Source organism: Ranitomeya imitator, chromosome 2 (assembly GCF_032444005.1).
Source record: "Ranitomeya imitator isolate aRanImi1 chromosome 2, aRanImi1.pri, whole genome shotgun sequence".
NCBI classification, from domain to species: Eukaryota; Metazoa; Chordata; class Amphibia; order Anura; family Dendrobatidae; genus Ranitomeya; species Ranitomeya imitator.
Genome location: NC_091283.1, coordinates 670,938,275 through 671,082,453, shown reverse-complemented (window position 1 = coordinate 671,082,453; position 144,179 = coordinate 670,938,275). Strand labels below are relative to the sequence as shown.

The window sequence follows — 144,179 nt, the reverse complement described above, 5'->3', positions numbered from 1 at the left end:
ATGGGCTCTCCAAACACGACATGGTGTACGCTAATGATTGGAGCTAATTTTCCATTTAAAAAGCCAAATGGCGTGCCTTCCCTTCTGAGCCCTGCCGTGCGCCCAAACAGTGGTTTACCCCCACATATGGGGTATCTGCGTACTCAGGACAAACTGGACAATAACATTTGTGGTCCAATTTCTCCTATTACCATTGGCAAAATAGGAAATTCCAGGCTAAAAAATCATTTTTGAGAAAAGAAAAATTATTTTTTATTTTCATGGATCTGCATTATAAACTTCTGTGAAGCACATGGGGGTTTAAAGTGCTCAGTATGCATCTAGATAAGTTCCTTGGGGGGGTCTAGTTTCCAAAATGGGGTCACTTGTGGGGGAGCTCCAATGCATAGGCACACAGGGGCTCTCCAAACGCGACATGGTGTCCGCTAACAATTGGAGCTAATTTTCCATTCAAAAAGTCAAAAGGCGCGCCTTCCCTTCCGAGCCCTGCCGTGTGCCCAAACAGTGGTTTACCCCCACATATGAGGTATCGGCGTACTCGGGAGAAATTGCTCAACAAATTTTAGGATCCATTTTATCCTATTGCCCATGTGAAAATGAAAAAATTGAGGCGAAAATAAATTTTTTGTGAAAAAAAAGTACTTTTTCATTTTTACGGATCAATTTGTGAAGCACCTGAGGGTTTAAAGTGCTCACTAGGCATCTAGATAAGTTCCTTGGGGGGTCCAGTTTCCAAAATGGGGTCACTTGTGGGGGAGCTCCAATGTTTAGGCACACAGGGTCTCTCCAAACGCGACATGGTGTCCGCTAACGATGGAGATAATTTTTCATTCAAAAAGTCAAATGGCGCTCCTTCCCTTCCGAGCCTTACCATGTGCCCAAACAGTGGTTTACCCCCACATGTGAGGTATCGGTGTACTCAGGAGAAATTGCCCAACAAATTTTAGGATCCATTTTATCCTGTTGTCCATGTGAAAATGAAAAAATTGAGGCTAAAAGAATTTTTTTGTGAAAAAAAAGTACTTTTTCATTTTTACGGATCAATTTGTGAAGCACCTGGGGGTTTAAAGGGCTCACTATGCATCTAGATAAGTTCCTTGGGGTGTCTAGTTTCCAAAATGGGGTCACTTGTGGGGGAGCTCCAATTTTTAGGCACACGGGGGCTCTCCAAACGTGACATGGTGTCCGCTAAAGAGTGCAGCCAATTTTTCATTGAAAAAGTCAAATGGCGCTCCTTCCCTTCCAAGCCCTGCCGTGCGCCCAAACAGTGGTTTACCCCCACATATGAGGTATCAGCGTACTCAGGACAAATTGGACAACAACTTTCATTGTTTAGTTTCTCCTTTTACCATTGGGAACATAAAAAAATTGTTGCTGAAAAATCACTTTTGTGACTAAAAAGTTAAATGTTCATTTTTTCCTTCCATGTTGCTTCTGCTGCTGTGAAGTACCTGAAGGGTTAATAAACGTCTTGAATGTGGGTTTGTGCACCTTGAGGGGTGCAGTTTTTAGAATGGTGTCGCTTTTGGGTATTTTCAGCCATATAGACCCCTCAAACTGACTTCAAATGTGAGGTGGTCCCTAAAAAAAATGGTTTTGTAAATTTCGTTGTAAAAATGAGAAATCGCTGGTCAAATTTTAACCCTTATAACTTCCTAGCAAAAAAAAATTTTGTTTCCAAAATTGTGCTGATGTAAAGTAGACGTGTGGGAAATGTTATTTATTAACTATTTTGTGTCACATAACTCTCTGGTTTAACAGAATAAAAATTCAAAATGTGAAAATTGCAAAATTTTCAAAATTTTCGCCAAATTTCCGTTTTTATCACAAATAAACGCAGAATTTATTGACCTAAATTTACCACTATCATGAAGCCCAATATGTCACGAAAAAACAATCTCAGAACCGCTAGGATCCATTGAAGCGTTCCTGAGTTATTACCTCATAAAGGGACACTGGTCAGAATTGCAAAAAACGGCAAGGTCTTTAAGGTCAAAATAGGCTGGGTCATGAAGGGGTTAAAAATGTAACAGCTTTATTTTTTCATGCATTTTTTCCAGTAGAAGCTGAGAGAAAAAATGCACCAAAACTGCAAAGTTCCGCAGAGTATTCAGGCCAAATGTGGATTGGGATTTAATGGAATCATATCCACATTGCTTCGAAATGTAGACCTTGTTCACATGTAACATAAATGCTGCTTATTTTCTGCATAATAATTCTGCTATTTAATTGTCCAAGCAAAGTGGATAGGATTTCATGACAACTGCACCCACTGAGCTCCCACGGAGGCTGCTGAACTGTGCAGTTTTGGTACTTTCATTACTCTCTTGTCTTGTATATGGAGCCTAAAAGAAAACTCATGTAAAAATTGCAGTTACTTTGTTATGTGCAGAAACCAATCTTTTCTTTGCTATAGAAACACATTAAAACACAGTTTCACATCAGCACCATTAACCCCTTAACGACCACCGCTAAGGGTACTTAAACCACAGCACCGTTAATTAAGTTGTGTGTGGGCTAGGGTTATGGTTAGGGCTAGGGTTAGGGTTAGGGCTAGGGTTAGGGCTAGGGTTACGGCTAAGGTTAGGGTTGGGGCTAAATTTAGGGTTAGGGTTGGGGCTAAATTCAGGGTTAGGGTTCTTTCACACTTACGTCGGTACGAGGCCGTCGCAATACGTCGGCCCGACATACTGACGCACGTTGTGAAAATTGTGCACAACGTGGGCAGCGGATGTAGTTTTTCAATGCATCCGCTGCCCAATCTGTGTCCTGGGGAGGAGGGGGCGGAGTTACGGCCACGCATGTGCGGTCAGAAATGGTGGACGCGACGTACAAAAAAACGTTACATTGAATGTTTTTTGTGCCGACGGTCCGCCAAAACACAACTGATCCAGTTCACGACGGACGCGACGTGTGGCCATCCGTCACGATCCGTCGGCAATACAAGTCTATGGGCAAAAAAACGCATCCTGCGGGCACATTTGGAGGATCCGTTTTTTGTCCAAAATGACGGATTGAGACGGATGCCAAACGACGCAAGTGTGAAAGTAGCCTTAGGGCTAGGATTAGGGTTCGGGCTATAGTTAGGGCTAGGGTTGGGGCTAAAGTTAGGGTTAGAGTTGGGATTAGGGTTAGGGTTTGGATTAGGGTTGGTATTAGGGTTAGGGTTGGCATTAGGGTTACGCTTGGGATTAGGGTTAGGTTTGGGATAAGGGTTAAGGTTAGGGTTGTGATTAGGGGTGTATTGGGATTAGGGTTAGGTTTGAGGTTAGGGTTGAGATTAGGATTCGGGGTGTGTTGGATTTAGGGTTTTGATTAGGGTTATGGTTAGGGTTGACATTAGGGTTGTTTTGGGGTAAGGATTATCGTTAGGGTTAGTGATTAGGATTATGGATCGGGTTGGGACTAGCGTTAGGGGTGTGTTGGGGTTAGGGTTGGAGCTAGAATTGGGGGGTTTCCACTGTTTAGTTACATCAGGGGGTCTCCAAACACGACAGCCAATTTTGCGCTCAAAAAGTCAAATGGTGCTCCCTCCCTTCTGAGCTCTGCCGTGCGCCCAAACAGTGGGTTACCCCCACATGTGGGGCATCAGCGTACTCGGGATGAATTGGACAACAACTTTTGGGGTCCAATTTCTCCTGTTACCCTTGTGAAAATAAAAACTTGGGGGCTACAAAATCTTTTTTGTGGAAAATGTTTTTATTTTTATTTTCATGACTCTGCATTCTAAACTTCTGTGAAGCACTTGGGCATTCAAAGTTCTCACCATACATCTAGATAAGTTCCGTGGGGGCTCTAGTTTCCAAAATGGGGTCACTTGTGGGGGGTTACTACTGTTTAGGTATATCAGGGGCTCTGCAAATGCAACATAATGCCCGCAGACCATTCTATCAAAGTCTGCATTCCAAAACGGCGCTCCTTCCTTCCGAGCTCTGCCGTGCGCCCAAACAGTGGTTTACCCCCACATTTGGGGCATCAGCATACTCGGGATAAATTGGACAACAACTCTTGGGGTCCAATTTCTCCTGTTACCCTTGTGAAAATAAAAACTTGGGGGCTACAAAATCTTTTTTGTGGAAAAAATTTTTTTTTTTATTTTCATGACTCTGCATTCTAAACTTCTGTGAAGCACTTGGGCATTCAAAGTTCTCACCACATATCTAGATAAGTTCCTTGGGGGGTCTAGTTTCCAAAATGGGGTCAATTGTGGAGGATTTCTACTGTTTAGGTACATCAGGGGCTCTGCAAACGCAACATAACGCCCGCAGACCATTCTATCAAAGTCTGCATTCCAAAACGGCACTCCTTCCTTCCGAGCTCTGCCGTGCGCCCAAACAGTGGTTTACCCCCACATATGGGGTACCAACATACTCAGGACAAATTGGACAACAACTTTTGGGGTCCGATTTCTCTTGTTATCCTTGTGAAAATAAAAACTTGGGGGCTAAAAAATATTTTTTGTGGAAAAAAAAAATATTTTTCATTTTCACGAATCTGCTTTCTAAACTTCTGTGAAGCACTTGGGCATTCAAAGTTCTCACCACACATCTAGATAAGTTCCATGGGGGGTCTAGTTTCCAAAATGGGGTCACTTGTGGGGGGTTTCCACTGTTTAGGCACATCAGGGGCTCTCCAAACGCGACATGGCGTCCGATCTCAATTCCAGACAATTCTACATTGAAAAAGTAAAAGGCACTCCTTCTCTTCCAAGCTCTGCGGTGCGCCCAAACAGTGGTTTACCCCCACATATTGGGTATCGACGTACTCAGGAGAAATTGCACTACAACGTTTGTGGTCTAATTTCTCATGTTACCCTTGTGAAAATAAAAATTTGGGGGCAAAAAAATCATTTTTGTTGAAAAAATGTGATTTTTTATTTTCACGGCTCAACGTTATAAACTTCTGTGAAGCACATGGGGGTTCAAAGTGCTCACCACACATCTAGATAAGTACCTTAAGGGGTCTAGTTTACAAAATGGCGTCACTTTTGGGGGGTTTCCACTGTTTAGGCACATCAGGGGCTCTCTAAACATGACATGGCATCCGATCTCAATTCCAGCCAATTCTGCATTGAAAAAGTCAAACGGCGCTCCTTCACTTCCAAGTTCTGCGCTGCGCCCAAACAGTGGTTTACCCCCACATATGGGATATTGGCGTATTCAGGAGAAATTGCATAACAAAATTAATGGTTACATTTCTGTTTTTATACTTGTGAAAATAAAAAAAATGGTTCTGAATTAAGATGTTTGCAAAAAAAAGTTAAATGTTCATTTTTTCCTTCCACATTGTTTCAGTTCCTGTGAAGCACGTAAAGGGTTAATAAACTTCTTGAATGTGGTTTTGAGAACCTTGAGGGGTGTAGTTTTTAGAATGGTGTCACACTTCATTATTTTCTATCATATAGACCCCTCAAAATGACTTCAAATGTGATGTGGTCCCTAAAAAAACAGGTGTTGTAAAAATGAGAAATTGCTGGTCAACTTTTAACCCTTATAACTCCCTAACAAAAAAAAATTTTGTTTCCAAAATTGTGCTGATGTAAAGTAGACATGTGGGAAATGTTATTTATTAACTATTTTTTGTGACATATCTCTCTGATTTAAGGGCATAAAAATACAAAGTTTGAAAATTGCAAAATTTTAAAAATTTTCGCCATATTTCCATTTTTTTCATAAATAAGTAATATCGAAGAAATGTTACCACTAACATGAAGTACAATATGTCACGAAAAAACAATCTCAGAATCAGCAGGATCCTTTGAAGCGTTCTAGAGTTATAACCTCATAAAGTGACAGTGGTCAGAATTGCAAAAATTGGCCCGGTCATTAAGTACCAAATTGGCACTGTCACTAAGGGGTTAATGCATCAAATAAAGGGGACAAGATTGTTATTGCGTAGTTTGGTGCGGACACCTGCAAAAAACAAAAAAAACAGTATTTCTGCAATGTGTGAATATGGCATACAGACACAGTGTAAAGCCAGATGTCATATAGTCAAGCGACATAAAGATGAGAAAGTTCTTCGAATGAATTAACAAAAAATAAATCCATAGGTCCCAACTAGAGATGAGCAGGATGCACAGGTGACGTCTCGCCAGCTCTGACTAATCAAAGCCGAGTTGGGGACGCAGGAAGGTTAGAGATTTGTGATCTCCCATCAAACTGCCACGAGCCACTGACCTTGATGCTGGACCAGAGAGCCATGAATCGATCTGCTCGTCTCTAGTCCCAACTGTCCCGTATACAGCAGACAGATATTTGTATTTGCACCCTGCAGTGTTGAAAGTCTTCTGAATTTTCCTCCCTGTCACTGCCCCTCTGACACCCAGGGTTGGCATTAGGGGCAGGCAGACTAGGCAGCTGCCTAGGGCCCCAGCTGCCCTAGGGGGCCGCAGCCAGGGGCGGACATACCACTGGTGCCACTGCCCTGGGGCCGAGAGGTGGAGGGTGGTCTCTGCAGGCAGGCCCCGTATCATGTAGCATCGGGCCTTTCTCACTCCCTCCTGTAATCATGCTAACACCCAGTGCCAGGGAGAGAGCGGTGCACGGAGTGCAGGAGTTCAAAATGGAGGCATGTCATGCAGGGAGAGACGCTGGCCAATGAATGCTTTCCTCACCAGACTGAGGAGAGCACTCATTGGCTGCTGTCTGTCTGTTCTCCTGCATGGCACGTCGTAATGGAGACTGGTGAGTGGTGTTGAGCGATACCTTCCGATATCGGAAAGTATCGGTATCGGATTGGATCGGCCGATATTCAAAAAATATCGGATATCGCCGATACCGATACCCGATCCCAATGCAAGTCAATGGGACCAAAATATCGGAATTAAAATAAACCCTTTATTTCCTTGTAGGTTCATTCTACATGAAGGAAAACAACTAAGAATAATGCAGGATGTATTTGGGGAGGTGGCGGAGACATTAAAGGCATAGAGGTTTAGCCCAATCAAATAGAATAGCAGGAATTTAAATTTTTTTAAAGACGTTCGGAGTTACAAAGATATTGACTATGTTAAGATTTTTTTTATTTTGTCAGATATTGATGTTTCACTATTCCACACCCTTCCCCTTCTTTTTTTTTTACTTTTCCCACACTTTCATCTTCATCATCATCAGCATCTTTGACATCAACTTCTTCTTCACCTTATTCATCTTCTTCTTCATCTTCTAAATTTTTTTTTTTTATTACATTCTTCATATTCATTTTCTTCAACTATTATTATTCTTCCTATTCTACTTCTTCATCATATTCTCATTTGTGACAGGCATTCCCGTAGTTGTTATCTATAAAAGTTTGAAGATTACACCTTCCGTTCTGCCTGTCACAAAAGTTACATTTGTCCGCGTTCAGTTTGGCCTGCAGCATCAGGCTTTATCCAGGGGCACCACGAGGAGGAACGGACTCACCCCCATACACTGCTTAGTCTTCTTCTGCATATAATTTAGATAATATTTTTTGCTCTGATATTAAGTGTTATGCTTAATGTTCTTCTGCTCTTTGTTCTGCAGCCTCTTGTTCTTCTGCTTCTCGGTCTTCCATGTCGTCGTCTCCAGGGTCGTCATCTCCAGGGTCGTCGTCTCCGCCGTCGTCATCGGGGTGGTCTTCAGGGTCGTCATCTCCAGGGTCATCATCATCTCAGTGGTTGTCGTCTCTGGTGTCGTCGTCATCTTACGGGTGGTCTTCCGGGTCGTCGTCTTTAGGGTCTTGAACTTGGAAATGTAGCAGAAGGTACAAGAAGGCTGAGAAAATGCCGAGAACCAGCTGATGGAACTGGAACTCGGATGGCTACCCGAAGGTCCAAGAGCCAATGGAACTACCGAGGACCAGCTGACGTTACTGGAACCCGGTTACTAAGCAGGAGGTACCCGTGCTAAAAAGAACTACCAAGGACCGCCTGACGTTGGCGGAACTCGGATACCCAGAAGGAGGCACCTAAGCCAAAGGCTCTGCCCGGAACCAGCTGACGGTACTGGAACCAGGATGGGGAGCAGAAGGTACAAGAGCAAAAGACACTGCCAAGAACCAGCTGATGGTACTGGAACCCGGATGGGTAGCCGAAGGTCCAAGAGCCAATGGAACTACCGAGGACCAGTTGACGTTACTGGAACCCGGTTACTAAGCAGGAGGTACCCGTGCCTGAAAGCACTACCAAGGACCACCTGACGTTGGTGGAACTCGGATACCCAGAAGGAGGCACCTAAGCCAAAGGCTCTGCCCGGAACCAGCTGACGGTACTGGAACCAGGATGGGGAGCAGAAGGTACAAGAGCAAAAGACACTGCCAAGAACCAGCTGATGGTACTGGAACCCGGATGCGTTGGCCAACTGTGCAAGAGCCAATGGCACAACCGAGGACCAGCTGACGGTGCTGGAACACGGTTACAAAACTGTAGGTACCCGCGCTTAAAAGCACTACCAAGGACCGCCTGGCGTTGGCGGAACTCGGATACCCAGAAGGAGGCACCTAAGGCAAAGGCTCTGCCCGGAACCAGCTGATGGTGCTGGAACCAGGATGTGGACCAGAAGGTCCACAGGAGAGGAGAGATCAGCTTGGCCGCGAGGCTGCCGCAGTTACCGAACACCAACAGTCCTACAGGGGGAGCTTGGCCTACTGGCACTACAGAACCAGCCTTGATTGCCAATTCCCGCAGCCCACATAGGAAGCTCCTAAACTGGAGGCACCATGGAGTTGGCTAACCCGACCGCAACACGACGGGACAACGTATTGGCGTCTAAGTGACCTTGACACTACCCGGAACCAGCTGACGGTGCTGGACCCAGGCTGGGCACGAGGGAGTACCCGTGACAAAGACACTGCCGAGAACCAGCTGACGGTACTGGAACCCAGATGCGTTGGCCAAGTATGCAAGAGCCAATGGCATGACCGAAGACCAGCTGACGGTGCTGGAACCCGGTTACAAAGCTGTAAGTACCCGCGCTTAAAAGCACTACCAAGGACTGCCTTGCGTTGGCGGAACTCGGATACCCAGAAGGAGGCACCTAAGCCAAAGGCTCTGCCCGGAACCAGCTGACGGTGCTGGAACCAGGATGTGGACCAGAAGGTCCACAGGAGAGGAGAGAACAGCTAGGCCGCGAGGCTGCCGCAATTACCGAACACCAACAGTCCTACAGGGGGAGCTTGGCCTACTGGCACTACAGAACCAGCCTTGATTGCCAATTCCCGCAGCCCACAAAGGAAGCTCCTAAACTGGAGGCACCATGGAGTTGGCTAACCCGACCGCAACACGACGGGGCAACGTATAGGCGTCTAAGTGACCTTGACACTACCCGGAACCAGCTGACGGTGCTGGACCCAGGCTGGGCACGAGGGAGTACCCGTGACAAAGACACTGCCGAGAACCAGCTGACGGTACTGGAACCCGGATGCGTTGCCCAAGTGTGCAAGAGCCAATGGCACCGAGGACCAGCTGATGGTGCTGGAACCCGGTTACAAAGCTGTAGGTACCCGCGCTTAAAAGCACTACCAAGGACCGCCTGGCGTTGGCGGAACTCGGATACCCAGAAGGAGGCACCTAAGCCAAAGGCTCTGCCCGGAACCAGTTGATGGTGCTGGAACCAGGATGTGGACCAGAAGGTCCACAGGAGAGGAGAGAACAGCTAGGCCGCGAGGCTGCCGCAGTTACCGAACACCAACAGTCCTACAGGGGGAGCTTGGCCTACTGGCACTACAGAACCAGCCTTGATTGCCAATTCCCGCAGCCCACATAGGAAGCTCCTAAACTGGAGGTACCATGGAGTTGGCTAACCCGACCGCAACACGACGGGGCAACATATAGGCGTCTAAGTGACCTTGACACTTCCCGGAACCAGCTAACGGTGCTGGACCCAGGCTGGGCACGAGGGAGTACCCGTGACAAAGACACTGCCAAGAACCAGCTGATGGTACTGGAACCCGGATGCGTTGCCCAAGTGTGCAAGAGCCAATGGCACCGAGGACCAGCTGATGGTGCTGGAACCCGGTTACAAAGCTGTAGGTACCCGCGCTTAAAAGCACTACCAAGGACCGCCTGGCGTTGGCGGAACTCGGATACCCAGAAGGGGGCACCTAAGCCAAAGGCTCTGCCCGGAACCAGCTGACGGTGCTGGAACCAGGATGTGGACCAGAAGGTCCACAGAAGAGGAGAGAACAGCTAGGCCGCGAGGCTGCCGCAGTTACCGAACACCAACAGTCTGTAGGGATTCCACTCACTCATAGGGATTCCACTCACTCGGGTGCGACGGCTGACACTCAGGAGGCATGTTCCTTTAAAGTTCACTGGGTTTATTGCTTCATAAACCATATGGCAAAACAACAGAAAGCAAATAGCCTTTGGTTCAGGCAAAGAAAAAAACAAGTGTCCAGTTCAACCGGCTCAGTCCTGAAGCCGTAACACACTCAGGAGGGTTTCACCTCCACACATATCTACTGTGTTAAGCATTAGCCTGACTTATATAGGACTAACCACACCCAGTAACCTATCACATGATTAGCCATGTGGTCTGACATCACCACAGGTCCTGAAACACAAATATATGGTTATGTGTAACAAAGAAATATTCCGGGCTACATTACAGCGACAAGGTACCTATGTGACACATACCTCCCGTCGACCACACACCCGTTAGCCATGCTACAAGTCCTACAGGGGGAGCTTGGCCTACTGGCACTACAGAACCAGCCTTGATTGCTAATTCCCGCAGCCCACATAGGAAGCTCCTAAACTGGAGGCACCATGGAGTTGGCTAACCCGACCGCAACATGACGGGGCAACATATAGGCGTCTAAGTGATCTTGACACTACCCGGAACCAGCTGACGGTGCTGGACCCAGGCTGGGCACGAGGGAGTAAGACACTGCCGAGAGCCAGCTGACGGTGCTGGAACCCGGATGCATTGCCTATTCAAGGTTGTCTTCCTAGAGCCCCAACTAGCGGTGTTGGAGCAAAGGGTAAGCAGGGGGAGCAGAGTGTAGGCCGAAGCCTAATTGAACAAATTTCAAAGGTAACCTTTAACCCACCCTCAGGTGTTACAATGTAGAAGAGCCACACCTTGTGCAGCAGTAATGCTCCACAAGTGAAAGGTTGGTCTTTAAATTTTGCTCTTTGCACACGCTGAATGAAAGACGTACACAATTTTGCCCATTATACAGTAAAACTGTATTGGAGGCGTGACTTGTCTTTTTAAGGAGATGCAGCACAGGTGTCCAAAATAACGCCTTGGTGCTGGGCGCAGCCTCCTGAGCGTTGTTATTTGCTGTACAGGAGTCTGCGCTCTTGTTATCCCTTGGCCAAGCGCTGTGAGCTCTGCCTGTCTTCTCACCTCATTTCATGTCGGCTGGTGCGGTTAGCGATGGCTAGGAATCCCAGACCCGCAGTGTCTTTTCATAAAGTCACACTGCAGGGCTGTGATTCATGGCCTTGCGCAGTAAATATGTTTGCCTCTCACTCATGTCCTTACACCTGCTTCAGACTGGGCGGCCTCAGCTGATCACTTATCGCATGCCACGGCCATGAGGCCGCACAGTCTGAAGAAGGCGGAAGGAGGGGAGTGAAGACAGGCGAAGATATGCACTGCTCGTGCCCATCAATCACACCCTCGCAGTCAAAATAAGTAAGACAACGAGGAGCGTTGTGTCGGGCAGGGCGGACGCACAGGCACAGGCAGCCAACCAACGATGTCAGAAGACGGCCAGCGTTACCAATGGGGGTGCTGCGTGTCATTGGAAAAGGAAAGTCACACCTCAGGGACAGTGTAATGGTCTTTAATGAGACACATTTTATACATGTTGAGTTCGACGTGGGCAAGGAGAAAAAGTCAGCCACCTTCTACAAATGCAGCATTACTGCTGTACAAGGTGGCTGTTATACATAGAAACACCTGGGGGGGCAGGGTCCCTTTAATTTCAGTTCAGGTGCCTGGGTGGCGTTTGCAGGACACGTTGCTGGCTACACAGCAGGGGAACAGCTGGCGGTGCTGAACCCCACTGACACATTGGCTGGTGTTTTTCTCTGTGCAGCTAGCACTTCCGGGCAAAAACTAGCGGTGTTAGAGCCCAGGGTCAGCAGGAGGAGGAGAGGAGCAGAGTGTAGGCTGAAGCCTGCACTGGTGGCAGCTTTTGTTCTGTTGTGCCAGCGTGGCTTGTGCTGGACACGTTGCCGACTACAAAGTAGGGGAACAGCTGGCGGTGCTGAACCCCACTGACACATTGGCTGGTGTTTTTCTCAATGCAGCTAGCACTTCCGGGCAAAAACTGGTGGTGTTAGAGCCCAGGGTCAGCAGGAGGAGGAGAGGAGCAGAGTGTAGGCCGAAGCCTAGTAGAACCAATTTCAAAGGTAACCTTTAACCCCCCCTCAGGTGTTACAAAGTACAAGAGCCACACCTTGTGCAGCATTAATGCTGCACAAGCGAAAGGTTGCTCTATGAATTTTTCTACTTGCACACGCTGAATGAAACACGTACACAATTTAGCCCATTGTACAGTCAAACTGTAGTGGAGGCGTGACTTGTCTTTTTAAGGAGACGCAGCACAGGTGTCCAAAATAACGCCTTGGTGCTGGGCGCAGCCTCCTGAGCGTTGTTATTTGCTGTACAGGAGACTGCGCTCTTGTTATCGATGCTGCAGTACCTGTCCTGTCTGCGGTCATAGCAAAATCACTCCACAACCTGGTCAGAAAACCCCTCTGTCCAACGCCACTTCTGATTTGTGCACCTCTAACACCTCTGGTCTGCAGCCCCCTGCAGCTCGTGTGAGATCGATCACCGGCGCTGTGTGCTGGGAATGCCTGAATCAAATGGTCAACAAGAGTTGATTGTTTGGTTGCAAATATTTGTTCCAGGTTCTCATGTGGCATAATATTTTGCAATTTGCCTTTATAGCGAGGATCAAGGAGGCATGCCAACCAGTAATCGTCATCGGTCATCATTTTAATAATGCGTGGGTCCCTTTTAAGGATACGTAAGACATAATCTGCCATGTGGGCCAAAGTTCCAGTTGTCAAATCTGCGGTTGTGCTGGGTTGAGGGGCAGTTACAGGCAAATCTACGTCACTTGTGTCCCTCAAAAAAACAGAACCCGGCCTTGCCACGCCACCAATTTCCAGTGGCCCCGGAGAAGCTTCCTCATTAAAAAAATACTCATCCCCATCATCCTCCTCCTCCTGTTTGCCCGCTACCTCGTCCTGTACACTGCCCTGACCAGACAATGGCTGACTGTCATCAAGGCTTTCCTCTTCCTCTGCTGCAGATGCCTGCTCCTTTATGTGCATCAAACTTTGCATCAGCAGACGCATTAGGGGGATGCTCATGCTTATTATGGCATTGTCTGCACTAACCAGCCGTGTGCATTCCTCAAAACACTGAAGGACTTGACACATGTCTTGTACCTTCGACCACTGCACACCTGACAACTCCATGTCTGCCATCCTACTGCCTGCCCGTGTATGTGTATCCTCCCACAAATTCATAACAGCACGCCTCTGTTCGCACAGTCTCTGAAGCATGTGCAGTGTTGAGTTCCACCTTGTTGCAACGTCGATGATTAGGCGATGCTGGGGAAGGTTCAAAGACCGCTGATAGGTCTGCATACGGCTGGAGTGTACGGGCGAAAGGCGGATATGCGAGCAAAGTCCGCGCACTTTGAGAAGCAGGTCGGATAACCCCGGATAACTTTTCAGGAAGCACTGCACCACCAGGTTTAAGGTGTGAGCCAGGCAAGGAATGTGTTTCAGTTGGGAAAGGGCGATGGCAGCCATGAGATTCCTTCCGTTATCACTCACTACCTTGCCTGCCTCAAGATCTACAGTGCCCAGCCACGACTGCGTTTCTTTCTGCAAGAACTCGGACAGAACTTCCGCGGTGTGTCTGTTGTCGCCCAAACACTTCATAGCCAATACAGCCTGCTGACGCTTGCCAGTAGCTGCCCCATAATGGGACACCTGGTGTGCAACAGTGGCAGCTGCGGATGGAGTGGTTGTGCGACTGCGGTCTGTGGACGAGCTCTCACTTCTGCAGGAGGACGAGGAGGAGGAGGAGGGGGGGCGAACGGCTACAGCCAACTGATTCCTAGACCGTGGGCTAGGCAGAACTGTCCCAATATTGCTGTCCCCTGTGGACCCTGCATCCACCACATTCACCCAGTGTGCCGTGATGGACACGTAACGTCCCTGGCCATGCCTACTGGTCCGTGCATCTGTTGTCAGGTGCATCTTTGTACTCACAGATTGCCTGAGTGCATGGACGATGCGCTCTTTAACATGCTGGTGGAGGGCTGGGATGGCTTTTCTCGAAAAGACGTGTCGACTGGGTAGCTCGTAGCGTGGTACAGCGTAGTCGATCAGGGCTTTCAACTAACCGGTAGGGCATCATCTCTAACGAGATTAGTCTAGCTATGTGGGCGTTCAAACCCTGTGTACGCGGATGCGAGTATGAGTACTTCCTTTTTCTAACGAGAGTCTCATGTAGGGTGAGCTGGACTAGAGAGCTGGAGATCGTGGAACTAGCGGGGGTGCCGGTGGACATGGCAGACTGAGAGACGGTTGGAGACGGTACTCTTGCCGGTGCCCTACATGCAGTGTTTCCTACTACGAAACTGGTGATTCCCTGACCCTGACTGCTTTGGCCTGGCAACGAAACCTGCACAGATACTGCAGGTTGTGCGGAAAATGGTGGCCTTACAGTGACGCAAGGGATGTAGCGTTGCTGACTAGCTTCATTGGCCGAGGGTGCTACAATCTTAAGGGACGTTTGGTAGTTAGTCCAGGCTTGCAAATGCATGGTGGTTAAATGTCTATGCATGCAACTTGTATTTAGACTTTTCAGATTCTGACCTCTGCTTAAGGTAGTTGAACATTTTTGACAGATGACTTTGCGCTGATCAATTGGATGTTGTTTAAAAAAATGCCAGACTGCACTCTTTCTAGCATCGGATACCTGTTCTCCAGGTTGCCTTTCCTGAGCTTCGATCTTCCGGCTCTCGTTTAGTAGTTGTTGGAAACTACGCTGCATTAGGCCTACAAATTGGGTATGGGGTGTAGAGAGATGGTGTGTTCCACTCCAAGGTGTTCCCCAGGTTTCCTCTCCATTGCTTCGATCTTCATGCTCTCGTTTAGTAGTTGTTGGAAACTACACTGCATTAGGCCTACAAATTGGGTATGGGGTGTAGAGAGATGGTGTGTTACACTCCAAGGTGTTCCCCAGGTTTCGTCCACATTGCTTTGGTCTTCCGACTCTCGTTTAGTAGTTGTAGTGTTAGGTTGAACAATTTAATAAAATGTTCACTTCACTTAAGTTGCCTACTCCTGGCCTAATGGATATTGATCAGGTGCGCACCAAAGAAATAAACATATAACAACACACAGTCATATGTAACATAGTAACATAGTTAGTAAGGCCGAAAAAAGACATTTGTCCATCCAGTTCAGCCTATATTCCATCATAATAAATCCCCAGATCTACGTCCTTCTACAGAACCTAATTGTATGATACAATATTGTTCTGCTCCAGGAAGACATCCAGGCCTCTCTTGAACCCCTCAACTGAGTTCGCCATCACCACCTCCTCAGGCAAGCAATTCCAGATTCTCACTGCCCTAACAGTAAAGAATCCTCTTCTATGTTGGTGGAAAAACCTTCTCTCCTCCAGACGCAAAGAATGCCCCCTTGTGCCCGTCACCTTCCTTGGTATAAACAGATCCTCAGCGAGATATTTGTATTGTCCCCTTATATACTTATACATGGTTATTAGATCGCCCCTCAGTCGTCTTTTTTCTAGACTAAATAATCCTAATTTCGCTAATCTATCTGGGTATTGTAGTTCTCCCATCCCCTTTATTAATTTTGTTGCCCTCCTTTGTACTCTCTCTAGTTCCATTATATCCTTCCTGAGCACCGGTGCCCAAAACTGGACACAGTACTCCATGTGCGGTCTAACTAGGGATTTGTACAGAGGCAGTATAATGCTCTCATCATGTGTATCCAGACCTCTTTTAATGCACCCCATGATCCTGTTTGCCTTGGCAGCTGCTGCCTGGCACTGGCTGCTCCAGGTAAGTTTATCATTAACTAGGATCCCCAAGTCCTTCTCCCTGTCAGATTTACCCAGTGGTTTCCCATTCAGTGTGTAATGGTGACATTGATTCCTTCTTCCCATGTGTATAACCTTACATTTATCATTGTTAAACCTCATCTGCCACCTTTCAGCCCATGTTTCCAACTTATCCAGATCCATCTGTAGCAGAATACTATCTTCTCTTGTATTAACTGCTTTACATAGTTTTGTATCATCTGCAAATATCGATATTTTACTGTGTAAACCTTCTACCAGATCATTAATGAATATGTTGAAGAGAACAGGTCCCAATACTGACCCCTGCGGTACCCCACTGGTCACAGCGACCCAGTTAGAGACTATACCATTTATAACCACCCTCTGCTTTCTATCACTAAGCCAGTTACTAACCCATTTACACACAATTTCCCCCAGACCAAGCATTCTCATTTTGTGTACCAACCTCTTGTGCGGCACGGTATCAAACGCTTTGGAAAAATCGAGATATACCACGTCCAATGACTCACCGTGGTCCAGCCTATAGCTTACCTCTTCATAAAAACTGATTAGATTGGTTTGACAGGAGCGATTTCTCATAAACCCATGCTGATATGGAGTTAAACAGTTATTCTCATTGAGATAATCCAGAATAACATCCCTCAGAAACCCTTCAAATATTTTACCAACAATAGAGGTTAGACTTACTGGCCTATAATTTCCAGGTTCACTTTTAGAGCCCTTTTTGAATATTGGCACCACATTTGCTATGCGCCAATCCTGCGGAACAGACCCTGTCGCTATAGAGTCCCTAAAAATAAGAAATAATGGTTTATCTATTACATTACTTAGTTCTCTTAGTACTCGTGGGTGTATGCCATCCGGACCCGGAGATTTATCTATTTTAATCTTATTTAGCCGGTTTCGCACCTCTTCTTGGGTTAGATTGGTGACCCTTAATATAGGGTTTTCATTGTTTCTTGGGATTTCACCTAGCATTTCATTTTCCACCGTGAATACCGTGGAGAAGAAGGTGTTTAATATGTTAGCTTTTTCCTCGTCATCTACAACCATTCTCTCCATGATCAATCTATGGCCCAGCTGCAAGGGAAAAAGAGACTTTATTCAGTCAGAACACATGGTTACATATCCCCTGTAGAGCTCGGTTAGCTCTAAAATGGGAGTGATCGGATGCATTCCATTGGTTAGTAGGTTGGGCAATGAGCAAGTCCATGGGTGGATCCATGAGGTCATCAGGGTGGGTTGGTCCATGAGGTCATCAAGGTGGGCGTCACTGTGGGTGGATCCATGAGGTCATCAGGGTGGGTTGGTACATGAGGTCATCAAGGTGGGCGTCACTGTGGGTGGATCCATGAGGTCATCAGGGTGGGCGTCATCTTGGATACCAGCCAGGCAGCCACATGGCTCTCTGATACAGGAAATGGCAGCCATCTTTAGTGTCTTACTTTTAATCTAAGAAAGCTTGTAAGGTTAAACAATACACGTTATGGGTCGCTTCTCTCAACCTCTTATGTCTTGGGGTTAATTAAGTATTTGATCTTATGGCTCTCCTCAACAGTCCCCCCTAAATACTTTATTAACCTTTTTTTTTATCTTGATCCCACCGTGGTTCCCTAACCCACCAGTGTTAAGTGTCACTATGACATCAGAGGCTTCATGACAATACAGATGCTATAGACACCAGAGAATGTGTGACCAATCATGGATATATCAGGAGGTATCTCGGAGCGCGCTACCAGCGTCCTCGGGACTTTTCTACCTGCTGGATCTATTACTCTCCAATCTCCCATCTCCATGGTTACATAAAATACACATGTCACTCACCCTGATGTAACACATCCTAGATCTGACCGTCTCGCCCGGGAGGGGGGAATTGGAGTTTTCACCAGTTTGAGACAAGTTTTCCCTTGTGGAAAACCTCCCTTTGTAGCTGGACTTTGACAAGCAGGTCAGATCCTACTCTGTCCCTAACTGTCTCACAAGTTTATAATGCGAGAGATGGATTAAATGGCGCTATAACAATAAACAATAATAATAATAATAATATGGATCCAGGAGACGCTCAGCAATCCTGACTGAAGTAGGAGTAGTCAGGAGCACTTGGTAGGAACCCTCAAATCTCGACTGCAGGGATGTCTTTCTGATGAACTTCTTTACCAGCATGCAGTCACCAGGTTGGAAATCATGGGTACCTTCACTGGAATCTGGATCTGGAATGGATGATAAAACTTGTACATGTGTTACTGACAGTTCTTTTAGTAAGGACAATTACATAATTTACAAGAGTATCACTTCCTAAAGCTAGTTGTGGAAAATATTGGCCCAACCTTGGAGGCTCCCCCCAAAAAGAATCTCGTATGGTGTAAGTTTAGTGGGACCCCTTGGAGTGTTTCTGACTGAGTATAAGGCAATGGGCAAAATGTCTGTCCAAGGAAGTCTGACCTCCTGACTAGCTTTCAGTATTTTATTTTTCAAGGTGCCGTTCAATCTTTCTACTTTCCCACTGCTCTGTGGGTAATATGGAGTATGTAAACCCAAATCCGCTCCCACCAATGTCCATAGTTCCTTAGTCAGTGCTGCAGTGAATGCAGGTCCTTGGTCACTCTCAATTACCTCTGGGACCCCATATCTGCATACTACTTCAGTCATCAGTCTCTTAACAGTCACTCTGGCAGTCATGTTTGTTACTGGATAGGCTTCGGGCCATCCTGAGAACATGTCAGTCACTACCAGTACATACTCGTACTTCCCTATTTTTGGCATTTGAATGTGATCGATCTGAATTCTCTGAAAGGGATAGAGTGGTTTAGCCAAATGTTTCTGAGTAACTTTCTGGGCCGGTGCTGGATTGCATGTTGCACACACAAGGCAGGACTTGCAATATTTTTGGGTGACAGTAGAGATTCCAGGTGCCATATAAGTCTTCCAAATCAGGTCATTCATCTGATTCTTGCCTCTGTGGGTGATACCGTGTGCCCATTCTGTCACTGAGGGGTACAGATTACGGGGTAGACAGACCTTTTTGTTCATCCTCCAAACTCCATCTTCATCCTTTTTAGCTCCTCCTTCTTGCCATGACTTCTTTTCATCATCTGATGTCTTGTCTTGATGTAGTTGGATAATCCTCATAAGAGAGCCTTTAGTCCCTTCTTCAGTGTTTTGTGACACGTACACCGCTGCTTTCTCTTTCCCAAATGGATCCGCAGCATAGGCTTTTGCTGTTTTGTCAGCAAAGAAGTTCCTCCTTGCTTCTGGAGAATCCAATCTTCCGTGAGCTTTGATCTTGATCACTGCAACCTCCGAAAGTAGATCAAGAGCGGCCACAAGTTCTTGTATGGTAGCAGCATGTTTTACAGGAGTTCCACTAGACGTTAGGTATCCTCTGGCTGCCCAGATACTGCCGAAGTCATGAGCCACTCCGAAAGCATATCTTGAATCCGTGTAGAGGTTGACCACCTTCTCCGTTGCTTCCTGACAAGCCAACGTCAAAGCTTTAAGTTCCGCTTCTTGTGCAGACATGTGCGGTGGTAGTGATCCAGCTGAGATGACCTGGTCATGTGTAACCACGGCATATCCCATATGGAACCTTCCCGTTTCATCTGCAAATCTGGAACCATCAGTGAGGAACGTCAGGTCAGCATGTGGGAATGGGTCTTCAGACACGTTTTTCTTGGAGGCTACTTCTTCCTGCATTTGTTCAAGACAGTCATGATCCTCCTTTGAGTGTGTAGAGGCATCTTCTCCGAGAGCATCAGCATCATCATCCACATACCCCCTGGAAAGAGGAAGCAGCGTGGACGGGTTGAGGATAGTGCAGCGGACAAGAGTGACATTATCCGGAATCAAGAGGGAACATTGGAGTCTCATATGACGCTGTAGCGACAGGTGTTTAGGTTGAGTCTGGCCCAGAATAGCTTTTATGTCGTGTGGAGCCATTAAGAGAACCGGATGTCCTAAGATGATATCAGAAGTTTTGTCCAGAAGCATATGTGCAGCATGAACGGCTCTGAGGCAAGTCGGGGAAGCTTGAGACACCGAGTCCAGGCGGGCAGAGTAATAGCCGATTGGTCTTGTTCTTCCCCCATGTTTTTGTGCTAGGACTCCGGAAGCATGTCCTGCTACTTCACTGACAAACAGGTAAAAAGGTAGTCGATAATTTGGGATTCCAAGAGCTGGTGCAGACTGTATGGCCTGTTTAAGAGCATAGAAGGCTTCCACAGATTTGGGACGTAGTGGAAACGCTGACGTCTTAAGGTCATTGTACAATGGTTGCATCAGCTTGGAAGCATCCGGAATCCATTGGCAACAATATGTGATAAGTAGTGTTGAGCATTCCGATACCGCAAGTATCGGGTATCGGCCGATATTTGCGGTATCGGAATTCCGATACCGAATTCCAATACTTCCCGCGTATCGGATACCGGAATCGGAAGTTCCCAGAATTCAAACTGAACGCAGCAGCCAATGAGGAATGATTGGAAGTGTGGGCACATCCTGTTTAGCATGGTGGGCATGTAAGTACTGGCAAGGCTGGGATTGGCTGCTGAAATGATGTCACTCTGCACTATAAAAAACGCTGCCGCCATTTTGCGCTCACTCTGCTGTGATTTCAGTTAGGGACAGGACGCTGTGTTCTAACTGAGGGCCAGTAGAGCTAGCTAATTGCTTTATTTTCCTTTCCAAAGGCTAATTTAGCAAAACGCTGTGTGTTCTTCACTGTTCACCTTGCTCTTGCCTTGCAGCGCTGTTTTAACAGCGTTCTGCAAGGTCTCTGTGTGTGTGTGTGCAGCTCACTCTGTAGTCTGTGTGCAGCCATATACCCGGTTGTATTCAGCTCAGGGGGGGTTCACACTGCCTCACACAGTTGTCCTTTTTTGCTCTTAGTGCAGCCTGCTGCACATTTTTTCTCAAATTTCCTATTAGTGTTTTTCCACCAGTCTCCAGCTCTATTGTGGAAAAACACTACATAGGATAACCTAGAGGGGGGTTTTTGGGCCTTGCAGCGCCGTTTACGGCTGTCTGCACGGTCTCCGTGTGAGCCCAGCTCGCCCTGTAGTCTGTGTTCAGCCATAGCCGGTTGGATTCAGCTCAGGGTTCGTTACTGGCTCATACCTTGAGAAAAATTTTCCTTTTTTTCAAATAGTGCAGCCTGTTTAAAATTTGAAAAAAAAAATTCCTATTAGTGTCTTTCCACTCGTATCCAGCTAAATAGTGGAAAAACACTATATAGGATAACCTAGAGGAGGGATTTTTGGCCTTGCAGCGCCGTTTACGGCTGTCTGCACGGTCTCCGTGTGAGCCCAGCTCGCCCTGTAGTCTGTGTGCAGCCATAGCCGGTTGGATTCAGCTCAGGGCTCGTTACTGGCTCATACCTAGAGAAAAATTTTACTTTTTTTCAAATAGTGCAGCCTGTTTAAAATTTGAAAAAAAAAAATTCCTATTAGTGTCTTTCCACTCGTATCCAGCTAAATAGTGGAAAAACACTATATAGGATAACCTAGAGGAGGGTTTTTTGGCCTTGCAGCGCCGTTTACGGCTGTCTGCACGGTCTCTGTGTGAGCGCAGCTCGCCCTGTAGTCTGTGTGCAGCCATAGCCGGTTGGATTCAGCTCAGGGTGCGTTACTGCCTCATACCTTGAAAAACAATATCCTTTTTTTCAAATAGTGCAGCCTGTTTAAAATTTGAAAGAAAAAATTCCTATTAGTGTCTTTCCACTCGTATCCAGCTAAATAGTGGAAAAACACTATATAGGATAACCGAGAGGAGGGTTTTTTGGCCTTGCAGCGCCGTTTACGGCTGTCTGCACGGTCTCCGTGTGATTTAAACTAGCTCTGTAGCCTGATCTGCACCAAAAAAAAAGTTAAGTTCACCAAACACAACTTAACACTTGTGTAGGCCACATTTGAAAAATAATAAAGTTTAGTCCACAATTTACAACATTAGTGTTTCTTACACCTGTTAAGAGGAGCATTTCAGGAATAAGCACACTAAGGCCTTAGTACTTTTCTGCTTATCTTTATCTGTCAACCAAGATGAAGAGGGCAGGGAGTAAGGCACGTGGGCGTGGGCGCGGAGCAGGGAGAGGAGCAGGGAGAGGACGTGGTGATTCTGTGCCTGCTGCGGGCGCCGGTGACTCGTCGTCACTCAGTTTCAGCAGGGAACAGTCCTTCATGCGCAGCTTTGTCGGAGAGCGCCGTGCACCACTGCTGCGTAAAGACCAAATTGAAGCCGTTGTCGGGTGGATGGCAGCTAACGCCTCTGCATCGACTTCAGTTAGTGCCACATCCTCTCAGGCACAGACCACTGGAGAGCAGCCATCTGTCTCTTCACCACCTGCCAAATTGGCCAGGCAGTCAGAGAGCCCAGGACAGGAGCCGTCTCTACTTCTGTTCTCTGAATCTCTTGGCTTGGAAACAGGGGGCCAGCCAAGCAGCATTGGAGAAATGGAAGAAGAGGCAGTGTGCAGTGATGCCCAACAGCTTTTTCTCTCTGACTCTGAAGAGGCAGGTGGGCCAGTGCCTCCGGTGACCACAGCGCAGTACGCATCTGATGATGAAACTCAGGTGCCGCTTTCTGATGCGTACTGTGCTGCCTAGACTACCCAGGAGGAGCAGTTGGTGGCAGAGGGTAGTGGAGATGATGAGGTCCTTGACCCATCGTGGCGTGAGGAACAGGAAGGTGGTGGGAGCAGCTCTGAGGAAGAGCTTCCCCTTACAGGCCAAAGAGGGAGAGGGAGGGGGAAGACTGCGGAGCCTGTAGCCTCCACTTTGGCACCCGTTAGGAGCCTGTCCCTTTCCAAAGCCAAAAAGGGCGCTCCCAAGACTTGCAGTGCCTGGTCCTTTTTTGACACAGTTGCAGATGACATTTGTTTTGTCAAATGCAAGCTGTGTCATCAGAAAGTAAAAAGAGGTAAAAGTGTCAGCAACCTCAATACCACAAATATGTGGAAACATGTGCGGAACAGGCACGCGGTGGAGTTACAGAAACACAGTGAAGATGTAGGCCAACCAACAGCGGCAGCTACCACCTCTTCATCTCGTGTTGCCTCTTCCTCCACTGTTGTCCAGAGACTTGGTGTAATTCCACCCACAGCACCACCTTCCCAGTCATCCTCACACTCCCAGTCTACTCTACAGCCATCGGTAGTCCAGGCATGGGAGAAAAGGCGGGCATTCTCGGCCAACCACCCCCGAGCACAGGCTCTGAATGCAGGCATTGCCAAACTGTTGTCCCTGGAAATGCTCTCGTTCAGGCTGGTGGAGACTGACAGCTTCCGTGACTTGATGGCATTGGCAGTCCCACAGTACAAGGTGCCCAGCCGCTTTTACTTCAGCAGGCAGGCTGTCCCTGCCCTGCACAGGCATGTTGAGGCAAACATAAAACATGCGCTACTGAACGCCGTCAGTAGCAAGGTCCACCTCACCACCGATGCGTGGACCAGTCAGCATGGACAGGGGCGATATGTTTCCCTCACTGCCCATTGGGTTAATGTTGTTGAGCCAGGTACAGATCGTGCGAGGGGCGCAGGACGTGTCCTGCCCACTCCAAGGATTGCAGGAATCCAGTCTGTACTCATCGACTCCTCCTCTTTCACCAGTTCCTCTGATTCCTCTCTGCAGGATCCGTCACAGTCCACCTCCACATGGACCCGTGAACGTTTACCTATGACCGACATGAGCACAGCCGTGGCCAAACGTCAGCAGGCCGTCTTGAAACTAGTTTCATTGGGGCATCGAAGCCACACAGCGCAGGAGCTCTGGAATGCCATCAAGCAGGAGAGCGATGTGTGGTTACTGCCAGGGAATCTCCAGCCAGGCATGGTAGTGTGTGACAATGGCCGAAATCTGGTGGCAGCTTTGGCCCTTGGCAACCTCACTCACATCCCATGTCTGGCACATGTGCTCAATTTGGTTGTGCAGTTTTCTGAGGGACTATCCGGATCTTGATGCCCTGCTGCACAAGGTCCGCCTAGAGTGTGCTCACTTGCGGCGTTCCAGCTTGGCCAGATCCCGCATTGCTGCTCTGCAGCGCCGATTCCGCCTTCCGGAACACCGCATCATATGTGACCTACCTACCCGGTGGAATTCCACGTTACATATGTTGGAGCGGTTGTGTGAGCAGCAGCAAGCAGTTATGGAGTACCAGCTGCATCAGGCGCAAAGAAGTCGCAGTCAGCGCCGATCAGACTTCACAACCACAGAGTGGGCCACTATGAAGGACGTCTGCCAGGTTTTGCGTCCTTTTGATTATTCCACGCGGATGGCAAGTGCAGATGATGCACTAGTCAGCATGACTGTCCCCCTTATCTGCCTGCTTCAGCAAACTTTGCAAGGGTTAAGGGATGATGTGGTGGAAGAGGTGGAGGATGAGGAGTCACCTTTTCCATCAGCTTCTGGAGAGTCAGCGCCACGTGGTTCCTCACAAAGGGGTACGCAGGGGCCAATTTGTGAGGAGGAGTCAATGGAGGAGGAAGAGCTCCGTCCAGAGGAGGGAGCGACACAATTGTCCAGTGGTCAGTGTGTACAACGAGGGTGGGGTGATGACGAGCGGGCAGAGATCATGTCTCAAGCAGGGGACAGCGTTTCTGGGCCAGTTGGCACTCTGCAGCACATGGTGGATTTCATGCTGCAGTGCCTGAGAAACGACCGCCGCATCGACCACATTCTCAACATGCCTGATTATTGGGTGTTCACCCTCCTCGATCCTCGCTACCGGGACAACGTCCAAAACCTCATCCCTGCGTTGACCCGGGAGCGTAAATTGCGGGAGTACCACGACACACTGGTGAATTCCATCATCTTCTCCTGTCCAACTGAGAGGAGTGCTGCTAGTGCTTTACAAAGCAGCTCAGTGCGTCGAGGCAGTGGGGGAGGCTCTGCCCAAAGAGGGAGCAGAAGCAGTGCCTCTGCCCAAGGCAAGCCCAGTATGGCACAACTCTGGCACACTTTTGTGTGCCCGCCCCAAATGTCTACACCATCACCGGCGGCTCCAGTCAGCAGGAGGCAACGGTTCCGTCAGATGGTGACAGACTACATGGCTTGCCCTCTTACTGTACTCCCAGACGGCTCTTCCCCGTTCAAGTTTTGGGTCTCTAAGCTGGATACATGGCCAGAGCTAAGCCAGTATGCATTGGAGGTGCTGGCTTGCCCTGCGGCTAGTGTCTTATCGGAACGTGTCTTTAGTGCCGCAGGTGGTGTACTAACAGACCGTCGCATGCGACTATCCTCCGATAACGTTGACCGGCTTACTTTCCTGAAAATGAACCAGGCCTGGATCTCGCAGGAATTTGCCACTCCTCTGCCTGATTAAGTAATTGGGTGTCATCCAGGTCTCCTGCTGTGTTCATCTTTCTACCACCTGAACTGCTATTCCTGGGCTCCAACACCGCCAGTTGCGGCTCAGAAGTGCAGGCTGCACAGTAAAAACATACGACCCAGTGTTATTGGGTTTCAGTAACGTCAGCTGATCCCCAGCTGTGTAGCCGGCAATGTGTCCTGCGACCGCCACGCTGGCACAACAACCTAAATGTAAGGGAACCTGTCCCCCCCCCCCCGTCGTTTGTTACTGAAAGAGCCATCTTGTGCAGCAGTAATGCTGCACAAGGAAAAGGTAGCTCTTTTTTTTAGCTCCTTGCACACGCAGAACTTAACACTTATAAAATGTGTTCACTGATACCGTTATACCGTCCCGGAGCTGGGACTTTCCTTCGTAATGTGACGCAGCACAGCCGTCATTCCTACCCCCTTGGTGCCATGCGCTGCCTCCTCAGCGTTGTTTTAAGCTGTCACGGAGCCTGCGCTGTTCTGTTATCCCTTGGGCATGCCCTATTTGCGCTGCCTGTCTTCTGACATAATTTGGTGTCAGGCTGGCTGCGCCTGTGCGGCCGCGCTGCCCGAGATCCCGCCTCGCAGTGTCTTCTGATTGAGTCACACTGCGGGCCTGGGATCCATGGGCATGCGCAGTGCATATCTTCCCCTCGGGCTCTCGCTCATTTCCCTCCGCCTTCTTTAGACTGTGCGCCGTCAGCTGATCCCTAGCATGCCACGGCCGTGACACCGCACAGTCTGAAGAAGAGGGAAGGAGGGGAGTGAGAGTCGAGGTTATGCACTGTGCATGCCCATGGTTCCAAGGCCCGCAGTGGGATTACGTTAGACGAGACTGCGAGGTGGGATCTGGAGCAGCGTGGACGCACAGGCACTGACAGCCTGACACCAAATTATGTCAGAAGACAGGCAGCGCTAATTGGGCATGGCCAAGGGCTAACAGAACAGCGCAGGCTCCGTGACAGCTTAAAACAACGCTGAGGAGGCAGCGCACGGCATCAAGGGGATAGGAATGACAGCTGTGCTGTGTCCCATTACGAAGGAAATTCGCACCTCCGGAACGGTTTAACGGTATAAAGGGACACATTTTTAGTGTTTACTTCGGTGTTTACAAGGAGCATAATTAAAAGAGCAACCTTTTCCTTTTGCATCCTTAGTGCTGCACAAGATGGCTCTTTCAGCTACAAACGTCTTGGGGGGGGGGGTTAAAGGTTCCCTTTCAACTTGCTCCAATCAGGCTTCGGCCTACACTCTGTTCCTCTGCTCCTCCTGCTGTCCCTGGGCTCTAACACCGCCAGTTAGTGCCTGGAAGTGCTGTGTGCACAGTCAACAGTCGCTCCTCTGTTATTGGGGTTCAGTAACGTCAGCTGATCCCCAGCTGTGTGTGCGGCAATACCTCCAATCTGCTCCTCCTGCTGTCCCTATGCTCTAACAACGCCAGTTTGTGCCTGGAAGTGCTGTGTGCACAGTCAACAGTCGCTCCTCTGTTATTGGGGTTCAGTAACGTCAGCTGATCCCCAGCTGTGTGTGCGGCAATACCTCCAATCTGCTCCTCCTGCTGTCCCTGGGCTCTAACAACGCCAGTTTGTGCCTGGAAGTGCTGTGTGCACAGTCAACAGTCGCTCCTCTGTTATTGGGGTTCAGTAACGTCAGCTGATCCCCAGCTGTGTGTGCGGCAATACCTCCAATCTGCTTCTCCTGCTGTCCCTGGGCTCTAACACCGCCAGTTGGTGCCTGGAAGTGCTGTGTGCACAGTCAACAGTCGCTCCTCTGTTATTGGGGTTCAGTAACATCAGCTGATCCCCAGCTGTGTATCCGGCAACGTGTCATGCGACCGCCACGCTGGCACAACTAAAATGTAAGGGGACCTGTCCCCCCCCCCCAAGGCGTTTGTTACTGAAAGAGCCACCATGTGCAGCACTAATACTGCACAAGGGAAAGGTCGCTCTTGAAATTATGCTCCTTGCAAACGCTGAACTACACACTCATGTAATGTGTCCCCTCACACCGTCCAACCGTCCCGGAGGTGGGACTTTCCTTTGTAATGTGACGCAGCACAGCCGTTATTGCTACCCCCTTGGCACCGTGCGCTGCCTCCTTAGCGTTGTTTGATTCCGTCATGGACCCTGCGCTGTTATGTTATCCCTTGGCCATGCACAGTTTGCGCTGCCCGTCCTCTGACATCATTTGTTGTCGTCCTGGCTGCGCCTGTGCGTCCACGCTGCCCGAAATCACACCTCGCAGTGTCGTCTAATGTGATCCAACAGTGGGCCTGGTATCCATGGCCATGCGCAGTGCATATACTAGCCTCTCACTCCCCTTCTTCAGACTAGGCGGCGTCAGCTGATCCCTAATAGCATGCCACGGCCGTGACGCCGCACAGTCTGAAGAAGCAGGAAGGAGGTGAGTGAGAGGCGATGATATGCACTGCGCATGCCCATGGATCCCTGGCCCGCAGTGGGACTACATTAGATGACACTGCAAGGTTGGATCTCGGGCAGCTTGGACGCACAGGCACTGCCAGCCTGACACCTACATAATGTCAGAAGACGGGCACCGCTAACTGTGCATGGCCAAGGGATAACATTACAGCGCGGGCTCCGTGACAGAACCAAACAACGTTGAGGAGGTGGCGCCTGGCACCAAGGGGGTTGGAATGACGGCTGTGCTGTGTCACATTACAAAGGAAAGTCCTCCTTCCGGGATGGTTTGACGGTGTGAGGGGACACATTATATGAGTGTGTACTTCAGCGTTTGCAAGGAGCATAATTTTCGGAGCCACAATTTTCCATGTGCAGTATTACTGCTGTACAAGATGGCTCTTTCAGCAACAAATGCCTGGGGGGGGGGTTAAAGGTTCCCTTTCAACTTGCTCCACTGCAGGCTTCGGCCTACACTCTGCTCCTCTTTGATTCCCTGGGTTTCAACACCTGGAAGTGTTGTCTACACAGAAAAAACACTAGGTGATGTGTCAGTGGGGTTCAGCACCGCCAGCTGTTCCCCTGCTGTGTAGTCGGCAACGTGTCCAGCACAAGCCACGCTAGCACAACAGAACAAAAGCTGCCACCAGTGCAGGCTTCGGCCTACACTCTGCTCCTCTCCTCCTCCTGCTGACCCTGGGCTCAAACACCACCAGTTTCTGCCCGGAAGTGCTAGCTGCACAGAGAAAAACACCAGCCAATGTGTTAGTGGGGTTCAGCACCACCAGCTGTTCCCCTGCTGTGTAGCCGGCAACGTGACCTGCAAACGCCACGCAGGCACATGAACTGAAATTGAAGGGAGCCTGCCCCCCACCCCCAGGTGTTTCTATGTATAATAGCCACCTTGTACAGAAGTACTGCTGCATTTGTACAAGGTGGCTGACTTTTTCTCCTTGCCCACGTTTAATTAAACACGTACTAAATGTGTCTCATTGAGACCATTCCACTGTCCCTGAGGTGTGACTTTCCTTTCTAATGATACGCAGCACCACCCTTGTTAGCGCTGCCCGTCTTTTGACATCATTGGTTAGCTGGCTGCGCCTGTGCGTCTGCCCTGCTCGAAACAACGCCCCTCGGTGTCTTATTTTTTTGGACAGCGAGGGTGTGATTGATGGGCATGTGCAGTGCATATGTTTGCCTGTGTTCACTCATCTCCTTCCGCCTTCTTCAGACTGGGTGTCCTCATGGCCGCGGCAGGCGATATGGGATCAGCTGAGGCCGCCCAGTCTGAAGCAGGTGTAAGGACATGTGTGAGCGTCAAACATATTTACTGAACAAGACCACGAATCCCAGCCACGCAGTGTGATTTTTTGAAAACACACTGTGGGTCTGGGATTCATGTCCATCGCTAACCGTAACGGCCGACATGAAATGAGGTCAGAAGACAGGAAGCGCTCACAGCGCATGGCCAAGGGATCACAATAGCGCAGACTCCTGTACAGCAAATAACAACGCTCAGGAATCTGCGCACAGCAGCTAGGTGTAAATTTTGACACCTGTGCTGCATCTCCTTAAAAAGACAAGTCACGCCTCCACTACTGTTTGACAGTATAATGGGCTAAATAGTGTACGTGTTTTATTCAGCGTGTGCAAGGAGCAAATTAAATAGAGCAACCTTTTACTTGTGCAGCATTAATGCTGCACAAGGTGTGGCTCTTGTACCTTTCAACACCTGAGGGGGGGTTAAAGGTAACCTTTGAAATTGGTTCAACTAGGCTTCGGCCTACACTCTGCTCCTCTACTCCTCCTGCTGACCCTGGGCTCAAACACCGCTAGTTTCTGCCCGGAACTGCTAGCTGCACAGAGAAGAACACCAGTCAATGTGTTAGTGGGGTTCAGCACCGCCAGCTGTTCCCCTGCTGTGTAGTTGGCATCGTGTCCAGCACAAGCCACGCTGGCACAACCGACCAAAAGCTGCCACCAGTGCAGGCTTCGGCCTACACTCTGCTCCTCTCCTCCTCCTGCTGACCCCGGGCTCAAACACCGCCAGTTTCTGCCCGGACATGCTAGCTGCACAGAGAAAAACACCAGTCAATGTGTTAGTGGGGTTCAGCACCGCCAGCTGTTCCCCTGCTGTGTAGTTGGCATCGTGTCCAGCACAAGCCACGCTGGCACAACCGACCAAAAGCTGCCACCAGTGCAGGCATCGGCCTACACTTTGCTCCTCTCCTCCTCCTGCTGACCCTGGGCTCAAAACAACGCCAGTTTCTGCCCGGACATGCTAGCTGCACAGAGAAAAACACCAGCCAATGTGTTAGTGGGGTTCAGCACCGCCAGCTGTTCCCCTGCTGTGTAGCTGGCAACGTGTCCTGCAAACGCCACGCAGGCACATGAACTGAAATTGAAGGGAGCCTGCCCCCCACCCCCCCAGGTGTTTCTATGTATAACAGCCACCTTATACAGCAGTACTGCTGCATTTGTACAAGGTGGCTGACTTTTTCTCCTTGCACACGTGGAACTCAACAAGTACAAAATGTGTCTCATTACAGACCATTACAATGTCCCTGAGGTGTGACTTTCCTTTTTAATGACACGCAGCACCCCCATTGTTAGCGCTGCCCGTCTCCTGACATCATTGGTTGGCTGGCTGTGCCTGTGCGTCCCCCCTGCCCGACACAACGCCCCCCGTTGTCTCATATATTTTGACTGCGAGGGTGTGATTGATGGGCACGAGCAGTGCATATGTTCCCCTGTCTTCACTCCCCTCCTTCCGCCTTCTTCTGACTGTGCGGCCTCATGGCCGCGGCATGCGATAAGGGATCAGCTGAGGCCGCCCTGTCTGAAGCAGGTGTAAGGACATGTGTGAGCGGCGAACATATTTACTGCACAAGGCCACGAATCCCAGCACAGCAGTGTGACTTTAGGAAAAGCCACTGTGGGTCTGGGATTTATGGCCATCGTTAACCGCACCGGCCAACATGAAATGAGGTCATGAGACGGCCTGCACTAACAGGGTATTGCCAAGGGATAACACAAGAGCGCAGTTTCCTGTACTGCAAATAACAACGGTAAGGAATCTGCGCCCAGCACCTAGGTGTAAATTTGTACACCTGTGCTGCGTCTCCTTAAAAAGACTAGTAGTCACGCCTCCACTACTGTTTGACAGTATCATGGGCTAAATAGTGTACGTGTTTTATTCAGCGTGTGCAAGGAGCAAAATTAAATAGAGCAACCTTTGACTTGTGCATCATTAATGCTGTTCAAGGTGTGGCTCTTGTACCTTGCAACACCTGAGGGGGGGGGTTAAAGGTAACCTTTGAAATTGGTTCAACTAGGCTTCGGCCTACACTCTGCTCCTCTCCTCCTCCTGCTGACCCTGGGCTCAAACACCGCTAGTTTTTGCCCGGAACTGCTAGCTGCACAGAGAAAAACAACAGTCAATGTGTTAGTGGGGTTCAGCACCGCCAGCTGTTCCCCTGCTGTGTAGTTGGCATCGTGTCCAGCACAAGCCACGCTGGCACAACCGACCAAAAGCTGCCACCAGTGCAGGCTTCGGCCTACACTCTGCTCCTCTCCTCCTCCTGCTGACCCCGGGCTCAAACACCGCCAGTTTCTGCCCGGACATGCTAGCTGCACAGAGAAAAACACCAGTCAATGTGTTAGTGGGGTTCAGTACCGCCAGCTGTTCCCCTGCTGTGTAGTTGGCATCGTGTCCAGCACAAGCCACGCTGGCACAACCGACCAAAAGCTGCCACCAGTGCAGGCTTCGGCCTACACTCTGCTCCTCTCCTCCTCCTGCTGACCCTGGGCTCAAACAACGCCAGTTTCTGCCCGGACATGCTAGCTGCACAGAGAAAAACACCAGCCAATGTGTTAGTGGGGTTCAGCACCGCCAGCTGTTCCCCTGCTGTGTAGCTGGCAACGTGTCCTGCAAACGCCACGCAGGCACATGAACTGATATTGAAGGGAGCCTGCCCCCCACCCCCAGGTGTTTCTATGTATAACAGCCACCTTGTACAGCAGTACTGCTGAATTTGTACAAGGTGGCTGACTTTTTGTCCTTGCCCACGTGGAACTCAAAACGTACAAAATGTGTCTCATTGAGACCATTCCACTGTCCCTGAGGTGTGACTTTCCTTTATAATGATACGCAGCACCCCCCTTGGTAGCGCTTCCCGTCTTCTGACATCATTGGTTGGCTTGTTGCGCCTGTGCGTCCGCCCTGCCTGAAACAATGCTCCTCGTTGTCTTATTTTGACTGCGAGGGTGTGATTGATGGGCACGAGCAGTGCATATCTTCACCTGTCTTAACTCATCTCCTTCCGCCTTCTTCAGACTGTGCAGCCTCATGGCCGCGGCATGCGAGAAGGGATCAGCAGAGGCCGCCCAGTCTGAAGCAGGTGTAAGGACGTGTGTGAGCGGCCAAAATATTTACTGCTCAAGGCCACGAATCACAGCACCGCAGTGTGACTTTATGAAAAGGCACTGTGGGTCTGGGATTTATGGCCATCGTTAACCGCACCGGCCAACATGAAATGAGGTCATAAGACGGGCAGCTCTAACAGGGCATTGCCAAGGGATAACACAAGAGCGCAGACTCCTGTACAGCAAATAACAACGCTCAGGAAGCTGCGCCAAGCACCAAGGCGTTATTTGGGACACCTGTGCTGCGTCTCCTTAAAAAGCCAAGTCACGCATCCACTACAGTTTGACTGTAGAATGGGCTAAATTGTGTACGTCTTTCATTCAGCGTGTGCAAGTAGACAAATTAATAGAGCAACCTTTCACTTGTGCAGCATTAATACTGCACAAGGTGTGTCTCTTGTACTTTGTAACACCTGCGGGGGGGTTAAAGGTTTCCTTTGAAATTGGTTCAAATAGGCTTCGGCCTACACTCTGCTCCTCTCCTCCTCCTCCTGCTTCACCACGGGCTCTAACATCGCTAGTTTTTGCCCGCAAGTGCTAGCTGCACAGAGAAAAACACACGCCATTGTGTTAGTGGGGTTCAGCAACGCCAGCTGTTCCCCCACTGTGTAGCCGGCAAAGTGTCCTGCAAACGCAACGCAGACACAAAGCTGCCTCCAGTGCAGGCTTCGGCCTACACTCTGCTCCCCCTGCTTACCCTTAGCTCCAACACCGCTAGTTGGGGCTCTAGGAAGACAATCTTTAATAGGCAACGCATCTGGGTTCCATCACCGCCAGCTGGTTCTCGGCAGTGTTCTTGTCACAGGTACTCCCTCGTGCCAAGCCTGGTTTCAGCACCGTCAGCTGTTTCCGGGTTGTGTCAAGCTCACTGAGACGCCTATGCTTGCCCCGTCGTGGTGCGGTCGGGTTAGCCAACTCCAGGGTGCCTCCAGTTTAGGAGCTTCCTATGTGGGCTGCGTGAACTGGTAGTCAAGGCTGGTTCTGTAGTGCCAGTAGGCCCAGCTCCCCCTGTAGGACTGTTGGGGTTCGGTAACTGCGGCTGCCTCGCGGCCTAGCTGTTCTCTCCTCTCCTGTGGACCTTGGGGTCCACCACCTGGTTCCAGCACCGTCAGCTGGTTCCGGGCCGAGCCTTTGGCTTAGGTGCCTCCTCCTGGGTATCCGAGTTCCGCCAACGTCAGGCGGTCCTTGGTAGTGCTTTTAAGCGCGGGCACCTACAGCTTAGTAACCGGGTTCCAGCACCGCCAGCTGGTCCTCGGTCGTGCCATTGGCTCTTGCACACTGGGGCAACGCATCTGGGTTCCAGCACCGCCAGCTGGTTCTCGGCAGTGTTCTTGTCACAGGTACTCCCTTGTGCCAAGCCTGGTTTCAGCACCGTCAGCTGTTTCCGGGTTGTGTCAAGCTCACTGAGACGCCTATGCTTGCCCCATCGTGGTGCGGTCGGGTTAGCCAACTCCAGGGTGCCTCCAGTTTAGGAGCTTCCTATGTGGGCTGCGTGAACTGGTAGTCAAGGCTGGTTCTGTAGTGCCAGTAGGCCCAGCTCCCCCTGTAGGACTGTTGGGGTTCGGTAACTGCGGCTGCCTCGCGGCCTAGCTGTTCTCTCCTCTCCTGTGGACCTTGGGGTCCACCACCTGGTTCCAGCACCGTCAGCTGGTTCCGGGCCGAGCCTTTGGCTTAGGTGCCTCCTCCTGGGTATCCGAGTTCCGCCAACGTCAGGCGGTCCTTGGTAGTGCTTTTAAGCGCGGGCACCTACAGCTTAGTAACCGGGTTCCAGCACCGCCAGCTGGTCCTCGGTCGTGCCATTGGCTCTTGCACACTGGGGCAACGCATCTGGGTTCCAGCACCGCCAGCTGGTTCTCGGCAGTGTTCTTGTCACAGGTACTCCCTCGTGCCAAGCCTGGTTTCAGCACCGTCAGCTGTTTCCGGGTTGTGTCAAGCTCACTGAGATGCCTATGCTTGCCACGTCGTGGTGCGGTCGGGTTAGCCAACTCCAGGGTGCCTCCAGTTTAGGAGCTTCCTATGTGGGCTGCGTGAACTGGTAGTCAAGGCTGGTTCTGTAGTGCCAGTAGGCCCAGCTCCCCCTGTAGGACTGTTGGGGTTCGGTAACTGCGGCTGCCTCGCGGCCTAGCTGTTCTCTCCTCTCCTGTGGACCTTCGGGTCCACCACCTGGTTCCAGCACCGTCAGCTGGTTCTCGGCAGTGTCTTTTGCTCTTGTACCTTCTGCTCCCCATCCTGGTTCCAGTACCGTCAGCTGGTTCCGGGCAGAGCCTTTGGCTTAGGTGCCTCCTTCTGGGTATCCAAGTTCCACCAACGTCAGGTGGTCCTTGGTAGTGCTTTCATGCACGGGTACCTCCTGCTTAGTAACCGGGTTCCAGTAACGTCAGCTGGTCCTCGGTAGTTCCATTGGCTCTTGGACCTTCGGCTACCCATCCGGGTTCCAGTACCGTCAGCTGGTTCTCGGCAGTGTCTTTTGCTCTTGTACCTTCTGCTCCCCATCCTGGTTCCAGTAACGTCAGCTGGTTCCGGGCAGAGCCTTTGGCTTAGGTGCCTCCTTCTGGGTATCCGAGTTCCGCCAACGCCAGGCGGTCCTTGGTAGTGCTTTTTAGCACGGGTACCTCCTGCTTAGTAACCGGGTTCCAGTAACGTCAGCTGGTCCTCGGTAGTTCCATAGGCTCTTGAACCTTCGGGTAGCCATCCGAGTTCCAGTTCCATCAGCTGGTTCTTGGCATTTTCTCAGCCTTCTTGTACCTTCTGCTACATTTCCAAGTTTAAGACCCTAAAGTCGACGACCCGGAAGACCACCCCGATGACGACGACCCGGAAGACCACCCCGATGACGACGACGGCGGAGACGACGACGGCGGAGACGACGACGGCGGAGATGACGACACTGAAGACGACGACCCTGGAGACGACGACATGGAAGACCGAGAAGCAGAAGAACAAGAGGCTGCAGAACAAAGAGCAGAAGAACATTTAGCATAAGACTTAATATCAGAGCAAAAGATATTATCTAAATTATATGCAGAAGAAGACTAAGCATTGTATGGGGGTGAGTCCGTTCCTCCTCGTGGTGCCCCTGGATAAAGCCTGATGCTGCAGGCCAAACTGAACGCGGACAAATGTAACTTTTGTGACTGGCAGAACGGAAGGTGTAATCTTCCAACTTTTATAGATAACAACTACGGGAATGCCTGTCACAAATGAGAATATGATGAAGAAGTAGAATAGGAAGAATAATAACAGTGGAATAAAAAGAATATGTAGAATAGGAAGAATAATAATAGTTGAATAACATGAATATGAAGAATGTAATAAAAAAAAAAATAGGTAGAAGATGAAGAAGATGAATAAGGTGAAGAAGAAGTTGATGTCAAAGATGCTGATGATGATGAAGATGAAAGTGTGGGAAAAGTAAAAAAAAAAAGAAAAAAAAGAAGGGGAAGGGCGTGGAATAGTGAAACATCAATATCTGACAAAATAAAAAAAAATTTACATACTCAATATCTTTTTCACTCCGAACGTCTTTAAAAAAAAAAAATTCATGCTAATCTATTTGATTGGGCTAAACCTCATTGCCTTTAATGTCTCCGCCACCTCCCACAATACATCCTACATTATTCTTAGTTGTTTTCCTTGATGTAGAATGAACCTACAAGGAAAGAAAGGGTTTATTTTAATTCCGATATTTTGGTCCCATTGACTTGTATTGGGATCGGGTATCGGCGATATCCGATATTTTTTGAATATCGGCCGATCCCAACCGATACCGATACTTTCCGATATCGGAAGGTATCGCTCAACACTAGTGATAAGTCCTAAAAAAGCTTGTAACTGCTTAGGTCCTTTTGGTAGAGGAACGTTCTTAATAGCAAGTTTCCTTTCATCCGTTAGGTGTTTCAATTTTGGAGAGAGACAGTGTCCTAAAAACACAACTCTAGGCTGACACCACTGGACTTTATTGAGGGACACTTTACAGTTTTGTTGTGCAAGATGAAGAAGAAGACTGAGACTTGACTCTTCAGCGATCGCCTGATTAGGACAGCATAGTAGGAGATCATCCACATATTGAAGTAGGACAACTTGATGGTTAATTTCTCTCCACGGCTGTAGACAAGTGGCAAGGGCCTGAGAGAAATGACTTGGTGAGTTCTGTGCTCCTTGTGGTAAGACCGTCCAGGTATATTGTGATCCTCTGTAAGTGAAAGCAAACAGGTACCAATCTTCTGGATGCAGTGGTATGCTGAAGAAAGCATTGGCCAGGTCTATGACAGTGAAACGTTCTGCATCTGATGGTATTTCCGACAGCAATGTATGTGGATTGGGCACAATGGGACTTTCTAGTACAGTTGCTGCGTTAACAGCCCGGAGATCTTGAACCATACGATACTTTGGGGCTTCTCCTTTTAATGTCCTCTTCTTTACTGGAAACAAAGGTGTGTTACAGGGAGAGTTACATTTGACTAGTGCTCCGTTCTCCAAGAGAGTCTTGATTTGAATGGCCAAAGACTCTTCCTGGACAGATTTGAGTGGGTATTGGGGCACCCTAGGAAGCTGAGCTCCAGGTTTAAGAATGACCCGTACAGGGGGCACAGCAAGACGTCCAATATCTTCAGGGCCAGTAGACCATAGAGTAGATGGAACTTGTGACATCACTTCTGGCGGAACGCTCGAGACTGTGTTAGCAGCTTCATCCATCATCATAAGCAGAGGTGCAGCTTGAAGTTGACACTCTTCGCTCCGAGGTGATTGAAGTTTCTGGTTTTGATATTGCACATCAGTCCATAGAATATGGGTCTTTTTGTTCGAGGTTATCGATTTCTCAGGGAGTGTTTTTTCGAATCCCTTAGCTATTGTTAAAACATCCTTAGGATCCAATGTAGCATATTCAGGTCTGATTGCTTGAAATTGCTTCCTCAGAGCTTCCCGAAGGCCTTCAACAAAAGAGGAGACGAGCAGGGTCCGTTGAACTTTTACTTGGTTACTGAAGCCAAGGTCACTAAACATTTGGGCTAAGCGAGCATGATATCTCTCCACCGATTCCCCTGGTTCCTGCGTGATGTCCTTGAAAGATGTTGACTGATCAGCCAACTTATCTGAGGCCCATGTCTTAAGTTGTTGGCAGAACAAAATACCAGAGTCCCATGTGGTGTCACTGGCAAGTGAGGCATCATTGAACGCGATCTCCATAACTGGCCAATATGCATAGCCCGCTTTAAGATTTGCCAGGGAAATGAGATCTTGCCACGTGGCTGAGTAATTCCTTTGGATTTGAAGCATACTTCTGTAGAAAGGCATCGGCTGTTTTTCTGGATCTGGAAGTTGGTTCAACAGAGTAGCAGCTTGCTGGGGGTAAACTTGACGTAGAGGGTGGGCTCCTCAGACATGAGCATTGGCACTGTTGGTGGTGACACCTGAGGCGGGAGTAGAGATGGCACCGGAATTGTCAAGGTCTCAATTTGCTCACTAATATTCGCATACTCTAAAATGCGAGTTATTGCTGCATGAAGTTGTTGAGCACTAACGTCTGGATGAATAGGGTCAAACGTAGGGGTCACAGCGTGTATGATCATTCTACATGGAAGATTGCCAGCTTTAGTCACCACTATGTCCCCAACAGCTATCTGACCACGTGATTCAACAATGATTTGACTGTCAGCTTGAATAGTCGCCCCTCCTGCTTACACTATAGCTCTAGCAACACCTCCATTATGCTCTAACCGAGAATTGGCAGCTTTAACAATAGCGTCTGTTTCCATTGTCGTTATGTCACCCTTTCCCACCACTAACAAGGGTCCCTCAGGAAGTTCTTTTTCGAAAACAGGTTGCCAACATTCCCTCCCCTTTTGTGCTTCCTGTGCTATTGACATCCCCCTCCCAGATTGAGCCCCCCCTTGATACAGTTGCCACCATCCCATACATGTGTGCACTTGGCTGCAAGAGAGCCTGTGAGGTACCAGGTATAGGGTTAGGTAGACTGTGTGAGAGTGCTATTGTAGTGGAAGCGTTGGGAGGAGAGGTGTTATGGTCTGGTGATTATGGAGCGACATGAGACTAGCTCTGAGCAGGTGGTATCTATACTGACCGCAGACCCTAAGCTCAACACACAACTAGAAGCAGCCGTGGATTGCTCCTAACGCTCCCTATGCAACTCGTCACAGCCTAAGAGCTAACTACCCCTAAAGATAGAAGCAGGAAAACTATCTTGCCTCAGAGAAAATCCCCAAAAGAAAGACAGCCCCCCACATGTAATGACTGTGAGAGGAGAAGGAAATGACATACGTAGTATGAAACAAGATTGAGCACAGGAGGCCACTTCTAGCTAGAAAGGAAAGTACAGAAAAGAGCTCTGTGCGGTCAGTAGAAAAACACTAGAAAAAGTCCACCGCAGAGAAATGCAAAAATCTCCACACCTAACTAAAGGTGTGGAGAGCAAACCCTGCTGCCCAGAGCTTCCAGCTTAGCTAAATAGATCCATACTGATAAACTGGACCAAAAGAGCAAAAACAAGACAGTACAAAACAACAAGTCCACAATAAGTGAACTGCAAAGGACATGGAAGGACTTAGCTTAGCAGAACTTGGTCCAAGTGTCAGGAAAGTCCAAAGAGCAATGACTCCAGGCAGAGACAATTGACAACTGGCATTGATTGAGGGCTAAGGCCAGACTAATATAGCCGAGCCCAAAAGACAATCAAAGGAAACAGCTGAGAAGCTAAATCCAAGAAGCAGCCATACCACTAAAAACCAAAGGAGGAGCCCAAGAGCAGAACTCACAAAAATACTACTTACAACCAAGAACGGAATTCACAACAGAGAGGCCATTGCTTGGAGCATCTTGTGTGGGTGTGCGGCTAAATTGGCAGTGGAAGTGACAGTAGAAAGGGTCGGTGCCGAGGACGATCCAGGCGGGAGGATTGCTAGATAGGGGAAAGGTTCGGTGCCCCATTGGAAACCACTGAGACAGGATACATGGGTAAAGCTTGTTCACTTCCCAAAGGAAAATAGTATTGGCCGTTAGTGGTCATTACTGGGTAACAAGGATTTGGTGATGTGGTGTGTAGCCTTAATCTAAGATGTTCACCACCAGGAGCAGCACATTTGCTAACCACAGAATGACTGCTACTAGAACTAGTACCTTTGTCATCCAAAAAATGGCCGCCACCAGCACTAACAAATTTGCCATTCACAAAATGGCCGCCATCAGCACTAACACATTTGCCATTCACAAAATGGCCGCCGTCAGCACTAACACATTTGCCATTCACAAAATGGCCGCCGTCAGCACTAACAAATTTGCCATCCATAAAATGGCCGCCGTCAGCACTAACACATTTGCCATTCACAAAATGGCCGCCGTCAGCACTAACACATTTGCCATCCATAAAATGGCTGCCGTCAGCACTAACAAATTTGCCATCCATAAAATGGCCGCCGTCAGCACTAACACATTTGCCATCCATAAAAATGGCTGCCACCAGCATTAACAAATTTACCATTCACAAAATGGCTACTACCAGCATTAACAAATTTACCATCCACAAAATGGATGCTACCAGCATTAACAAATTTACCATCCACAAAATGGATGCTACCAGCATTAACAAATTTACCATCCACAAAATGGATGCTACCAGCATTAACAAATTTACCATCCACAAAATGGATGCTACCAGCATTAACAAATTTACCATCCACAAAATGGATGCTACCAGCATTAACAAATTTACCATTCACAAAATGGCCGCTGCCAGGGTTAGCACATGGCTCTGGGCCACCATTATAAGGTGGTGGCCGCTCACAGGATATATTTTTGTAATACACATAATTCAAAACTCTGCCCTTTTTATTCCTTTCCTCTTCTACCCAATTTTCTCTATACAGACTTTCAGAGACTCTTTCCCATGCCCTAGCAGTAGACAAAAATCCATTATCTTCTAGGATACCCTTGCTTTCTTTCAAGACAATCTTCCACTCCAGGGGCTGTAACCTTCCCCTTCTGGCATTCCACACAACTTCATAAGCTTTTTACATTGTTTAACATGACTCTTCCCTTCACGAGTCACTACTAATGTGCACGGGTCTATCTTGCCATCTGAATTTGGCTTAGTGCCAATACGGCAGAACTGCATTAATTTCTCCATCTTTCTATAGGTATCTATATCTCTATCAAGATAACAAACACCAAACAAACAATAAGACGGGGGAGATGACTCAAACCTGAGATTCTAAAGGGAATTGAGTCTGCAGTACTCAGTTCCTACTCCCTCTTGTCACGTGGTCCCTGTTTGACTTCCGTGTTTCGTAGTTTACAAACCAATTATTCCCTACTTAGTCAAATTGCTCCCTAACTTACCAGTCCCCGTGCAGAGTCAACTCACTCGATGCCACGGGGCAAAACTATAAATTTATTTATTTGGCTCGAACTGAGTCATCTCACTCCAAGTTTTAATGAGCCGCTACACAATTTATTAGGCGCCGAACTGAGTCATCTCACTCCAAGTTTTACCGGGCCCCCCTAGGCCGAGTCAATCACTCAAGGTCCTAGTCTCTCTTATACAGAACTGAAAATCTTATCACAGGCGACAACCATGTACTGTACCACAGACAAAAATAATTTTTTTTTTTTCTTACACTTGCTTGCTTTTCTTTTCTAAAAACTTGCTTTTCCTGTTCTAACACTTGCTTTTCCTTCTCTAAAAAAAAACAAAAAAACTTGCTTTTCCCGTTTTAACTACCAGTCATCTCCCCTCTTCACAACACATAACAGGCAGTAGGCAACTAAAACATGTGACGGTTCTTGCAATTAAATGACCAGCAGCGGAGAGACCCTTCTGCCGTCTTACAGATACCAAGGAAACCGGACACGGTCAGGCAATCTGCACAGGATACCCCGAAGGACACAAGGTAAAGACTACAGATTATAAAAATCAGCAGACTTACCGTGTTCTGAAAAGGAGGTGATCAGTCTCCACGTTCGGGGTATTCAGCGCGTTCTGCCGTTCCAGTCGCCGGTCCTCAGGGTTCAGGGCTCTTCCTCTGCTGGCCCCACGTTGGGCAGCCAAATTGTTAGGTTGAACAATTTAATAAAATGTTCACTTCACTTAAGTTGCCTACTCCTGGCCTAATGGATATTGATCAGGTGCGCACCAAAGAAATAAACATATAACAACACACAGTCATATGTAAACTCTCCATGATCAATCTATGGCCCAGCTGCAAGGGAAAAAGAGACTTTATTCAGTCAGAACACATGGTTACATATCCCCTGTAAGGGGGGCTCGGTTAGCTCTAAAATGGGAGTGATCGGAAGCATTCCATTGGTTAGTAGGTTGGGCAATGAGCAAGTCCATGGGTGGATCCATGAGGTCATCAGGGTGGGTTGGTCCATGAGGTCATCAAGGTGGGCGTCACTGTGGGTGGATCCATGAGGTCATCAGGGTGGGTTGGTCCATGAGGTCATCAAGGTGGGCGTCACTGTGGGTGGATCCATGAGGTCATCAGGGTGGGCGTCATCTTGGATACCAGCCAGGCAGCCACATGGCTCTCTGATACAGGAAATGGCAGCCATCTTTAGTGTCTTACTTTTAATCTAAGAAAGCTTGTAAGGTTAAACAATACACGTTATGGGTCGCTTCTCTCAACCTCTTATGTCTTGGGGTTAATTAAGTATTTGATCTTATGGCTCTCCTCAACAGTAGAAAACTACACTGCATTAGGCCTACAAATTGGGTATGGGGTGTAGAGAGACGGTGTGTTACACTCCAAGGTGTTACCCAGGTTTCGTCCACATTGCTTCGATCTTCCGACTCTCGTTTAGTAGTTGTTGAAAACTACACTGCATTAGGCCTACAAATTGGGTATGGGGTGTAGAGAGACGGTGTGTTACACTCCAAGGTGTTACCCAGGTTTCGTCCACATTGCTTCGATCTTCCGACTCTCGTTTAGTAGTTGTTGAAAACTACACTGCATTAGGCCTACAAATTGGGTATGGGGTGTAGAGAGACGGTGTGTTACACTCCAAGGTGTTACCCAGGTTTCGTCCACATTGCTTCGATCTTCCGACTCTCGTTTAGTAGTTGTTGAAAACTACACTGCATTAGGCCTACAAATTGGGTATGGGGTGTAGAGAGATGGTGTGTTACACTCCAAGGTGTTCTCCAGGTTGCCTTTCCTGAACTTCTATCTTCAGGCTCTCATTAAATTGTGGTTAAATGGAACAACTGCATTTGGCGTACTAGTTGGTTTGGGGCCTACTATCGGTGTCTGCCACTCCTTGCTGTTCTCCTGGTTTCCTGTCCTGAAATTCCATTTTCAGGCTCTCGTTAAGTAGTTGTTAATGTTAGACTGCATTTGGCCTACTAGTTGGGTTGGGGCATACTATCGGTGTCTGCCACTCCTTGCTGTTCTCCTCCACTGAACAAAGCTGTGCCGCCTGTTTACTACGGTTGCCAATTTTGAACTGCATTTCGACTACTTACTGATTTGGGCCTACTCTCTGTGTCAGCCTTTCATTCCAGTTGTCCTCCACTGCAATGCCCTCTGGTTAGTCCTGTGTTACCAATTTTGAACTGCATTTAGCCAACTTTATTCTTTGGGCCTATATCTGTGTTTCCTCCTCATCCTGCCCATTGCCCAGCCAGTGATAGATGAGACTGCTGGTACATTGACCCATAACGCAAAATTCCCCGTGCACGCTACACAGCAAGATTGTGACCCTGCTGAAAGTCAGGTTCCTCTTCCCGCATACCATACCACCTTACACGGGGACAAAGAGGAAGGTGCAGATGAAAGTGCAGGTTCCTTCATCAGGTGGGGGGGAGGAATACTAGTTGGCGACGTCACTGGCACAGGGCCTCTCATTGTACGCAAAAGTGTTGCTGCCGGTGCGAGGCGCCCCCGCTGTGCAAACACACCGCTGTACTTTGAGGGGCCCTGTGCCAGTGCCAATGCCAACGAGTGGGCCCCCCCTGCTTGCTCAGGATCACAGCACTTGCAAAGTTGAAATACTTACCTCTCCCTGCTCCACTGCCGTGACGTGGTCCAGATTTACTGGGCCCACTAATTACTTGAACCAGCCCTACCCCCCACAACTTTAGCCAAATGACCCCCAATTTCAAATGCCTTCCAATTATTATAAGCTAAATTACGATTGACAAGCTTCTGTAACAAGAATGGATGTTTTTGCCATTAAAATGGGCAGTGTAGGTGTTTTCCTGGCCTCCACTCACTGCCGACTATGCTCCCCCATTGACTTGCATTGGGTTTCGTGTTTCGGGCGATACCCGACTTTTCGCCATAATCGGCCGATTCCACTCGACTCGACTTCTAAGATAGTCAGGTTTCGCGAAACATGACTCGACTCTAAAAAGGTCAAGGTCGCTCAACCCTACACTTGTACTGTTCCCGGGTCAATATGACCTGACCTATTAATTCTTGTTTTTGAGTTACTCTAAAGGTACCGTCACATTTAGCGACGCTGCAGCGATATAGACAACGATGCCGATCGCTGCAGTGTCACTGTTTAGGTCGTTGTGTGGTCGCTGGAGAGCTGTCACACATACAACTCTCCAGCGACCAACGATGCCGAAGTCCCCGGGTAACCAGGGTAAACATCGGGTTACTAAGCGCAGGGCTGCGCTTAGTAACCCGATGTTTACCCTGGTTACCATTGTAAAAGTTAAAAAAAAAAAACCAGTACATACTTACATTTCGGTGTCTGTCACGTCCCCCGGCGTCAGCTTCCCTGCACTGTGTCAGCACCGGCCAGCCGTAAAGCAGAGCACAGTGGTGACGTCACCGCTGTGCTCTGCTTTACGGCCGGCCGGCGCTGACAGTCAGTGCAGGGAAGCTGACGCCGGGGGACGTGACAGACACCGGAATGTGAGTATGTACTGTTTGTTTTTTTTTACTTTTATACCAGGGATATTTACCCTGGTTACCAGTGAACACATCGCTGGATCGGCGTCACTCACGCCAATCCAGCGATGACAGCAGGTAATCAGTGACCAAAAAAAGGTCCTGATCATTCCCAGCGACCAACAATCTCCCAGCAGGGGCCTGATCGTTGGTCGCTGTCACGAATAACGATTTTGTTAACGATATCGTTGCTACGTCACAAAAAGCAACGATATCGTTAACGAAATCGTTATGTGTGAAGGTACCTTAAGTGTTTTAGTTGAATACTGTTTTCATTATTATACTGTATGTGAACATGGTTGATCATAAACAAATGAAAAATTTAAATTTAAACTTAATAATTTATTTTTTTTTCATAAAAAGGTTACACAGGCTTTTTACAATTATCTTTGATTGTTGGCATTCTGCACACAAATAACAAAGAAGCTTTACATTACTATTACTAAAACATGAAATTTAACTTTTTGAAAACAATATTTATAAATCAACAAATGAAAAATCATAAAAACTTAAACCTTTTTAGAAAGAAAAAAGAAAAACGAACATGTTCATGCGTTTTTACACTGAACACAATAATAAGACACATGTCCTTTACACAGATATTTTGAACATCCAGCACATGTCAGATTAGTCTTATTGTCACAGGAAGATGGACAGAAGCTACATCTCTTCCTTTTTTTGCTGGTAGCTGTGCTGCTGGTAGCTGTGCTGGTGGAGGCCGTGGATGTGGAGTCTCTTTCTTGAGCATGCTGGACACTTTTTACAATGGCTGTTGCTCCTTCACTTCTGGGGGTCACTTTTCTGCTCTCAATATATGGCCTAACCAGGGATTTGCCCAATTCCTCAAGAAATAATCTTCTTTTATGCAGCTTATTCCGGTTCCAATTGGTGTCGATTTCTCTCCATAAGGCTGCTTTCACACATCAGGTTTTTGGTTTCAGGCACAATCCGGCAGTTTCAGGCACAATCTGGATCAGTTTTTTTTTCTGATGCCTGATTCGTTTTTTCCCCATAGAGTTGTATTACTGCCGGATTGTGCCTGAAGGACTTGCGTTTCATCCATTTTGTGCCGCATCCGTCCCTTCAGGCTTTTTTGCCGGATTCAAAAAACGTCTCCTGCACCGTTTTTTGTGTCCGGCGAAAAAGCCTGAAGGGACGTTTCCGGCAATAAACACATGGAACTGATGTGTGAAAGAACATTTCCGGCGACCGAATCCATTTTAACACACTGAGCATGCCCAGAAGATTCTGGCATGGAGATCATCTCTCTCTCTCTCCCTCTTTCTCTCTCTCCAATTTGCATCCATTTTTTCACTATTTAAGCCGGATCCGTTTTTTAGCAAATTTGCCGGATTGTGCCTGAACCCAAACCTGATGTGTCAAAGCAGCCTAAGGGCAGTCCCACACGTCCAGATAATTCTGGTACCGGAAAAAAAATCGGTACCGGAATTATCCGTGTCCGTGTGCCCCTGCGTTTCTGTGGCACATCAGTGTGCTGAAGCCGCGATTCATATCTTCTGTGCAGCAGCGTTTGCTGCAGGGAAGATATGAATAATCCTTTTTTTTTTAGAAGGTGTGGCCAAGAGAGGAAGCAGTGACAGCCAACGAGGGAGCTGGGTAAGTATTTTCAGAACAGCAGGGGGGCGCACAGGGGGTGGGGACATGGACCTTTATTTTATACATGAAAAACCACAAAAAAATGGATTATTCATATCTTCTGCTGCACAGAAGATATGAATCGCGGCTTCAGCACCATGTGGGGGGGACAGCGCTTACTGGAGCGCTGTCTCCTGCACGGCACACGGACTGCGGTACGTGTTTTACATGGACCCATTGACTTTAATGGGTCCGTGTAATACGTGCACTCCCACGAACACGGACATGTCTCCGTGTTTGGCACACGGAGACACGGTCCGCAAAAAATCAATGACATCTGCACAGATGCATTGATTTTAATGCGTCTACGTGTGTCAGTGGCTCCGGTACGTGAGGAAACCTGTCACCTCATGTACCGGAGCCACTGGCGTGTGAAACCGGCCTAAGAAAAATGCATTGTATGCAAAAACGTCCAGTATGTTATAAAATAAAATCATTGGCCACCGATTGGTTTTGCGTTTGCATGTATATGTTGATATTGCTTGGTCTAAAGTATCAACCGCTCCCTTTGTGGCATTATAATCGAAAATAATGTCAGGCTTTCTGTCTTCTCTATCACTTACGGCATTGTCATGGTGCATTGTGCTCATTAGAATTACCTGCTTGTTTTTTTTTGGAACATAAGAAACAACAGTTGTATTTCTAGAAAAAAAAAATAGAACTGTACACCTCTCTCTTGCTAAGGATACCTTGCGGTAGTTCAGGTTTGTTTTTTCTTATAGTACCCAGCATGGTAAGTTGTTTTTTCTTCAACATCTGGCCTAGTTGATAGGATGTAAAAAAAGTTGTCACGTGTGACATTTTGTCCTTTTAGTCCATGAGTCAAATCGAGAACAACATGCATACCCTGATTTTTTTTCAGGTCTTTCACCAGGGGTTTTTCCTGTATACACTTGAACATTTAGAGCATATGAACTTGCTGTCGCAAAGTGTCTAAATCTTGATGCTGTATTTTGCTGGCTTACCTGGCATATATTGTCTTGAATGATAGACAACCAGTCTCCTCTCTCACAAACAGCAAATGGATAAAATTAGATAATTACTTGTTTACTGATAAGAACAGTGAAACCACCACCATTTTGAGATGAAGTACACATAAAAAAACATAACTTTTGCAGTCAGAAATAATCAGAGACCTGTAGAACAGTATAAAATCCTTATCGGGTCATATTGACCCGAACAGTACAAGTGTAAAAATCAGCGTGTAGCAAAAAGTAAACAAAAAAAAAAATATATATATATATATATATACACACTGTATAGAGAGAGAGCTCCACAAATGAGGAGAAGTCAAGATACCACTAGTTTCAAATCCTCATAAAAAAATCTACAGGGTCTCAAAAATCATTTCGGGTCATATTGACTCGAACAGTACAGCAGGGTTAATAAAATGCTGCCACTAGGGGCCATTGTGCTATTATCATGCCCAAAGCCGCATGACAGACAGGTCAGTGTGTAGGTAGAGCCGAGAGACTCCTGCAGCACATACTCGGTGGTGTTTATAATTTAAATATGATGGGGCACTTAGTTGTACTAATGGGATGATTAGAAAAATTACTAGGAAGCTCATACATCACACTTAATACATTATAGGGGTAAATTCTGATCACAGGTGCTATATAATCATCTTTATATTGTTAATTTAGGCTGGATAAACGCTTTTGTTATTTTTGGTATAATTATACTTCAGAATTTATTTTTTACCATTTTTAATTCTTATTTCTGATTGTTGCATTTTATGGTATCTTTTCATATTCATTTGCATTTATCAATGTTTCATTGGCTACAGAGTTTGGAGAAACAAGGTTGTTGGAGAAAGGATTTTTCATTGCAGAAGTCACATTTTTCAGTTTTTTCATCTTACTCTTATCCATTTGACATTTTGCCAGACAAGGATGACACAGATCCTTTTCATTCACAAGATAAAGAGATTTAACTCTTTGGATAGTCTCCTGATGTTCTTCCTCTGTTTTTTCTGCATTCTGAATAGGGTTTCTCATGGTGTTAAGCTTCTTCAGTTTAGGCAGCTTGAGCATGCTGGGGGGCACTGAAGTAAGTTGATTATCAAAGACACCCACTTCTTTCAGCTCTTTTAGATTCCCAAATGTAGACGGCAGCATATCAATGCTGTTAAGTCCTAGGTTAAGTTGCCGTAAGTTATTGAGATGGCTCAATTCCATAGGAATACCATTTGTGGTCAATTTGTTGTTGCAAACATTAAGATGTAGGAGGCTTTTTATTTGGCCTAAAGATTCTGGAAGTTTTTCTATCTGATTGCTGTGTAAGTCAAGCCACCGCAGATTGCGAAAACGTTGTATCCAATCAGGAATCTTGCGTATAAAATTTCTACTGAGGTCCAACTCTTCTATGTCACAGAGTTTCAACAAGCATTTGGGAATTGCAGCAATTCCCATCTTAGAAAGATCCAACCTTCGTTTCCCATCAAATGTGATACGGATGGAGTTCTGGGCTGTCTTCAAAGTTATTTTCTTACCCTTCTGTTTTCCTTTACCCTTTGGCATTTTCTGAAACAAAGAACATATGTAATTAAGTTCCATATAATACTAACAAAGGCTAACCAAATCTCCAATAATTCTTCAAACAGATCAATCGGTAAAAGTCAACATCTGAAGTAATTTAACATGACTTTGTGAAACATCAAATCACATCCATTCAGAAAATTCTGCATTTTCCTAAATAAATAGTTATTATTATTATTAAATTTTATAGAGCCATTTATTGCATGGCGCTTTACATGTGAAATAGGGGACATACATAGACAAATATGATAAACATGAGCAATACAAGGCACACACAAGTACAGAAGGAGAGAGAACCCTGCCCACAAAGGCTCACAGTCTACAGGGGATGGGTGAGGATATACTAGGAGAGGGTAGAGCTGGTGTTGCGGCGGTTCAGTAGACTGAGGATTACTGCAGCTTGTAAACTTGTCGGAAGAAGTAGGTCTTCAGATTCCTTTTGAAGGTTTCTGTGGTAGACAAAAGTCTGATGTATTTGGGTAGGGAGTTCCAGAGTGGCGGGAAGCATGGGAGAAGTCTTGAATGCGAATGTGGGAAGAAGAGATAAGAGGTGAGTAGAGAAGGAGATCTTTGGAGGATCGAAGGTTGCATGTAAGTAAGTACCAGGAGACCATGTCACAGATGTTTGGAGGAGACAGGTTGTGGATGGCTTTGTATGTCATAGTTTGGGTTTTGAAATGGAACCTCCCTGTGTGAAGGAAGCGAACCCTGTTGCGTCACAGGGCCGCGGTACTGCACCAAGAGCACAAGCAAGGAGTCTCAGAACTCAATCCCAAGACACAGGATTTGAGTTCATATAGACCTCTTGCGCTCGACACCGCAACAGTGGTGTCAGAGTGACAGAAATAATAATAATAAAGATGCACGAGAGTGCATGCGGTGCCGCACTGGCGGACGCCACTAAACACCCAGGCTTGGGTCAGGAAAGCGCTGTGAAAGCGCACGGCACCGCACTGGCAGTCACAGCAATTAGACGCTGTTTTGTGTGTTGCGTGCTGATGGCTAAGTCAGGCGCTAGATAGCAATCATCCACCTTACGCGAGCAGTCATACACAAGGGAGGGGATAATTAATGAACGACTTTCACACATCAACACACACACACGTTTGCAAGTTTACACTAGCGCATGGCCATGCGGTCATGCGAACCTTTTATAGCTGCAGCATGTACAGGACCTTCCCAGAAGGACCAATGGGAGGCTGTCACAGAAGTTGAGCACCTTCAGAACCTTCCTGGAGGACCAATGGGATCTGCTGCAGTATCTGAGCATGTGACCCTCGATCTCCAACGGGAGATCATGTCCTGGGCATGCTCAGAAGGGGAAAAGCAGGACTTCATCCCAAAAGCGTCTGCTCGCCACTGACCAGCACTGGCTTTAATGGCAGAAGCTGGAAAAGCAGCAGTAACCCTATGCACAGAGTGAGACTGAGCAAGACGCTGGGACCGACGTCTCCGCTGAGCAGACTCCACTGCAGCTGGAGAAGAATGGGAGACCGCAGCGGAGATGGTTCGAGATTCCCCCTGTGCAGAGGTGGGAACTCGACACCTAACATTACCCCCCCTAGGGCCCCCCTCCCTGGACCTCGCTATGCTCGAAGGCAGCAATGAGCTGTGGAGCTCGAATGTGTTCAGCAGGTTCCCAGGACCTGTCCTCTGGGCCATAACACTTCCAATCCACCAAATAGAATTTTTTGCCACATACCACCTTGCACCCCAAAATAGCGTTCACCTCGTAATCGTCCGTAGACGAACTTGATGTCCCGGCAGATGACTCGGAAAATTGGGACATGTATACGGGCTTCAAGAGGGACACATGAAAGGTGTCGGTGATACCCAGGCGTGGAGGAAGGGCCAGACGGTAGACCACAGGGTTAACCTGTTTGAGGACCTTGAATGGATTCAAGTAGCGAGGTGCAAACTTAGTGGACTTAACACGCAGCCTGATATTACTGGCGGAGAGCCACACTAAGTCGCCAGGAGCAAAGGTCGGAGCGGGGCGCCGATGAGCATCGGCAGAGGACCTCATTCTTTCCTTGGAGGCCTGAATGGCATCCTGAGTGCGGTCCCAAATGTCCTGTACCTCCACAGCCCAGTCTGCCACCCTGGAGTCGGCAGAAGACATGGGCATGGGCACAGGGACACACGGATGCTGGCCGGAATTTAGGAGGAATGGAGTCTGACCGGTGGAGTCGGCTAAGGTGTTGTTATGTGCAAACTCTGCCCACGGTAGCAAGGATGCCCAGTCATCCTGCCTGGCAGAAACAAAATGTCGTAAATATGTGACCAGGGTCTGGTTGGCCCTCTCTACCAACCCATTCGTCTCTGGATGATATGCCGAAGAGAGATTCAACTCAATACTGAGTAGACGACAAAGCTCTCTCCAGAATCGAGACTCAAACTGGGGACCCTGGTCACTAACAATTTTGTCTGGCATACCGTGTAGGCGAAAGATATGTTTGATGAACAATGCAGCCAGAGCCCGTGCAGAAGGTAGCTGTGGAAGAGGCACCAAGTGCACAATTTTGGAAAAATGGTCGGTGATCACCCAGATAATGGTGCAGCTACGAAACTTGGGTAAGCTCACCACAAAGTCCATCCCGACCATCTCCCAGGGCCTGTCTGCCACCGGCATGGGGTAAAGCAACCCAGCTGGCCGTTGCCGAGGAGACTTGTTCTTGGCGAAGGAGAGACACGCCCGAACATAGTCTGGGATGTCATGAGCCATATGCGGCCACCAGTACGTCCTCGCCAAGAGCTCAGATGTCCACTTGGTCCCAAAGTGTCCACCCACCATGGACGAGTGAGCCCAAGAGAGAATGTCTGGTCGCAAATTAGATGGAACGAAAGTCTTGCCTGGGGGCACAGACTCTAGCGAAACCAGAGTCACCGTTCTCAGGCTCTCTGAAGGGACAATAAGCCAAGGCTCCTCCTCCTCTGATGACACTACAGAGCGAGAGAGAGTGTCGGCACGAACGTTCTTCTCCCCGGAAAGAAAATGGAGGGTGAAATGGAACCAGGAGAAAAAACAGGGACCATCTTGCCTGACGAGAATTTAGACGCTGGGCTGTCTGTAAATACACCAAGTTCTTGTGGTCTGTGAACACCTGGAAGAGAAAGCGAGCTCCCTCCAGAAGATGACTCCACTCTGAGAAAGCCAACTTCATAGCTAGCAACTCCCTGTCCCCGATGGAATAATTCCTCTCCGCTGGTGCAAAGGTCTTAGAGAAGAAGCAAGGATGCTTCCGACCTTGCGCGTCCTTTTGGAAGAGGACTGGTCCAGCACCAACGGATGAGGCATCCACCTCCATAATAAATGGCCTATCTACATCGCGGCGATGCAGGATGGGAGCGCTAGCGAAGTGTGACTTAATCAAGAGAAAGGCCTTGGAGACCTCCTCCGACCACAACTTGGGATTTGCCCCTTCTTGGTGAGGGCAACCAAGGGAGCTACCAAAGTTGAGAAGTGGGGAATGAACTGGCGATAGTAATTAATGAACCCCATAAAGCGCTGCACCACTTTGAGAGAATGGGGTTCCTGCCAGTCCATCACAGCCTGTAGCTTGGAATGAACAAAGAGCTAGCACTCGACTGTAAGTAGAGTTTGACGGTGCAAGTGAACGGAATCTGAAGACCCCCAGGTACTTGAAGAGAATCAAATCACTGCACTCATCCAGTTCAATTTTGCTAAAGTGAGTATTTTTATTGAAGATGTGAAGATGAAGACGAAACAATAAGGCAACAATTTTAACCTTTCGGCCACGCGGTTGCCTTGATCACAAATGGTGCCTTAGTGGTTGTTCGTATAGCGTCATGTGATAATAGGGATTTTTATTATATTCAAAAGTAGAAGCAGCCCAGTTCTCCCCCAGATAGTGGATGCAGGGCCTTTACTTTCAATAGCAACTGTCCAGGACAGTATATCTGTGGTTTTGAGACATCTGTCATATGTTAGACTGGCTTAATTTTTTCCATACATGATATAGTCCTGTGAGACCCGGAAGTCCCGAGGGGGAGTTTTTGGTAGTGGAGGCAAAGATTTCCACGCCGTGTTTGTCCACTTAGTATAGGGTGGATGTGCCTGTTAGAAAATCAATTGGTGGCGCAGTGTGGGTGCGATCAGGGGTCAAGGAGTCCGCATTGGTGGTCCGGTAGGGAGCGCCGACACAGACTGTGGCCCTGGCCCTCATCCACCTACTTCCACTAGACGCTGATGTTTCCTCAACCGCTGGGGACATCTGGTGGCAAGATGTCCTGACTGCTGGCAAACATGACAAACCTGGAGTGCACGAGCGGTCCGGGACTTAGATCCTGCTCGTGACACTTCCATGGCCTCATGTGACTCAGGGGCCTGGACTGGAGATTCCAAAGGTTTGGCGAAGGTGGGAGCCAGCCGAAACTTCTGCCTACACTGGGGTCGCTCTAACCTCTGCTCATGAAAACGGAGGTCAATACGAGTGGACACTGCTATTAACTCCTCCAGTGTGGCGGGAATCTCACTAGTGGCCAGGGCGTCCTTCACGTGGTCAGCCGGCCCCCTCCAAAATATCGGAATAAGGCTACTTTCACACTAGCGTTTTTCTCCGGGCATCGAAAAGCGTCGTTTAGGTAAAAAAAAAACGCATCCTGCAAAATCTCCCGCAGGATGCGTTTTTTCCCATAGACTTGCATTAGAGACGCATCGAGACGCATTGTCATGCGTTGTGTACGTTTTGCTACGGATGAGTCGGAATGTGCATGTGTGTTTGTCTTTGCGTACGGCTGTGTGCTTTTGGGTGTGTTCGTGCGTTTTATGCCTGCACCTGTGTGCTTTCGTGCATGTGTCTGTGTGATTGCGGGTGCATGCGTCCATGCACGTGCTTTTTTTTTTTTTTTAACTGTGATGTATTTACCAAGTTGTGCGATGTGTGCAGCCTGTGGTTAGTTTGAGAGCGTGTGTCAGCATGTGTCAAGCGTGTGTGATCTTTGTTTTTCAACATATATTTTTTGTGTTTTATTGCTGAATTAATTTCCATTTGATGTACTTGTATTTAAAATAAAGAGCAGTATCGCTCCTATTGTGGTGATAAAAAAAATTATAAAACAAAAAAAAATTAATAAAAGGTTTATGAAATATCTCTGTAGTATCATTTCACAAAGGTACATTTTTAACTGGTGTATGTACAAATGTCCACACAGGCAAAACTGTGTTGGTGCAGGGTTTATTTTGTAAAGATAAAAGGTAATCTAATGTTTTTTTTAAGAAGGGAACTGAAATGTGGTACAGTTGGATCTTTTAAAATCACATATATGATCAATACATTTTGAACTGGTGTGTAGGCCTTTCAAGTTTCAAAGATTTTTATTTTTCTTGGGGGAGGGAGTGTTAGCGGTAAATGGTTTTAAAGGTAGCACATACAATACCATTATGGAATCCAGCTCAGACTGGAGGGCCTTGTGTAATTTTTGGGGGTGTTTTTTATCTCCAAACTTTCGCAGGTGGCCTGCATGAACATTGCTCTGATAATGTCAGCAGGGTGGTTATTACATCTTTTACATTTGGGAGTTTGGGGGTTTGTTTCTAACAATATAAACTTGTCATACTTGCAGAGCCACCAGGGACCACGGCGAACAAAGTAAAGGCCCAGGAACACCGCCCACCAGGGACCACAGCCGCCCGGATGGGACCCCGGGACCACAGCCACTTTGCTGATGTAAGTATTAAAGACCCTACAGCTTCAATTTGAATGTGTATAGTAGATTACAAGGGTTTTTATACTTGCAGAGCCAACAGGGACCGAATTGCCAACAAGGCCCAGGAACACCGCCCACCAGGGACCACAGCTGCCCGGACGGGACCCAGGGACCACAGCCGCTTTGCTGATGTAAGTATTAAAGACCCTACAGCTTCAATTTGAATGTGTATAGTAGATTACAAGGGTTTTTATACTTGCAGAGCCAACAGGGACCGAAGTCGAAAGCCGGGAACTACCAATCCGGACAATGTCTTCTTCTGAGAGCCCTTCTCCACAGCGGCAGCGTGTTGAGGTAATTATCAATGTTAACATTTGATGTAGCTACACGTAAAATGTTTTTTTTATCACTATATGCCTTAATTCTTTTTCACAGGAAGCTGAATCAGCCGTCTCAGAAGGAGACGAGAGGGGTGGAGAAACACAAGGAGAGGGCGCACAGAGTGTAAGTTTTGTCGAAACAGCTTCACGCATCACTGAGCAACCAACACATAAAAACCATGGCATCATACATAACAGTACACATACAACATATGCATAACTTTAACGTAATTATTTTTAATGTTTTCCAGTCTGCTGCACAGAGAGATCCTCCCAGCCGCTCCCGGAGCCGACATTCTCGTGGCCGTGGTCGCCGACAGGTGTTTTTTTTTTTGTTTTTTTTTGGCCTCTATAATAATCTTTTTTGGTTTCTGTGTAGTAATGTTCTTTTTTTTTTTTTTTTTATAAGTATCAACAGCGCGCTCCCGATTCAGATGCAGAAGAGCTGATCGGGATAGATGTGGACCGACTCATTGAGGAGGTCTGCGAGCGTCAGCTGCTCTGGAATATGGGTGACCGCCGCCATGCAGACATATTTGTGACCCGTCGGCTCTGGGAGGAAGTATGCGGAACGTTTTGCCGAGGTGGGAGGACCTTGATCCAAGCCAGCAGACTCAAGAATGTAAGTATGAACTTTACAGTTATGTTTTGAACAGAATGAAATGCGTTATAACTAGCACTTGATTCTATTCTTGTCTTTACAGGTGACAGGGTTAGGAAGCGGTGGCGGTCACTCAGCGATCGCTACAAGAGGGAGTTCAACGAGGAGATGCAGGCCCCGAGTGGCTCAGCACGCAGAAGAAGGACTCCATATAAATATGGGCCGCCCCTGTCCTTCCTCCGGGAGAGTATGCTGCAAAGAGTGTAAGTATTCAACAGGCCAATGGTACCTACCTTGGTTGGTTTCAGTCAGGGCTTTGCCTCTAATCAATATTAATTGTTATTTGTTGTCTACTTCAGAGCACCATCTCCAGCCATCGGGCGCCTGCAAGTACCTCGGACCCCTCTGTAGCGATCTCTCAGGAGTCCGTCACCGAGGGCCACGTCGGTAGGCCACATTCCTCTGACCCCTCATCTGGACCTTCCGGTACCTCTGCCCCATCAACTTCTACAGCCGACAGCCGTGGAGCAGCATCGCAGCCCTCGCTACTGGAATCTGCTGGTCAAGACGTAGCGTTCACTTTACCACACCCCTCTGATCCTGCCACCTCTAGACCACCGTTAGGTTCATGGCGGCAGCGACAGAGGGGTCCGGAAAGGAGCTATGCTCCTGAATTCTTGCATCTGAATGCATCCTTTCAAAACTCTTTCAAGATTTTGGGAGAGCAAGGTACTGCTGGTTTCAGCATGGTGCAAGCACGCATCAGTGAAACCTACACTGAAACCAGCAGTCGCTTGGATAGGCTGCATTCAGATGTAAGTCAATCACCGGCCAACCTTTTTTTCCAATCAATGCTCAGGAGCATGGAAAAGCTTTCTCTTGACCAGCAGATGCAGGTATTGCACGACTGCCATGCTGCTCTACTGCGGGTCATGAGCCACACTCCCACACCTTCCCCACACTGCCACTACAAATTTCCCACCCCAGTCCCAATACCAACCCCAGTCCCAATACCAACCCCAGTCCCAATACCAACCCCAGTCTCAATACCAACCCCAGTCCTAATATCAAACCCAGTCCCAATACAAACCCCAGTCCCAAAACCAAACCCAGTCCCAATTCCCATCCCGGGCCTCAAATCACATTGTCTTCCCCAATGTTTTCCTCGTCAAGCTTTCCTTCCCCGTTTACTATTCCTACCCCTACAACACCCTCCCCAGCTCAGGCTACTGGTTTTTCACCCCATCACTCTACACCACAAACCAGTACGTGTTCCCCACCTATCGACGTGGTCCAACCTTCCAGCCCCTCTGCTAATATCTCCACCCAACAGTTTACGGATTTGTAAAATTTTTGTTGTAAAAAAGTTCTGTTATGTTATGTTATATTTTTTTCAAAAAACAAAAAAAAGGATAACAAAAAAACAAAGGGTAAAACAAAAAGATTGTTACCGAAAAAAAAAGGGAAAAAAGGAAGTTAAAATTTTACCCTAAAAAAAATTAAACCCAAAAAATGTTATCCCCCCCAAAAAATGGTTGACACTTTAGTTTGTAAATGCTTTAATAAGTATTGGTTGAATGACAATGTTTGCTATTAAATTAATTGTGGTGGATTCATTTCATATGTAAATAATTGTAAGTAAATACACACCACACGTTTGAATGTATAACATTGGGTTTATTACACCACATATACCAAAGTGTATTCAACTAATTATGAAGTTGGTGGCAATAAAAAAAACTTTATACACAAACATTTATCACCAAGACCTGAAAGCATTAAGCTACTTACTGGTAGCGGCATTTTTCGGAGGCCCATGACAGCACACGAGAGAGAGGGGATCCGCCCTTAAGGAACAGGAAACCTACAGATACAAAAGGGCGGCACCTCTCCCCATGCATCAGTTGTATTTCAGAGCCTGAGAGGACTGCCGCGGTTAGTGGTACACAAATATACAATATATACATTATATACATTTGAAACAAAATAACCCATTATTGTAATAAGACACCATACGTGAGATTTACATATTACGCTATATACATATCAGGAAGTGCTACCCCCACGTGAATAGGGAGGGAACTAAGGGTGCTGTCATGGGCCTCCGAAAAATGCCGCTACCAGTAAGTAGCTTAATGCTTTATTCGGACTCCCATGACAGCACACGAGAGATTTACAGAGATGTAAGCTACCTTAGGGAGGGACTATAGATTGTAGCACCCTTAACCCAAAGGAAAGATCAGAGGAGGACCCCAAATCCAACCGATAGTGTTTAAAGAAAGTGGAAGGGGATGACCATGTGGCCGCCTTACATATCTGCTCCACTGACACTCCAGATCTTTCTGCCCAGGATGACGCCATGGCCCGGGTGGAATGTGCCTTTAGGTTCTGCGGAGCTGGCCCCCCACCTGCTGTATAAGCTAGAGAGATAGTTTCCCTAATCCATTTAGCCAGTAAATATTTCGATACTCTAAATCCTTTCTTTGGACCTTGGAAGGAAAGAAGCAGTGCCCCATCCTTCTTCCAATTATCAGTAGCTGAAATATACTGAAGAAGAGATCTCCTGACGTCTAACGTATGAAGCTCCTGCTCTTTAGGATTAGAGGGATTAGGAATAAAGGACGGCAAAACTATCTCCTGTGATCTATGGAACCGTGTCGCCACCTTTGGCAGATATGCTGGGTCTGGTCTAAGGACTACTCTGTCTGACAAGATTTCAGTGTATGGAGGAGCTCTGGAAAGTGCCTGTATATCCCCTATCCTGCGAGCTGAGGTTATGGCGATCAGGAAGGCTGTCTTAAGTGTCAACATTTTGATCGAGGCCTCCTGCAGAGGTTCAAAGGGGGGTTTAGTTAGAGAGGACAGAACTAAATTTAAATCCCATGGAACTGTTCTGTCTTTATGCAGTGGTGTAGATCTACTAACTGCCTTCATAAACCTCGCTATCCAGTAGTTATTCGCTATATTACAGGAAAACAGGGCACCTAAAGCTGAGACCTGTACCCTAAGGGTACTAGGAGAGAGTTTCAACTCGAACCCCTTCTGTAGGAACTCTAGGATTTGTTGTACTGGCACCCCGTCTTGGATATTAAACTTTGAACAAGACAAGAACTTTCTCCAAGTCCTAGAGTAGATTTTCGTAGTTACTTGCTTTCTACTCTTTAGGAGCGTCTCCACCAAGTTTGGAGAGAAGCCTTTTCCCACTAATAGTGACCGTTCAAACACCATGCCGTCAAATGGAGCCCCGTCACTTGTGGATGGGAGATCGGTCCCTGCGAAAGCAAGTTCGGGATCTCTGGCAGTACCCAGGGGACCGCTACAGACATTGTCTTGAGCCAGGCAAACCAGGTTCTTCTGGGCCAAAAGGGGGCGATAAGGATGACTTTCGCTCGATCCTCCCTGATTTTCCTCACCACTAGAGGTATCAGGTTCAGTGGTGGGAAAGCATAGGCTAGTGGAAAATCACATTTCATGAGAAACGCGTCTACCGCCAGGGGATTCTCCCTGGGATTTAGGGAGCAAAAAAGTTTTACTTTTCTGTTGTTTCTGGTGGCGAATAGATCCACCACTGGTTGACCCCATCTGCGGACGACAAGATTGAAAATGTCCTCGTTGAGAGACCACTCTCCCTGTTTTAACACATTTCGGCTGAGGAAATCTGCTGCCACATTTTCTTTTCCTTTGATGTGAAGAGCTGTCAAAGATAGAAAATTGAGCTCTGCCACCTGGAACAACCGATCCGTGATCTGCATTAAAGTTTCGGAACGAGTTCCCCCTTGCCGGTTTATGTAAGCGACCGCCACTCTGTTGTCCGACAGAATTCTGACGTGCTGGCCCTGCAGATATACGAGGAATTTTTTAACAGCCAGTTCAACCGCCAACAACTCTCTTTGATTTGATGAAAATGTTGTGAAGGGTTCCCACTGTCCCTGGACCACCATGTCCCCCATATAGGCTCCCCACCCTGAAGAGCTGGCATCCGTGGTTATCACGTGGGTGACATCTATCATCCAGGGAACCCCTGCTGATAAATTTTGTTTATCTAGCCACCATCTAAGGGAATTCAATGTTATCGGCCTCAATGTCAATTTTCCATTCAATGCGCCTCCTAAGGCTCTGTCATGGAACAGGACTTCATTTTGTAGGGACCTGGTGTGGAACTGAGCCCACTTAACTGCTGGGATGCAAGATGTGAGTGACCCAAGTAGAGACATTGCTTGCCTAAGTGTCATGGAAGGTGTATTGATTGCTCTTAATACAAAACTCTGAATTTGGTCCATTTTCTCTATAGGGAGGAGACACTGCTGTGTCACTGAATTCAACATTAACCCCAGGAATTTTTGAACATTTAGGGGCTGTAATTTAGATTTTTCAAAGTTTATGATCCAACCCAACCGTTCTAGTTTGGTTTTAGCAATCTCCCATTGTGACAGACAATGATCTACCGAGTTACCTACAATGAGGAAATCGTCTAAGTAGGGGACTATAAGGATATTTGACTCTCTTAAATGCGCCATAACTTCCGCAATTATTTTAGTAAACACCCTAGGTGCCGAGGTGATCCCAAAGGGGAGCGCTCTGAATTGAAAATGTCGAATCCTACCCCCCATTAGTATCGCTACCCTCAGGTATCGTTGGAAATCAGCATGAATGGGTACATGATAGTAGGCATCTTTCAAATCCACTACTACCATGAAACAGTTGTTGAAAAGCATTTTTATTGCCGAATTGATGGACTCCATTTTGAAAGTATGTTTCACCAAAAACTTATTGAGACCCTTAAGATTTATAATGGTCCTGTAAGATTTATCAGGCTTCTGGATTAGGAACAGGGGAGAGTAAAACCCTTCCCCTGCCTGAGAATACGGCACTTCTACCAAAACATTTTTGGAACAGAGAGTCCTCACTTCCTCTTCTAGGGCGAATTGTTCAGTGGGAGATGAGCGCCAGGGTGTTAACCTAAATTTGTCCTGTGGAATATGAACAAATTCCAGCTTGAGACCATGGGAAACAGTGTCTTTTATCCAAACGCTGTTTGTGATTTTCGACCACTCTGCCGAGAAATGCAATAGTCTCCCTCCCACTGGAATTGCCAGTCATTGGTCTTGTTTTTTATTTTCCGTCTGGTTACGGCGAAACATGAGACCTGTACCTCGCTTTCGCCTATCCTCCCATCTAGGACGATCTCTCCCTGGTGAAAAAGCTCGCTTTCCTCCCCGGTTGAACCTTCTTTTGTTGAAGGGACGACGGTATGGATTGAACAGGTTGGGAAACTTTTTCTTATCATCTCCTGCTTTCTCCAGGAGTTCATCCAGGGTAGGCCCAAATAAATATTCGCCTTTACAAGGGATAGCGCAGAGCTTCGCTTTTGCCTGCATATCCCCCGGCCAGCATTTCAGCCATAGGGCTCTCCTTGCAGCATTAGAAAGTCCTGCTGCTCTAGCTGCCAACTTTACGGAGTCAATTGAGGCGTCTGATAAAAAAGCCGCCCCCTCCTGGATTACAGGTAATGCTGAGAGAATGGACTCTCTAGAGGCCCCTTGTTTTAATTGGGTCTCCAACTGGTCCAGCCAGACCATCATTGACCTTGCCGTGCAGGTTGAAGCTACCGCAGGTCTTAAGGAGCCAGCTGCCATCTCCCAGGTTCCCTTCAGGAAGGTATCCACTTTCCTATCCAGGGGGTCTTTAAGTGTTCCCATATCTTCAAATGGGAGAGAAGATCGTTTAGCTACCTTGGCAATTGCTGCATCCAGCTTGGGTGCTTTCTCCCAGTTACCTACTGCTGGGTCATCAAAAGGGTATCGGCGTTTTTGCGCAGGTGGTAAGGAGCCTTTTCTCTCAGGTTTCCTCCATTCCCTATTAATAAGATCTTGTATTTTCTCATTTAAAGGAAACACTCTGCGCTTCTTTTGCTCCAATCCACTGAACATCATTTGTTCTTTGGATAGTTGAGGCTTGGGTTCCGATATACCCATTGTGCCTCTGACCGCCTTTACCAATTTGTCTATCCTTTCTAGGGGTAGGCAAAACCGAGCAGCGTCTTCTTCCGAAGAGGAGGATGATGCTGCTGAATTGTCTGATTCTTCGGACTTGTCCTTTTCCACAGACGAATCAGATGCCCACTCAGTTCTCTGCCTAGAACCTCCTGACTGTGAAAGGTTTTTAAAGGACTCTTTAACCTCCATTCTAATCATCTCCTTGAGACTGGCCGTAATAGAGGAGGATTCTTCGGCTACCTACGGGGATAAGTAAGGTAGACTAGAGTGTAAAATCTACATGCTATACCCCCTCCCCTCCTTCCAGAACCTCACCGTCTGCTGGATACAGGGGTCACATAGTTTTTTAGGGTGTGAGTCAGGCAAGGGAACCCCGCAGATGGCACATTCCCTATGCTTCGCCTTACTGACGTTTTTCCTTCCCTGCATAAAACACATGAGGGGAGACTAGTCACTAAGTGAACTTTCTCGAAGATCACTTACCAGTGGCTGCTCACACCCAGAAATACCGAAGCACGAGGGGGATCCTTTTTGACTGACCCTCCAGACCCCTGTCTGGAGGAGCTTCTGCGGCCCGAACCATCGCTCCTTTTTTCATGTTCCTTCTCCTTGGGTTTCTGGGATGCTTGTTCCAGCAGCACAACCTGCTGATCCTGATCTGAATCCATTTTCAGTAAATTGGAGCCAGAACCCGGGAACATGCTGCTGGAGCCGCCTTATAAGGCCCCTCCTTCGGTCAGCGCACCTTGCCCAGCTTGTTTGTTTAATTTTCCCGCCCCCCCGCAGCTGTGGGGAATCAATCGTCGCTCCGGAGGGATTGCGGCATGATCTCCGGTGGGCGCCGCCATCTTGGAGCCCCCGCGCATGCGCTCACCGATCCGGAAGACGTCGCCGGCTCCGCCCCCCGACGTCACCACAGCTTACAGCGCTTCCTGTCAGCGCTGCAGCTCTCGTGGAACGCCGAGGCCGGCCAGCTACGATCCGATCGGCGCCCCCCAGATGCCGCCGCGCTCCCCCCTGCTCCAGAGAGACCCACAGCCCACGGGAAGGGCGACTTACCAGACGCTGGCCCCGGAGACCGGACACCCCCTGGCGACCGCTCCTCGCTGCCTAGTCACCGCCGTGCCAGGGCCACCGTGACTACTTCAGGTACCCGCACCGGCCGAAGTGGGAGACCCTCTCGCCACCAGAATCGGTCCGGCCGGCCTGGACTCCTGTAGTTTCTATAGGCATCCAGTCCCTTCAGGAACAGGAAACCAACTGATGCATGGGGAGAGGTGCCGCCCTTTTGTATCTGTAGGTTTCCTGTTCCTTAAGGGCGGATCCCCTCTCTCTCGTGTGCTGTCATGGGAGTCCGAATAAATAAAAGTTCACACAATGTTATCTTGCCATGGCACCCTACCCACAGGTGAAACAAAATACTCAGCAAAGTTGTCCCTCATTCTGGAAACAGAACCGGCAGAACGTACAGAGCTGCTATGGTAATCCCACAGGGTGGTCTCCAAATCCTCATCATCCACGGAAACGGGCTCCTTGGAAAGTACATAGTTATGGAGGACCACGCAGGCCTTCACAACCTCATCCACAGTTCGTATGTGCAGAGTTATGGCGGTGAGCAGTACGCGCCACTTTGCAGTGAGAATGCCGAATGCACACTCCACCACTCTTCTTGCTCTTGTTAGGCTACTTTCACACTGGCGTTTATGGCAAAAAACGCATCCTGCAAAGTTGTTTGCAGGATTCGTTTTTGCTCCATAGATTAACATTAGCGACGCATTGCGACGCTTTGCCACACGTCGCAACCGTCGTGCGACGGTTGCGCCGTGTTGTGGTGGACCGCCAGGAGCAAAAAACGTTACATGTAACGTTTTTTGCTCCTGACGGACCGCTTTTTCCGACCGCGCATGCGCGGCCAGAACTCTGCCCCTACCTCCCCGCACCTCACAATGGGGCAGGTGATGCGCCAGAGAAATGCATCTGTTGCACCCGTTGTGCAGTGCGTCAAATGCTAGCGTCGGAATCTCTGCCCGACGCATTGCGACGGGGAGATTCCGACGCTAGTGTGAAAGTAGCCTTAAGCGATAATTGAACACTTTTTTTGTTCTGGTCAAGTTTCGGCTTGAGTACGGTTTGAGGAGATATGGGGACAACTGAAAGGCCTCATCACCCACACATATACGGCATAGGTGGTCCTTTTGTTCCCGGGAGTGGTCTGGCTGGTGGAAAGTCGTATGTATCGCCATACAAACAACGGCCCATCGGTGAAGTTTTGAAGACTTGGGAGTCGTTGGACCGTCCATAGGCTCCAATGTCCACAGCCAGAAACTTGCAGTTGGCATCTGCTATGGCCATGATGAGTACGATAGAAAAGTACTTCTTATAGTTGTAGTACTCCGAGCCTGTTCCTGCCGGTTTTGCTATACGGACGTGTTTCCCATCGACTGCCCCCAAGCAATTAGGGAAATGGCACACTTTCTAAAAATGTTCTGCACTCTGCAGCCAGATGTCCCTTGTTGGTTGTAGAATGTACTCCGTGTGCAAGGTATCCCATATCGCCAGGCAGGTCACTTCCACAATTCCGGAAATGGTTGATATTCCAAGTCGAAACTGGTAGTGTAGTGACGTTAGGGATTCTCCTGTAGCCAAGAAGCTGTGAAAAAGCAAAACAAAAGTTAGAAAAGATTGTAAAGACAGCTAAATGACATTTGTAAGCAATTTACATAAATTTAGTTCTTTGTTTTTAACCAATTTAAAAATGCCACTTTTTTGGGGGTTTTGGTTGTTGCAGTGCACATTAACATCAACATTTTTACATCTCTGCATACATGGGCCCATACATGGGAAATATTTACATGGTCCAGAAAATGCAACGCTGTGTACAGAGCTGTATTTTGGGGACCATGTTCACTGCTGATGTTGTTTTCCATACGTTAAAATATGCTGGCATGGCATTAAATATGAGCAATTTGATAAAAAAATAAAATAACTTACCGCAGGGTCACCATCAGCCGCTCCGCCGGTGTAATGGAAGACCTCATGCGTGTGTCCTGCCTTTGGATGACATCCCCGACTTTTTCCAGCAACACATCAAAGTGATCCTGCCTCATCCGAAGATAATTATAAAATTTCTCCGGGTTCTGCCGTAACTCCATGTACAAGGTAGAATAGACGTCCTGGGTCATCCGCAGTGCGTTAATGGGATGAATCCATAGTCTGCGAGGTCGACGGTGATCCATCCTCCGTCTTTCTGCTGCCGCCTCCTGCTCCCGAACCATGATATCCAGGCGATTGGTCTCAAAAATCACATCGGTAACCACGTTCGCAATCCTCCCAAGCACTCCTTCCATCTCTGCCACTTTCTCTAAACCCTTTCAAAGATGGGCTGTAAAAACAGTCTGTATCTAGTTTTCCATATTTTCCAGTAGCCAATCACATAAAAGGAGACTCCCACTTTAGGCGTGGAAAACGGATCCGTCATAAAAACGGAGGAAACGGATGGAAAAAATGTAAACAACGGATCCAGTTTTTCTACGGAACCGTCTAGTGAATCGCCGACGGATCCGTCGAAATAATGGAAGCATTGTATCCGTTTTCCTGTCTTTGTGACGCATCCATCGATGCGTCGCAACGACGCTTTTCGACGCCCGGAGAAAAACGCTAGTGTGAAAGTAGCCTAAGGGCTTTATCCAACCACTCCAGCTCAGATGCTAGGGTGCGGAAGGGGATGGCAAAATGGCTGACCAAGGACGAGCCCTGAGTCAATGCCAACAGTTGGAGCGCTGTATCATGGGTGACACGAGGTCCTAAAAAGACCTGTTTCAGAGTGCCCAGGAACAACGAGGCACTCTGCACCACATGATCGCCATGCTCCCACAGCGGCGTACCCACTCCAACACCCTGTCCGACAGGAGAGACACAATAAACCCCACCTTAGCCCGCTCTGTAGGGAAACGAGAGGCCAGAAGCTCAAGATGTATAGAGCACTGACTCACGAAACCCCTACAAGACTTACTATTACCAGAAAATGTTTTAAAAATATTTTACAAATATATATTTTTTTATTTTATTTTGAGAAAATAAATGAATTTTTAATAACATTTTTTTTCTTTCTTTCTTTCTTTCCTGTGCACATGGCCCCATAAGATGCTCCATACAGATATTTGCCCCATATGATGCTACATATGGCCTCATACAGGTATTTGCCCCATATAATGCTGCACATGGCCCCATACAGATATTTGCCCCATATAATGTTGCACATGGCCCCATACAGATATTTGCCCCATATAATGCTTCCCATGGCCCCATAAGATGCTCCATACAGATATTTGCCCCATACAATGCTGCACAAATGCCCCATGAGATGCTCCATAGAGATATTTGCCCCATATAATGCTGCACATGGCCCCATAAGATGCTCCATACAGACATTTGCCCTATACAATGCTGCACAAATACTGATTATGGCCCCATAAGATGCTCCATAGACACATTTGCCCCGTATAATGCTCCACAAGTGCGGATTATGGCCCCATAAGATGCTACATAGAGATATTTGCACCATATAATGCTGCACATGGCCCCATAAGATGCTTCATACAGACATTTGCCCCATACAGTGCTGCACAAATGCTGATTATGAACCCATAAGATGCTCCATAGACACATTTGCCCAGTATAATGCTCCACAAATGCGATGATGGCCCCATAAGGTGCTCCATAAAAATATTTGCCCCATATCATGCTGCACATTGCCCCATACAGATATTTGCCCCATATAATGCTGCACATGGCCCCATACAGATATTTGCCCCATATAATGCTGCACATGGCCCCATACAGATATTTGCCCCATTTAATGCTGCACATAGCCCCATAAGATGCTCCATACAGATATTTGCCCCATATAATGCTGCACATGGCCTCATACAGATATTTGCCCCACATAATGCTGCACATGGCCCCATACAGATATTTGCCCCATATTATGCAGCACATGGCCCTATATAGATATTTGCCCCATAAAATGCTGCACATAGCCTCATACAGATATTTGCCCCATATAATGCTGCACATGGCCCCATAAGATGCTCCATTCAGATATTTGCCCATATAATGCTGCACATGGCCCCATAAGATGCTCCATACAGATATTTGCCCCATATAATCCTGCACATGGCCCCATAAGATGCTCCATACAGACATTTGCCCCATAAAATGCTGCAGAAATGCTGATTATGAACCCATAAGATGCTCCATAGACACTTTTGCCCAGTATAATGCTCCACAAATGCGATTATGGCCCCATAAGATACTCCACACAGATATTTGCCCCATATAATGCTGCACATCGCCCCATACAGATATTTGCCCCATATTATGCTGCACATGGCCCCATACAGATATTTGCCCCATATTATGCTGCACGTGGCCGCATATAGATATTTAAGATTATTAAAAAAAATGCGGGGACAATAATCACTTATTTGTCAAAAAAATGTAATATAAAAAATATATATAAATTCGCGCACAACGAGATCAAAGATAAAGTGGACGTAAGTTTAATAGAACAATAAATACATGAAGTCGGTAATTAGAGGAGAACTGATCTCTATCTCCTTGTACCTCAAAAAACAAAGACAACAAGAGTTAAGAGACTTATATGCCGAGATATTTGAACTAGAAACACAACACAAAAAACAGCAGGAGCAACATACCCTAGATAAACTTACAAAAAAAACACAACGATTGAAAGAAATTTTGAACTTAAACTCTGCTAAATGGTACGCCTCTTGGCGAAACAAAATGTTCGTACATGGCGATAGAGCTTCTAAGTTAATGATAACCAGACTAAAACGACGCCAAACACGCACATATATCCATACCATCAAATCTTCAAATGGTCAGAGCACCCAAAACTATAAACAAATTGAATCTGAATTCCTAAATTATAAAAAGCTTTACAACCTACGCCCAAAAGAGAACGACAATGACAAATCCAAAAGGTTACTAGCTATTAAAACCTTTCTGACACGTCTAAATCTCCCTCAGTTGACAACCTCTCAGCAACACTTCCTAACCAAACCATTCCAACTAGACGAACTCCGGTCCGCCCTGTCGGGGAGCCCTTCTGGGAAAGCCCCCGGACCCGACGGTTTACCCATAATATAATATAAGTCCTTTCCCCAAGTATTACTCCCACGCCTATTAAACATGTGTAACTCAGTATTGAACGGCAAACAATTCCCTACGCAGGCCTTGGAAGCCAAGATTTCACTAATTTACAAGGAAGGCAAGGACCCAGAGCAATGCAGTAGCTATAGGCCAATCTCGTTATTAAACGTGGACCTGAAGCTATTTGCAAGCATGATAGCACGCAGAATAGCAGGATTTTTGCCTTCATTGATTTCTTTAAACCAAACAGGCTTTGTCAAGGGAAGAGAAGGGAAAGATAATGCTTATAAAATATTGCACCTTATGCACTATGCTAGAGAAAGAAAACTACCTTTAGTTCTCCTAGGGACTGATGCGGAGAAAGCCTTCGACAGGGTGGACTGGACTTACCTGAGAGAGACCTTGGCCTGCTTTGGATTTCCTCACCAACTAACTTCTTCAATAATGAGTATGTATCGAGAAGCCAAGGCACGCATTAGAATAAATGGCTCCCTGACAGACACGTTTACTATCTCAAATGGCACTCGCCAGGGTTGCCCCCTGTCGCCGATACTCTTCGTGTTAGCGATGGAACCCCTACTAAGTGCTATTTAGCAGAGCCCTGAAATTGAGGGCATTAAGATAGGAAAAACATAGTACAAAACGGCGGCCTTTGCGGACGACCTTCTTGTTCTGATGACAAGACCACTCAAAAGCTTCCCAGCTTTGATGTCTTTACTGGAGGAATATAGTATCCTAGCAAACTTTAAAGTTAATCTTTCTAAATCAGAAGCTCTAGATCTCAACATACCTACTCACACCCTTGCTAAATTGAAAAAACTATACCCCTTCACCTGGCCCAAACAATACATCACGTACCTTGGAATTAGGATACCCAGAAACCACAAAGACCTATTTAAACTTAATTATGACCCGCTAATTGGCAAAGCTAAGACTACCATGCAATCCTGGAGAGACCAATTCCTATCATGGTCAGGGAGAAAAAAATATACTAAAAAGTTTAATACTTCCCAAGTTTGTATACCTGTTTCAAATGCTACCTATACACGTCCCAGACTCTTACCTAGCCGGGGTGAACTCATTGTTCCTCAAGTATATTTGGAAAAATATCAAACCACGAATAACTTACCGCACGCTAGTATTGGCTAAAATCTAACGGCGGAATGGGCGCACCAGATGCCAGGAAATACTACCACGCTGCAATATTGGCGCGCTCAGTGGACCCAATACGCGGCACACAAAGTAAACAGTGACTTACGATAGAGAATGAGCTCTCACCTCAGCCTATCAGATCGCTTCTGATGACTTATGTCAAGAAGCGACCTCCCCCCTCACAATCCAACCCACTCACACATGCACTCATCAGGATCTGGACGAAGGTACATAACATACTAATACCCCCTTCATCGCCACTACTCAAACTTTCAGACATCCTAACCCACACAATCAAAACTGACAATAAAGTACATAGCAGCCAGAAAGGCCCAAACACACCCATAGACCAGCTATTTGGGGAGGGAGTGCTTCTGCCCCTCTCTGAAATTAAAAAACTAACGGGCCTACCGAATTTTAATTTTATACAGTACAACGCCCTCAAAGAATCTCTGAGAATAATGCAATACAACTCCGACACCACCCGAAATCTCACAACCTTCGAAACCCAATGCGCCAGAGTATCCAAACCACCGAAACCGCTATCCACCCTATACCAAACTCTCCTGACTGAAGACCATTGCTTAAAAAGAGCATATATAACAAGCTGGGAAAAAGACTTGGGATATATTTTTAATAAATACCAGGTCCAACATATCTACAAAAATTCACATGGCCCCACGTGCTGCATGAAAATGCAGGAAAATTCCTTTAAAATAGTATCCAGGTGGTACACTTCACAAACCCAAATCCGAATCTGGAAACCTGACACCTCTACCTCATGTTGGAGATGCAAAAAAGGAACAGGTGACTATTTTCACTTATGGTGGTCTTGCCCCATCCTACAACAATTTTGGTCTCTTGTGGAGACTGCTATCCTGGATATCGTAGGTAAAAAATTGAAGCTAACACCAGAGTCTGTTCTTTTAAACCTACCCATTTGCCCCAATCTACCTCGCCGCTCCTCTTCCTTAGCCTACAACATCATAGCGGCTGCTAAGCTACTGGTGCCGACACTCTGGAAATCAACAAAAATACCCACACTCCCACAACTATTATCCAAAATTGACCAACTTTACAGATTAGCTGAATTAGCAGCCTCCGTGAACCATACGATCCCATCATTCAAAGAAACATGGCTCTCTTGGGCCCTCTATAGGTCTAACAAACATCTGATGTCTGAAGACATACCTTAAACAAGGCCGACTGCAGAACAAGGTGCTACCCCCCCTCCCCATCTTTATCCCTGAATTCTGATCCCTTCTTTTCTACCTCCTTTTCTTCTCTAAATTCTTTCTCCTTTAATTGTGTTGTTTTTATCTTTCGACGACCAGCATTATTAGACGGAACATAATTAATGTCTGATTGCAGGAACACCTTCCTACCTCTTAGTATAAAAGAAGATTTATGTATCCTCCAATTGACAACTACTCATCATTCATATAATACAATTGTTTTACCTACATATAATCTGAGTGACCTCAAAGCTCTATGTTTGTCCTAAGAGCTTTTACTCGAAGTTTATCTAATGTCGTTCTATTAACTGTTCTCTTTTTTGTATTTTATACATGTTTGTACATCTGTTCTTTAATGAAAATCAATAAAAAGAACATTGAAAAGAAAACAACAATAAATACATGAACCTATACACAAACAATCTACAAATATAAGCTTGCACTCTTCCCAGAATAAATTCCAACTATAGTAAAGACTCCTAAGCAAAAGATCAATAGTTTGTATGGTAATTATACAACACCGTAAGTTAAACCGAATTGATGTCAGCAGCCCCTTATTTGTATATAAAAGGACTATAATAACGCTGTATCTGTCTGTAGCAATGTGTAAAAGCTAGAAAGAGGACGAAGATACTGAATGCCACGCACTTATTTAAAAGTAATAGCACAAAAGGAGTATTTCTATGAACTTTGTTTAGCTGAAAACTAATCCCCCACTGTGGGAATGCAGCAAAAAAAAAAAATGTTTATTATAAAAATGAAAAACTGGAGATAACAGTCATGATGCAAGAAGCAGCCCCGGCCGGTGGCAAAGCTTCACTAAAAATGAGGGTAATGAGGCGTACTGCAATTGGATTAAACCGGGTCGGAAATCCGATGCATGTACGCCACTAGTTACCTTAAGCAGAACACTGATAGTGGATAGACGAGAGGTATTCCTTCCACGTTGCTCCTGCTGATGTAGATGTCCAGCGTCCGGTGTTGTCTGGAGAGTCCCGGCTGCCTGTAGTAGTGGCTGCGCGCGGTGATAGCGATCTCCTCACAGTGTGTGATCACAGAGCAGGACCTGCTGTGACATCACCAGTCACGTGATGCAGTGAAAGAAGTTCCAATAGAGTAAACGTACAGATAGCAGAAAGGACCAATAGTATCCAACGCGTTTCGGAAAGAAGCGCTTTCCTTCATTAGGGATCCATACAGATATTTGCCCCATATAATGCTGCACATGGCCCCATACAGATATTTGCCCCATATAATGCTGCACATGGCCCCATAAGATGCTCCATACAGATATTTGCCCCTTGTAATGCTGCACATGGCCTCATACAGATATTTGCCCCATATAATGCTGCACATGGCCCCATGCAGATATTTGCCCCATATAATGTTGCACATGGCCCCATACAGATATTTGCCCCATATAATGCTGCACATGGCCCCATAAGATGCTCCATACAGATATTTGCCACATACAATGCTGCACAAATGCTGATTATGGCCCCATAAGATGCTCCATAGACACATTTGCCCCGTATAATGCTACACAAGTGCAGATTATGGCCCCATAAGATGCTCCATAGAGATATTTGCCCCATACAATGCTGCACAAATGCTGATTATGGCCCCATAAGATGCTCCATAGACATATTTGCCCTGTATAATGCTCCACAATTGCGGATTATGGCCCCATAAGATGCTCCATAGAGATATTTGCCCCATACAATGCTACACAAATGCTGATTATGGCCCCATGCTCCATAGACACATTTGCCCCATATAATGCTCCACAAGTGCGGTTTATGGCCCCATAAGATGCTCCATAGAGATATTTGCCCCATACAATGCTGCAGAAATGCTGATTATGGCCCCATAAGATGCTCCATAGACACATTTGTCCCGTATAATGCTCCACAAGTGCGGATTATGGCCCCATACAGCGTCGGACTGGAGTACCTTGGGCCCACCAGAGAAAAAACATTCTTGGGGCCCACCATGCAGTTTAAAAATATCACACAGAATAGATCCTATATACCACACCACAAACGAGAGCTGTCAGATCCTCTATATACTACAGCAAACAGGAGAGCTGACAGATCCTCTATATACTACACCACACAGGAGAGCTGACAGATCCTCTTCATACTATACCACACGGGAGAGCTGATATCCTCTATATACTACACCACACAGGAGAGATGACAGATCCTCTATATACTACACCACACAGGAGAGATGACAGATCCTCTATATACTACACCACACGGGAGAGCTGATATCCTCTATATACTACACCACACGGGAGAGCTGATATCCTCTATATACTACACCACACGGGAGAGCTGATATCCTCTATATACTACACCACACGGGAGAGCTGTCAGATCCTCTATACACTACACCACACGGGAGAGCTGTCAGATCCTCTATATACTACACCACACACGAGAGCTGACAGATCCTCTATATACTACACCACACAGGAGAGCTGACAGATCCTCTATATACTACACCACACAGGAGAGCTGACAGATCCTCCATATACTACACCACACAGGAGAGCTGACAGATCCTCCATATACTACACCACACGGGAGAGGAGACAGATCCTCTATATACTACACCACACAGGAGAACTGACAGATCCTTTATATACTACACCACACAGGAGAACTGACAGATCCTCTATATACTACACCACACAGTCGAGCTGACAGATCCTTTATATACTACACCACACAGGAGAACTGACAGATCTTCTATATACTACACCACACAGGAGAACTGACAGATCCTCTATATACTACACCACACAGGAGAGCTGATATCCTCTATATACTACACCACACGGGAGAGCTGATATCCTCTATATACTACACCACACAGGAGAGCTGACAGATCCTCTATATACTACAGCAAACAGGAGAGCTGACAGATCCTCTATATACTACACCACACAGGAGAGCTGACAGATCCTCTATATACTACACCACACGGGAGAGCTGATATCCTCTATATACTACAACACACGGGAGAGCTGTCAGATACTCTATATACTACAGCAAACAGGAGAGCTGACAGATCCTCTATATACTACACCACACAGGAGAGCTGACAGATCCTCCATATACTACACCACACGGGAGAGCTGACAGATCCTCTATATACTACACCACACAGGAGAGCTGATACATCCTCTATATACTACACCACACAGGAGAGCTGTCAGATCCTCTATATACTACACCACACAGGAGAGCTGACAGATCCTCTATATACACAGGAGAGGTGACAGATCCTCTATATACTACACCACACAGGAGAGCTGACAGATCCTCTATATACTACACCACACAGGAGAGCTGTCAGATCCTCTATATACTACACCACACAGGAGAGCTGACAGATCCTCTATATACTACACCACACAGGACAGCTGACAGATCCTCCATATACTACACCACACGGGAGAGCTGATACATCCTCTATATACTACACCACACAGGAGAGCTGACAGATCCTCTATATACTACACCACACAGGAGAGCTGTCAGATCCTCTATATACTGCAGCTGCCAAGGCAAACAGGATCATGGGGTGCATTAAAAGAGGTCTGGATACACATGATGAGAGCATTATACTGCCTCTGTACAAATCCCTAGTTAGACCGCACATGGAGTACTGTGTCCAGTTTTGGGCACCGGTGCTCAGGAAGGATATAATGGAACTAGAGTACAAAGGAGGGCAACAAAATTAATAAAGGGGATGGGAGAACTACAATACCCAGATAGATTAGCGAAATTAGGATTATTTAGTCTAGAAAAAAGACGACTGAGGGGCGATCTAATAACCATGTATAAGTATATAAGGGGACAATACAAATATCTCGCTGAGGATCTGTTTATACCAAGGAAGGTGACGGGCACAAGGGGGCATTCTTTGCGTCTGGAGGAGAGAAGGTTTTTCCACCAACATAGAAGAGGATTCTTTACTGTTAGGGCAGTGAGAATCTGGAATTGCTTGCCTGAGGAGGTGGTGATGGCGAACTCAGTCGAGGGGTTCAAGAGAGGCCTGGATGTCTTCCTGGAGCAGAACAATATTGTATCATACAATTATTAGGTTCTGTAGAAGGACGTAGATCTGGGTATTTATTATGATGGAATATAGGCTGAACTGGATGGACAAATGTCTTTTTTCGGCCTTACTAACTATGTTACTATGTTACTATGTTACTACACCACACAGGAGAGCTGTCAGATCCTCTATATACTACACCACACAGGAGAGCTGACAGATCCTCTATATACTACACCACACAGGGGAGCTGACAGATCCTCTATATACTACACCACACAGGAGAGCTGACAGATCCTCTATATACTACACCATACAGGAGAGCTGACAGATCCTCTATATACTACATCACACGGGAGAGCTGACAGATCCTCTATATACTACACCACACATGAGAGCTGTCAGATCCTCTATATACTACACCACACGGGAGAGCTGATAGATCCTCTATATACTACACCACACAGGAGAGCTGACAGATCCTTTATATACTACACCACACAGGAGAGGTGACAGATCCTCTACATACTACACCCCACGGGAGAGCTGACAGATCCTCTATATATTACACCACACGGGAGATCTAACAGATCCTCTATATACTACACCACACAGGAGAGGTGACAGATCCTCTACATACTACACCACACAGGAGAGCTGACAGATCCTCTATATACTACACCACACGGAAGAGCTGACAGATCCTCTATATACTACATCACTCGGGAGAGCTAACAGATCATTTATATACTACACCACACAGGAGAGCTGACAGATCCTCTATATACTACACCACACAGGAGAGCTAACAGATCATTTATATACTACACCACACAGGAGAGCTGACAGATCCTCTATATACTACACCACACAGGAGAGGTGACAGATCCTCTATATACTACACCACACAGGAGAGCTGACAGATCCTTTATATACTACACCACACAGGAGAGCTGACAGATCCTCTATATACTACACCACACAGGAGAGCTAACAGATCCTTTATATACTACACCACACAGGAGAGCTGACAGATCCTCTATATACTACACCACACAGGAGAGGTGACAGATCCTCTATATACTACACCACACAGGAGAGGTGACAGATCCTTTATATACTACACCACACAGGAGAGCTGACAGATCCTCTATATACTACACCACACAGGAGAGGTGACAGATCCTCTATATACTACACCACACAGGAGAGCTGACAGATCCTCTATATACTACACCACACAGGAGAGCTGACAGATCCTCTATATACTACACCATACAGGAGAGCTGACAGATCATCTATATACTACACCACACGGGAGAGCTGACAGATCCTCTATATACTACACCACACAGGAGAGCTGACAGATCCTCTATATACTACACCACACGGGAGAGCTGATATCCTCTATATACTACAACACACGGGAGAGCTGTCAGATACTCTATATACTACAGCAAACAGGAGAGCTGACAGATCCTCTATATACTACACCACACAGGAGAGCTGACAGATCCTCCATATACTACACCACACGGGAGAGCTGACAGATCCTCTATATACTACACCACACAGGAGAGCTGATACATCCTCTATATACTACACCACACAGGAGAGCTGTCAGATCCTCTATATACTACACCACACAGGAGAGCTGACAGATCCTCTATATACACAGGAGAGGTGACAGATCCTCTATATACTACACCACACAGGAGAGCTGACAAATACTTTATATACTACACCACACAGGAGAGCTGACAGATCCTCTATATACTACACCACACAGGAGAGCTGTCAGATCCTCTATATACTACACCACACAGGAGAGCTGACAGATCCTCTATATACTACACCACACAGGACAGCTGACAGATCCTCCATATACTACACCACACGGGAGAGCTGATACATCCTCTATATACTACACCACACAGGAGAGCTGACAGATCCTCTATATACTACACCACACAGGAGAGCTGTCAGATCCTCTATATACTGCAGCTGCCAAGGCAAACAGGATCATGGGGTGCATTAAGAGAGGTCTGGATACACATGATGAGAGCATTATACTGCCTCTGTACAAATCCCTAGTTAGACCGCACATGGAGTACTGTGTCCAGTTTTGGGCACCGGTGCTCAGGAAGGATATAATGGAACTAGAGTACAAAGGAGGGCAACAAAATTAATAAAGGGGATGGGAGAACTACAATACCCAGATAGATTAGCGAAATTAGGATTATTTAGTCTAGAAAAAAGACGACTGAGGGGCGATCTAATAACCATGTATAAGTATATAAGGGGACAATACAAATATCTCGCTGAGGATCTGTTTATACCAAGGAAGGTGACGGGCACAAGGGGGCATTCTTTGCGTCTGGAGGAGAGAAGGTTTTTCCACCAACATAGAAGAGGATTCTTTACTGTTAGGGCAGTGAGAATCTGGAATTGCTTGCCTGAGGAGGTGGTGATGGCGAACTCAGTCGAGGGGTTCAAGAGAGGCCTGGATGTCTTCCTGGAGCAGAACAATATTGTATCATACAATTATTAGGTTCTGTAGAAGGACGTAGATCTGGGTATTTATTATGATGGAATATAGGCTGAACTGGATGGACAAATGTCTTTTTTCGGCCTTACTAACTATGTTACTATGTTACTATGTTACTACACCACACAGGAGAGCTGTCAGATCCTCTATATACTACACCACACAGGAGAGCTGACAGATCCTCTATATACTACACCACACAGGGGAGCTGACAGATCCTCTATATACTACACCACACAGGAGAGCTGACAGATCCCCTATATACTACAACACACGGGAGAACTGACAGATCCTCTATATACATATATACATACATCTCTATATACTACACCACAAAGGAGAGCAGTAATGTAGGTCCAGTGTGTGTAGTAAAATACTTACCGGTGGCCATATTCCACTGCAATGAAGACACAAGCAACGACACAGCGGCAGAAGACGGCGACTGCTGCATATTTTATTACACACAGGGAAGCTTTCTGTTGGGGGCGAGACATTGTTTTTATTAGTACGATTTTGGGATAGATGTGATGTTTTCATCATTTGTTATAGCTTTTTTTGTGGAATTGTGGCGAACAGAAAAAAAGGACATTTGGCATTTGTTTCTTTCTACGGTGTTTACTGATCGGGTTAGTTGTTTTTATATTTTGATAGATCGGACTTTTCTGAACCCAGCAATACCAAATATTTGTTGTTTTTTATTTATATTTATTTTCAATGGGATAAAAAGAAGTGATTTGAACTTTTAGGAATTTTTTAATTTTTTGTTACCTTTCACTGGTAGTTAGCCCCCTTAGAGGACATGAAGATGCGATCATCTGATCGCATGTGCTATTATATACAGTGCTGCCACAGCATCATTGCATATAGAAGAAATTATGGTCTACTTAAAAGCCCGGCTACAGGAAGAAGACCCCTGGCTGTCATGACAACCCATCGGCGACCCACGATCACATCATGGGCGTTAATGTATGAGAGAATGATGCGCACGCATGTTGGCAAGTGTTATATGCTGCTGTCAGAGATTGACAGTGGCATTTAACACGCGCCATACATGTAAGGCAGATGTCGCAAAGGTGTTTATCACCTGAGGACCCCCTTCACCACTGTGTCACCCAATATCCTGTGGGCCCCATCCCCCACTGTTTCACCTTTATTTTCCTGTGGGCCCCCTCCCCTACTGTGCCACCCAATATGCTGTGGGCCCCCTCCCCCACTGTTTCACCTCCATTTTCCAGTGGGCCCCCTCCCCCACTATTTCACCTCTATTTTCCTGTGGGCCCCCTCCCCCACTGTGGCACCTAATATTCTGTGGGCCCCTCCCCCACTATTTCACCTCTAATTTCCTATGGGCCTGCTCAGACAAGGAAAGGGGAGCCACAGTAAAATAGAGGTGGCTGACACAATGGGGGAGGGGGCCCACAAGAAAATTAGAATATCACCGGGGCCCCCTCCCCTGTCACCTTTAGGTTGCATGGGACCCCCTCCCCTAACTGTGTCTCTGTGGCTGGAGATCTAGTCAGGGTGCAGGCATCATAACTATTTATGTACTTACAGTCACACTGACTGCAGCTATCCCTCTGCTCCTCTGCACATTATATGGCCCTGCTGTGTGCTGCTTGGGCAGGACAGCTGACCAATCACAGCATAGCTCCTTGCCTGAGCTGTGCTGTGAGGTCACACAAAGAAAACTAACACTGATTGGCTAAATTGTAGCCAATCAGCATTTACACTGCTGCCCAGGGCATTTTTGAAGAGGAGCAGAGAGATGGAGCACAGGAGCAGGTCAGCTGTTGTGTGCTGTCTCCTCTCAGACTCAGCCTCACAGTCAGCTGTTCTGCTCTGCTGACTGTGCTGACTGAAGTGAGGGTCGGCACGCACACACAGCTCTCCTGGCAGAGTAATGGCAGCGGCAGCAGGTGATGTGAAGGAGCTGTGCCTGCACTTCCCATCACCTGTGCAGTCTGCCAGCCGATGCCGGCTATACAATAAAGTGCGCACTGCTGGGCAGGTACAAATGAAGGAGACAGAAGCTGGACCTGGGGGTGGGGCCCATATGTTCCATATGTCGTGCATTGGATGCGTCGGTAATTGGCAGACCATCGTCACAAAAAAACGTTCAATGTTCGACTGTGCATGCGCTGCTGAAACTCCGCCCCCTCCTCCCCGGAACTCCTAATGGGCAGCGGATGCATCTGAAAACTGCATCCACTGCCCACATTGTGCACTATTTTGTACAACGTCCGTCTGTACATCGGGCCGACGGTTTGCGAAGGCCCCGTACCGACGGAAGTGTGAAAGTAGCCTAATTAAAAAAAAAGCGGTCATGAAAAATTATTTATCCTTCAAATGGTAGCAAGATGACTGATGGCAATTATTTATTTCTCAGACAGCTAGGAAACACACAGCACTCCTGAAAAATTTTTTATTTGGCCGACAAATGGCAACAAGATGGCTGATGCCAATTATTTATTTGCAATACTACTAGAAAACACACAGCGGCTTAAAGGAACAGTACTCCCACAGGCAGGGAAGTGCAGAGTACACACAGCAGCTTAAAGGAACAGTACTCTCATGTGGGGGATGCAGAGTACACACAGTGGCTTAAAGACACAATACTTCCACAGGTGGGGGGGTGCAGAATACACACAGCAGTTTAAAGGCACATTACTCTCAGAGAAGGGGAGAGAAGAATACGCACAGTGGCTTAAAGGCACAGTAGTCCCAGAAGCGAGGTTGCAGAGTACTTGGCACAGTACTCCGACAGATATGGGTTGCAGAGTACATACAATAGCTTTTGGCAACGTACTTTCACAGATATGGTTGCAGAATGCAGTCAGAATCTGTCCCTCACTCCATTTCGTATGCTATCCTTACAGTAATAAGAGCAAAATGGTGGCTGCACTCCTGATCTGACCTTTATACAGGCCGGGTCTTGTGGTGCGCCGGCCAAACGCAGCCATGCCAAAGGCTGTGATGGCTCTGGAAGTGCCCACATTCTAAAAGCTTGCTGATTGGCTGTGCTGCAGCCTTTCAACAAGCTTTATTAATCTGGCGAAGTCGAATAAGAAACCAGACATACAGTCAGGGGCGGACACTGACAGCTTGGGGCCCCTGTGCAAGAAATGTGTCTGTGGGCCCCTCTCCTTCTATGGCGACAAAGCTACATTATATATATATATATATATATATATATATATATATATATATATATTATTATTTATTTATTGTTATAGCGCCATTTATTCCATGGCGCTTTACATGTGAGGAGGGGTATACATAATGAAAACAAGTACAATAATCTTAAACAATACAAGTCATAACTGGTACAGGAGGAATGAGGACCCTGCCCGCGAGGGCTCACAATCTACAAGAATATATATATATATATATATATATATATATATATATAGCCACACACACATGTATATATATTACATAGTCTCCTTTATTATGTATATTGCCGTCCCTTATTATACAGTGCCCTCTCTTGTCATGTACAGTACCGTCCCTTACATATTGGATTATATAGAGCCCTGTTTTTTTTATTACATAATGTCCTGTCTTGTTAGCTGTATAATACAATGATGGCTGATGGAGCATGGGAAAGCTTCTTTTCTAATGGAGGAGCTGATGGACTGGTCGTCTGGTCACCGGCTCCTCCATCAGCAGTCATTTTACATCTAACAAGAGAGGGGACTATGTAATACAAGAGGGCGCTGTGAATAACAAAAATAACAAGATTACACTATGTAAGAGACAGCACTGTACATAACAGCAGAGGAAGCTATAAAATATGGGACGGCATCATAAAATAATAAGCGAGTACGCTATATACTAAGGGACTGTGCTATATACTTCCTCCACCTTCCCTGTTCCTAAATTCATTATAAATCCCCCTTCTTCCCATCCCAATCCCCCACACCCATCTTGTCCTCCTCCCCCCCGCATCCCATTATTGTCCTCTCCCCCACCCCAATCATTGCCCTCTTCACCACCTCCATCATTGCTTTCTCCTCCACCACCCCCATTATTGTCCTTTCCACCACCACCATCATTGCCTTTTCCCCACAACTGGTGAAGTATATGCAGAATGGACATTTTGTTAAAAGGATCCTAATGTCAAACGCATGCGGTCCAGGGGCAGCTTGAATCAGACACTGCACAATTGCAACCAGGAAGCTATACCTTAAAATGCTGCGATATTTCAGAGTAAAAATGCTTTAAAAAGCCATCCCGGGGAGGGGGGAGGGGTCTAGGAATGTAGGCGCTTCCAATAGGATTGGGGAGTAATTCATTACCAGACACTGATGGTGGATTATCTCATAGGAGGAAGAGGATCAGTAGTTGACGTTCAAAGAGCCTGGTCCTCTTCTCCACCTCTGGGGAGATTCGGGACATCCGATAATACATTAATTGCTCTCTTGGACCTGCAAAAATTTAATATGCACAGAGGCCTTTAGTGTTAGTCTCATAGCTGGTCCATTGAGTCTCCATTGCCCAAGTTCCCAAATACACCAGGAGCTGTCATTGTTGGGGGTAGATAGACAGATAGACATGAGATAGATGGACAGACAGACAGATAGATAGATAGATATAGATAGATGATAGATAATAGATATAGACAAATGATAGATAACAGCTAGTAGATAGATAGACAGATAGATAAAGAGATAGTAAAATCCCACATATTTTGCATCTTATTCTCTGGTTCCTTTGCTGCCATAGGAGTGCAGCAGGTGGCAGAGGGGATGGTCTGCAGCGGACGACCCCCTGCACACAGCTCTCCTTGAGGACCTGCTGCCAGCCTCCTCCACAGCTGCTGCATCTCATAGAAGGAGCCTGGTCGTGCTGCATATGACTGCTACAAAGCTTTGGCTGTAAATTTATCTGACAGCAATTTGTCCGTTCTTTGTTACTGCATGCTCAGTAAAGTGAATGCAGAGGGAGGAGCCCCCCTTTTCTCCTTACCTCCCGGGACGTACTTAAAAGAATGAAGAAAAGGCATAAATAAAAAGAATGAATATAAAAACTTATAGGTCCAAAGAGATGGAGAGCCATTATAGATTTCTTATGCATCTTGAATATGAAATGTACATGAATTATATGTAAAAAATTAGGAAATCAACATAGATCCCGTAAAAAAGGTGTATATTATATTCCCTGAGCCTGATAGGTGGGGAATGAACATGGAATATATGTAGAGAATAGGAGAATGAACACATATCCCATATAAACAGGTGTATATTATATTCCCTGTGTCTGATAGGTGGGGAATGAACATAAAATATACGTAGAGAATAGGAGAATGAACACATATCCCATATAAACAGGTGTATTTTATATTCCCTGAGCCTGATAGGTGGGGAATGAACATGAAATATATGTAGATAATAGAGGAATGAACACATATCCCATATAAACAGGTGTATATTATATTCCCTGAGCCTGATAGGTGGGGAATGAACATGGAATATACAGTTAGGTCCATATATATTTGGACAGAAACATCATTTTTCTAATTTTGGTTATAGTCCTTACCACAATAAATTTTAAGCAAAACAATTCAGATGCAGTTGAAGTTCAAACTTTCAGCTTTCATTTGAGGGCATCCACATTAAAATTGGATGAAGGGTTTAGAAGTTTCAGCTCCTTAACATGTGCCACCCTGTTTTTAAAAGGGCCAAAAGTAATTGGACAGATTCAATAATTTTAAATAAAATGTTCATTTTTAGTACTTGGTTGAAAACCCTTTGTTGGCAATAACTGCCTGAAGTCTTGAACTCATGGACATCACCAGACGCAGTGTTTCCCCCTTTTTGATGCTCTGCCAGGCCTTCACTGCAGTGGTTTTCAGTTGCTATTTGTTTGTGGGCCTTTCTGTCTGAAGTTTAGTCTTTAACAAGTGAAATGCATGCTCAATTGGGTTGAGATCAGGTGACTGACTTGGCCATTCAAGAATATTCCACTTCTTTGCTTTAATAAACTCCTGGGTTGCTTTGGCTTTATGTTTTGGGTCATTGGTCGTCGTTTCATACTACAAATGGACAATCAGTTTTGCTGCACTTGGCTGGATCTGAGCACACAATATGTCTCTGAATACCTCAGAATTCATTCGGCTGCTTCTGTCCTGTGTCACATCATCAATAAACACAAGTGACCCAGTGCCACTGGCAGCCATGCATGCCCATGCCATCACACTGCCTCCGCCGTGTTTTACAGATGATGGGGCATGCTTTGGATCATGAGCTGTGCCACGCCTTCGCCATACTTTCCTCTTTCCATCATTCTGGTAGAGGTTGATCTTGGTTTCATCTGTCCAAAGAATGTTCTTCCAGAACTGTGCTGGCTTTTTTAGATGTTTTTTAGCTAAGTCCAGTCTAGCCTTTTTATTCTTGATGCTTATGAGTGGCTTGCACCGTGCAGTGAACCCTCTGTATTTACTTTCATGCAGTTTTCTCTTTATGGTAGATTTGGATATTGATACGCCTACCTCCTGGAGAGTGTTGTTCACTTGGTTGGCTGTTGTGAAGGGGTTTCTCTTCACCATGGAGATTATTCTGCGATCATCCACCACTGTTATCTTCCGTGGGCGCCCAGGTCCTTTTGCATTGATGAGTTCACCGGTGCTTTCTTTCTTTCTCAGGATGTACCAAACTGTAGATTTTGCCACTCGTAATATTGTAGCAATTTCTCGGATGGGTTTTTTCTGTTTTCGCAGCTTAAGGATGGCTTGTTTCAACTGCATGGAAAGCTCCTCTGACTGCATGTTTACTTCACAGCAAAACCTTCCAAATGCAAGCACCACACCTCAAATCAACTCCAGGCCTTTTATCTGCTTAATTGAGAATGACATAACGAAGGGATTGGCCACACCTTTCCATGAAATAGCCATGGAGTCAATTGTCCAATTACTTTTGGTCCCTTTAAAAACAGGGTGGCACATGTTAAGGAGCTGAAACTCCTAAACCCTTCATCCAATTTTAATTTGGATACCCTCAAATGAAAGCTGAAAGTCTGAATTTCAACTGCACCTGAATTGTTTTGTTTAAAATTCATTGTGGTAATGTCTAGAACCAAAATTAGAAAAATGTTTTCTCTGTCCAAATATATATGGACCTAACTGTATGTAGAGAATAGGAGAATGAACACATATCCCATATAAACAGGTGTATATTATATTCCCCGAGCCTGATAGGTGGGGAATGAACATGAAATATATGTAGATAATAGAGGAATGAACACATATCCCATATAAACAGGTGTATATTATATTCCCTGAGCCTGATAGGTGGGGAATGAACATGGAATATATGTAGAGAATAGGAGAATGAACACATATCCCATATGAACAGGTATCTACTATATAATTGTCTAAGGGTCACTTCTGTCTGTTTGTCCTTCTTTCTGTCACGGATATTCAGTCGCTGATTGGTCTCGCCAGCTGCCTGTCATGGCGGCCACGACCAATCAGCGACGGCCACAGTCCGATTAGTCCCTTCCTACTCCCCTGCAGTCAGTGCCCAGATCCCGCTCCATACTCCCCGCAATCACCGCTCACACAGGGTTAATGCCAGCGGTAACAGACCGCGTTATGCCGCGGGTAACTCAGTTGAGGGGTTCAAGAGAGGCCTGGATGTCTTCCTGGAGCAGAACAATATTGTATCATACAATTATTAGGTTCTGTAGAAGGACGTAGATCTGGGTATTTATTATGATGGAATATAGGCTGAACTGGATGGACAAATGTCTTTTTTCGGCCTTACTAACTATGTTACTATGTTACTATGTATGCCAAAATCATCAGTATTAAAACAATAAAAGACCTGACAAATTTCAGTTGGTGGATAATGAATCTATAATATATGAAAGTTTAATTGTAATCATTACATTATGGTAAATAATGAAATTTAACACTATATGCTAATTTTTTGAGAAGGACCTGTACTACGTGGCTCTGTGCTGTATACTACTTCGCTGTGCAATATACTATGTGGCTCTGTGCTGTATACTACGTCACTGGGAAATATACTACGTCACTGGGCAATATACTACGTAACTGGGCAATATATTACGTGGCTCTGTGCTGTATACTACGTCACTGGGCAATATACTACGTGGCTCTGTGCTGTATACTACGTCACTGTGGAATATACTATGTGTCTGGGCAATATACTACGTGGCTGGGCAATATACTACGTGAAAATCGCATTGCACTCGGACCAATGGTAAGCTATGGGGCAGCTCCCAGCAGCCGACTTTTTGTCGTCGGTATTCCTCGGTCCGAGACAATCGCAGTATGCTTCGATTTTATCGGACCGAGGAAAACTCTTGGCTCACTCGCACCCATATAAGCCGATGGGTGCGAGTGAGACAGCGCACACCACCCGGATATCATCCAAGTGATGTGCGTTATAAGCGGACCCTAGCAATGGAGGAGATAGAGTTATGTTATGACGTCGTCGCTGTGTGTGTGGGCGGGCACTCCTGTCGATTGGTTTTCACCGCTATCCGCAGTGTGTTCTCCCGGCTCGATGTGCGCTCCTGTGATGACGCTGATATCGCTGGAGGCAGTGATCAGATCAGAAGCTGTGGGGATTAGAGCGGGATATGACGTGAGTGGTGCGGTATGTGACAGGGGGGCTGGTTGGTGGACGGGTGTACGCTCAGTAAGCTTGTGATATTTGATAGGTTGCCAGTGAATTTAGGCGCCGTTTGTAATAGCTAGGTATTGGTGGAATCTAAGTATACTGGAGGGTATAGGACTCGTACACAATTGGTCTGCATCTCCATAGTAACTACTGATACATTTGTCCGATTGGCTGATATGAAGGTAAACAACTTGTGGATCTTATGTAATATAGATCTTTTCCATGTCTCCCCTATGGTGATTATACCTGCGGTGGTGGATTTTTATGATATATGTATCTGATGTATGTTTTGTTATTTGTTTTATGTGACATTATGAGGTAGGGGGCTGGCCTGATGGCGATTGGTGCAGTGTGTGGCATCCACGCTATTTAAGGCTGCTCCCTTGCATGATCAGACATGCTTGAAAAAGACCTCCGGGTCGAATTGTTGCTGTTACATGGCTCAATAAAGATCGTTGTTTGGAATACTACACCCGGATGGAGCGCTGGTTCTTTGTTTCTTTATGGACCAAGCACCCTTAATCATGATTAAGGGTGCTTGGTTACCAGAAATGCGTTGATATCGCTTTTTATCTTTTGTAACTGCTGATGTTTTTATCCTCCACTGAATATATTTTCATGTGAATAAAGAAAGAAGTTTTTTTCACTACCTCGTTGAGCTGGATTCCTCATTTCTTCTTTGAAAAGTACCAATATCTGGTTTAAAAACAACAGTATTACTGTGCTTTACTGGCCAGCAAACTTGCCTGACCTTAAAGGGAATCTGTCACCCCTAAAATTCGCTTATAAGCTAAGGCCTCCAGCATCAGGGACTTACAGTTAGGGCCAGAAATATTTGGACAGTGACACAATTTTCGCGAGTTGGGCTCTGCATGCCACCACATTGGATTTGAAATGAAACCTCTACAACAGAATTCAAGTGCAGATTGTAACGTTTAATTTGAAGGGTTGAACAAAAATATCTGATAGAAAATGTAGGAATTGTACACATTTCTTTACAAACACTCCACATTTTAGGAGGTCAAAAGTAATTGGACAAATAAACATAACCCAAACAAAATATTTTTATTTTCAATATTTTGTTGCAAATCCTTTGGAGGCAATCACTGCCTTAAGTCTGGAACCCATGGACATCACCAAACGCTGGGTTTCCTCCTTCTTAATGCTTTGCCAGGCCTTTACAGCCGCAGCCTTCAGGTCTTGCTTGTTTGTGGGTCTTTCCGTCTTAAGTCTGGATTTGAGCAAGTGAAATGCATGCTCAATTGGGTTTAGATCTGGAGATTGACTTGGCCATTGCAGAATGTTCCACTTTTTGGCACTCATGAACTCCTGGGTAGCTTTGGCTGTATGCTTGGGGTCATTGTCCATCTGTACTATGAAGCGCCGTCCAATCAACTTTGCAGCATTTGGCTGAATCTGGGCTGAAAGTATATCCCGGTACACTTCAGAATTCATCCGGCTACTCTTGTCTGCTCTTATGTCATCAATAAACACAAGTGACCCAGTGCCATTGAAAGCCATGCATGCCCATGCCATCACGTTGCCTCCACCATGTTTTACAGAGGATGTGGTGTGCCTTGGATCATGTGCCGTTCCCTTTCTTCTCCAAACTTTTTTCTTCCCATCATTCTGGTACAGGTTGATCTTTGTCTCATCTGTCCATAGAATACTTTTCCAGAACTGAGCTGGCTTCTTGAGGTGTTTTTCTGCAAATTTAACTCTGGCCTGTCTATTTTTGGTATTGATGAATGGTTTGCATCTAGATGTGAACCCTTTGTATTTACTGTCATGGAGTCTTCTCTTTACTGTTGACTTAGAGACAGATACAGCTACTTCACTGAGAGTGTTCTGGACTTCAGTTGATGTTGTGAACGGGTTCTTCTTCACCAAATTAAGTATGCGGCGATCATCCACCACTGTTGTCATCCGTGGACGCCCAGGCCTTTTTGAGTTCCCAAGCTCACCAGTCAATTCCTTTTTTCTCAGAATGTACCCAACTGTTGATTTTGCTAATCCAAGCATGTCTGCTATCTCTCTGATGGATTTTTTCTTTTTTTTCAGCCTCAGGATGTTCTGCTTCACCTCAATTGAGAGTTCCTTTGACCGCATGTTGTCTGCTCACAGCAACAGCTTCCAAATGCAAAACCACACACCTGGAACCCACCCCTGACCTTTTAACTACTTCATTGATTACAGGTTAACGAGGGAGACGCCTTCAGAGTTAATTGCAGCCCTTAGAGTCCATTGTCCAATTACTTTTGGTCCCTTGAAAAAGAGGACGCTATGCATTACAGAGCTATCATTCCTAAACCCTTTCTCCGATTTGGATGTGGAAACTATCATATTACAGCTGGGAGTGTGCACTTTCAGCCCATATTATATATATAATTGTATTTCTGAACATGTTTTTGTAAACAGCTAAAATAACAAAACTTGTGTCACTGTCCAAATATTTCTGGCCCTAACTGTATCTACAGCATTCTGTAATGCTGTAGATAAGCGCCCGATGTAACCTGAAAGGTAAGAAAAACGAATGAGTTAGATTATATTCACCCAGGGGTGGTCCCGATACGGTCCGATGGGCATAACAGTGTGGGTCCAGAGCCTCCCATCTTCATACGATGACATCCTCTTCTTTGCTTCATGCCGTGGCTCCAGCGCAGGCATACTTTGTCTGCCTTTTGAGTGCAGAGCAAAGTACTGCAGTGCGCAGGTGCCGGGAAAGGTCAGAGAGGCCCGGCACCTGCGCACTGCAGTACTTTGCTCTGCCTTCAACAGGGCAGATAAAGTACACCTGCGCAGGAGCCGCGACAGAAAGCAAGGAAGAGGACATCTTCGTATGAAGATGGAAGACGCCAAACCTGGACCACGACACCCATCGGACCCGACCGCACCAGGACTGTCCCTGGGTGAGTATAATCTAACTCATTTTTCTTATCCTTTAGGTTACATCAGGGGCTTATCTACAACATTACAGAATGCTGTAGATAAGCCCCTGATGCCAGAGGACATAGCTTATAGGCGAATTTTGGAGTGACAGATTCCCTTTAACCCCATGTATTGTAAAGAGGAAGATGAGAGACACCAGAACCAACAATACAGATGAGCTGAAGGCTGCTATCAAAGCAACCTGGGCTTCCTTAACAACTCAGCAGTGCCACAGGCTAATAGCCTTCATGCCACACACTGCACTCAGACAGGAATTGATGTCAAAGGAGCCCTGACCAAGTATTGAGTGCATTTACTGAACATATACATTTCAGTAGGCCAACATTTCGGATTTTAAAATCATTTTTAAAGCTGGTGTTATAAAGTAATCTAATTCACTGAGATACTGATTTTAAGGTTTTCATTGACTGTAAGCCATAATCATCAACATTAACAGAAATAAACAGTTGAAATAGATCACTCTGTTTGGAGTTACTTTGGACTCAATATGGCTTCTGCTGTATTGGGGTCCGTCTTCTTAGAGATGCACAAAATGTGGTTGACTTTTTGTGGTTGATTTATTTATAGCGAAGGCAGCGATTGATGAATACTCCTATCAGCTGCTGCCTGCTCTCACTTATATTAGCAATAGCAGGTATAGGCTGATGAAAGGAGTAGGTTAATCAGCCACTGCCTTCTCTCATTGTCATCAGTTGAATATAACTTTCAACATTCTTCCCTGCTCACGCTGATCGCCGGCAGAACAGGGGAGAATGATGCCAGGGAACTGCGCTAAAAGTTCTGCTGCTTCTAATGCGGCCGGTACGTGTGGTACTAATGGAGCACACAGGCAGCACACAGTGGACACACGTATGCCACAAGTATTATCCACACAGACACGGATACCTCCTGTACTGGGTTTTCCGGTACTGGAAATATCAGGACTTGTGAAACCGGCCTAAGATATCGTCAATCATGACCTGTGGTAGGACCTAGAAGTCTGGAGTTGAGAAACACTGATTGAGAGGGTTGAACAGCCAGGATTAATGCGGTTATTGACCCTGGCTGTTTCCCATATGTCCAATATCAGGAAAGGGTAAAAGTGATATATTAAGGAAGAACTTATATTTATTCCTGTAGTATCCAATCTTATCTTTTATAAAGAAAAAAACTCTGAAACTAAAAATGCATGTATTAAAACAAAATTCTATGGGGGAACTCTGCAACTGCTGCTTGTACATGCAATTCCCCCCCTTATTTCTGATACATATACGAATGGGTTACAAAATGTAGGTGGTCCTATAAAGTGATCCTAAATAAAATTAATAAAATTAATTTGTTTATGTTTTCCAATACATTTAACGTTCTCTGACATGTCTGATCTGTCATTGCTTTTAGGCAGTATGTATATTTAACAGAATACTATGCCTAGCTCACCAATGTGACAGATTAACCTCACATGTTCCAGATCTGTTGCAGAAATATCTATGATTGTTTCATACTTCTGAGTGACGCTTGTAACAATCCAGATACAATCATATTCAGTTCTATGGAAAAGATTTTCATTTGTACAAATTACTGACACAAATCTGCCAGACATAAATGTAATTCTTAAAGTTGTCTACCCCCGACATACGCGTCCGATTGCTGCATCTGAAACATTATACCAATGTGCCACTGAATATTCCCCCTAGAAAAGTACCTGAAAGAAGGAAGGGTATGGCTGAGCACGGTGACACCTTCCCTGTCTAGCTCATTCGCACTCTTTGGCTTCTTTGCTGTTTCTGCTACTTGGTTGCTATAAACATTGTTGTTAAGTGGTGGCTGCAATAAAGGAAACACATACAGTGTGACTGACTGTACAGCCTGAAATTCCTAGTGTAAACTGCTGTGATCTTATCATTTCTTCCTGTTATATACCGGCTTAATATTATGTTAATTATTGGTAGAAATGGACATCTGAGTCCTCTTTTTTAGCACTAGACATCTACCAGAAAAGAAGTTTCTAGCAGAATATCTCTGTAAAACCTATAAAAGTACAAGAGAATACAAATAGGATACATTTTCCCTGTGTTTGTTTCACTTCTAGTTTTGGTTTACACAAACTAATGCCAAATCAAAAACGTTTAAATTAGGCCTAAAAGGACTTACTAACATAATTAACCCCTTTACCCCCAAGGGTGGTTTGCACGTTAATGACCAGGCCATTTTTTACAATTCTGACCACTGTCCCGTTATAACTCTGGAACGCTTCAACGGATCTTGGCGATTCTGACATTGTTTTCTTGTGACATATTGTACTTCATGTTAGTGGTAAAATTTCTTTGATATTACCTGCGTTTATTTGTGAAAAAAATGGAAATTTGGCGAAAATTTTGCAATTTTCCAACTTTGAATTTTTATGCAATTAAATTACAGTGATATGTCACACAAAATACTTAATAAGTAACATTTCCCACATGTCTACTTTACATCAGCACAATTTTGGAAACAAAATTTTTTTTTTTGTTAGGGAGTAATAAGGGTTAAAAGTTGACCAGCAATTTCTCATTTTTACAACACCAATATTTTTTAGGGACCACATCACATTTGAAGTCATTTTGAGGGGTCTATATGATAGAAAATAACCAAGTGTGACACCATTTTAAAAACTGCACCCTCAAGGTGCTCAAAACCACATTCAAGAAGTTTATTAACCCTTCAGGTGTTTTACAGGAATTTTTGGAATGTTTAAATAAAAATGAACATTTAACTTTTTTTCATAAACAATTTACTTCAGCTCCAATTTGTTTTATTTTACCAAGGGTAACAGGAGAAAATGGACCCCAAAAGTTTATAAAAAGGAAGGCGTCAGTTATTGATATTCTATAAATATACACGGCGACTCTTCTTTATGCAAATTATTAAATCGGAGAAACGAGAGTCAAAACTGGCCAGAAAATTAGAAAAAAGTTACATTTATTGAAAATTCATTACATTAATTTTCACATAATAGCATACATGTAATATACAATAGTTTATATTGCAACTGCATCCATGGATACAACCAGTGATCCAGGTTAACAAGACAGGACACTTGTAAGTGTAATAAACAGTGTTTTTAAATCATGACTAAAAAAGAAATACTACCCACATATGAGTGCTAATGAGTCTAGTGTGTAGCGATCCAACCAAGTGGTATAATCACACTAGCTGTGCTACTGAGATCGCCACACATCATAAACACACAAAGTGCAACATGTGAGGTTGATTAAGTAAGCTAATTACCCATATGTGCGAACGAGTCCCGTCTGGGTCCTGGGTCACGAACCCCAACGCGCGTTTCACGTTCGTTTGTCACCGCTTCCTCGGGGCGTGGCTTAATAAGGATCTCAGTCCGGATTAAATAATGATTACATCCGATCACGTGATTAAATAAGAAACTAGTGCACAAGTGTGAAACGCTGGCCAATTTCCACGCTGTGCTCCAAGCCTCGATCCCAGCAGACAAGTCCCAGTCACGTGAGCGGGTCGGCGCCACGCCCACATCACGCGACTTAGGACCGCTACCAAGAAGGAGGTGAGGCGCAGCCAGTTCTACATGCCAGCGTGTGTTATTCCAAGGTGACAGTGCCTATAACGTGCATAACTACCATATAACGACCAAATGAATAAGTGCATTTAGATAAATACTAATGTGGAAAATTAGATAGTGCGCATGCGTGTACCGCAAAAAAGATTCCTCTGAATATCTCAGCCCTCTATCCCCATTGGTCGGCCTCAGTTGCACCCACAAAATGTGGTGCAGGACCAACCTCTGGTAGAATATAATGCTGAGGTGAAAACCTATCAAGTCATACCGATATCAGGCTTAAAGTGACTAGTGCTATGGATACCAAATGAAAGAAAATGTATATAAAAAATAGGGTGAAAAATCCCATTAGATTATACAAATAGAAGACAAAAAGTGACTAGTGCAATCAGTGCCAGATGAACAATATCAATTATCCACTATATAAACTAGTAATACTGACAACTTTTATTCCGTATAGACAAGATTAAGCCCTTAGGCAAATACATAAATAAATAAAATATACAAACGCCATAGGCAATGAATATACTGACATTAGGGACATATCAGAACTATTAAAGATATACACCACTGTTTGCTAATAATGAATATATATGATCACAAAAACAGACAAACCATGTCAGTCTATCAAGCATATTAAATAAATGTCCATCTAATTACATTTAATAGTAAGCAATGCATATCATCATATTTCATATAGGCTTGAGCAATCCACTTCGGATCATTATTATTCCTCCATCCAAGGGTATTAGGATTCTCCGGTCTTTTGTTTTCCTCATGAACGTCCCCAACGTCAGAAATCATATGAATATGGACAAAAGTATAAGCACACTAAAAATGCTTAAAAAGCATAAAAAGCAGAGATACAAAATTAAAACTGATGGTTGATGGTAAAGAAAAAACAATAGATATGTTCCCTCAGACAACTACTTCATAAGAAAGAAGAAAATCCATGCGTGTCATTAAGGCCCATAGGTGTCATGGTGCCCAATATGCTAATCCAATGACATTCTCTTTGTGCCAGGATGCGTTTAACATCACCCCCTCTGATACCACATTGTATATGATCAATTCCCTGTGCCATAAAGGACTTGGGGTCACAGCCAAGAAAATGTCTGAAGTGCTGTGGTATGGTCTTTAATTTTGTCATGTCCGTCTCATCTTTCGCAGCCATTATGTCACGCACGTGTTCACGTGTACTTGTGCCCAAACGACGGGATGTTAGTCCAATATATATTTTTGGGCAGCTACACACGGCATAATAAACAACCTGTGTGGTGTTACAGGTAATGTGATAATTGATAAAGTCCTTCTACTATCAACTGAATCAAAAGTGGCCATGCGAGAGATGTTCGGACATGAGATACAGTCACCACGAGGGAAACAACCCTTGGGTGGTCCACCAGATCCAAAGTTGTATCTGTTCAGCCTAGGAACGTAATGGCTTGACACCAATAAATCTTTCACATTTTTGCTCCTTCTGGCAGTCATTGAAGGATAGTCATTAAGGCATTTGGAAAATAATGGGTCACTCCTGAGGATGCCCCAATGTTTTTGGAGACAGCTCCTCATTGTGGCCCATTCCCCATTATAGGTAGAAATGAATCATACTATGCCATGTTGTTCAGACATTTCTTTGCTTTTTTTATTAACCCCTTAAGCCCCGAGGGTGGTTTGCACGTTAATGACCGGGCCAATTTTTACAATTCTGACCACTGTCCCTTTATGAGGTTATAACTCTGGAACGCTTCAACGGATCTTGGCGATTCTGACATTGTTTTCTCGTGACATATTGTACTTCATTTTAGTAGTAACATTTATTCGATATAACTTGCGTTTATTTGTGAAAAAAACGGAAATTTGGCGAAAATTTTGAAAATTTCGCAATTTTCCAACTTTAAATTTTTATGCCCTTAAATCACAGAGATATGTCACGCAAAATACTTAATAAGTAACATTTCCCACATGTCTCCTTTACATCAGCACAATTTTGGAACCAAAATTTTTTTTTGTTAGGGAGTTATAAGGGTTCAAAGTTGACCAGCAATTTCTCATTTTTACAACACCATTTTTTTTTAGGGACCACATCTCATTTGATGTCATTTTGAGGGGTCTATATGATAGAAAATACCCAAGTGTGACACCATTCTAAAAACTGCACCCCTCAAGGTGCTCAAAACCACATTCAAGAAGTTTATTAACCCTTCAGGGGTTTCACAGGAATTTTTGGAATGTTTAAATAAAAATGAATATTTAACTTTTTTTCACACAAAATTTATTTCAGCTCCAATTTGTTTTATTTTACCAAGGGTAACAGGATAAAATGGATGCCAAACATTGTTGTACAATCTGTACTGAGTACGCTGATACCCCATATGTGGGGGTAAACCACTGTTTGGGCGCATGGCAGAGCTCGGAAGGGAAGGAGCGCCATTTGACTTTTAAATGCAAAATTGACAGGAATTGAGATGGGACACCATGTTGCGTTTGGAGAGCCACTGATGTGCCTAAACATTGAAACCCCCCACAAGTGACACCATTTTGGAAAGTAGACACCCTAAGGAACTTATCTAGATGTGTGGTGACCACTTTGACCCACCAATTGCTTCACAGAAGTTTATAATGCAGAGCCGTAAAAATAAAAAATCATATTTTTTCACAAAAATGATCTTTTCGCCCCCAATTTTTTATTTTCCCAAGAGTAAGAGAAGAAATTGAACCTCAAAAATTGTTGGCCAATTTGTCCTGAGTACGCTGATACCCCGTATATGGGTGTAAACCATTGTTTGGGCGTATGGCAGAGCTCGGAAGGGAAGGAGCGCCATTTTACTTTTCAATGCAAAATTGACTGGAATTGAGATGGGATGCCATGTTGCGTTTGGAGAGCCCCTGATGTGCCTAAACATTGAAATCCCCACAAGTGACACCATTTTGGAAAGTAGACCCCTTAAGGAACTTATCTAGAGGTGTGGTGAGCACTTTGACCCAACAAGTGCTTCACAGAAGTTTATAATGCAGAGCCGTAAAAATAAAAAATCATATTTTTTCACAAAAATAATCTTTTCGCCACCAATTTTTTATTTTCCCAAGGGTAAGAGAAGAAATTAGACCACAAAAGTTGTTGTGCAATTTGTCCTGAGTGCGACGATACCCCATATGTGGGGGTAAACCACTGTTTGGGCGCATGGCAGAGCTCGGAAGGAAAGGAGCGCCATTTGACTTTTCAATGCAAAATTGACTGGAATTGAGATGGGACGCCATGTTGCGTTTGGAGAGCCCCTGATGTGCCTAAACATTGGAACCCCTCACAAGTGACACCATTTTGAAAAGTAGACCCCTTAAGGAACTTATCTAGATGTGTGGTGAGCACTTTGACCCAACAAGTGCTTCACAGAAGTTTATAATGCAGAGCCGTAAAAATAAAAAATCTTATTTTTTCACAAAAATGATCTTTTCGCCCCCAATTTTTTATTTTCCCAAGGGTAAGAGAAGAAATTAGACCACAAAAATTGTTGTGCAATTTGTCCTGAGTGCGACGATACCCCATATGTGGGGGTAAACCACTTTTTGGGTGCATAGCAGAGCTCGGAAGGGAAGGAGCGCCATTTGACTTTTCAATGCAAAATTGACTGGAATTAAGATGGGACGCCATGTTGGTTTGGAGAGCCCCTGATGTGCCTAAACATTAAAAACCCCCACAAGTGACACCATTTTGGAAACTAGACCCTCTAAGGAACTTATCTAGATGTGTTTTGAGAGCTTTGAACCCCCAAGTGTTTCACTACAGTTTATAACGCAGAGCTGTTAAAATAAATTTATTTTTTTTTCGCAAAAATTTTTTAGCCCCCAGTTTTGTATTTTCACAAGGGTAACATAATAAATTGGACCCCAAAAGTTGTTGTCCAATTTGTCCTGAGTACGCTGATACCCCATATGTGGGGGGGAACCACTGTTTGGGCGCATGGCAGAGCTCGGAAGGGAAGGAGCGCCATTTGGAATGCAGACTTAGATGGATTGGTCTGCAGGAGTCACGTTGCATTTGCAGAGCCCCTGATGTACCCAAACAGTACAAACCCCCCACAAGTGACCCCATATTAGAAACTAGACCTCCCATGGAACTTATCTAGATGTGTTGTGAGAACTTTGAACCCCTAAGTGTTTCACTACAGTTTATAACGCAGACCCGTGAAAATAAAAATTCTTTTTTTTTTCACAAAAATGATTTTTTAGCCCCCAGCTTTGTATTTTTACAAGGGTAACAGAATAAATTGGACCCCAAAAGTTGTTGTTCAATTTGTCCTGAGTACGCTGATACCCCATATGTGGGGGGGAACCACTGTTTGGGCTCATGGCAGAGCTCGGAAGGGAAGGAGCGCCATTTGGAATGCAGACTTAGATGGATTGGTCTGCAGGCGTCACGTTGCATTTGCAGAGCCCCTGATGTACCCAAACAGTAGAAACCACCCACAAGTGACCCCATATTGGAAACTAGACCTCCCATGGAACTTATCTAGATGTGTTGTGAAAACTTTGAACCCCCAAGTGTTTCACTACAGTTTACAACGCAGAGCCGTGAAAATAAAAATCCTTTTTTTTCCCACAAAAATGATTTTTAGCCCCCCAAATTTTTATTTTCCCAAGGATAACAAGAGAACTTGGACCCAAAAAGTTGTTGTCCAATTTGTCTCGAGTACGCTGATACCCCATATGTTGGGGTAAACCCCTGTTTGGGCGCACGGGAGAGCTCGGAAGTGAAGGAGCACTGTTTTACTTTTTCAATGCAGAATTGGCTGGAATTGAGATCGGACGCCATGTCGCGTTTGGAGAGCCCCTGATGTGTCTAAACAGTGGAAACCCCCCAATTATAAATGAAACCCTAATCCAAACGCACCACTAACCCTAATCCCAACTGTAACCCTAACCACACACCTAACCCAGACACACTCCTAATTCTAATCCCAACCCTAATCCCAACCGTAAATGTAATCCAAACCCTAACCCTAGCCCCAACCCTAGCCCTAACCCTAACCCTAACCGGAAAATGGAAATAAATACATTTTTTTTAATTTTATTATTTTTCCCTAAGGCTAGGTTCACATTGCGTTAGGGAAATCCGTTTAGCACTAGCGGATTGCGCTAACACAATGTCTTTTTAGGTGTCGTGTTTAGTGGTCGCGTTAACGTCCCCGCTCTGGAAGATCGGGGATCGGACCTCGGGCGCGCCGCGGACGCTGCAAGCAGCGTCTGAGGCGCGCCACAAAAGAATGGCACCTTGCTAGCGCGAGCCGAAAATGGCACGCTCTAGCGATGCGCTACACCTGAAAATCACATTGCTGTCAATGGTTGTGCTAACGGACCCGTTGCACGGCGTTAATTGTGACATTTTCGCCGTGCAACGCTGTCCGTTAGCGTTAACCCATTAACGCAATGTGAACCTAGCCTAACTAAGGGGGTGATGAAGGGGGGTTTGATTTACTTTTATAGCGAGTTTTTTAGCGGATTTTTATGATTGGCAGCCGTCACACACTAAAAGACGCTTTTTATAGCAAAAAAGTTTTTGCGTCTCCACATTTTGAGACCTATAATTTTTCCATATTTTGGTCCACAGAGTCATGTGAGGTCTTGTTTTTTGCGGGACGAGTTGACGTTTTTATCGGTTACATTTTCGGACACGTGACAGTTTTTGATCGCTTTTTATTCCGATTTTTTTGTGAGGCAGAATGACCAAAAACCAGCTATTCATGAATTTCTTTTGGGGGAGGCGTTTATACCGTTCCGCGTTTGGTAAAATTGATGAAGCAGTTTTATTCTTCGGGTCAGTACGATTACAGCGACACCTCATTTATATCATTTTTTTTATGTTTTGGCGCTTTTATACGATAAAAGCTATTTTATAGAAAAAATAATTATTTTGGCATCGCTTTATTCAGAGGACTATAACTTTTTTATTTTTTTGGTTATGATGCTATATGGCAGCTCGTTTTTTGCGGGACAAGATGACGTTTTCAGAGGTAACATGGTTATTTATATCCGTCTTTTTGATCGCGTGTTATTCCACTCTTTGTTCAGCGTTATGATAATAAAGCGTTGTTTTTTGGCTCGTTTTTTTTTTTTTTTTCTTACGGTGTTCACTGAAGGGGTTAACTAGTGGGCCAGTTTTATAGGTCGGGTCGTTACGGACGCGGCGATACTAAATATGTGTACTTTTATTGTTTTTTTGTTTTTTTTTATGTAAAGAAATGTATTTATGGGAATAATATTTTTTTTTTTCTGCTTTATTTAGGAATTTTTTTTTTATTTTTTTTTTTACAAGTGTGGAAATTTTTTTTTTTACTTTTTCACTTTGTCCCAGGGGGGGACATCACAGATCACCGATCTGACAGTGTGCACAGCACTCTGTTAGATCGGTGATCTAACATACAGCCGGGCAGGATTAGAGCTGCAGCTGCAGCCTGATCCTGACCCGGAAGTGCTCCCTGCAGGACCCGGATGCAGCCCGGCGGCCATTTTGGATCCGGGGACTGCAGGGAGAAGACGCTCGGTACACGGTGAGCACATCACCGTGTACCGATCGTCTCAGGGAAGCCCGCAGGGAGCCCCCTCCCTGCGCGATGCTTCCCTGCACCGCCGGCACACCGCGATCATCTTTGATCGCGGTGTGCCGGGGGTTAATGTGCCGGGAGCGGTCCGTGACCGCTCCTGGCACATAGTGCCGGATGTCAGCTGCGATAGGCAGCTGACACCCGGCCGCGATCGGCCGCGCTCCCCCCGTGAGCGCGGCCGATCGCATATGACGTACTATCCCGTCCATGGGAATTAAGTCCCAGGTCACCTGGACGGGATAGTACGTCATATGGGATTAAGGGGTTAATATTGTTACTGCTTGGGCATAGTAGTTCATCACATGATGTATATTTAGCTCTCAGATACCCTTTCTGATGTTCTTGTTGCTATATCCCCTTGTTTGAAATCTGACTTTGAGGTCTGCTGCCTGGGCCTCAAATTTAGTGGTGGAGGAGCAGATCCGCTTCATCCTAAGATGCTGACCAACTGGGATGGCTTTAATAGTGCTATATGGATGACCCGAGACAGCATGCAGAAGTGAATTGACCGATGTGGATTTCCTGAAGACATCCATCTGCAAATATCATTCACCATCGACCTCAATTTTGATGTCCAGAAAATCCACATCGGTCTTACTTGTTTGATACGTTAATTTGATATTATATGTATTATCATTAAGTTGTTTCATGAATTCATGCAAAGCATCATCAGGCCCTTGCCATATGATGAACAGGTCATCAATGTATCGCAGCCAGCACTGCACATGGTCCGTGGCCTGCGGCCCCCCCCCCACCAAATATCTCCCTCTCCCAGTATCCCAGGAAGAGATTGGCGAAGGAGGGTGCACAGGCCGCGCCCATGGCAGTGCCGCACTGCTGTAAGTAAAACACATCTTTGAACACAAAAAATTTTTGGTTAGTATAAACGTCAAGAGTTCCATGACCAGGTCACAAATAGCACCATCCCAGTTGCTGGCATCAGGAAAAAGCGGACCGCCTCCAACCCAACACCATGACCAATACAGGTATATAGGGATTGTATATCCGCAGTAACAAGACACATGTTATCCTCCAACTGAATCCCATTGATCCGACGAAGGACATCCAACGTGTCTCTAGCATAGGAGGGGAGTGACTCTACCAAAGGTTTTAAATAGTAATCCACAAATTTGCATATGGGGTCACTCAACCCTCCCATGCCCGAGACTATCAGACAACCTGGTGTGTCAATGGGATTTTTGTGGATCTTCGGGACGAAATAAAGCATTGGTACCTTGGGGGATTTAGTGAGTAAACCATCCAGCACTTGTTTAGGAATGATACCCCTCTCATGTGCATCCACCAAAATACCCTCCAATTCATGGAGGAAATTGTTTGTTGGATTATAGTCTAACTTCTTGTATGTTTCTTTGCCTCTAAGATGTTCGAATGCTTCCCTCTCATAGAGGGTTTTGGGCCAAAGAACCACATTTCCCCCCTTGTCTGCTGGTTTAATCACAACGTCCTCATAACTCCTGAGTTGCTCAAGAGCTAATCTTTGATTAGATGTTAAATTATCATATTTACGTTTAGTAGATATTTTCTGAAATTCTTGTGCAACCATTTTGGTGAAAATCTCCACTGCTGGACACAGAGACAAGGGGAGAAATGTGGTAGATCTGGGTCTGCAGTCACGCGGAAAAGTACTCACCATATCAGATGTCTGTTCGTCTAAGAGATCCTCCAGTGCAACAATGCCTCCCTTTCAATATCATCATTAGTTAACTCATGGCCACCCTTCTCAAATAATTTCTTGAGGATTAGTTTCCTTGAGAAGAGGTGTAAGTCCTTGGTGGCTGTAAAAAGATCAAATTTATTAGTAGGGGAGAAGGTAAGACCCCTTTGTAAAACATCCAATTGATCACCAGAGAGAACATGATGGGAAAGATTAATTACCTCCAAGCCCTTTTTGTCCTTTTTATTTGGTTGATTATTCTGGAGGTTTTTACGTTTCCCAACATTTCTCTCTCGATTGAAGCCAGAGTTACGTAGATCATAAAACCTTGGTTGTGTCTTATTTGACTCCTCACTGGATGCTATTGATACCGTGGAGGCAGATCTGGCACGGGAGGATCCCCTCGACCGGTTTCCCCTCCTATTCCATCTATAGATGGTATTGGACTGTTGATCACTCATGTCCCGTTGGAATTTCCTTGATTTGTTTTCACAAATACCTTTTTCCCACTTGCTAAATTCATTCTCCAACTCTGTATTGAACTGAGCCAGGGTTTCACTAGGCAGATCTTGCTTTAGTTTGATTTGAAGCGCTTCAATATTTTTATCCAAGATCTCCAAATTCATTTGATTGTTCTGAGCTAGAAGTTCCATAAAACCTCTAGAACACCCTGTGGCCAATTCCTCCCATTTCTGTCTAAAAGTGGCATCGTCTATCTCAAAGGAAGGGAAAACCTGAATCCTGAGTCCTCTCGGTATAAGACCTTTTTCTAAATATTTATTAAGGAAGGCCCGATTCCACCAGGTTCTTAGGCGCTTATTGAGATGGTCTTTGAGTTATCTGAAAATTTCTTGTTTGTCTCTACCATTACCCATCAGGGATGTACCAGGATCGTCACAAAACACATAATTTAACTGTGTCAGCCACATCTGTTCACAGGCTTTGTAATCCATGTTGTAACTGACTTTAGTTGCTGTAAAATATACAGAAATAAGCATATAAAAAGGAAGGTAGCAGTTATTGATATTCTATAAATATACACGGCGACTCTTTATGCAAATTATTAAACCGGAGAAAGGAGAGTCAAAACTGGCCAGAAAATTAGCAAAAAGTTACATTTAATGAAAATTCATTACATTAATTTTCACATAATAGTATACATGTAATATACAATAGTTTATATAGCGACTGCATCCATGGATACAACCAGTGATCCAGGTTAACAAGACATGACACTTGTAAGTGTAATAAACAGTGTTTTTAAATCATGACTAAAAAAGAAATACTACCCACATATGAGTGCTAATGAGTCTGGTGTGTAGCGATCCAACCAAGTGGTATAATCACACTAGCTGTGCTACTGAGATCGCCACACATCATAAACACACAAAGTGCAACATGTGAGGTTGAATAAGTAAGCTAATTACCCATACGTTTCGCGTTTGTTTGTCACCGCTTCCTCAGGGGGCATGGCTTAATAAGGATCTCAGTCCGGTTTAAATAATGATTACATCCGATCACGTGATTAAATAATTTTGTATCTCTGCTTTTTATACATTTTTAGTGTGCTTATACTTTTGTCCATATCCATATGATTTCTGACGTTTGGGACGCTCATGAGGAAAACAAAAGACCGGAGAATCCTAATACCCTTGGATGGAGGAATAATAATGATCCGAAGTGGATTGCTCAAGCCTATATGAAATATGATGATATGCATTGCTTATTATTAAATGTAATTAGATGGACATTTATTTAATATGCTTGATAGACTGACATGGTTTGTCTGTTTTTGTGATCATATATATTCATTATTAGCAAACAGTGGTGTATATCTTTAATAGTTCTGATATGTCCCTAATGTCAGTATATTCATTGCCTATGGCGTTTGTATATTTTATTTATGTATTTGCCTAAGGGCTTAATCTTGTCTATGTGGAATAAAAGTTGTCAGTATTACTAGTTTAAATAGTGGATGATGTTGTTCATCTGGCACTGATTGCACTAGTCACTTTTTATCTTCTACTGGTATAATTTAATGGGTTTTTTCACCCTATTTTTTTATATACATTTTCTTTCATTTGGTATCCATAGCACTAGTCACTTTAAGCCTGATATCAGTATGACTTGATAGGTTTTCACCTCAGCATTATATTCTACCAGAGGTTGGTCCTGCACCACATTCTGTGGGTGCGACTGAGGCCGACCAATGGGGATAGAGGGCTGAGATATACAAAGGAATCTTTTTTGCGGTACACGCATGCGCACTATCTAATTTTCCGCATTAGTATTTATCTAAATGCACTTATTTATTTGGTCGTTATATGGTAGTTATGCACGTTATAGGCACTGTCACCTTGGAATAACACACGCTGGCATGTAGAACTGGCTGCGCCTCACTTCCTTCTTAGTAGCGGTCCTATGTGGTGTGATGTGGGCGTGGCGCCGAACCGCTCACGTGACTGGGACTTGTCTGCTCGGATCGAGGCTTGGGGCGCAACGTGGAGATTGGCCAGCGTTTCACACTTGCGCACTAGTTTCTTATTTAATCACGTGATCGGATGTAATCATTATTTAAACCGGACTGAGATCCTTATTAAGCCACGCCCCTGAGGAAGCGGTGACAAATGAACACGAAACGCGCGTTGGAGTACGTGACCCAGACAGGACTCGTAAACACATATGGGTAATTAGCTTACTTAATCAATCTCACATGTTGCACTTTGTGTGTTTATGATGTGTGGCGATCTCAGTAGCACAGCTAGTGTGATTATACCACTTGGTTTGATCGCTACACACTAGACTCATTAGCACTCATATGTGGGTAGTATTTCTTTTTTAGTCATGATTTAAAAACACTGTTTATTACACTTACAAGTGTCCTGTCTTGTTAACCTGGGTCACTGGTTGTATCCATGGATGCAGTCGCAATATAAACTATTGTATATTACATGTATGCTATTATGTGAAAATTAATGTAATGAATTTTCAATAAATGTAACTTTTTTCTAATTTTCTGGCCAGTTTTGACTCTCCTTTCTCTGGACCACAAAAGTTGTTGTACAATTTGTCCTAAGTACGCTGATACCCCATATGTGGGGGTAAACCACTGTTTGGGCGCATGGCAGAGCTCGGAAGGGAAGGAGCGCCATTTGACTTTTCAATGCAAAATTGACTGGAATTGAGATGGCCACAAGTGACACCATTTTGGAAAGTAGACCCCCTAAGGAACTTATCTAGATCTGTGGTGAGCAATTTGACCTATCAAGTGCTTCACAGAAGTTTATAATGCAGAGCCGTAAAAATAAAAAATCATATTTTTTCACAAAAATGATCTTTTCGCCCCCAATTTTTTATTTTCCCAAGGGTAAGAGAAGAAATTGGACCCCAAAAGTTGTTGCACAATTTGTCCTGAATACGCTTTTCCCCCTTATGTGGATGTAAACCACTGTTTGGGCGCATGGCAGAGATCGGAAGGGAAGGAGCGCCATTTGACTTTTCAATGCAAAATTGACTGGAATTGTGTTGGGACACCATGTTGGGTTTGGAGAGCCCCTGATGTGCCTAAACATTAAAACCCCCCACAAGTGACACCATTTTGGAAAGTAAACCCCCTAAGGAACTTATCTAGATGTGTTTTGAGAGCTTTGAACCCCCAAGTGTTTCACTACAGCTTATAACGCAGAGCCGTGAAAATAAAAATTCTTTTTTTTTCACAAAAATGATATTTTAGCCCTCAGTTTTGTAATTTTAACAAGGGTAACAGGATAAATTGGACCCCAAAAGTTGTTGTACAATTTGTCCTGAGTACGCTGATACTCCATATGTGGGGGGAACCACTGTTTGAGCGCATGGCAGAGCTCGGAAGGGAAGGAGCGCCATTTGGAATGCAGACTTAGATGGATTGGTCTGCAGGCGTCAAGTTGCATTTGCAGAGCTTCTGATGTACCCAAACAATAAAAAAAACCCACAAGTGACCCCATATTGGAAACTAGACCTCCCATGGAACTTATCTAGATGTGTTGTGAGGACTTTGAACCCCCATGTGTTTCACTACCATTTACAACGTAGAGCCGTGAAAATAAAAAATCTTTTTTTCCCCACAAAAATAATTTTTAGCCCCCCCAAATTTTTATTTTCCCAAGGGTAACAAGAGAACTTGGACCCCAAAAATTGTTGTACAATTTGCCCCGAGTACGCTGATACCCCATATGTTGGGGTAAACCCCTGTTTGGGCGCACGGGAGAGCTCGGAAGGGAAGGAGCACTGTTTTACTTATTCAACGCAGAATTGGCTGGAATTGAGATCATACGCCATGTCGCGTTTGGACAGCCCCTGATGTGCCTAAACAGTGGAAACCCACAATTCTAACTGAAACCCTAATCCTAACATACCCCTAACTCTAATCCCAACAGTAACCCTAACCTCACCCCTAACTCTGACACACCCCTAACTCTAATCCAAACCCTAATCCCAACCGTAAATGTAATCCAAACCCTAACTTTAGCCCCAACCCTAACTTTAGCCCCAACCCTAACCCTAACTTTAGCCCCGACCCTAACCCTAACTTTAGCCCCAATCCTAACCCTAACTTTAGCTCCAACCCTAACCCTAACTTTAGCCCCAACCCTAACCCTAACTTTAGCCCCAACCCTAACCCTGACTTTAGCTCCAACCCTAACCCTAGCCCTAACCCTAACCCTAGCCCTAACCCTAGCCCTAACGGGAAAGTGGAAATAAATTCATTTTTTTTTTAAATTTTATTATTTTTCCCTAACTAAGGAGGTGATGAAGGGGGGTTTGATTTACTTTTATAGTGTTTTTTATAGCGGATTTTTATGATTGGCAGCTGTCACACATTAAAAGACGCTTTATATAGCAAAAAAGTTTTTGCATCTCCACATTTTGAGACTTATAATTTTTCCATATTTTGGTCCACAGAGTCATGTGAGGTCTTGTTTTTTGCGGGAGGAGTTGACGTTTTTATTGGAAACATTTTCTGACACATGACCATTTTTGATCGCTTTTTATTCCCATTTTTGTGAGGCAGAATGACCAAAAACCAGCTATTCCTGAATTTTTTGGGGGGAGGCGTTTATACTGTTTCACATTTGGTAAAATGGATAAAGCAGTTTTATTCTTCGGGTCAATACGATTACAGCGATATCTCATTTATATCTTTTTTTATGTTTTGGCACTTTTATACAATAAAAACTATTTTATAGAAAAAATAATTATTTTGGCATTGCTTTATTCTCAGGACTATAACTTTTTTACTTTTTTGCTGATGATATTGTATGGTGGCTTGTTTTTTGCGGGACAAGATGACGTTTTCGGCAGTACCATGGTTATTTATACAGTGGGGCAAAAAAGTATTTAGTCAGTCAGCAATAGTGCAAGTTCCACCACTTAAAAAGATGAGAGGCGTCTGTAATTTACATCATAGGTAGACCTCAACTATGGAAGACAAACTGAGAAAAAAAAATCCAGAAAATCACATTGTCTGTTTTTTTATCATTTTTTTTGCATATTATGGTGGAAAATAAGTATTTGGTCAGAAACAAACAATCAAGATTTCTGGCTCTCACAGACCTGTAACTTCTTCTTTAAGAGTCTCCTCTTTCCTCCACTCATTACCTGTAGTAATGGCACCTGTTTAAACTTGTTATCAGTATAAAAAGACACCTGTGCACACCCTCAAACAGTCTGACTCCAAACTCCACTATGGTGAAGACCAAAGAGCTGTCAAAGGACACCAGAAACAAAATTGTAGCCCTGCACCAGGCTGGGAAGACTGAATCTGCAATAGCCAACCAGCTTGGAGTGAAGAAATCAACAGTGGGAGCAATAATTAGAAAATGGAAGACATACAAGACCACTGATAATCTCCCTCGATCTGGGGCTCCACGCAAAATCCCACCCCGTGGGGTCAGAATGATCACAAGAACGGTGAGCAAAAATCCCAGAACCACGCGGGGGGACCTAGTGAATGAACTGCAGAGAGCTGGGACCAATGTAACAAGGCCTACCATAAGTAACACACTACGCCACCATGGACTCAGATCCTGCAGTGCCAGACGTGTCCCACTACTTAAGCCAGTACATGTCCGGGCCCGTCTGAAGTTTGCTAGAGAGCATTTGGATGATCCAGAGGAGTTTTGGGAGAATGTCCTATGGTCTGATGAAACCAAACTGGAACTGTTTGGTAGAAACACAACTTGTCGTGTTTGGAGGAAAAAGAATACTGAGTTGCATCCATCAAACACCATACCTACTGTAAAGCATGGTGGTGGAAACATCATGCTTTGGGGCTGTTTCTCTGCAAAGGGGCCAGAACGACTGATCCGGGTACATGAAAGAATGAATGGGGCCATGTATCGTGAGATTTTGAGTGCAAACCTCCTTCCATCAGCAAGGGCATTGAAGATGAAATGTGGCTGGGTCTTTCAACATGACAATGATCCAAAGCACACCGCCAGGGCAACGAAGGAGTGGCTTCGTAAGAAGCATTTCAAGGTCCTGGAGTGGCCTAGCCAGTCTCCAGATCTCAACCCTATAGAAAACCTTTGGAGGGAGTTGAAAGTCCGTGTTGCCAAGCGAAAAGCCAAAAACGTCACTGCTCTAGAGGAGATCTGCATGGAGGAATGGGCCAACATACCAACAACAGTGTGTGGCAACCTTGTGAAGACTTACAGAAAACGTTTGACCTCTGTCATTGCCAACAAAGGATATAGTACAAAGTATTGAGATGAAATTTTGTTTCTGACCAAATACTTATTTTCCACCATAATATGCAAAAAAAATGTTAAAAAAACAGACAATGTGATTTTCTGGATTTTTTTTCTCAGTTTGTCTCCCATAGTTGAGGTCTACCTATGATGTAAATTACAGACGCCTCTCATCTTTTTAAGTGGTGGAACTTGCACTATTGCTGACTGACTAAATACTTTTTTGCCCCACTGTATCTGTCTTTTTGATCGCGTGTTATTCCACTTTTTGTTTGGCGGTATGATAATAAAGCGTTGTTTTTTGCTTCTTCTTTTTTTTTCCTTACGGTGTTTACTGAAGGGGTTAACTAGTGGGACAGATTGATAGGTTGGGTCGCTACGGAAGCGGTGATACTAAATATGTGTACTTTTATTGTCTGTTTTTTTATTTAGATAAAGAAATGTATTATGGGAATAATATATATATTTTTTTTTTATTTAGGAATTTTTTTTTTTTTTAACACATGTGGAAATTTTTTAAAGAACTTTTTTACTTTGTCCCGGGGGGACATCACAGATCGCTGATCTGACAGTTTGCACAGCACTCTGTCAGATCAGCGATCTGACTTCCAGCACTGCAGGCTTACCAAGCGCCTGCTCTGAGCAGGCACTTGGTAAGCCACCTCCCTCCCAGCAGGACCCGGATGCCACGGCCATTTTGGATCCGGGCCTGCTGCAGGGAGGAGAGATAAGAGACCCTCGCAGCAACGCGATCACATCGCGTTGCTGAGGGGGTCTCAGGGAAGCCTGCAGGGAGCCCCTTCCCTGCGCGATGCTTCCCTATACCGCCGGCACACCGCGATCATGTTTGATCGCAGTGTGCCGGGGGTTAATGTGCCGGGAGCGGTCCGTGACCACTCCTGGCACATTGTGCCAGATATCTGCTGTGATAGTCAGCTGACACCCGGCCGCGATCGCTATGATGTACTATCCCATCGGTGGTCATACGGGCCCACCCCACCTCGACGGGATAGTACGTCATATGTCAGGAAGGGGTTAAGGTTATGTTCACACATTGCATTTTTTCTGCATTTTTGAATGTGGTTTTTTTATGCAAATCTTCAGCTTCCTCTTGCAGTACAAGCAAAGTCTATGAGATTTCAGAAATCTCATGCACATATCTTGTTTTTTTTGTCCTCAATATTTTGTGCAATAAGTTGTTTTTTGCAGAACGCATCATGTCACTTCTTTCAGGGTTTTTGCAGCATTTTTCACACATTGAAAGCAATAGGTGGTGCAAAAAATGCTGAAAAAAATGCAGGTATCAGTTTTTATAGTAACACGTGTATATAAGCGTATATACAGGTTCGCGCTGGAAAAAAGCCACTCAAAAATGCTAAATGGGTGTCCTCAAGCAATATACGTCTGCAAATACCATTCCAAAATAAATTTTGATAAAACTGGGTGCTTAATAATAAAAAATATGGTCCATGATAAAAATAATAGTAAACAGCCATAAATAAAAGTGCAGAGCTAGTTGGTATAAGTCAATTAACCTGCAATGTGAAAAGATGCCGGGAGGGTTCTCTTACCCGCCGTGTTGAGCTTCTGCGGAGTCCAGATGACTTTATTCTGCCGTGCAACGGCAGTTTTAGTCCAAAATGTAAAGTCTTTATCAAGGCTAGTGGCTGCCCCGGCCGGTGGCAGCCACTCACCAGAATGCAGGTGGAAGCAGGGTCCTGCTGAGCCGACGCCGCATGTGGTATGAGCGGTAAGTCCGGCTAGTTTGCAGGACCTGTGTGACGTAGTGACCCACGTGACCGCTACTACAACTCGGTGATGTGTATGAAGTGCGGTAGGGACCTCTATCCTACGCGTTTCGGAGATGCCTTTCTCCTTCTTCAGGGATGGTCCCTACCCCACAAAGGTTATCCTTATAATGCCTCCCGCAATTAGCTTAACCCCTTAGTGACAGAGCCAATTTGGTACTTAATGACCGAGCCAATTTTTACAATTCTGACCACTGTCACTTTATGAGGTTATAACTCTGGAACGCTTCAACGGATCCCGCTGATTCTGAGATTGTTTTTTCGAGACATATTGTACTTCATGTTAGTGGTAACATTTCTTCGATAATGCTTGCGATTATTTATGAAAAAAATGGAAATATGGCGAAAATTTTTAAAATTTTGCAATTTTCAAAGTTTGTTTTTTTATGCCCTTAAATCAGAGAGATATGTCATGAAAAATAGTTAATAAATAACATTTCCCACATGTCTACTTCACATCAGCACAATTTTGGAAACAAATTTTTTTTTGTGAGGGAGTTATAAGGGTTAAAAGTTGACCAGCAATTTTTCATTTTTACAACACCATTTTTTTTTAGGGACCACATCACATTTGAAGTCATTTTGAGGGGTCTATATGATAGAAAATAACCAAGTAACAATGTGGAAGGAAAAAATGAACATTTAACTTTTTTTTGCAAACATTTTAATTCAGAACCATTTTTTTATTTTCACAAGTGTAAAAACAGAAATATAACCATAAATTTTGTTATGCAATTTCTCCTGAATACGCCGATACCCCATATGTGGGGGTAAACCACTTTTTGGGCGCACCGCAGAACTTGGAAGTGAAGGAGCGCCGTTTGACTTTTTCAATGCAGAATTGGCTGGAATTGAGATTGGACGCCATGTCACGTTTAGAGAGCCCCTGATGTGCCTAAACAGTGGAAACCCCCCACAAGTGACACCATTTTGGAAACTAGACCCCTTAAGGAACTTATCTAGATGTGCGGTGAGCACTTTGAACCCCCAAGAGCTTCACAGATGTTAATAACGTAGAGTCGTGAAAATAAAAAATCGCATTTGTTTACACAGAAATGATATTTTAGCCCACAAATTCTTATTTTCACAAGAGTAACAGGAGAAATTAGACCACAAAAGTTGTTGTGCGATTTCTCCTGAATACGTCGATACCCCATATGTGAGGGTAAACCACTGTTTGGGCGCACCGCAGAGCTTGGAAGAGAAGGAGTGCCATTTTACTTTTTCAATGTAGAATTGGCTGGAATTGAGATTGGACGCCATGTCGCGTTTGGAGAGCCCCTGATGTGCCTAAACAGTGGAAACCCCCCACAAGTGACACCATTTTGGAAACTAGACCCCTTAAGGAACTTATTTAGATGTGTGGTGAGCACTTTTAACCCCCATGTGCTTTACAGAAGTTTATAACGTTGAGCCGTGAAAATAAAAAATCGCATTTTTTCTACAAAAATGATTTTTTGCCCCCAAATTTTTATTTTCATAAGAGTAACAGGAGAAAATAGACCACAAAAGTTGTAGTGCAATTTCTCTTGAGCATGTCGATACCCAATATGTGGGGGTAAACCACTGTTTGGGCGCACCGCAGAGCTTGGAAGAGAAGGAGTGCCGTTTTACTTTTTCAATGTAGAATTGTCTGGAATTGAGATCGGACGCCATGTCGTGTTTGGAGAGCCCCTGATGTGCCTAAACAGTAGAAACCCCCCACAAGTGACCCCATTTTGGAAACTAGACCCCCCATGGAACTTATCTAGATGTGTGGTGAGAACTTTGAATGCCCAAATGCTTCACAGAAGTTTATAATGCAGAGTCGTGAAAATAAAAAATATTTTTTTTTCCACAAAAAAGATTTTTTAGCCCCCAAGTTTTTATTTTCACAAGGGTAACAAGAGAAATCGGACCCCAAACGTTGTTGTCCAATTTGTCTTGAGTATGCTGGTACCCCATATGTGGGGGTAAACCACTGTTTGGGCGCACGGCAGAGCTCGGAAGGGAAGGAGCGCCGTTTTGGAATGCAGACTTAGATAGAATGGTCTGTGGGCGTTATGTTGCGTTTGCAGAGCCCCCGATGTACCTAAACAGTAGTAACCCCCCAAAAGTTGTTGTCCAATTTATGCCGAGTACACTGATGCCCCATATGTGGGGGTAACCCACTGTTTGGGCGCACGGCAGAGCTCAGAAGGGAGGGAGCACCATTTAACTTTTTGAGCGCAAAATTGGCTGTCATGTTTGGAGACCCCCTGATGTACCGAAACAGTGTACACCCCCCAATTCTAGCTCCAACCCTAACCTCAACACACCCCTAACTCTAATCCCAACCCGATCCATAATTCTAATCACTAACCCTAATGATAATCACAACCCTAACCCCAAAACAACCCTAATGTCAACACTAACCATAACCCTAATTAAAACCCTAAATCCAACACACCCCTAATCCTAATCTCAACCCTAACCTCAAACCTAACCCTAATCCCAATACACCCCTAATCACAACCCTAACCTTAACCTTAATCCCAAACCTAACCCTAATCCCAAGCGTAACCCTAATGCCAACCCTAACCCTAATACCAACCCTAATTCAAACCCTAACTCCGTAACTCCGCCCCCCTCCTCCCAAGGACATAGATTGGGCAGCAGATGCGTTGAAAAACTACATCGGCTGCCCACGTTGTGCACAATTTTCACAACGTGCGTCGGTATGTCGGGCTTACGCATTGCGACGGCCCCGTACCGACGTAAGTGTGAAAGAACCCTAACCCTAAATTTAGCCCCAACCCTAACCCTAAATTTAGCCCCAACCCTAACCCTAGCCCTAACCCTAGCCCTAACCCTAACCCTAGCCCTAACCCTAATTTTAGCCCCAACTGCTCTTCTCCTGCCGGCCGGCAGATGGCGACAGATGGCGGGCGCACTGTGCATGCGCCCGCCATTTTCTGTTCCCATGAAAACGCCGGCGGCCAGGAGGAGCAGCAGGAGGACCCAGGGACACCGGCAAGTATAATAGGGTCCCCGAATCCCCCTATTTCTCTGTCCTCTGATGTGCGATCACATCAGAGGACAGAGAATTACACTTTGCTTTTTTTTTTTTTGCGGTCACCGGTAAACAGTTAATTACCGGCGATCACAAAACAGGGGTCGGTAAAACCGACCCCGATCATGTTCTTTGGGGTCTCGGCTACCCTCGGCAGCTGAGACCCCAAAGATCCTCCCGATGCTGGCCGGCGGGTGCACTGCGCATGCGCCCGCCATTTTTTTGCCGGAAAAAGATCGCGGCGCCCATCGGGAGCCACAAGGAGCATCGGGGGAGGCAGGTAAGTATCGGGGGGCTATTGGGGACCCCATTTCTCTGTCCTCTGATGTGCAATCACATCAGAGGATAGAGAAATTAAAAGGGAAATCGCGTTTTTTTTTTTTTTTTGGCGATCGCCGGAAAACGGTTAATTACCGGCGATCGCAAAAGTGGGGTCGGTAAAAAAACCCTGAATCATGTTCTCTGGGGTCTCGGCTACCCCCGGCAGCCGAGACCCCGGAGAAAATCCGACTCTGGGGGCGCTATTTACTTTTTCCACAGCGCCGTTAATTAACGGCGCTGTGGTTTAAGTACCCTTAGCGGCTGGCGTTAAAAGGCGTATCGGCGGTCGTTAAGGGGTTAATTACTGGAAGCCGAACAGTTCAACTCCAACATTGAGTTCTCTTGGTGGAGGGTGAGTATATACCTATTAAGAATATACTCACCCTCGGACGCGCTCTGGTTTGTAACCCGCAGCCTTCCTTCCTAAGAATCAGCGCTTGAAGGACCTTTCGATGACGTCACGGCTTCTGATTGGTTGTGTGAGCGGTCACATGGGCGTCACGCGACCAATCAGAAACCGTGACGTCATCGAAAGTTCCTTCAAGCGCTGATTCTTAGGAAGGAAGGCTCCCGGTTACAACCAGGGCGCGTCCAAGGGTGAGTATAGCAATATTTTTTATTTTTATTCTTTATTTTACACTTAAATCTGAATTCCGATACCAGTTCCCGATATCTTAAACATATCGGGAATCGGTATCGGAATTCCGATTCCAGATTCAGAAGATCGCCGACTTCATGGCCGACCCCACACAGGGGTCGGGTCGGGTTTCATGAAAATGGCCGACCCGTTTCGCTCAACCCTATTTATTAGTAAGCGTTTGGGCCTCAATCTCAAAATCTTGGGGTCTAGAACAATTACGATGAATCCTGATAAACTGACTCTTGGGGATATTCAGTAACCAACTGGGGAGATGACAACTATCCAAAGGGATAAAATTATTCGTATCAGTTGGTTTCCTAGTTTGTACATGTTTGGATTTCAGAGTTCACAATAAAAATTCTAAAGTCTAAAAAATTAACATTGGTGGTACTGGTAGTTGATGTGAATTTTAAAAAAATATAAATTTTTATTAATATCCATTAAAAACTGATTGAGAGTATCCCAACCGCCAGACCATATAAATATGACATCGTCAATGAAACATTGCCAGAGGACCAGGTCCGCACGCAGGCGGCCCCCTGAGTAGATGGTGAGTTCCTCTCACCCACCCACATAGAGGTTTGCATAACTGGGCGCGAACCTGGTCCCCATAGCAGTACCCCACTGCTGGGAGTAGTAGTCCTTCTGGTATAAAAAATAATTATGCATTAAAATAAACCGCATAAGCTCACATAAAAAGTCAATCTGTTCCTGTGGAACCCTGGACAGCTTATTTAGAAAGTATGTGGCCGCGTCACAACCCTTATTAAGGTCAATAACTGTATACAGGGAGGTGATGTCCAAAGTGCCTAATATATAATGATTGTGCCATTTAATTTTTTGCAAAAGGTGCATAATCAGTTTTTGCTGTGTTTTTGGTGCCAAACAGATTGATTTGTTTTTATGCACAAAACAGTATCAGCGTGTACAAGAGACAAATGTAACATTTCAAAAATGGAGCAAAAAACACAACAAAAACTAAGCAAAACCTGCATAGTACTAGATGTAGGGCTTTAAACACTTCAAAAATCATGAATAAGCATAATCTATGATGGATGGGTACCATAAAGACAAGAAGTGATTTCTAGCTGAGTTAAAAGTAAATATCTAAATTAAATAACATCAATTTAAGAAAAAAAAACATTAAAAAGACAGGACAAATTAGCCTCCAATGCGGAAGGGAAAGGAGCAGCCATTTAGGTAAAATAGGGGAGGATAAGGGAGGAAAATCAAAGGAATATGATTAAAGTATTACAAAGACACTGCTGGAAATGTAAAATAGTATTAGGAACCCCAGTGGGTAAAAATATTCCAAATTTGGGAAAATGTATACCTAAATGATAATTTCAAGCAGTGTGGTTGATGCCATTAATTTATTGCCCAGGGGACAATGGGATTTAATAAAACGGTTTAGAAATGCTTTTTACAAAAAAAAAACATGTCTATGGTGGAACAGATCATCTTTAGAAAACTATCTAGATAAGCAAATCATCCCCTGTGGCCTCCGGGTAAAACTGTACCCTTGTTTTGAACTAGAGGATGAGGCTCTGGTGAAACGGTGGGCCTCATCAGCTACTGCCTGCTCCTTGGAATTCATTCAAATTATTGACAAAACACCACTTCATTAAAATCATTGATGATAATATTGAGGAATTAGAAAAATTATTGCTAAAAGATATACCAGTAGAGAATTTTGACAAAATCCTGGTAGACATGAGCAAGTATGCTGATAGATGGGAAAGTGAAGTCTGTCAAAATGAATTTAAACATTTCAAAAGAGATTGAAGTAACTATGACAATAACAAAATGGCAAAACAATAACTTTAAAAACTGCACAAAGAAAGATAAATCTAATACCAAAAAAATCCCGGACCATGTATATATATAAGAGGCATCGTGATTAGTGTTGAGCATTCCGATACCGCAAGTATAGGGTATCGGCCGATATTTGCGGTATCGGAATTCCGATACCGAGTTCCGATATTTGCCACATATCGGATACCGGAATCGGAAGTGCCCAGGCCCCAGAATTCAAACTGCACGAATTCAGCCAATGAGGAATGATTGCAAGTGTGGGCACATCCTGTTCAGCATGGTGGGCATGTAACTACTGGCAAGGCTGTGATTGGCTGCTGAAATGATGTCATGATGCACTATAAAAAACGCTGCCGCCATTTTGCGCTCACTCTGCTGTGATTTCAGTTAGGGACAGGACGCTGTGTTCTAACTGAGGGCCAGTTGAGATAGCGAATTGCTTCATTGCGCTTTTCCCAGGCTAATTTAGCAACCGCTGTGTGTTCACCTTGCTCTTGCCTTGCAGCGCTGTTTTAACAGCGTTCTGCAAGGTCTCTGTGTGTGTGTGTGTGCAGCTCACTCTGTAGTCTGTGTGCAGCCATAGCCGGTTGTATTCAGCTTAGGGGGGTTCACACTGCCTCATACTGTTCTATCCATTGTCCTTTTTTGCTAATAGTGCAGCCTGCTGCACATTTTTTCAAAAATTTCCTATTAGTGGCTTTCCACCCGTATCCAGCTAAATTGTGGAAAAACACTACATAGGATAACATAGAGGAGGGTTTTTGGGCCTTGCAGCGCCGTTTACGGCTGTCTACACGGTCTCGGTGTGAGTGAAGCTCGCCCTGTAGTCTGTGTGCAGCCACAGCCGGTTGTATTCAGCTCAGGGTGCGTCACTGCCTCATACCGTAAAATACATTGTCCTTTTTTGCTAATAGTGCAGCCTGCTGCACATTTTTTCAAAAATTTCCTATTAGTGGCTTTCCACCCGTATCCAGCAAAATAGTGGAAAAACACTACATAGGATAACATAGAGGAGGTTTTTTGGGCCTTGCAGCGCCGTTTACGGCTGTCTGCACGGTCTCCGTGTGAGTGAAACTCGCTCTGTAGTCAGATCTGCCCAAAAAAAACAAAAAAAAGAAAAGTTCACCAAACACACCACTTCACAGTTGTGTAGGCCACATTAGCTCATAATAAAGTCTAGTCCACACTTCAGAAAATTAGTGTTTCTTATACCTGTTAGGAGGAGCTGTTCAGGAATAAGCAGACTAAGCCTTTAGTACTTTTCTGCTTATCTTTATCTGTCAACAAAGATGAAGAGGGCAGGGAGTAAGGCACGTGGGCGTGGGCGTGGAGCAGGGAGAGGACGTGGTGATTCTGTGCCTGCTGCGGGCATCGGTGACTCATCATCATCCAGTTTCAGCAGGGAACAGTCCTTCATGCGCAGCTTTGTCGGAGAGCGCCGTACACCGCTGCTGCGTGAAGATCAAATTGAAGCCGTTGTCGGAAGGATGGCAGCTAACGCATCGACTTCAATTAGTGCCACATCCTCTCAGGCACCGAGCACTGGAGAGCAGCCATCTGTCTCTTCACCACCACCTGCCAAATTGGCCAGGCAATCAGAGAGCCCAGGACAGGAGCCGTCTCTACTTCTGTTCTCTGAATCTCTCGGCTTGGAAACAGGGGGCCAGCCAAGCAGCATTGGAGAAATGGAAGAAGAGGCAGTGTGCAGTGATGCCCAACAGCTTTGTCTCTCTGATTCTGAAGAGGCGGGTGGGCCAGTGCCTCCGGTCACCACAGCGCAGTACGCATCTGATGATGAAGCTCAGGTGCCGCTTTATGATGCGTACTGTGCTGCCGAGACTACCCAGGAGGAGCAGTTGGTGGCAGAGGGTAGTGGAGATGATGAGGTCCTTGACCCATCGTGGCGTGAGGTACAGGAAGGTGGTGGGAGCAGCTCTGAGGAAGAGATTCCCCGAACGGGCCAGAGAGGGAGGGGGAAGACTGCGGAGCCTGTAGCCTCCACTTTGGCACCCGTTAGGAGCTTGTCTCTTCCAAAAGCCAAAAAGGGCGCTCCCAAGACTTGCAGTGCCTGGTCCTTTTTTGACACAGTTGCAGATGACATTTGCTTTGTCAAATGCAAGCTGTGTAATCAGAAAGTCAAAAGAGGGAAAAGTGTCAGCAACCTCAATACCACAAATATGTGGAAACATGTGCGGAACAGGCACGCGGTGGAGTTACAAAAACACACTGAAGACCTAGGCCAACCAACAGCGGCAGCTACCACCTCTTCAGCTCGTTTTGCCTCTTCCTTCAGCTCACACACAGCTGGTTCGGCTTCCTCCCAGGATCGCCATGGAAGAACCTCTGGCACTGTTGTCCAGAGACCCACTGTAATTCCACCCACAGTACGACGTTCCCAGTCATCCTCACACTCCCAGCCCAGTCTACAGCCATTGGTAGTACAGGCATGGGAGAAAAGGCGGCCATTCTCAGCAAACCACCCCCGAGCACAGGCTCTGAATGCAGGCATTGCCAAACTTCTGTCACTGGAAATGCTCTCATTCAGGCTGGTGGAGACTGACAGCTTCCGTGACTTGATGGCATTGCCAGTCCCACAGCACAATGTGCCCAGCCGCTTTTATTTCAGCAGGCAAGCTGTCCCTGCCCTGCACATGCATGTGGAGGGACACATAAAACACGCGCTACTGAACGCCGTCAGTAGCAAGGTCCACCTCACCACCGATGCATGGACCAGTCAACATGGACAGGGGCAATACCTTTCACTCACTGCCCATTGGGTTAATGTTGTTGAGCCGGTTACAGATCGTGCGAGTGGCGCAGGACGTGTCCTGCCCACTCCAAGGATTGCAGGAATCCAGTCTGTACGCATTGACTCCTCCTCATACACAAGTTCCTCAGAATCATCGCTGCAGGAGCCGTCACAGTCCACCTCCACATGGACCCGTGAATGTTTACCTGTTACAACCGACATGAGCACAGCCGTGGCCAAACGTCAACAGGCCGTCTTGAAATTAGTTTCTTTGGGGAATCGAAGCCACACAGCGCAGGAGCTCTGGAATGCCATCAAGCAGGAGCGTGATGTGTGCTTTGTGCCAGCGAATCTCCAGCCAGGCATGGTAGTGTGTGACAATGGCCGAAATCTGATGGCAGCTTTGGACCTTGGCAACCTCACTCACATCCCATGTCTGGCACATGTGCTCAATTTGGTTGTGCAGAGTTTTCTGAGGGACTATCCGGATCTTGATGCACTGCTGCACAAGGTCCGCCTAGAGTGTGCTCACTTGCGGCGTTCCAGCACGGCAAGATCACGCATTGCAGGTCTGCAGTGCCGATTCCGCCTTCCGGAACATTGCATCATATGTGACCTACCTACCAGGTGGGATTCCACGTTACATATGTTGGAGCGGTTGTGTGAGCAGCAGCAAGCAGTAATGGAGTACCAGCTGCATCAGGCGCAAAGAAGTCGCACTCCGCGCCGTTCAGACTTCACAACCACAGAGTGGGCCACTATGAAGGACGTCTGCCAGGTTTTGCGTCCCTTCGATTATTCCACGCGGATGGCGAGTGCAGATGATGCACTAGTCAGCATGACTGTCCCCCTTATCTGCCTGCTTCAACAAACACTGCAAGCGCTAAGGGATGATGTTGTGGAAGAGGTGGAGGATGAGGAGTCACCACTTCCATCAGCTTCTGGACAGTCAGCGCCACGTGGTTCCTCACAAAGTCGTAGGCAGGGGACACTTTGTGAGGAGGATGAGGAGTCAATGGACGAGGAAGACGTCCGTCCAGAGGAGGGAGTTACACAATTGTCCAGTGGTCAGTGTGTACAGCGAGGGTGGGGTGATGAAGAGCGGGCAGAGATCACGCCTGAAGCAGGGGACAGCGTTTCTTGGCCAGTTGGCAGTCTGCAGCATATGGTTGATTTCATGCTGCAGTGCCTGAGAAACGACCGCCGCATTGACCACATTCTCAACATGCCTGATTATTGGGTGTACACCCTCCTCGATCCTCGCTAGCGGGACAACGTACAAAACCTCATCACACCGTTGACCCGGGAGCGTAAAATGCAGGAGTACCAAGACACACTGGTCAATTCCATTATCTTCTTAAGTCCAACTGAGAGGAGTGCTGCTAGTGCTTTACAAAGCAGCTCAGTGCGTCGAGGCAGAGGAGGAGGCTCTGCACAAAGAGGGAGCAGAAGCAGTGCCTCTGCCCAAGGCAAGACCAGTATGGCCCAACTGTGGCACAGTTTTGTGTGCCCGCCCCAAATGTCTACACCATCACCGGCGGCTCCAGTCAGCAGGAGGCAACGGTTCCGTCAGATGGTGACAGACTACATGTCTTGCCCTCTTACTGTACTCCCAGACGGGTCTTCTCCTTTCAAGTTTTGGGTCTCTAAGCTGGATACATGGCCAGAGCTAAGCCAGTATGCATTGGAGGTGCTGGCTTGCCCTCCGGCTAGTGTCTTATCGGAACGCGTCTTTAGTGCCGCAGGTGGTGTACTAACAGACCATCGCATGCGACTATCCTCCGATAACGTTGACCGGCTTACTTTTCTGAAAATGAACCAGGCCTGGATCTCGCAGGAATTTGCCACTCCTCTGCCTGCTTAAATAATTGGGTGTCATCCAGGTCTCCTGATGTGTTCATCTTTCTACCACCTGAACTGTAAGGCCGGCGTCACACACAGCGTAAAACAATACGGTCCGTATATTACGGCCGTAATACGCTGAAAAGTCCCGAAAATAGTGGTGTGTAGCTCCTCCGTAGGCAGGGTGTGTCAGCGTTTTTTGCGCATGGCATCCTCCGTATGTAATCCGTATGGCATCCGTACTGCGTGGTTTTCTCGCAGGCTTGCAAAACCAACATACCGCTATAGAAATGATCCATGTGTCCCAAAAAGAAAAAATAAAATATATATATATACTGTCTATATATATATATATATATATATGTCATTAGACACATATATGTATATATATTAATGTTTTTTCCAGCGCTATACAGCTTGAAAGCCGGTAATTCAATTACCGGCTTTTTCTTTCTCCTTCCTAAAACCCGACATGATTTGAGACATGGTTTACATACAGTAAACCATGTCTTCTCTCCATTTTTTTTGCAGATTCCACACTACTAATGTCAGTAGAGTGTATCTGCAAAATTTGGCCGTTCTAGCTCTTAAAATAAAGGGTTAAATGGCGGAAAAACTTGGCGTGGGCTCCCGCGCAATTTTCTCCGCCAGAGTAGTAAAGCCAGTGACTGAGGGCAGATATTAATAGCCTGGAGAGGGTCCATGGTTCTTGGTCCCCCCTGGCTAAAAATATCTGCCCCCAGCCACCCCAGAAAAGGCACATCTGGAAGATGCGCCTATTCTGGCACTTGGCCACTCTCTTCCCATTCCCGTGTAGCGGTGGGATATGGGGTAATGAAGGGTTAATGCCACCTTGCTATTGTAAGGTGACATTAAGCCTAATTAATAATGGAGAGGCGTCAATTATGACACCTATCCATTATTAATCCAATTGTAGTAAAGGGTTAAATAAAACACAAACACATTATTTAAAATTATTTTAATGAAATAAAAACAATGGTTGTTGGAGTATTTTATTCTACGCCCAATCCAGTCACTGAAGACCCTCGTTCTGTGAAAGAAAAAACATAATAAACCAACAATATACTTACCCTCCGCAGATCTGTAACGTCCAACGATGTAAATCCTTCTGAAGGGGTTAAAACATTTTGCAGCAAGGAGCTTTGCTAATGCAGGCTGCTCCTCGCTGCAAAACGCCGGGGAATGAGTCTAAATATAGATCAATGAGCTATATTTAGCTTCATTTGCGGTGAGGCGCCCTCTGCTGGATGTTCATAGATCGTGGGAACTTTCCTAGAAAGCTCCCAGGCTGATCAGTAAAATACGGCAGATAGGAGCAGGGGCATAGAGAATAATTGTGCCGTATTTTTTGCGAGTTTTACGGACGTAGTTTCTGCGCTCTTACGTCCGTAAAACTCGCAAGTGTGACGCCGGCCTAATTCCTGGGCTCCAACAACGCCAGTTGAGGCTCAGAAGTGCAGGCTGCACAGTCAAAACATACGACCCAGTGTTATTGGGTTTCAGTAACGTCAGCTGATCCCCAGCTGTGTAGCCAGCAATGTGTCCTGCGACCGCCACGCTGACACAACAACTGAAATGTAAGGGAACCTGTCCCCCCCCAGGCGTTTGTTACTGAAAGAGCCACCTTGTGCAGCAGTACCTTGTCCGCACAGTCAACAGTCACTCCTCTGTTATTGGGGTTCAGTAACGTCAGCTGTTCCCCAGCTGTGTGTGCGGCAATACCTCCAATCTGCTCCTCCTGCTGTCCCTGGGCTCTAACACTGCCAGTTGGTGCCTGGAAGTGCTGGCTGCACAGTTAACACTTGCTGCCATGTTATTGGGCTTCAGTAACGTCAGCTGATTCCCAGCTGTGTATCCGGCAACGTGTCATGCGACCGCCACGCTGGCACACTAACAGACATTGACATGCCTACAGTGCAGGCTTCGGCCTACACTCTGCTCCTCCTGCTGTCCCTGGGCTCCAACACTGCTGGTTGCAGCCCGGAAGTGCTGTTTGCACAGAGCCAAACACCTCGCCAATGTGTTAGTGGGGTTCAGTCACGCCTGCTGCTCCCCTGCTGTGTATCCGGAAACGTGTCATGCAACCGCCACGCTGGCACAACTAAAATGTAAGGGAACCTGTCCCCCCCCAGGCGTTTGTTACTGAAAGAGCCACCTTGTGCAGCAGTAATGCTGCACAAGGAAAAGGTGCCTATTTTCGTTGTGCTCCGTGCACACGCTGAACCTAGCATTTATGAAATGTGTCTCCTCACACAGTTAAACCGTCTGGGAGGTGGGACTTTCCTTTGTTATGTGACGCAGCACAGCCGTCATTCCTACCCCCTTGGCTCCGTGTGCCGCCTCCTCAGCGTTGTTTGATTCGGTCACGGACCCTGCGCTGTTATGTTATCCCTTGGCCATGCACGGTTTGCGCTGCCCGTTTTCTGACATCATTTGATGTTGGGCTGGCTGCGCCTGTGCGTCCATGCTGCCCGAGATCCAACCTCGCAGTGTCGTCTAATTTAATCCCACTGTGGGCCTGAGATCCATGGGCATGCGCAGTGCATATCCTCGCCTCTCACTCCCCTCCTTCCGGCCTCTTCAGACTGTGCGGCGTCAGCTGATCCCTAATAGCATGGCACGGCCGTGACGCCGCACAGTCTGAAGAAGCCGGAAGGAGGGGAGTGAGAGGCGAGGATATGCACTGCGCATGCCCATGAACCCCAGGCCCGCAGTGGGATTACATTAGACGACACAGCGAGGTGGGATCTTGGGCAGCGTGGATGCACAGGCGCAGCCAGCCTGACACCAAATGATGTCAGAAGACAGGCAGTGCTAAGTGTGCATGGCCAAGGGATAACATTACAGCGCAGGCTCCGGGACAGATTAAAACAACGCTGAGGAGGCGTCGCACGGCACCAAGGGGGTAGGAATGACGGCTGTGCTGCGTCACATTACAAAGGAAAGTCCCACCTCCGGGACGGTTTTACGGTGTGAGGGGACACATTACATGAGTGTCTAGTTCAGCGTTTGCAAGGAGCATAATTAAAAGAGCCACCTTTTCCTTTTACAGCATTAGTGCTGTACAAGATGGCTCTTTCAGCAACAAACGCCTGTGGGGGGGATTAATGGTTCCCTTTCAAGTTGCTCCAGTGCAGGCTTCGGCCTACACTCTGCTCCTCCTGCAGACCCTGGGCTCTAACACCGCCAGTTTTTGCCCGGAAGTGCTAGCTGCACAGAGAAAAACACCAGCCAATGTGTCAGTGGGGTTCAGCAATGCCAGCTGTTTCCCTGCTGTGTAGCTGGCAACGTGTCCTGCAAACGCCACGCAGACACAAAGCTGCCTCCAGTGCAGGCTTCGGCCTACACTCTGCTCCTCTCCTCCTCCTGCTGACCCTGGGCTCTAACACCGCCAGTTTTTGCCCGGAAGTGCTAGCTGCACAGAGAAAAACACCAGCCAATGTATCAGTGGGGTTCAGCAATGCCAGCTGTTCCCCTGCTGTGTAGCCGGCAACATGTCCTGCAAACGCCACGCAGACACCTGAACTGAAATTAAAGGGAACCTGTCCCCCCCCCAGGCGTTAGAATATATAACAGCCACCTTGTACAGCAGTAATGCTGCATTTGTACAAGGTGGCTCATTAAGTTATTCTCCTTGCACACGTCGAACTCAACATGTCTAAAATGTGTCCCCCGTCCCTGATGTGTGACCTTCCTTTGTAATGACACGCAGCAACCCCCTTGGTAGCGCTGCCCGTCTTCTGACATCATTGTTTGGCTGGCTGCGCCTGTGCGTCCGCCCTGCCCGACACAATGCCCCTCGGTGACTTATTTATTTTGACTGCGAGGGTGTGATTGATGGGCATGAGCAGTGCATATCTACGCTTGTCTTCACTCATCTCCTTCCGCCTTCTTCAGACTGTGCGGCCTCATGGCCGTGGCATGCGATAAGAGATCAGTGGAGGCCGCCCAGTCTGAAGCAGGTGTAAGGACATGAGCGACAGGCGAACCTATTTACTGTGCAAGGCCATGAATCCCAGCCCCGCAGTGTGAATTTATGAAAAGACACTGCGGGGCTGGGACTCATGGACATCGCTAGCTGCACCGGCCGACATGAAATGAGGTCAGAAGACGGGCAGCGCTAACAGTGCATGGCCAAGGGATAACACAGCAGTGCAGACTCCTGTACAGCAAATAACGACGCTCAGGAGGCTGCGCCCAGCACCAAAGTGGGATTTGTGACAGCTGTGCTGCATCTCATTAAGAAGGCAAGTCACGCTTTCATAGACAGTTTGACTGTATAAGGGACTAAATTTTATACGTGTTTCATTCAGCGTGTGCAATGAGCAAAATTTAAAGAGCAACCTTTTACTTGTGCAGCATTACTGCTGCACAAGGTGTGGCTCTTCTGGTTTGTAACACCTGAGGGTGGGTTAAAGGTTACCTTTGAAATTGGTTCAATTAGGCTTCGGCCTACACTCTGCTCCTCCTGCAGACCCCGGGCTCTAACACCGCCAGTTGGTGCCCGGAAGTGCTGGCTGCACAGAGCAAAACACCCGCCAATGTGTCAGTGGGGTTCAGCAACGCCAGCTGTTCCCCTGCTGTGTAGTCGGCAACGTGTCCTGCAAACGCCACGCAGACACAAAGCTGCCTCCAGTGCAGCCTTCGGCCTACACTCTGCTCCTCTCCTCTTCCTGCTGACCCTGGGCTCTAACACCGCCAGTTGGTGCCCGGAAGTGCTAGCTGCACAGAGAAAAACACCAGCCAATGTGTCAGTGGGGTTCAGCAACGCCAGCTGTTCCCCTGCTGTGTAGCCGGCAATGTGTCCTGCAAACGCCACGCAGACACAACAGACCTAAAGCTGCCACCAGTGCAGGCTTCGGCCTACACTCTGCTCCTCTCCTCCTCCTGCTGACCCTGGGCTCTAATACCGCCAGTTGGTGCCCGGAAGTGCTAGCTGCACAGAGAAAAACACCAGCCAATGTGTCAGTGGGGTTCAGCAACGCCAGCTGTTCCCCTGCTGTGTAGCCGGCAACGTGTCCTGCAAACACCACGCAGACACCTGAACTGAAATTAAAGGGAACCGACCCCCCCAGGCGTTTCTATGTATAACAGCCACCTTGTACAGCAGTAATGCTGCATTTGTACAAGGTGGCTCACTTTTTCTCCTTGCACACGTCGAACTCAACACATAAAAAATGTGTCCCCTGAGACCATTACACCGTCCCTAAGGTGTGACTTTCCTTTTTAATGACACGCAGCAACCCCCTTGGTACCGCTAGCCGTCTTCTGACATCATTGGTTGGCTTGCTGCGCCTGTGCGTCCGCCCTGCCCGATACAACGCCCCTCGGTGTCTTATTTTTTTGAACTGCGAGGTTGTGATTGATGGGCATGAGCAGTGCATATCTTCGCCTGTCTTCACTCATCTCCTTCCGCCTTCTTCAGACTGTGCGGCCTCATGGCTGTGGCATGCGATAAGGGATCAGCGGAGGCCGCCCAGTCTGAAGGAGGTGTAAGGACATGTGTGAGAGGCGAACATATTTACTGCGCAAGGCCATGAATCCCAGCCCCACAGTGTGAATTAATCAAAAGACACTGCGGGGCTGAGATTCATGGGCATCGCTAACCGCACCGACCGACATGAAATGAGGTCAGAAGACGGGCAGCGCTAACAGCGCATGGCCAAGGAAGAACACAAGAGCGCAGACTCCTGTACAGCAAATAACGACGCTCAGGAGGCTGCGCCCAGCACCAAGGTGTTATTTTTGACACCTGTGCTGCGTCTCATTAAAAAGGCAAGTCAAGCCTCCAATACAGTTAGACTGTATAATGGGCTAAATTGTATACGTGTTTCATTCAGCGTGTGCAAGGAGCAAAATTTAAAGAGAAACCTTTTACTTGTGCAGCATTACTGCAGCACAAGGTGTGGCTCTTCTAGTTTGTAACACCTGAGGGGGGGTTAAAGGTTACCTTTGAAATTGGTTCAATTAGGCTTCGGCCTACACTCTGCTCCTCTCCTCCTCCTGCTGAAACTGGGCTCTAACACTGCCAGTTGGTGCCCGAAAGTGCTAGCTGCACAGAGAGAAAAACACGCCAATGTGTCAGTGGGGTTCAGCAACGCCAGCTACTCCCCTGCTGTGTAGCCGGCAACGTGTCCTGCAAACGCCACGCAGACACAAAGCTGCCTCCAGTGCATGCTTCGGCCTACACTCTGCTCCCCCTGCTGACCCTTTGCTCCAACACCACTATTTGGGGCTCTAGGAAGACAATCTTCAATAGGTCCATATCCTGGTTCCAGCACCGTCAGCTGGTTCCGGGTAGTGTCAAGGTCACTTACACGCCTATACGTTGTCCCGTCGTGTTGCAGTCGGGTTAGCCAACTCCATGGTGCCTCCAGTTTAGGAGCTTCCTATGTGGGCTGCGGGAATTGGCAATCAAGGCTGGTTCTGTAGTGCCAGTAGGCCAAGCTCCCCCTGTAGGACTGTTGGTGTTCGGTAACTGCGGCAGCCTCGCGGCCTAGCTGTTCTCTCTTTTCCTGAGGACCTTCTGGTCCACATCCTGGTTCCAGCACTGTCAGCTGGTTCCGGGCAGAGCCTTTGGCTTAGGTGCCTCCTTCTGGGTATCCGAGTTCCGCCAACGTCAGGCGGTCCTTGGTAGTGCTTTTTAGCACGGGTACCTCCTGCTTAGCAACTGGGTTCCAGCACCGTTAGCTGGTCCTCGGTCGTGCCATTGGCTCTTGCATAATTGGGCAACGCATCCGGGTTCCAGTACCGTCAGCTGGTTCTCGGCAGTGTCTTTGTCACGGGTACTCCCTCCTGCCCGGCCTGGTTCCAGCACCGTCAGCTGGTTCCGGGTAGTGTCAAGGTCACTTACACGCCTATACGTTGTCCCGTCGTGTTGCGGTCAGGTTTTTGCCAACTCCATGGTGCCTCCAGTTTAGCAGCTTCCTATGTGGGCTGCGGGAATTGGCAATCAAGGCTGGTTCTGTAGTGCCAGTAGGCCAAGCTCCCCCTGTAGGACTGTTGGTGTTCGGTAACTGCGGCAGCCTCGCGGCCTAGCTGTTCTCTCTTCTCCTGTGGACCTTCTGGTCCACATCCTGGTTCCAGCACCGTCAGCTGATCCCGGGCAGAGCCTTTGGCTTAGGTGCCTCCTTCTGGGTATCCGAGTTCCGCCAACGTCAGGCGGTCCTTGGTAGTGCTTTTTAGCACGGGTACCTCCTGCTTAGCAACCGGGTTCCAGCACCGTCAGCTAGTCCTCGGTCGTGCCATTGGCTCTTGCATAATTGGGCAACGCATTCGGGTTCCAGTACCGTCAGCTGGTTCTCGGCAGTGTCTTTGTCACAGGTACTCCCTCCTGCCTGGCCTGGTTCCAGCACCGTCAGCTGGTTCCAGGTAGAGTCAAGGTCACTTACACGCCTATACGTTGTTCCGTCATGTTGCGGTCAGGTTAGCCAACTCCATGGTGCCTCCAGTTTAGGAGCTTCCTATGTGGGCTGCGGGAATTGGCAATCAAGGCTGGTTCTGTAGTGCCAGTAGGCCAAGCTCCCCCTGTAGGACTGTTGGTGTTCGTTAACTGCGGCAGCCTCGCGGCCTAGCTGTTCTCTCCTCTCCTGTGGACCTTCTGGTCCTCATCCTGGTTCCAGCACCGTCAGCTGGTTCCGGGCAGAGCCTTTGGCTTAGGTGCCTCCTTCTGGGTATCCAAGTTCCGCCAACGTCAGGCGGTCCTTGGTAGTGCTTTTTAGCACGGGTACCTCCTGCTTAGCAACTGGGTTCCAGCACCGTTAGCTTGTCCTCGGTCGTGCCATTGGCTCTTGCATAATTGGGCAACGCATCCTGGTTCCAGTACCGTCAGCTGGTTCTTGGCAGTGTCTTTGTCACGAGTACTCCCTCCTGCCCGGCCTGGTTCCAGCACCGTCAGCTGGTTCCGTGTAGTGTCAAGGTCACTTACACGCCTATACGTTGTCCCGTCGTGTTGCGGTCGGGTTAGCCAACTCCATGGTGCCTCCAGTTTAGCAGCTTCCTATGTGGGCTGCGGGAATTGGCAATCAAGGCTGGTTCTGTAGTGCCAGTAGGCCAAGCTCCCCCTGTAGGACTGTTCGTGTTCGGTAACTGCGGCAGCCTCGCGGCCTAGCTGTTCTCTCTTCTCCTGTGGACCTTCTGGTCCACATCCTGGTTCCAGCACCGTCAGCTGGTTCCGGGCAGAGCCTTTGGCTTAGGTGCCTCCTTCTGGGTATCCGAGTTCCGCCAACGTCAGGCGGTCCTTGGTAGTGCTTTTTAGCACGGGTACCTCCTGCTTAGCAACTGGGTTCCAGCACCGTCAGCTAGTCCTCGGTCGTGCCATTGGCTCTTGCATAATTGGGCAACGCATTCGGGTTCCAGTACCGTCAGCTGGTTCTCGGCAGTGTCTTTGTCACAGGTACTCCCTCCTGCCTGGCCTGGTTCCAGCACCGTGAGCTGGTTCCAGGTAGTGTCAAGGTCACTTACACGCCTATACGTTGTCCCGTCGTGTTGCGGTCAGGTTAGCCAACTCCATGGTGCTTCCAGTTTAGGAGCTTCCTATGTGGGCTGCGGGAATTGGCAATCAAGGCTGGTTCTGTAGTGCCAGTAGGCCAAGCTCCCCCTGTAGGACTGTTGGTGTTCGTTAACTGCGGCAGCCTCGCGGCCTAGCTGTTCTCTCCTCTCCTGTGGACCTTCTGGTCCTCATCCTGGTTCCAGCACCTGGTTCCGGGCAGAGCCTTTGGCTTAGGTGCCTCCTTCTGGGTATCCGAGTTCCGCCAACGTCAGGCGGTCCTTGGTAGTGCTTTTTAGCACGGGTACCTCCTGCTTAGCAACTGGGTTCCAGCACCGTTAGCTGGTCCTCGGTCGTGCCATTGGCTCTTGCATAATTGGGCAACGCATCCGGGTTCCTGTACCGTCAGCTGGTTCTTGGCAGTGTCTTTGTCACGGGTACACCCTCCTGCCCGGCCTGGTTCCAGCACCGTCAGCTGGTTACGGGTAGTGTCAAGGTCACTTACACGCCTATACGTTGTCCCGTCGTGTTGCGGTCGGGTTAGCCAACTCCATGGTGCCTCCAGTTTAGCAGCTTCCTATGTGGGCTGCGGGAATTGGCAATCAAGGCTTGTTCTGTAGTGCCAGTAGGCCAAGCTCCCCCTGTAGGACTGTTGGTGTTCGTTAACTGCGGCAGCCTCGCGGCCTAGCTGTTCTCTCTTCTCCTGTGGACCTTCTGGTCCACATCCTGGTTCCAGCACTGTCAGCTGGTTCCGGGCAGAGCCTTTGGCTTAGGTGCCTCCGTCTGGGTATCCAAGTTCCGCCAACGTCAGGCGGTCCTTGGTAGTGCTTTTTAGCACGGGTACCTCCTGCTTAGCAACCGGGTTCCAGCACCGTCAGCTAGTCCTCGGTCGTGCCATTGGCTCTTGCATAATTGGGCAACGCATTCGGGTTCCAGTACCGTCAGCTGGTTCTCGGCAGTGTCTTTGTCACAGGTACTCCCTCCTGCCTGGCCTGGTTCCAGCACCGTCAGCTGGTTCCAGGTAGTGTCAAGGTCACTTACACGCCTATACGTTGTCCCGTCGTGTTGCGGTCAGGTTAGCCAACTCCATGGTGCCTCCAGTTTAGGAGCTTCCTATGTGGGCTGCGGGAATTGGCAATCAAGGCTGGTTCTGTAGTGCCAGTAGGCCAAGCTCCCCCTGTAGGACTGTTGGTGTTCGTTAACTGCGGCAGCCTCGCGGCCTAGCTGTTCTCTCCTCTCCTGTGGACCTTCTGGTCCTCATCCTGGTTCCAGCACCGTCAGCTGGTTCCGGGCAGAGCCTTTGGCTTAGGTGCCTCCTTCTGGGCATCCGAGTTCCGCCAACGTCAGGCGGTCCTTGGTAGTGCTTTTTAGCACGGGTACCTCCTGCTTAGTAACCGGGTTCTAGCACCGTCAGCTGGTCCTCGGTCGTGCCATTGGCTCTTGCACACTTGGCCAATGCATCCGGGTTCCAGTACCGTTAGCTTGTTCTCGGCAGTGTCTTTTGCTTTTGTACCTTCTGCTCCCCATCCTGGTTCCAGTACCGTCAACTGGTTCCGGGCAGAGCCTTTGGCTTAGGTGCCTCCTTCTGGGTATCCGAGTTCCACCAACGTCAGGTGGTCCTTGGTAGTGCTTTCTGGCACGGGTACCTCCTGCTTAGTAACCGGGTTCTAGTAACGTCAGCTGGTCCTCGGTAGTTCCATTGGCTCTTGGACCTTTGGGTAGTCATCCGAGTTCCAGTTCCATCAGCTGGTTCTCGGCATTTTCTCAGCCTTCTTGTACCTTCTGCTACATTTCCAAGTTCAAGACCCTAAAGACGACGACCCGGAAGACCACCCCTAAGATGACGACGACACCAGAGACGACAACCACTGAGATGATGACGACCCTGGAGACAATGACCCTGAAGACCACCCCGATGACGACGACGACGACGACTCCGGAGATGACGACCCTGGAGACGACGACATGGAAGACCGAGAAGCAGAAGAACAAGAGGCTGCAGAACAAAGAGCAGAAGAACATTAAGCATAACACTTAATATCAGAGCAAAAGATATTATCTAAATTATATGCAGAAGAAGACTAAGCAGTGTATGGGGGTGAGTCCGTTCCTCCTCGTGGTGCCCCTGGATAAAGCCTGATGCTGCAGGCCAAACTGAACGCGGACAAATGTAACTCTTTTGTGACAGGCAGAACGGAAGGTGTAATCTTCAAACTTTTATAGATAACAACTACGGGAATGCCTGTCTCAAATAAGAATATGATGAAGAAGTAGAATATGAAGAATAATAATAGTTGAATAAAAAGAATTTGAAGAATGTCACAAAAAAAATAGGTAGAAAATGAAGAAGAAGATGAATAAGGTGAAGAAGAAGTTGATGTCAAAGATGCTGATGATGATGAAGAAGAAAGTGTGGGAAAAGTTAAAAAAAAAGGTGAAGGGCGTGGAAGTAGTGAAACATCAATATCTGCCAAAATAAAAAATATCTTAACATAGTCAATATCTTTGTAACTCCGAACGTCTTAAAAAAAAAAAAAATTCCTGCTATTCTATTTGATTGGGCTAAACCTCTATGCCTTTAATGTCTCCGCCTCCTCCCCCAATACATCCTACATTATTCTTAGTTGTTTTCCTTCACGTAGAATGAACCTACAAGGAAAGATAGGGTTTATTTTAATTCCGATATTTTGGTCCCATTGACTTGCATTGGTATCGGGTATCGGTATCGGCGATATCCGATATTTTTTGAATATCGGCCGATCCAATCCGATACCGATACTTTCTGATATCGGAAGGTATCGCTCAACACTAATCGTGATTACTCGCTAATCCCGCCCCCTGCACAGTAGCTCCGACCCCCACCACACACAATTCCGCCCCCCACCCCATTAGCACACACAATCAAGCCCCCCACCCCATTACCGCACAACTAAATTTATGGTTAAATTTCTGTTTTTACACTTGTGAAAATAAAAAAAAAAATGGTTCTGAAGTGAAATGTTTGCAAAAAAAAGTTAAATGTTCATTTTTTCGTTCCACATTGTTTCAGTTCCTGTGAAGCATGTAAAGGGTTAATAAACTTCTTGAACGTGGTTTTGAGCACCTTGAGGGGTGCAGTTTTTAGAATGGTGTCACACTTGGTTATTTTCTATCATATAGACCCCTCAAAATGACTTCAAATGTGATGTGGTCTCTAAAAAATATTGGTGTTGTAAAAATGAGAAATTGCTGGTCAACTTTTAACTCTTATAACTCCCTAACAAAAAAAAAATTTTGTTTCCAAAATTGTGCTGATGTAAAGTAGACGTGTGGGAAATGTTATTTATTAACTAATTTTTGTGACTGTTCGATTGATTTTCTCATCCCGACCCAATAAAATCTTTCTCTTAGAAGTACTTCTAACTTTTTCCAACCGAAGTGACCAGCACCATTATGGTAAGCTTCGAGGACCATCTTCACATCTTGTTTAGGCACAATAATCTGCCAAACCAATTCATGTGTTTTCGGATTGGTGTATCTTCTACAGAGCTTCCCTTGATACAGGAACATTTTGCCTCTCTCTTTCCAGAGTTGATGCGTCTCTTCTGGGGCATCCTCATAGGGATATGCACTTTGCTCAGTCAACAGTTCCTTCACCAACTTCACAGCCGGATTGCTGTCTTGGGTGTCAGCCCATCTATGGTGTGCTAACGGATTAAAATTCACCTCTTGTTGTTTCTGATAGGTACTTGACTGATGATGTTTTGCCTTGGGACGATGGAAGGCTGGTAGTTCAATTTCTTCAAGCTCCCCCGTTTCCTCTTCTACATCTCTCAAGTGTGGCATCCGGGATAGGGCATCGGCATTTCCATTCTTGCGACCTGCTCGATACTTGATTATGAAGTTGTAATCTAACGCACCTAATTTGGCTGTGTCCAGGTGGGTCAACGGATTGTTGTCAGTATAGACAATAAATTCTGCAGCGGCCAGATAGTGTTTGAAACGCTCTGTCACAGCCCAAACTACTGCCAGTAGTTCCAATTTGAAGGAGCTGTAATTTTCTGAATTTCTTTCAGTAGGCCGGAGCTTTCTACTTGCAAAGGCGATGACTTTCTCCCGACCTTCTTGCTTTTGTGACAGCACCGCTCCTAGTCCCACATTACTGGCATCGGTGTAGAGGATGAAAGGTTTATGGTAATCTGGGTATGCCAGAACCTCTTCTCCGGTTAGTGCCTTCTTTAGTTGTTCAAAGGAGTCTTCCCTTTCGTCGTTCCACTGAAAAGGAGGGTTTCGGTTTGAAGGTTTCTTCGTCTGCCCTACCAAGGTGTCTTGCAAGGGTGCTGCCAACTTGGTAAATCCTTTTATAAATCTGCGATAGTAACCCACCAATCCCAGGAATTGTCTCACTTCTTTTGCGCTGGTAGGTCTTGGCCAATCCCTTATGGCGCTTATTTTCTCGGGATCTGGTGCTACTCCCTCCGAACTCACGATGTGTCCCAGGTACTGTACCTTTGGCTTGAGAAGGTGACATTTGGATGGCTTGACTTTCATGCCATACCTGGATAAGGCTTCGAACACTTCTGCCAGGTCTATTAAGTGTTGTTCGTAAGTCTTTGAGTAGACGATCACATCATCTAGGTACAGGAGGACGGTCTCGAAGTTCTTGTGTCCGAGGCAGCATTCCATCAGCCGCTGGAAGGTACCGGATGCGTTGCAGAGTCCGAACGGCATGCGATTAAATTCACATAGACCCATTGGTGTGGTGAATGCCGTCTTTTCCTTATCTCTCTCAGCCACAGGGACTTGCCAATACCCGCTTGTTAAGTCTAAGGTGGAAAAATAATTAGCAGATTTCAAAGCAGTTAAGGACTCTTCTATCCTAGGCAAGGGGTAGGCATCTTTATGGGTGATGTTATTAATCTTCCGGTAGTCTACGCACATTCTCATGGTTCCGTCCTTTTTTTTGACAATCACTAGAGGTGCCGCCCAGGGGCTACAGCTGTCTCTTATTACCCCGGCCTGTTTCATTTCCCTCAGCATATCTTTTGCACATTCATAGTGAGCGGGCGGTATGGGTCTATATCTTTCTTTTATTGGGGGATGGTCACCTGTGGGGATTGTGTGTTCTACCCCTTCTATCCGTCCGAAGTCCAATGGGTGTTTACTGAAGACTTGTTCATATTCCGTCACTAGCCTATACACCCCTTGTTTTTGATGGGTAGGTGTTGAATTTATGCCCACGTGTAGCTGTTGGCACCAATCCTCCATTTCTCCATCTGAGCCATTGCCTTCCACCTGACAGGTTGGTTCTAAGGGCTCAATGGTTGTGATGGCATTGTTGTCAACAGTATATAGCTTTGCCATTGTAGCATACCTTGGCAAAGTGACCTCTTCCTCTCCACAGTTCAAAAGTTGTACCGGCACTCGTCCCCGGTGTACCTCGACTATCCCTCGTGCTGTGAGTATAGTGGGCCTGCTGTCGGTGTACACTGGTTCTATTAAGGCTTGATAATCTCGTCCCTTAGTACCAATGGCTGCTCTACACCATACCAGCATTTCTGTTTTTGGTGGGATTACAATAGACGTTGGATCACTTACCCTCACACTGCCGATTTCTCCACCTGCAACTTCTACCTGTTGCCTTAACATCAATACTTTTATTTCCCTCCGGAGAACTCTCTGCTGGCAGGATTGGGCAGTTTCAGCAATTTGCTGTAAGACAGAAATGACTTCGGAAAAGCAGTTCTCTAACACATTCATTCCTATCAATACAGTTGGTTCACAGTTCCGCCGGTCAACATCAACAACAATTATACCCTGTTTCTTCAGTTCTACTTTACCAATCTTTATGGTCATCTCCCTGAATCCTAGTTTCGGTACCAACTTACCATTACTGGCCCATATATCTAGTTCAACATCAGAGGGCCCTTTATCAATATCTGCATCAGCCCAGTACCTCTTATAAAGGATATACGGTATAGATGAAATCTGGGAACCTGTGTCCAGCAAAGCGTTGAGGGGAATTCCGTCCAGCACGATAGGGATAATGGGTCGTCCTCCGATGTACCTGTCGTGCCAGGGTGTTGGGCCTTGAAAGTTCATTCCTGCAAAGCGGCCCGCATTCCCAGGGGATTCCCGTTTAAATCACAATCTCGTGCAAAGTGGCCCGGCTGCTGGCAACGGCGGCAAATGGGCTGTCCATCCGGTTGGTAGCGGTCGCGGGGTCGTCCTCTCCATGTCGGGTATCTCCGGGGTCTCATCCATGGAACATCCTCTCTACAGTTTGCCAACTCCATCTTGTGTCCTCTCATCTCCTGCATAGTTTTAGCCATTGAAGCAACAACATCAGCTAAAGAGTCAAGCTTTTGTTGAAGAGCCTCATTAGTACTGGGCCCCAGGGGCTTAGCAATGGCCCCAGACATAGCTGATGTCACTGGCACTCCCTGTTGTTGAGGTGCCTCTGCCATGGGTTGCGCAGGATCCTGATCCTGAGGTGCCTCTGCCAGCTGGAGACGTATAGCGCTCTCCTTTAATTGGGCAAATGTCAATTCAGGGTTCTTAAAAACAAGCATGCTCACATGCCCCCGGTGAGAAGGGGTGTAGAGTCCCTCAATAAATTGATCTCTTAGCAGTTTATCCGCTCCGGTGTTAAAAATGGGTTCAGCCAGTGTAAGTGATTTAAGGGCTTCCTGCAGGTTTAAGGCAAAGTCTCTCACGCCCTCATTAGCTTTTTGTTTGCAACTAAAGAATCGTATTTTAGCTTTGCTGCTGGCCGTGGTTTCAAATGTAGCTTTTAATCCAGCAAATATGCGTTCAACAGTGCCTTTTAGATCAGCTGCCCATGCTGTGACTTCTCGCTTAGCATGGCCACTTAACTGCATCATCAGGAGACTAACACGCTGAACTTCACCCACAGGGAACATGTCAAAATGGGCCAGCATCTTTTCTCTGAAATCGTCAAGGGTATTAGGCTCACCTTCATACATTGGAAGCCATGGGCCACCCGGGGTATATGGCATCAGCACCGGCATGATGGGCGCCACTCCTTGCACCGCTGCGCTGCCGGACTCTCTATTGACACTCTGTCTTTCAGCTGCATTAGCGTTGCCGAGTGCTGCGGCGTCTCCGTGCTGCGACATACTGTGCCCCCTTAGTTAATCCGGACCCTTCCGGTCCTCCGCTTCCGTCGGGATAGTGTAGATTCGTTCCGCTGTGCAGCAGGATCGATTTTCCCCTTGCTCTGATGTCAGAGCGCTCAGCTTGGTGCCGCCCACAATGACACGCCCCCTGCTGCTCCCACCCACCGCGCTCTGTAATGGCGGATTCTGAAGTTTTTCAGTTAGACTGGGGCTCAGGTGATGGCGTAGCTCAATTAACAGTCTCGTGCCTAACGGTTATGAAGTGATTACCTCAGGGGATGGCGGCCATCTTTACTCCATTATAACCAATGGGGAAAAGTCACTTTCAATAGTTTTCAATGGGGAATGGATTTTTCTTTAATAAAGTCAATTTTCAAGATTTTTCATCCCAGTTTTCACAGTTTTGGGCTCCAATCACGGCACACAATACCCGGTATACGGGCTGGCTAGATCCTGTTCGTGACGCCAATTGTGACGCCCAGGAGACCGGGATACCCAGCACCGGACCAATGGAGTCTGTCTCTTGAGGGGGATGTCACGGGTGGCTTGACCCGGTGCTGTGGCCTCAGGCAATGCACAGTGTAAGGGGTATCGTGAGGGGACAGGCACTTACTTGATCAGCAGCAGGTTCTCCCAGCGGTGACGATCTCGATCCTGGATAGATGGCTATTGTCCAAATGAAAGACTGAGGCACTGAAACGTTTAACCAGTTTACTTTAACATAAAAGGATTTACAACCAGTCCTGTCACCGGAGTCTGTATGGGAACTCTGAGTTACTTTGACCCTGCCGGGGTCTTCGCCTCTTATTGTGCGCAATTTCTGTGTGGCCCTGCTGCTGTATGTGAACTGGCTGCCGGCCCAATCTGTCCCCTCCGGGTCCTGGTTCGACGGGCAACCCGAGTCCTTTTATCGGTTTACCCCCTCTGGGAGTACCGCTGAACTCTGTGTCTGTTGCTGCATCCGACCCTAGTGAAGCTGATATCACCTCACGTTTTTCCGGTTGCTGTATTATATATAATGAATACAGCCACGGATCCGGTATCCGTCTTTGCGCCTGTTCTGGGTAGTGATTAATGCTACCCGGTTCTCACAATGTCCTTTTTCTCTATCCCTCTTCTCCTCAGGCCGGTGATTTAGGCCTGGTCACAGTCACAGGGCTGTTAGAGATTCAACTGTATGACCTCTCACTATCAGCTCCTTGGCCCAACTGCCATTTCTTCTCTCAGACCAGAATGGATCAAGGGGAGTCTCTGGAGCTCCCCCTTCTGGCCGGAGGTGGTAGTGCAGTCTTGCTATTTTAGTATTTGTACTTACTGTCAGTAACTATTTTTGTGGCAAATACCCCTAGGGGTGCCACACATATCTCTCTGATTTAAGAGCATAAAAATACAAAGTTTGAAAATTGCAAAATTTTAAACATTTTTGCCATATTTCCGTTTTTTTTCATAAATAATCGCAAGTAATATCGAAGAAATGTTACCACAAACATGAACTACAATATGTCACGAAAAAACAATCTCAGAATCAGCGGGATCTGTTGAAGCGTTCCAGAGTTATAACCTCATAAAGTGACAGTGGTCAGAATTGTAAAAATTGGCTCGGTCATTAAGTACCAAATTGGCTCTGTCACCAAGGGGTTAATAAAAATCTATATTTTAAAAGTAGCATTCCACAACCTACGTCTACAGAAACTAATACAAAAGATAGGGTATATATTAAAGTACATATTTCCTTCCTTGCCATTCATTTTTTAATTAATTGATTTCACCATCTATCAATAAAACAAATTCAGTGAATTATTTTAGCACTTCATCTTTTTTCACCTCATCAGCTTTTTTATACATTTGTGGTGGGGTAGGCACACCGTGGGTTAACAGTTGGTACCTTGGTCATACACTATATATAGAAGCTGCAAGAAGGGGGCGGTAACCCTGATGAAGAAGGCCGTTTTTTTGCTTGTCTGTTTGTTTGTTTTTTTGCTTGTGAAAGGTGCTGATTTTTGGTCCCAGCGAGGCTCCGTAGCCCAGCTCAGTGACGTCACATACTGTTTACAGAGTCGGACAGAGCTCCTGCAGAGCACCTGTGAACGCCACTGGCCGGGGCGTCTCTGGCTCTGCGTGGCATATTGCACACTTCTCCTGTATACTGGAGTGCTGTAACCTTCATTCCTCCAGGTTTACCCTGGTGGTTTAACCCTTCACACAGATGCTAGCTGAGGTAAGGAACCTCACACCTATCTTACTAGTAGTCTTTTTTCCTACATATCTTTTGTTTCTCTCCTCAGGTACTATCTTTCATGTGCATTGCATGCTAATTACCACTTGGTTTCATAGCTCACTGCAGGTTGTGCCCTATATTTTCCTTTTTCCTAGTTGGAATTAGCTCTAAGTAGCACAACATGCTAACTGGCATTGGTCCTTGGAATGCACCTTTATAATATGTTTTGCAATTATTGATTAATTCTTCACCAGATTTAAATAGCTGGGTTTTATCAAAGTATTACTATCCGATTTATTTCACTCTTAGCGCGGTACCTTCCTTTATTTATCAGTACGTTTATTCTGTCAGGGCAGGCACAACCTTTGTCTTGGTACCAGCAGCTCCCATATTCTGTCATTTGGTTAGCGCCAGTGTATTTTTATCTACATATTAGATAATAGTTTAGATTCTGGCACAAAATAGATTGGAATTTAAATAAAATTTATTTACGTATGCCTTTGACCACACCCTTAACCCCTTTAACCCTCAAGGTGGTTTGCATGTTAATGACCAGGCCAATTTTTATAATTCTGACGAGTCTCCCTTTGAGGTAATAAGTCTGGAACGCTTCAACGGATCCCACTGATTCTGAAACTGTTTTTTCTTGAGATATAGTACTTCATGATAATGGTAAAATGTCTTCAATTTAATTTGTGTTTATCTGTTATAAAAATGGAAATTTGATGAGAATGTGGAAAATTTAGCAATTTTCAAACTTTGAATACTTTATACCCTTAAATCAGAGAGATATGTCACACAAAACAGTTAACAAACAACATTTCCCACAGGTCTACTTTATATCAGCTCAATTTTTAACCAATTTTTGTTGTTAGGAAGTTATAACGTGTAAGGAGAAGCACCAGACCACGGGAACTTGTACCACGCCGGGCCCGGAACTGCTGAGGCTGCCTCCCCTGTTGTCTGGGGGAGGACATAAGGGCCCGGACAGAACCCCTGACCCAGAAGCAGGGAGCGTACACAAGAAAAAGCATGCACGGCAGCAGTTAATTTTGGTGCGGACAGCAGCGTGAAGCAGGCTGAGGGGTGTACTCCGTTCCCCAAGCACCCACGCCGCGTCGGTCTATGCCCGCTAGATCCCGCCACCACCCGAGTGACTGTCAGAGACCAAGGTGTCGGGTGCCCTGCCTCTGTGTGACTGAGAGGTACCGCATGCCCTTTGGCTGGGGATACAGTGTACGGGCCTCCTAGAAAGAGCCGTGTAGCAGACGAACTTCTGCAGCCTACCTGGCGCATTGCTGCTGATCACCTCACGTTGGACCCTGCAAGTGCCGCAGCCATTCTCATCCCGGCCGTGCCAACTTATGGTCTAGGGGCTCAGCAGAAGGTACCGGAGACCGACCCGTCTGCCAGAAGATGGATAGATGTTTGCAGGACCCCACTGGAACAGCACCCCGCTGGCCGTTGTTGTCGCTGCCGCCCTCCAAGCTTCAGCAGAAGACACCATCCTAAAAACTGTACTCTTAGGTGCTTAAAACCACATTCAAGAAGTTTATTAATCCTTCAGGTGCTTCACAGTAATTTGTGAAAATTAAAAGTGAAAAAATTGAACATTTAGCTCCCACCACCCTCCCCCCCCCCCCCGAAAAAAAAAAAATTTAGACACAATTTTTTTTTCCGCAAGAGTAACAGGAAAACATGAAGCCCAAAATTTGTTGTGCAATTTCTCCTGAGCATGCTGATCCCCCATAAGTGGGGGAAAACTATTGTTTGGATGCATGGCAGGGCTTGGAAGGGAAGGAACATCATTTGACTTTTTGAAAGTAAAATTTACGGGAACCATTAGCGGACATCATGTCTTGTTTGGAGAGCCCCTGCAGTTCTTAAACAATGGAACCCCCCACAATTTACACCATTTTGGAAACTAGACACCTCAAGAAATGTATTAAGATGTGTGGTGAGCACCTTGAACGCCCAGGTGTTTCACATTAGTTTATAACGTTGAGCCGTGAAAATAACAAAAATCACATTTTCCCCACAAAAATGTTATTTTATAAGGGGGGGGATACTACTTTTGAGGCACAATACAAAGCACAGAAGGGAAGAGACACAATATTGGAGTTCATATTTCTCTGAAAAAGTTTGAGGGTAACATTGGCAGAGCTCCTGAGGTGCCAGAACAACAAACCCCTCATATGTGTACTCATTTTACAAACTACACTTCACAATGAATTAGTTGTTCTGTCCCCACATGAGGCGAATGGAGGTGTAGTTGACTAATAGGTGTTGTGAGAGAATCGTACCTTCAGTTTTCCTTGCTGTAGGGCAGACAAGACCAATGCTGTTCAGCGTCCGGAGAGATGATACCAGGGATTGTGCAATCCAGACTTGTTTATTTTGAAATTTGGACATACAGCATAGGATGGAATACAGTAACTTCTCCAGAGTTGAGCCAGGTAGAGCAAGTGTATTTGTGACAGCGAGTGAGCAGCAAAAGCTCGAAAGACTGATGCCCAGTTCAAGCGTGTCCTCTCACAACAGCAAGAAACTAAAAATGAAATGGCTGCTAGAGGAAGGGAAGACTTGACCCCTGAACCGGAGGTGGAAGACATGACCACAATAATTCATTAATAACTAGCTGCCATATGCAAAAAGGCCATTGGGTGGCAGGAGAGCAGAAATGTAAAAACATACATAGCATCAAAATACACATAAAACTGAAAAGCATAACTTACACGGAACAGCACACTCCCCGTCTGAAATTCCGTAAGGGATTTCACTATATTAATGTCCTTTGAAATAAAGTCCAACAACCTAGAAAATGAAACCAAACATGCATGCAATGCAATAGCAACAACTTCAAACAAGATAAATGAATGTCTTTAAGTCAGTTCCTGAGATAATCCAAAGGAAAGCCATTTTCGGATCAAAGAAGCCGCACTAGGCCAAACTATCTCCGACCCAGCTGCAATCCAATGGGCAAGTACTAGTGCAGTGTTCTGTGTGTAGTTTATCTTACCGGAATGTCCTCGATTGGTAGTACCAATACGAGCTCGTGGATTGGTCTCTGAAATATCTTAGGTTCACCTTTCCTAAGGACTTTCAGCACCACCTTCCGGACCTTACCATCTTCACTAGGGAAAGTCTTTGTAATGATTCCCATAGGCCACTTGATCCTTTGAGCTTGTTGTTCCTTCATTAACACAATGTCTCCTTTCAAGTTTGGTTTACTCTGTCGCCATTTTCTTCTTCCTTGAAGAACCACAATGTACTCCTTTTTCCACCGGTTCCAGAAGTAATCGGTGAGGTACTGTACGCGTTTCCACTGCTTCTGGTAGGAGTTTGCGTGTGTAAACTCTCCACTGACTGTTAGCGGGTTCCCGATCTTTTGGGTAAGAGTACCCGACGTAAGAATGGTTGGAATTTCAGGATCCATTGACACTGGGATATGGGGTCTTGAGTTGATTATGGCAGAAACTTCAGCCAGAAGAGTAACCAAGTTCTCATGCGTAAGTCTTGAAGTGTTCATGTCCATAAGCATTGAGTTCAAGATGTTGCGTGAGATCCCGATCATCCTTTCCCAGGAACCTCCCATGTGAGAACTATGCAGAGGATTGAAGATCCAGGTACAACCTCTCTCTGCCAGTTGATCCTGAATTGGCTTGATGTCAATATCCAGCTCTCGACATGCACCGATGAAGTTGCTTCCGCTGTCAGACCTTAACTGTTTCGATGGTCCTCTGATCGCTAGAAACCGCTGAAGAGCGTTAATCAGGCTGGATGTGTCCATAGATTCTATCAATTCTATGTGAATAGTACAGACACTCATGCAAGTGAATAGTACGGCCCAACGTTTGCTGTTGCCATGACCTCCTTGAGTCCTGCGTGCAGATACCATCCATGGCCCAAAGAAGTCTAGGCCAACGTAGGTGAAAGGCGGTTAGGCACTCAGTCTGTCGAAGGGTAGGCCGGCCATTTGTTGATGCACCTGTTTTCCTCTAGTTTTGCGACATTGCACACAGCGATGTATTGATCCCGCTACACATCTTTTCATACTTATTATCCAAAGTCCTGCAGACCGTAACTTGCTGTTAGGAGTCGAGTTCCCGCCGCTGCACAGGGGGAATCTCGAACCATGTCTGCTTCAGTCTCTCATTCTGCATCAGCCGCAGTGGAGCCTGCTCAGTGGAGACGTCGGTCCCAGCGTCTCGCTCAGTCTGATTCTGTGCAAAGGGTTACTGCTGCCTTTCTAGGCTCTGCCATTGTAGCCTGAACTGATCAGCAGCAAGCAGATGTCTCTGGGACTAAGTCCTGCTTTTTTCCCTTCTGAGCATGCCCAAAGGAAGACCTCTCAGTGGAGGTCTGGGGTCACATGCTCAGGTACTGCAGCAGCTCCTATTGGTCCTCTAGGAAGGTCCTGAACTTGCTGCAGCTATAAAAGGTTCGCATGGCCGCACGGCCATGCGCTAGTATATTCTTGTTTACGTGTGTGTGTGTTGTGAAAGTTGCTCTTTAAACATCCCCTCCCTTGTGTTTGAATGCTTGCGTAAGGAGGATGATTGTAATCTAGCGCCTGACTTATTACCAACACTAGTACGCAAACAGCGTCTATTACTGTGACCGCCAGTGCGGCGCCGTGCGCTATCTCCGCGTTTTCCTAACCCAAGTCTGGGTGGTTGGTGGCATCCTCCAGAGCGGCACTGCATGCACTCTCGTGCTACTTTATTATTATTTCTGTTACGTGCGGTACTGCGGCTCTGACACAACAGGGTTTGCTTCTTTCACACAGGGTGAAGCTAACCCGTGTGTGTATCCTCATTGTACCGATATATAGTTCGTCATTGCTTAGCAGCAGGTTCCATCTCTGCACGGTGGGCCCCAGGCTGCGAACGCACCTTATTCATTTTCTCTAATTATTTGGTGCGTTCCGCTAGCCCTAACACTTGCCCTCTGTGATCTACCTGCCTTGGTGTTCAGTTTTTTCATGAAAGTGCCGAATCAGTAGACTGGTGATGTGATGTCAACTGGGAATGATGCAAGGATGTTGCTCTGAAAACCCTAGCTTGGCTCGATTTAATCGACCACCGACTCTCAGCAAACCAAAGCTGTCCATTAGTGGATTCAAATGGACAATGGGGCTTTTCAGAGGGATCTGCTGTTTGTGGTATAAGCATTCCCATTCGGTACTGAATACACTCTGCTGGACATAAAGTATTATAAAGGACTCGCAGTGAGAAATGTCCTCAGCAGAGCGTTGTTTTTGGCAGACGTGCCAACCATGACAGTCTTTGTCTCCATGTGAATTGCGATAAGATCTCACAATGTGGACTAACCTTGCGATAGTCTTGACAAGTTTCATCCAATTGGAGAAGTGTTCAAAGTGCTGGCAACTGAGGGTGGAGGTTGGTTTACCGTTCGTGGCCAGAGCACTGACCTCAGAGCGGACTTCTGGATCATCATCCGGATCCTGGATGCTGAAGACTTCCTGGAAACATTCACTTCTCTTCTGTTCCAGCAGAAACTTTGGACCTGAAAGCCAAGAAGAGTTAGCAAAAGAATTTATATACAAGAAAGCATCAGAAAACAATGAACGAAAGGGAAATTCAAAAATCGTGTAACATGTTGTCCCTTTAAAACAATATATATTTTATTAAGAGATAATTAAAAAATACCACTACCCAGTGAACACAGAAAAAAGGAATATATAAATGAATCCACTAGTGCACCTTTCCTCACAAATAGCCCTACACTCGCCTGCTATCCCTTCCTAGCAGTGGAGGTTGGCACCCTGATAGAAATTTTGGCGCCCCCACTCCGCGACGGCTGACACCTGCTACCCTGTTAATGTAACTAGTCAGCTATAGGAGGGAAAACAATGAGCTATAAAAAGAGATGAAGGAAGATGTTGGGTAGAGAAAACTAAGGTGCACACAAAAAACCATATACCGTCCTCCCTCAATGACATCCCATATTGAGCCAAGAGACACTAGAGAAGATATATATATATACTAGTGTGTGGAGCCAAGAAAAATCATATGCTCCCAGTGTTGTCAGTATAACGGTCCCTTTATGCATCAGCAAGAGATATAGCTATATGCATTAATGGCGAGATGACAGTGGGAGAGCAGGTATAGAGTGACTAAAGACCTGGTTTAGTCTAAAATAGACAAAGTGCATGGCAGCAACCCCTTGGTAGAATAGATCAATATATTTCAGGATATAGAGCGATGTAACACATCTCAGTATAGCTACAAGTGTCACTAAATACACAGTGATAATATGATGCCATGCTGGTACAAAATCCTGAAAGAATATAACGAGCTACACACTAGCTGAACTAAACAGTACCCAGTGGGCTCTACTGACCAATGGTAGGTACTCATACACATGCACAGTCAGATAGACAAACATGGATAATTTCAACAGCAGCCAGTGAGACGGGTGTTAACCCAAAAAAATCAGACACTTAGCTGTCAGTATAACGCTCCGACGCGTTTCCCCGTCATACGGTTCCTCAGGGGGCAGAGATAATGATAAACCGGAGGTCATAGATGCAGGTGCCCTGATGCCCAGGCAGACCTCTATATCCTGAAATATATTGATCTATTCTACCAAGGGGGTGCTGCCATGCACTTTGTCTATTTTAGACTAAACCAGGTCTTTAGTCACTCTATACCTGCTCTCCCACTGTCATCTCGCCATTAATGCATATAGCTATATCTCTTGCTGATGCATAAAGGGACCGTTATACTGACAACACTGGGAGCATATGATTTTTCTTGGCTCCACACACTAGTATATATATATCTTCTCTAGTGTCTCTTGGCTCAATATGGGATGTCATTGAGGGAGGACGGTATATGGTTTTTTGTGTGCACCTTAGTTTTCTCTACCCAACATCTTCCTTCATCTCTTTTTATAGCTCATTGTTTTCCCTCCTATAGCTGACTAGTTACATTAACAGGGGTAGCAGGTGTCAGCCGTCGCAGAGTGGGGGCGCCAAAATTTCTATCAGGGTGGCAACCTCCACTGCTAGGAAGGGATAGCAGGCGAGTGTAGGGCTATTTGTGAGGAAAGGTGCACTAGTGGATTCATTTATATATTCCTTTTTTCTGTGTTCACTGGGTAGTGGTATTTTTTAATTATCTCTTAATAAAATATATATTGTTTTAAAAGGACAACATGTTACACAAAAGAATTTATAGACATAGTTCTAGTGGCATGGTCGGCTGGATTAAGTTCAGATGGGATATAGTGCCACTGTTCAGGTTTGGAAGACCTTCTTATTCTCTCAATGCGGTTAGTGACGTACACGTAGAAGCGTCTTGTTTGGTTGTAGATGTAACCTAAGACAACCTTGCTGTCACTGTAGTATTGTATGTCATCTGTGTTGGTGTCCAGCTCATGATGAATAAAGTCTGCAAGTTCTATTGCAAGCACGGTCCCACAGAGTTCAAGCCTGGGAATAGTGTGGTCAGGTTTGGGAACCAACTTAGCCTTGCCGAAAACAAAACCAACATGATCTTGATTGTCGGATTCCGTCACCTTCAGGTAGGCAACAGCTGCAATGGCCTCTGTGGATGCATCCGAGAACACATGGAGTTCCGTCCTAGTGCTAGCAGCAAGTGAGATTTCGGCGTAGCATCTCGGTATATGGATTTTACCCAAGGCACACAAAGACTGCTTCCAGGTTTTCCATTTTGGTTCCTTATCAGGAGGTAGTGGGGCATCCCAGTTCTTGACGGATTCAGAAAGCTGTCTCAGAAGGCATTTACCTTGTAATGTAATTGGCGCTACGAATCCCAGTGG

General features: G+C 46.2%; 1 protein-coding gene across 3 annotated transcripts; it reads right to left on the bottom strand.

Annotated features, from left to right (window-relative positions):
- Positions 1 to 44,495: 44,495 nt before the first annotated feature.
- LRRC18 (leucine rich repeat containing 18) lies at positions 44,496 to 91,172 on the bottom strand. 3 transcript variants are annotated; one of them, XM_069753037.1, is made up of 4 exons: positions 91,011 to 91,172; positions 89,446 to 89,567; positions 80,466 to 80,594; positions 44,496 to 48,325 (listed from the first exon to the last, which is right to left on the bottom strand). In XM_069753037.1, exon 4 carries the CDS (start codon positions 48,320 to 48,322, stop codon positions 47,537 to 47,539), a length of 786 nt encoding a protein of 261 aa, XP_069609138.1. In that variant the 5' UTR covers positions 48,323 to 48,325; positions 80,466 to 80,594; positions 89,446 to 89,567; positions 91,011 to 91,172; the 3' UTR covers positions 44,496 to 47,536. The 3 variants fall into 3 exon arrangements, with proteins under 3 accessions (XP_069609138.1, XP_069609137.1, XP_069609139.1); XM_069753036.1 differs by lacking the exon at positions 80,466 to 80,594; XM_069753038.1 differs by lacking the exons at positions 80,466 to 80,594; positions 89,446 to 89,567.
- Between the last annotated feature and the right edge of the window lie 53,007 nt (positions 91,173 to 144,179).

Bases quoted from the DNA above. Each gene is read 5' to 3' on its own strand.
- LRRC18 (XM_069753037.1), bottom strand. From the start codon at position 48,322: ATGCCAAAGGGTAAAGGAAAACAGAAGGGTAAGAAAATAACTTTGAAG.